The sequence below is a fragment of the Triturus cristatus genome, chromosome 10 (genome assembly GCF_964204655.1).
Source record: "Triturus cristatus chromosome 10, aTriCri1.1, whole genome shotgun sequence".
In the NCBI taxonomy this organism is placed as follows: domain Eukaryota; kingdom Metazoa; phylum Chordata; class Amphibia; order Caudata; family Salamandridae; genus Triturus; species Triturus cristatus.
In genome coordinates this window covers 801,017,775-801,161,953 of record NC_140593.1, presented here as the reverse complement: position 1 = coordinate 801,161,953, position 144,179 = coordinate 801,017,775, and positions in this window count along the sequence as shown.

Genomic DNA, 144,179 nt, shown 5'->3' with positions numbered 1-144,179 from the left:
CATTGTGGAGTGCCTCGGGGATCCAAACTGAGCCCCACTTTGTTTGATATTTACTTGGTACCTTTGGCAAGTATTGTGAGGACATGGGGTATTGAGATCATTATGTAAGCTAAGGACTCCCAGTTGATCATCTCTACTGATGAGCATGCAGAGGGGAATCTGGTCGATTGCCCCTCAGAAGTGAAGGCTGGCTGCAGACGGGCGCGTGGCCAAGCCGGTGGCTAAGATGGCCGCTTGTTCCAGAGAAGCTCCGGCGGTCGTCCCGGCCCATCGGCAATTTCCCCAATGAAATGCGGACATTCCTGTTTGGCACACGAAGCAGCTAAAAGCGGAAGAGGCGCTGTTTCATGAGGAGCGTTCCCCGGCCGCAATTACGCCCTAACTCCGGAGATACAGCGATCCGTGAGCGGCAGGGGAGGAACCTGCACTCCAGCGTCCCGGCACCCTCGATGATCTGAGGTGCGCGAGCGGCCCGGACACTACATCTAGGGCATCAGGGGAGGCCTGTCGGCGGAGCGGTGAGTCGCGGCCACGCTGGTGTGGCTCCCTTCCCCCCGCCCGCCTGCATCCTTTTGCCTGTTTGCTTGATCGTCAGCCCGGCCCCGCAAGCCCAATAGCGTATGCTGAACGTGTGCAGGGTCAGGGCTTGTAGTGTCCGGCGCGCGCGCGAGGCGTTCTAGCCTTCCGCGCTGCCGGGGTGCGCTAGCGCTGACGCGTGACGTCAGACGCTAGCGAATTTAAATAAAGGGGCGTGTCCTCGACGCGTTAGTCGGAGCCGCGGGTGAAACCAAAGAACACCTGCTCCTGTGTCTCCTTTAGCGCGATTGCGCAACCATGTAATTTAGAGCGTTTAAAACGCTACACTGGCGACGAGGGGTGTCTAGAGCCCTGATGTGCTGCTTTTGTGCCCCACAGCATACATTTTGGCCTCCCATGTGTCCTGAGCCGGAGTGTGCAGCCCCTCCTCATGGTGACCCGGCTGTGCCTGCTGCTAGGCCTGGTGGGGGATACTTCAAGTGCCCTGGAGGCCCATCCAGCCATCGGCAGTGACTCTGTGTGTGCCCTGGTGCCCCACTGTACAGCCTGTAAGGGGTATGTCTCGCCCAGGCGGTGCCGCGCCAGCTCCACGAGGTGCCTGACGACGACTGCGCCCTCCACCGGATCGGGCCTACGCCGGGTGAGATCGCCTAAGCCCATGAGCGCCTGAGGAGTCCCGCGGATGACGTCTGGAGGTAGGCGCGCCTACCGGTTGGTGTAGAAGCGCGAGGGAAGTCAACGCGCAACGCCCAGAGGGGGTGCACGCCTGTTGGCGTCGACGCAGAGGAGAGGGAGCCAGCTTCCACCGCGTGCTGCGCACGTGCCAAGATGGCGTCGATTCACGCCATTGAGCCGTTTGCCGTTGACGGTGCCCCGTCGTCCCTTGCCCCGCGCTGGAGGGATTGGACAGACCGTCTACAAATCTACTTCGAAGGGGCTGGCATCGCGAGGGAACGGCGCAGAGCGCTGCTGCTCCACCTAGGAGGCAAAGACATCCACCGTATATACAAAACGCTCGTGGAAGCCACGCCGAAAACGTACCACACACTGTTGAACGCGCTCAACGCCCATTTTGAGCCCATGGCGAACAGAGACTATGAAAGGTTCATCTTTCGTCAAGCCAAACAAGAGGCGGACGAGTCCCTGGATGCGTTCCATGGCAGGCTGAAGGAGTTAGCCAGCACGTGTGGGTTCCGTGACGAACAGGAAGAGATCTGAGGGCAGATCATACAGGGGTGTTACTCGTCCAAGCTTCGTGTGACGGTCCTCCAGGAAGAAGGAAAGCCCCTGGCGGACATCCTTACTCTCGGACGGTCGAAGGAGCTATCGCAAGCGAGGGCCTCACATATGGAAGCAGCCCTACATCGCCCTGTGAAGACGGAGCAAGTGCAAGTGGCGGAAGCGGTGAACGTAGTGCGGCCTAAAGGAAGGCAAACCGGAGGGAAACGGCAACCGGAGGCAAAGAAGAAGGACTGTGGGTACTGTGGTGGCCAACCCCACCGCATGCAAGACTGCCCGGCCAGAGAGAAAAAGTGCGGCGCCTGTGGGTGGATGAACCACTTCGCGGCAGTGTGCCGGTCCACCAGAGCCAAGAAGGAAGCGGCCCACGCGGTACGGGAAGAGGCAGACAGTGAAGACATGGACGACGACACCGAAGAGTACCCAGTCCATTATGTGTTTGCAATCCACCAGCCACAGAAGAAGAAGCGCAGACTTCCGAAATGTTGCATCCTAGTCCAACAACAAGAGGTAAAGGCGACAATTGACACTGGGGCCTCCATCGAGCTGATGGCCGCCAATGTCTACCACCAACTGCGTGTCAAACCCCCGCTGCGAGAGGCGAAGATTCGGGTATTCGCGTACGGCCAGAAGACGCCCATTCCCCTCATCGGGTGCTTCAAAACAGAGCTACAACATGGTGAGAGGAGCATCAACACCACCGTCTATGTCACGGAAGAGGGCAGCGGGATGCTGCTGAGAGGGCAATCGGCCGAAGAATTGAGACTGATCTCATTTGCTATGGCAGTCCTGGAGGAAGAACTGGATACCATCATGGAAGAGTTTGGAGAAGTTTTCAACGGCATCGGGTGCCTGAAAGGAAAGGAAGTATCCTTACACATCGACCCGTCGGTCCAACCAGTGGCGCTGAGGCACCGGCGAATCGCTTTCCACCTGAGGCAAAAGGTCGAGGAGGAGCTGGAGGCCCTGGAGAGACAAGGCATCATCGAAAAGGTCAGTGGGCCAACCCCGTGGGTATCCCCGATCGTCATCGCCAGGAAGCCGAAGCAGCCAGGACAAGTCCGCATCTGTGTGGACATGCGCCTCCCTAACGCCGCGGTCAAGAGAGAGCGACACCTTACTGTGGTAATGTGTTTCTCTATGCTTCTCTATTGGAATGCTATGAGCTCATGGAGCTAGTGTTCTGACTGTAGCTTCTCGGTTCTAAACAAGTCAGTTGCTCCTGAGCCCCTTCTTAGATGGATGTCAACCTGAAATAAACTACATGCTTCCTGCAACTCTCGAATGTTTCATCATTACAAGATTGGCGACGACCGGGATTGTTGAATCCAAAGAAGAATAAGAAGGGGCCAATCGTCGAAGCGGTTTAATTTTCAGTTTTTTTAAAGTGGAGTGTCAAATGGGACTTCGTGAACTGTTTCTACCAGTGAGGTGAGAAATTCAGCTATCCCTCTACCGCTTTGCTTAAAAAGAGAGCAACTCGGCATATTTTAACGAGCTGCAGGGTTTTCCGATGAGCCGGGAGCCGGTACGTTGCCATGGTAACAAGTTACGAGTGACCGAAAGCCGAGAAATAAAGTTTCTTTTCACAACGTAAAGTCAAAAATACCAGAAGGGTCGTGCTCTAAAAAACCCTATTTGCTCTTCCTGATTTGCACTGCGAGAGCACAACTGTGAGCGGTCTACTCGTGAAGAGAGCGTAACTGTGAGCGGTGTACGCGTGAAGATACTTTAAGCCTGCTCGCGCCTTGCGCGTTTACAGCGTGTTAAGTGGTGCTCATCGTATCAATTTAAAAATTAAGAACAGCTTTTGAACATGGATTGAAGAGCGAGGCTCTTACCTTTGTTGCTCCCTCTTCGTTCTTCTTTCGCCTCGACCCAGGCAATCATAGAGTTGCCGACTGCACGTCTTGTAGCTGGTTTCTTGGCTGTAGCACCCCCAGTGGTGCATTAATAAATTGCAACTTGGTCTTTTCTTCCTCTTCTGTGACGTGCACACATTCAACGTATAAAAAAAAAAAAAGAGAGAGAAGTTTTTCTTTTCTCTCTCTTATGGTTCCAACTTTGTGCACACATTTATATATTTTTTATTTTCTGCGCTTTCAGCTTAAACATTTTTAGGGTTTTTTCTAGCAGAGCTGTGTCTTCTTGCAACGATTTTTTTTTTTTTTGGTTGTTATCTCAGTAGTCCATTTGGTGTTTGGTGCAGCGCTGGTTTTTTAGCATTTTATCCAGCATTCTCAATTTTTAATTTTTATCTTGTAACTTTGTTCCAAGATGCAAAACATTTCAGCGCCAGCTTCTTTCTTGCAAGATCCTGGTGATCCTCCTCTAGAATGGAAACTTTGGATTCACTCTTTTAAAGCTTATTTAGTAGCTATTGATGCTACCAAATTCAAACCAGACAGAAAAAAAGGGTTGATGTACTACCATCTTGGTGTAGAGGGTCAAAACGTATTTGACCACCTTCCTGATTATGATGGCTCTGACGACGACATTGATGAATTTGATGCAGCTATTTTTCAACTTGACAAGTATTTTGCCAAATCTAAGAATTTGGTTGTCCACAGATTTAAGTTTTTCACTAGAACACAGAAACCGTCGGAGAGTATTGATTCCTATGTAACTGCACTGAAAGTTCTAGCGTCTACATGTGAATTCGAAGGGTTTACTTCTCAGTTGATTAGAGATCAACTGGTGGCTAGGTGCAGTTCAAAAAAGATACAAGAACGTTTACTCACGTGTAAGAATCCGTCTCTTGATAAGGCCATTGATATAGTGAAAAGTATTGAGGGATCGGGTCAAGACGTCAAGTCTCTTGAGGAATCTCTTAACAAAACTTGCATCTCGGGGGCTGTTGTGAATAAGCCTTCTACGTCTGTTGAACAAAAGAGACAAACCAATGCAGCTAGATCTGGTTCCCAAAACTTTGCACAAAGGAAATTATTTTGTTTTAAGTGCGGGTCACCTAATCATGTTTCTTCCTTTAGGTACTGTCCAGCGCTTGGTCAACAGTGTAAGAAATGCAATAGATGGGGCCATTTTTCAAAAGTGTGTAGAGGTGGTAGATTCAGTAATCCTGTTCGTTCTGTGTTAACTGAAGATAACGATGTGGAAAATGAAAATGCTGGTAACAATGTTGAATTAATGTTGGGGGTTAGGTGTGTAAAAGAAATCAATTTCTCTTCTGTGGTTGACCCTGAAGTGGAGATTTGGATTAATGGAGTGTCCATCAAGCTCCTTGTAGACACTGGTGCCCGCATTACCATCATTGATTACAAGAAGTACATGTTTTCTTGGAGTAGTCTTTCTTTGCTTCCTCCTGATGTCTCTACAGTGGCATTCGAGGGCAGCAAAGTGGATTTACTGGGGTATTTTGTGGCCAGTATCAAGTTTCTTGATTCACACACCAAGAGCAAAGTTTATGTTGCTCGCAAGGGCATTAATGTCCTGGGGTTAATTCATCAAGCAGAGTTGAAGTTGGTTATTAGACCTGGTTCAACTAATCCAGTTACTGTTGAGAGACTTCTCTTCAGCTGTGGCTGTTGTTCTGTGAATTTGTCTGGTGACAGTAAGGCGCAATTTAACTCAGATTTGACTTGGGAAAAGAAATTCGAAAAGGTTTTTCAAGATAAATTGGGGACGATTTCAGATTTTGTTTTTACAATAAAAGTCAAACGTCAAGTTGTCCCAGTTAAACATAAGTTACGTAATATACCTCTAAGTGTCAGGAAAGAACTTTCCGATATGCTCTTGCTTCTGTGTGAACAAGGTATTATTGAAAAGGTGGAGGGTACTCTTTGGTTGTCTCCCATAGTCCTCGCCAAGAAAAAAAATGGAGAACTTAGGATGTGTGTGGATTTGAGGTGTGTCAACGAGGCGATTTGGGTGGATAACTTTCCCCTGCCGAGGATTGAGGACCTCATTACCAAAATTGGTCCCTCTTGTTGGTTTACAAAGCTTGACCTTCGGTCGGCTTATCATCAAGTGGTATTAGATGTATCTTCTCGCCATCTGACTGCTTTTGTTACACCAGAAGGAACTTTTCAGTTTTGCAGGATGCCCTTTGGCATCGCTTCTGCGGCAGCAGTCTTTCAAAGATTGATGTCGAGTATGTTTGATCATCTATCTCAAGTAGTGGTCTTTCAAGATGACATTTTGGTGTTTACGGAAAGTGAGAGTGAGCATGACACAGTTGTGGGAAATGTTCTGAGTATATTGGAAGCAAGAGGTGCCACCCTAAGGAAGGACAAGTGTATTTTCAAAACCAGAGAAATAGAGTATCTGGGTCATGTCTTTTCAGCTGAGGGTATCAAACCTAAACCTTGCCTTGTTAAAAGCATTGTGGATGCTCCTGCTCCAAAGAACAAAGACCAATTGTTGTCGTTCTTGGGTCTTTGTGAGTTGTACGCTAAGTTTTAAAAAAACTTTGCAAATTTAACAGAAGCGTTCAGACCTTTGCTTAAGAAAAATGCAGATTATAATTGGTCTGATGCTTGCGAGCAAACGTTTAAAGTTATAAAAGAGAGAATCATCAATGCCCCAGCCCTGCAATCCTTTTCAGAGAAAAGGGATACTGTTATCACTGTAGATGCATGTGAATATGGTTTGGGAGCTGTACTTACTCAAATGGAAGATGGACGTGAGTTCACTATTAATTTTGCCTCACGCACCTTAAGGGATGCTGAGCGTAAGTACTCTGTGATAGAAAAAGAGTTGCTTGCATGTGTGTGGAGTGTGGAGAAATTCAAGGCTTACGTTTGGGGTAGACATTTCACGCTAAAAACTGACCATTGCCCTTTAGTTAATATTCTTTCGGGTAAGAAGATCAAACGCACCACAGCCAGGATTTCGGAAAAACTCCCGAGCGGATTGTCTTTCTCGTCTCCCCATTGATGAATGTGACAGTCTTGATTGGGAAGAAGAAATTGAAGAATGTTTTATTGCATACATAGGAGACGCAAGCTTTTCAGAAAGCGAGTTGACTTCGGCTCTGCTCTCAGATTGTACGCTAAGTGAAGTGGTCACATTTGTGCAGTCTGGTTGGCCAAAAGAATCTTCATTATCTAAAGAGGTACAACCTTTTTGGAAGGTTGCAGATGATTTGTCTTTGGAAGGTAACTTGCTAGTTCGTGGGGAGAAGTTAGTAGTGCCTTCTTCTCTTTGCCAACAAGTGATAAAGTTGGCTCACAGTGGGCATTTGGGTTCTACTCTCACTAAGAGGAAGGTCAGGGAGAGGTTTTGGTGGCCTCGTATGGACTCACAGATTGAAGATTTTGTATTGGGTTGTACTAAATGCAAGTCTAGTGATAAGGTGTTGATAACAGAACATGAAGTTGAGTCAATAAGTCTGTGTCCAAAGAGAGTGTGGCAACGTATTAGTGTTGACTTTCTAGGTCCATACCAGATTTTGTCTCACAATTTGAGATATTTTGTTGTGATGGTAGACCACCTTTCCAGGTGGGTCGAAGTCGAACCGGTATCAGAACCATCTACAAGGAAAGTCCTTGACTGTTTTTTGAAAGTGTTTTCTAGAGAGGGTTTTCCAGCAGAACTGTTGACTGATAATGGGGTTCAATTTGTTTCCTCTGAAATGTCTTCTTTTCTAGAGAAGTGTAAGATTAAACATTTGAGAACACCTCTCTATCATCCTCAGAGTAATGGGAAAGTAGAGCGCTTTAATGGGGTGTTGGTGGAGTGCATTCAAGCTTCCATTAAGAGCAACATGGATGTGGCTCAGTCGATCCATGAATTGATGTGGTCCCTCCGCACTACCCCGCATTCTGTCACTGGAAGATCTCCTTTCGAACTCATGAGAGGTAGAGAGGCTGCTACGGAATTGTGTCCGTTTTGGATTCTTAAGTAGTTGCCAAAACCAGGGAATCTGGCTATTTGGTGTGAGACTGCTGAATATAATTCGAATTTGTTCAGCTCAAGGAAATTGGAAAATAAAAAGAATTTGGGGTTGAAACCTTGCCAGCTAAAAGTAGGGGATTGGGTTCGCGTCAGGAATCCTGTTTTGGTTGGGAAGGGGTTCTACACAAGTTCAGAGATCCTGCCCAAGTTTGTGAAATAAGGAAGAATGCTGTGAAGCTTTCTGATGGCAACTGGTGGGGCGTTTCTCGTGTTGCATTAATACCAAGCGATGTTTCCGTCCCAAGGGCAGTTGCACAATTACCAAGAGACGAGTCGGTCCCACGTAGGAGTGACCGTATACACAGGAGGCCCATGAGATTCAATGATTTTGTTTCCCGTTAAAGTTTTAAAGGGGAGGGAATGGTGGAGAATGTACTATTCTTAAGAGGTGTCTGTACTGATTTATTATTGATTTATATGTATTGTTAATTTAGGCTTGTAGGTATTTAGAAATGTATTGGTGGGGTATAGTTGTTTTACTGTTTTTAATGTGCTTGTTTTGTTTATGTTAAAAAAGGGGGGTGTGTGGTAATGTGTTTCTCTATGCTTCTCTATTGGAATGCTATGAGCTCATGGAGCTAGTGTTCTGACTGTAGCTTCTCGGTTCTAAACAAGTCAGTTGCTCCTGAGCCCCTTCTTAGATGGATGTCAACCTGAAATAAACTACATGCTTCCTGCAACCCTCGTATGTTTCATCATTACACTGACGCCCACCATTGATGACATCCTGGGAGAGCTGAACGGGGCCAGGTGGTTTTCGAAGATGGACCTACGGTCAGGCTACCACCAGCTACCACTTCATCCGGACTCGAGGTACATCACCACATTTTCCACACATGTGGGCCTCAGACGGTATCAGCGCCTGAACTTCGGCATCTCGAGTGCCGCCGAGGTATTCCAAAATGCCATCAGAGAAGTGCTCAGTGGGTTCCCCGGTGTGCTCAATGTGAGCGACGACCTGCTCATATACGCATCAACCATAGAGGAACACCACCAGCGGTTGAGAGGGGTCCTCAAAAGGATTCAGGAGTCAGGCTTGACCCTGCATCGGGAGAAGTGTCAGTTCCTGCAGAACAAGATCAGTTTCTTCGGGTACACCTTCTCAGACCAAGGGGTGGCCCCAGACCCGGACAAGGTAAAGGATGTCCAAGATGCCCCAGCTCCGACGAACATCTCGGAGGGCCGGAGTTTCCTGGGCATGGTCAACTTCTGCGGCCGTTTCATTCCGGACCTCTCCAACCTCACCAAACCCCTCAGGGAGCTGACCAAGTCGTCCACCACGTGGCAGTGGGGCCCGGAACAGGAGCAGGCGTTCCAAGCAACGAAGGCGGCCCTGTCCGCGGACACTACCCTCTCGTACTTCGACCCGGCAAAGCCCACCAACGTGGCGGTCGACGCGAGCCCGTTTGGGTTGGGAGCGGTCCTGACACAACTCCAGAACAACGAGGAGTGGGCCCCCATTGCCTACGCCAGCCGGTCCCTGACCGAAACAGAGCAGCGGTACTCGCAAATCGAGCGAGAAGACATAGCCATCCACTGGGCATGCCGGCATTTTCACGTGTACGTGTATGGACATCATTTCACGGTAACAACCGATCACAAGCCACTCATTCCTCTATTCCAAGAGTCGTCCTCGAAGCCGCCACCCTGGATTGAAAAGTGGATACTCCAACTACAAGGGTACGACTACCGGGTGGAGTACAAACCAGGGGCCACGAACCCGGCGGACTATCTGTCACGGCACCCGCGGAATGCCCCAACAGAAGAGAAGGAGGAGGCCGAGGATACAGAGGAGTACGTCCGGTATGTGACAGAGCAGTCACAACCCCTCCCAATGAGCCTGGCCGCAATCATAGAAGCCTCAGAAGGTGATGAATGCGTGAGAGCAGCAGCGGAGGCTGTCAGGTCGGGAGATTGGAGGACAATCCAAGCCTCGCTCAACAGAAGGACGCCCCAAGCCAAGCTGACACTGGAATCATTCTCGAAAGTGAAAAGTGAGCTGTCCGTTGACGCTCAAGGATGTCTTCTGCGGGGCCCGAGACTAGTCATGCCGGCCAGCCTCGCTCAACAGGCGGTGGACCTCGCCTACAGGGGACATCAAGGAATGGTAAAGACAAAGGGCAGGCTCCGAGCCAAAGTATGGTTCCCAGGCATGGATGCGATGGTTGAGCAGACGGTGAGAACCTGCACGTGGTGCCAAGCCGCAGGACAGCCGGAACGCCCTCACCCGGTGGCGACCGAAGATAACCCTGTGAGATCGTGGAAGTGTGTGAGTGCTGACTTCGGACATCTCCCCGATGGACGGTATGCGTTGGTCATCATCGATGATTTCACCAAATACCCGGAGGTCGAAATTGTGGGGAGCGAGACAGCCACTGAAGTAATAGCGAAATTCGAGAAAACCATCGCCACTCATGGCATATTCGGGGTGGTCAAGACCGACAATGGACCGCCGTTCCAGGGGCAGGAGTTTGCTGAGTACCTCAAGAGCTGGGGGATCCATCACCGCAAAGTAACACCAAGGTGGCCCCAAGCCAATGGAGAGGTGGAGAGGTTTATGAGGACACTCAACAAAACCATTCGCATCGCCATGGCTGATGGTTCTCCATTGGAGAGAGCGATATACAGTTTCCTGCGGGAATACCGGATGACCCCCCATGTCACAACCGAGGCAGCGCCAGGAACAGCCACCATGGGAAGAATCGTAAGTGACACGATCCCACACCACCCTACTTGGGTTCCGGCACTAGCTTCAAATGAAAAGACCCTAGCCAATCGGATGCGCTCGAATGACCGCGCCAGCCGAAGGAGTCCACAATACAACGGCAGGATCGAGTGTACGTGAAGGACCGCTACCCCGGCAGCAAATTCAGACTTCCTTTTGAACCACAACCATGGGTTGTCACCCGCCGGACAGGCACGATGGTGACCGCTCAAAGAGGAGCTGAAACGGTCACGCGAGATGTGTCGTTCTTCAAAAAAGTCCACCCAGGAACACCTTCACGTTCCGGGGCCGAGCCAGAGGGGCCGGACCCCGGCCAGCCGAGCGGAGATCAGGAGGGGGAGGACGGTCGGAGTGAGGATGGTGGTTCCCAGTCCATCCCAGCCACCCCGGGGGGTAACCTGCCTGGCGGCTCCCCAGCCCGGGCAGAGCCTAACACCCCAAGGCGCAGAACCCCCGATGTGGCCCTTTCCAGAGGTGGCCCATCCCGCTACAACCTGAGAAAGAACCCGGCACCGTCATCCCAGCTGGCGGACTATATGGTGTAACCTGTAATGACTGGCAGCCTGGTAACAGACTCATCGTTGATTTTTCTGGTCCTATGTTTTGCTTAATGTTTATAAAGGTTGGAAGGAGTGTAGTGTCCGGCGCGCGCGCGAGGCGGTCTAGCCTTCCGCGCTGCCGGGGTGCGCTAGCGCTGACGCGTGACGTCAGACGCTAGCGAATTTAAATAAAGGGGCGTGGCCTCGACGCGTTAGTCGGAGCCGCGTGTGAAACCAAAGAACACCGGCTCCTGTGTCTCCTTTAGCGCGATTGCGCAACCATGTAATTTAGAGCGTTTAAAACGCTACAGGGCTCACACGCAGCGGGGGCGCAGGCGGCGGCTGAGTGATGGTTCGGCGGGGAGGCCCTGTGGTACGCGGAGCCAGCTGTGTGAGGTCACCGGTTGGCCTCTCACATCGCCCATGAGCTGCAGTCGGCCACCCGGACGCTGCCATTTGACCACATGCACTCTGGGGCCTGCAACCACTCCTGAGCAGGGTGTGCCACACCACTGATTGCAGAGCGTTATGGGGGTGAATGCACAGTGAATACACAATGAACTGGTGCCCATATATCATATATCTTCCGCTTGTCTGCGCAACCATTGGACACTCCTCCTGACACTCATTCAGGCGCGGACACGAGAGGACACAGCCGAATCTCACCTCTGCTCTGCCCATGGCCCGATTCTTATCCCGGTAATCGCCATTTTGCAGACTCCCGCCGACGGGGCCACCCTGTGCCCAGCAAGGGTATCACCGGATTCTGCCCACCACACGAAGGTTCTAAAGCGGCGCACAGTACATTGTCAGTTGTGATTGACCCAGGATCGGGACCAGCTGCCCCCATCGCCGGCCTGTGTGGCGTCACCTCCTGGCGCCCTCGGAGCGGCATGGGACGTAAGGATCCCTAACAGAGAACCCTCCCATTGGAGAAAGTGGCGGAAAGCACTTCCCTGAACTCACGACACACGCGCTATGGCACACTCTGCGCCTACTGAAGCGGCGGAATCCACCCTACTGCAAGAAATGCGGGCAGGATTCAAGTCCCTAGACTCCCGCTTTGATACCTTAGACAAGGCTATTGCTGACTTGGGGACCAAAATACAGGTACATGATCGGCGACTTGACGTGGGGGAGGCTCGCATATCGGACATTGAGGATGGAACATGCAGGACTTCATGGCGGTACCAATATCGGTTGCAGACATCACAGTTGCCATCGACACCCTCCGGGGCTCCACAGCCCCTGGGCTGGACGGCTTCACAGGTGACTTTTACAAGGAGTTCAAAGATCTTTTGGCCCCACAGCTTATCGAGGTTTATGCAGAAGCACTAGAGAAGCAGACACTCCCTCCGACGCTTGGTGAGGCCGTAATAATTCTCCTCCCAAAGCCTGGCAAAGACCCAAGACATTGTGGTTCTTACCGCCGCCTATCCCTACTCAATCTGGATTACAAAATCTTGGCCAAGGCGCTAGCAAATAGACTGTCTCAACTAATGGAGTACATTATCTCGCCGGTCCAATCAGGCTTTGTTCCTCACCGGTCTACCTACCTGAACCTGCGCACACTGTTTGCGGTATTACTCAGAATACAACCGAAATCCCTGCGGCCGCAATATTGCTGGATGCAGAGAAAGCATTCGACTCCTTGGAGTGGCCTTTCCTCCTGGAAGTGATACAACGTATGGGATTACCATTCGGCTTCATTGCCACGGTGGCCCTACTCTACAGCAACCCCACGGCGAGACTCCGGCTGAATGGCACCCTTTCCAGACCCTTTCGGCTGTTTAGGGGGACACACCAGGGCTGCCCCTTGTCCCCACTCCTGTTTATCTTAGCAATGGACCCACTAATTAGGCATTTTCAGGAACGCCACCTGCATCGAGGATTACAGTTTCGTACCGGTCCTCTCCTGGTTTCCCTCTATGCAGATGAACCTATCCTATACGTACGGGAACCACGTGTTAACCTCACGCCCCTCATTAGGGAAATTTTCCATTTTGGTAGATTCTCAGGGCTGGGCATAAACTGGCATGAATCTGTTATTTTTCCACTAAGAACGAGCACGAAGCCGTGGGAATGTGAATTCCCCCTCGAATGGTGTCATGATTTGGTTAAATATCTTGGGATACACATTCATGTAGATACCACTCACATTACCCACAGGTCCCTACGTCCTCGACACCTTCATAACAAGTGAGATTTACTATCTCACCGACAGAAAAAAAGAACGAAGGAATGCTGGACCTACCCTCCCCTTCCCACTGGGAGTACATAAGGCGTACTGGTCCCAGCATTCCTCCTGTTCTTTATTTCTGTCATTTTGACAGTGTGAGGACGTGGCGGGAGCGGGGGCGCTCCTGCCTTTTTGCTGGATATATACTTACGCGGAGGCCGCTGGTTCGATCTTCGGTCGGCGGTCCTTCGTCGGAGGCCTCTCCCTCCCTGCCGGGCTTGGGGGGAGTGTTACAACAAACAAATGATGGACGGAATGCTGACAATGCAGACATTCTCCCCCAGTCAAGAGATCTGGGTTAAATCCATCGTTCTTTTGCCCACTACGCCACCCCAGTTTAGAGATGACCATATGCAAATCAGTCTTGACCCTGTGCCTCATGGGAACAGTCCAGCCCGAACTGCCAAGCCATGTCTTCCCTGGACCGGAATCAAGCATCCTAGGACCGGTTTCTGGCTATCAGCCGTCATCAGCCAGGATAGCTTGACTCCAGTGGCGTAGTGAGCACGGGTCCCACGTCTGGGAATACCCATCCCACTTAGGGCGAAAAGCGTTACAACAAACAAATGATGGACGGAATGCTGACAATGCAGACATTCTCCCCCAGTCAAGAGATCTGGGTTAAATCCATCGTTCTTTTGCCCACTACGCCACCCCAGTTTAGACATGGCCATATGCAAATCAGTCTTGACCCTGTGCCTCATGGGAACAGTCCAGCCCGAACTGCCAAGCCATGTCTTCCCTGGGCTGGAATCAAGCATCCTAGGACCGGTTTCTGGCTATCAGCCGTCATCAGCCAGGATAGCTTGACTCCAGTGGCGTAGTGAGCACGGGTCCCACGTCTGGGAATACCCATCCCACTTAGGGCGAAAAGCGTTACAACAAACAAATGATGGACGGAATGCTGACAATGCAGACATTCTCCCCCAGTCAAGAGATCTGGGTTAAATCCATCGTTCTTTTGCCCACTACGCTTGGGGGGAGTGGCGCGGGCTTCTCCTGGATTGTTCTGCCGCGCGGCGGTGGTAATACAGCGTGGCTTTTCTCTGGCCCGATGGCCGCCCCTCCTGGCCTGCCGGGCTTGCTAGGGGGCGCGGCCTGTTTGCTGCTTCAGGATTGGCTGCAGCTTCCTTCCCCTTCCGGTTTCGGCCTGCCTGACTTCCGGTTTTCGACGGCGGGACGGATGTCAGGTGCCTCGATGTTCCCGGCTGTGGGCTGCTCGTTATAAACGGGCCGGTGGGGTGAGTACCGCATAGCGTTTTTTTGCTGAGGTTTCTTGATTTTGGCTGTGTTTGGTGTTTTCTGCTGCCATGGGGAAGCGTTCTAGGAAGAGGCATCATCGGGAGAGGTCTTCCTCTTCTTCTTCCTCATCTGATGATTCCAGGTCTCCTTCTCCCGACGCCGTGATGGTGGTGGAGATGCGCGTATTAGGCGCCTAATTCGTGAGACTTTGACTGAGATGGGTGATGTTGGGTCCCGTCGCACGTGCCCTGCACCAGTTTCTTCCAGCTCTTCTGGCGATGAGTCTGCTTGGTTGGGGGACGGTGATTTGAAGGGCAAATATGTGGACAAGGACGCTTTGCCAGGTATTCTGAAGCATGTTAAGGAGAACATGGTTTTCCCTGACGAGGACGCTCTGAGTACCTCTAGGGGGCCTTTGTTACGTCAGTTACAGAGTGCTGCCACAGTGGATGTTCCTGTCCATCCATTCATTAGAGAAGTTCTGAAGCGTGAGTGGGCTGATCCTGATCTCATTTTGATTCCGCAATTCATGGCTCGGCTGTATCCTCTGCAGGATATGGCTTCGGACCTTCCAGATTCTATCCCTATTGAATCCTTTGTGGCTAGTTTGGTGGGGCGCACTTCCCTGGCTGAGGACGGCGTACTGAAGGATCCTGTGGATAAGAAGGCTGATGGTGCGCTCAGGAAGGTTTATTCTGGTTCACACCTGGCCTTGAGGGCTGGCGTCTATGGGACATATGTTTCTCAGTCTCTGCTGTCTGACCTGAAGTCGCTATATCAATCGTTGGACAATGCCACAGACTGTTCCGGTTTACTTGAGCATATCTAGCGTCAGCTGGAGCTCCTGTCCGATGTCTCCTTTGACGTGGTGCATGCTTCTGCACTGTCCGGCGGGGCTTGTGTGGCGGCTCGTCGCAGTCTTGTCCTTAAAGACTGGAAGACTGACTCTGCACAGAAGGCGTGCGCTTTGCGTTTGCCTTTCCAGGGTACGATGTTGTTTGGGGGGGAATTGGAGGCCAAGTTGCATAAACTGTTTAAGGAAAAGAAGCATTCTTCTTCATTTAAGGTCTCTTCTTCTGCTCCTGTCCCTTCTAAATCCAAGTCTCCTCCGCTTGCCAAGCCTCGTTCCTGACTCTTTGGCGGTGGTTCCCGGGTTGTTGGTTGGAGGGCGGCTGCGCTTCTTCCTGACTGCCTGGGTTCAGTCTTGTTCCGACGCCTGGGTGTTGGAGATCATTCGCCTGGGTTATACTCTGGAGTTTTCGGTTCCTCCTCCGGATTCCGGGGTTCGGCCGACTCCCTGGCCTTCGTGCCGTTTGAAGCGGACTCATCTCTCTCGGGGGATTGTGGATCTTCTTCGGAAGGGTGCAGTTCAGGAGGTTCCTGCTTTGGAGATGGGAGAGGGCTTTTATTCCCTGATCTTTCTGGTTCCCAAAAATACGGGGGGTTTCCGCTTGGTTTTGGACCTGAGGGTGATGAACAAGTGGGTGACCAGGGTTCCTTTTCGCATGGAGACTTTGCAAAGGGTGATTCCTTTGGTGCTTCCGGGTCATTTCATGTGTACCCTGGATCTTCAGGATGCGTATTACCATGTTCCGATCCATCCACGGTCCCGCCGGTTTCTGCGGTTTTGTGTTCTGGGGCGTCATTATCAGTTCATGGTGTTGCCCTTCGGTCTTCGGTCGGCGCCGAGAGTCTTTACGAAGGTGGTGGCTCCTTTGGTCGCGTGGCTTCATCTCCAAGAGGTGATGGTGTACCCGTACTTGGACGACTGGTTGGTCCATGCTCCCTCTCGGGTCCTGTTGTTGGAGGCCCGGGAGGTGGTGTGTTCGGCGTTGCGGACCCATGGTTTCCTGATAAACTTCCCCAAGTGTCAGCTGACGCCGTCTCAGGACATGGTTTTCATTGGGGCCCGCTTCTGTTCGGATCTGAACCGGGTGTTCCTCCCCGAACCTCGGGTTGTGATGTTGGTGTCCCTTGCTCAGCGTTTCAGGGTGGAGGGTCCCTTTCCGGTGCTCCTTTGGTTGCGTCTTATGGGTCTCATGGCGGCGACTGTTTCTTACGGTGGCCTGGGCGCGATTTCATCTGCGTCTCCTTTGGGTGTACCTCCTGTCTCTCTGGAATCCCCTGTCCCGCGAATTGGATGTTCTTATTCCGGTGTCTCCTGTGGTCCTCCCGGTTCTTCTGGTGGTCGGTGAGGGGCCATCTGTCTCGGGGTCTGCCTCTGCAGTCTTCCCCTTCTCTAGTCTTGACGACAGATGCCAGTTCCTTGGGGTGGGGTCCGACCTTGGGTCTCGATCCCTTCAGGGTCGTTGGTCACTCCTGGAGAGCCACCTATCGTCCAACTGGCGGGTGCTGTCGGCTGTGTCCCGGGCTGTGATGGGTTTTCGGGATCTGTTGCTCGGTCGGAACGTGTTGGTTCGGTCCGACAATGTGGTGAAAGTGGCTTATCTCAATCATCAAGGGGGGGTTCGTTCGGCTTCTTTGAATGCGGTGGTTGTTCCCCTGTTTTGTTGGGTGGAGAGCCAACTGCTGTCTCTGACAGCAGTTCACATTCGGGGAGTGGACAACTGTGTGACGGATGTCCTGAGTCGGTGCTTTCCGGATTCTCTGGAGTTGTCTCTCATCCCGGTTGCGGTTTGGGATTCCCTTTCTGGACCTCTTTGCCTCCCGGCACAATGCACAGCTTCCTCGCTTCTGCTCCCGGTATCTGCAGGAGGGTTGCTGGGGGGTGGATGCCCTGTCGATTCCTTGGCCGTCCCGTCTCCTGTATGCCTTTCCTCCTCTGTGTCTGGTCCCCCGATTTCTGCCCCGTTTATGTCAGGAGGATCGGGAGGTGGTGGTGGTCCTGCCGTTTTGGCCTCGGAGGTCCTGGTTTCCGACGGTGCGTCTTTTGGCGGTGACCGGTCCCTGGTTTCTTCCCTCTCCCCGTCTCCACTGAGGTCTTCCCCATCCCTGTCTCTTCTCCGATTGTGGCTGTCGGTGTGGAGGTTGAGAGGCAGGGTTGGAGGCGGCGTGGTTTCCCAGAACATTTAGCGGTGGCCCTTCAGCGTTCCCGGCGGCCGTCTACCCTCAAGTCTTATGATCGACATTGGGGTAATTTCGGTCGTTGGTGTTCGGCGTTGTGCCTGCCCCTTTGTCCTGTTCCTTGCAGGCTGTGCTGCAGAATTTGTTGGAGGGTTTCGAGAAGGGTTTGGCTGTGTCCACTCTACGTGCCCAGTGGGCCGCGGTTCGGGTGTTTCGTTCCCCGTGGGGGAATCTTTCGGATGTTGAGGACCTGGTTTCTCGTCTGCTACGCAGTTTTTCTATTTCTCGTCCTGTGCCTCGCCCTTCCTTTCCCTTGTGGGATTTGCCCTTGGTTCTTCGGGTGTTGGTCGATGCGCCTTTTGAGCCTTTATCTGAGGTTTGAAGTTTCTTACTCTCAAAGTGTTTTTTCTGGTGGCCGTCACCTCTGCTCGTCGTCTTGGGGAGTTGGGGGCCTTGATGGCTCGTGAGCCTTTCTTGTCCTTCACGGAGAGTGGTGTGGTGCTTCGCCTTGTTTCTTCTTTTGTGCCGAAGGTTTCTTCCCAATTTCACAGGTGCCAGGAGTTGGTCTTGCCTGCCTTGGGCTCTGTTTTGGATTCTCCTGGTGGTCCCCGGTGGTCCTTGTTGGATGTGTGCCGGGCCTTGCGCGTTTATCGGATCGCACGGCGGTGTTTCGCAAGTCGGACTCCCTTTTTGTCTCCTTTGGGGCTGCTTCCCATGGGGGTAAGGCTTCTTCTGTGTCTATCGGGCGTTGGCTGAAGCAAGTCATTTCCTTGGCCTACTCACTGTCTGGGTCTCCTCCTCCTGTGGAGGTTCAGGGCCGTTCTACACGGGGGTGGCTGCCTCTTGGGCGGAGGTTCGGGGTGTTCCTCTCTCTGAGATTTGTAGAGCTGCCACCTGGGCCTCTTCCAATACTCTCACCAGACATTATCGGCTCCTCAATCTGTTGGGGGATGATGGGAGTTTTGCTTTGGGGTTGTTGAGCTCTGTTCGCTCATGATGTTTTTTCTTTTTTTGTCTCCAATAAATGTCTGGGTTTGTTTTGCTGTCCTGGAGGTTTGTTATGTTTTTTGGAATGAATGCCGGTGTCTGCTTTGGTATTTCTCACTTGTTATGAAGGTGTCGAGGACGTAGGGACCTGGGGGTAATGTCCTATTACTTACCGGTAATCTTCATTACTCCCGGTCCCGTAGTCCTCGACACCTTCATGACTTCCCTCCCTCCCTCCCTGTCTACCGGCCTTCATTGTGGCTTGGTATTTCAGGAGAAATTCTGGGACCAGTACGCCTTATGTACTCCCAGTGGGAGGGGGAGGGTAGGTCCAGCATTCCTTCGTTCTTTTTTTCTGTTGGTGAGATACTAAATCTCACTTGTTATGAAGGTGTCGAGGACTACGGGACCCGGAGTAATGAAGATTACCGGTAAGTAATAGGACATTATCCGCTTAAACTATGGACAGGCAGTTTACGCTCTGACGGAGCAGGTGGATAAATGGTTGAGGCTACCGTTATCGCTAGCGGAACGGGTGGCAATTTTAAAGATGGTGGTCCTTCCCAAATTTTTGTATTTCTTCAACAACATTCCAATACCCCTCACTGATGGTTTCTTTCGTACACTACGTTCACACATCATTCGTCTTATCTGGGGAGGGAAACAGCCGCGCATTCGCTGGTCCATCCTCACATTGCCGTACGACATAGGAGGGTATAATATTCCGGATTTACAACTATATTATTTAGTAGTGCAATGCCGGTATGCACACGCTTTGTTCCACCCTGATGCACGAATACCGTTTCTGCGAGTGGAGGCGGACCTTGTCCTCCCGGACAAACTATGCGAGGTCCTTCCTGGGGGATTCCCTCGAGATACACGTGACATTCAGATGGTATCCACCACCTCCTAGGCGTGGGGTAGATGGTGGAAACCTACCAGCGCTGCGACCCTCTAGTCTTCCTCACTTCCCCGACCAAACGCCAGATGGTTCTCTATCACTGGGGAGGGTCTGGTACAGCGCACACTGACCACATTTGACATCGACAAAATAGTTGATCTCTTCCCTGAGGGACATGTATTCTCACTTGACGAAGATGCACAATATGCTGAATGCAGTTTCATGCACCGATTTATCATGACCCGTCTGAGATCGGCCCTTCGGGCTGCGTTCCCCACGTTTACACTTGAACCGGACTCATTTTCCCCGCTGTCATTAGTGACAGAGAATCCTAGCGGTGCTTGACTCATCTCCAAAATGTACAAAGCTAGTGCCAAAATGAAACCAGTGTATGACACTAAATTTCGGCAAGCCTGGGATACAGACATTGGCGGGCAAATCACAGACGAATAATGGGCAAAATGTTGTGCGGCCACTAAATACATTTCCCTTAACAGTAGGCACAAGCTGCTTCATTTTAAGTTCCTTCGCCGCGTCTACTTTACACCTGTCATGGCTCTGGGGAAAATGGTCGGCCTTCCTCTTAACCCTATCCTGGAGATAGCGCTGTTAGGATACACGGTGCAATTCCCAAAAAACGTCAGGAGATTTGCCTCCCTGGGACTACTTTCTGCCAAAAGAGAAATTGCCATACATTGGGGCAGAAAGACCAAGCGGACCAAGGGCAGATGGAACTCAGGAGCTACAGAGGCAAGAAAAACTGATTTTCAACATCTCCAACCGTACACTGGACCAGACCAAAGAACGAGTCCTTCGGAAGGGCTTGGGGTTCGTGCCTACACCTACAACGGACAACTTCAGAACCCACTGTGAAGTCCACGACCTTTTCAGAAAAGTGCGACTCCGGAGTTTCTTTAAGGACCAAGCCATGCCAACCTGTAATGACACAGGTCTACGAAGACCATCTACTTTCACCCCTACCACAGCTATGGTACCACCTGAAGTGCTGACTTTTGAAAAATCAGTCCTCAAGGATATCAATTCTATTAAGTCCAAAGAAACCTTTGCCAACACATCACGTTTGGAAAATGAAGCCATTAGGAATTTGCTAATGACAAATCCATTACTATAAAAGAAGCAGACAAAGGGGGAGCAATCGTCATCATGTCCACCACGGACTACAGATCAGAGTGCCTACGGCAACTAAACAACACCAGGTACTACGTCCCTATAAGAGAAGATCCAACCAAGAGACATACCATCACAGTGAGGTCCCTTGTAACGAGTGCTTTGACGCAGGGATGGATATCCAACAAGCATTGGCATAGCCAATAGGTCTCGCCTTTGGGACCTTGTAAGTGTTTAGCCATGCAACAGCTGCATAACTAAATACTTATAAGGTCCCAAAAGCGAGACCTATTGGCTATCACCTTACATGTGGAGGCCCTCTACACGAACATTCCCCAAGGGGATACACTAGAGGTTGTAGAAGAAACTCTCCGCTCTCATGAATGGAACTCCCCAACACCCATATCATTTGTCATGGAATGTGCACACATCGCCCTCACCGAAAACTACTTCCAGTTTGAAGACCAAATCTATCACCAAATACAGGGCACTTCGATGGGGAGCACCTTCGCCCCCAGCTTGGCATGTCTCTACTTGGCACACTTTGAAGCTAAGCACATCCTGGCGAACACCAACATTTATAAAGACAACGTTGTCCTATGGTGTCGCTATATAGATGATGTTCTGGTCTTTTGGAAAGGGGACCTCAACACCATACCCCTTTTTGTGTCATGGGTGAACAGCCTCAATCCATTCCTATGCTTTACTGCCAATACATCAGAAAAAGAATTACCGTTCCTGGACCTACTCATAAGCCGGTCTGCCAGAGGGTTGACCACAAGAACCTACAAAAAGACTACTGACAGCCATAGTCCTCTTCTTTTAGTAGTTTTCATCCCAAAGCATTACGGAACAATTTGCCCTATGGACAATACCTCAGACGGAAGTGCAGCAAATTGGAGGACTTCAACACACAGGCCGCAGAACTCACAACCCATCTAACTAGACAGGAATACCCTATCGGGTCTGTAAAAACTGCCTGCAAAAGGGCATGAAACACCAACAGGGAGATATTCCTTAAAATCCAATGAAAAAACCACCACCGATCAAATAACATGTGTAACCACCTACACCCCGGAATCAAACATGATAAAAAAGATCATAAAAAAACATTGGAAACTGTTGGACATAGGCGACCGTCCGGTACCACCACCCAGATTCGCATTCAAGAGAACAAACAACTTAAAGAATCTCTTAATCAGACCCAGACCAAGGAGAGAATCCCCTACCACTAACCGACTTTGGAACCTACCACCGGTCATGGGCCATTACCCTTGTGGGCAATGTATAGTGTGCCCGCTCACAAAAGCCAGTAAATCAATCACTCTGTCAGATAACCTAACTTGGGTACAAAAGACACACACACCAATTGCAACACCCGCAATTGTGTTTATCTGATCAAATGTCCATGCCAACTCATGTATGTGGACATGACAACTCGCCCGTAAAGATCAGAATCTCCGAACACCGCAGCAACATCAGGTGCAGGAGGTATAACACAAAGATGTGTACTCATTTCATAGAAACCAATCACACTGCCAATGATATCAGCTGGTCTGTTCTTGAATCATACACCACGATCAGCAAAGAAGCCCTTTTTAGAAGGGAACAAAAATGGATCTTTAAAATTTCCAGCAATACCAACGGCCTAAACGATGAAATTCCATGGGTGGCATTGAAAAACACATAAATGGCCCTCTTATAAACCTAGTTTAATACTGCCTGTTGCTTAAACTAATACACCATTATAATATACTTGTGGTGTTCTCTGTAAAATAACACACTCTCAGCCTCTATTTTGCGGGCTTTTTGTCTGTTCTAACTTCTAATCAGGCACGAACCCAAAGCGTTAATTTATATGTACGTGTCTTTTCAGCTGCACATTGTCCCTCAAATTTGAGTCTTCAATAACCACACAGATAACTTTTACCCCCGCAGACTTGTCTGCTCTCTTACACCTGATGACCAATAAAGTTACAATTGAGGGCTCTTTCACACCTAAGATGGTCGACTACCGCATGGGTCTAGTCTCTTACATCGTCACTTCCGCTATTTAGTTCTCCCGGCGGCATTGCCCTCCACAGGAGCCAGGGTAGGAGCACTGCTAGTTGCGCGCCCCCCTCCACGTTAGTACCTGCACCTCATCCAGCTTTCTACTATCGGTAAGACTGCATACAAATGGCCCTCCATTAAACTAAGCGATTTTGGGTATTGTTTTTTTTTTTTACAGGGTGAGCAACGAAGCGCTCACAAGGCAACCCCGTCTACCTACGACCCCACAACTGGGGGTGAGTTGCCACTGCGCTTGCTATCTTCGTGCACTAGCGTCGCCTAAACTAACGTATTTAGGGACCGCATGCGTAATCAAATATACACGCTCTCCCTCTATGCAGGGACCCCGCACCTCAAACGTAGTTCCTGACCGAGCTTACAGCGCATCCACAAGACGCAATGTATACTGATGTGTGTGTATATATATATGATTCTCACCAATATGGCGATGTAGCCTTCACTTTCTTGGTTTCTTCCGTTACATACAATAGGACGCTGTCTGAGGCTCCATGTTTTTAATACCCCCCTTGCACCTAATTGTCCACGTTCTGCGCACCACGTGGAACTTCTTACCTCGCATGAGCACCTTGACACCATTAAGGTTATTGTTGTCTTTCGTACCATGCAAGATGAATTGCTTCAATCTGTTGTGATTTCCCATGTTTTGTTTTATTTATTTTCTTCCAGGCCTCTTCCTTCCAGGTCCTCCACAATCCCTGGACCTGCAATTTACAAAGCTGGTGATATATATAATTTTTATGGCACTGGCCTTGTAGTAGTGTAAGAGTTTCGAGCACTTACTCCTTAGACAGCGGCCCTGAAGAATTGCCGAGTGACCCTCTAGGGGCAACAGGCAAGAAACATGTCGACCACGCACACGTACTAGACCCTGTGGATCATTGTATATCTCCATACAGGGCCCACACATTTTAACTAGGGTAGCACACCCCGTGAATAAAATTAATTCCTTCATTGCAGTGCTAGACCTATTTTAGACCACCCTTCACACTCACTACACAGTTCACTCACCCTCATGCACCAACGGCAAAGAGCCACTCTGCGGGAGCCAGTCTGGCATTGCAGCGCCGGCCCAACGAGGAGCACAGCCCAATGATGAAGCATGACACCTTGCTAGGTGTGTGAGGGCATTCAATAAGAGACTTGTTTTCACCTCCACTCCCCTTGAGGAACTGCACACTCTGTAGTCTCTGGCAGAAAGACTGGGCCCAGATTACAGGAGTGGTTGAAAAGTTTAGCTTATTGCAATGTCAATGCTGAGGCCTATGCCAGTCTGATGCCAGCAACATCTCGCCCCAGAGGGGCCATTTAGGGACTACGTAGTAGCTGCCCAGCAGACCTCAAGCTCACAGGCTGACAACGGTATTGTGCCAGAGGGAGTGGGTTGATCGGCTTGTAATTTCATTGCGAGATCTGATTGAACTAATGTTCAGAATAGTTTGTCTCTGCATAGTGGTATTGAGGGATGGTATGACAGATGTAAAGACGCTACACGTAAAGTTGGGGTGGTGTGGGTGGGCTGAGGGCAACTTTCAACGTTTTGGGTAAAAGTAACACAAGTTTACTTCATTAATAATGTAATACTACTACTTTTATTGAACTGTCAGGAGCGACATTTATTGTTTCCAAAAGGATTGTGTGCGATACTATGAGACAGGTGCTTGTTCAACAATATGGTTGTTTCATATTGGAAAAATACTTATTAATTAAATGAATTTTGTAAAATAAATAACATATTAATAAATAATTAACAAAACATTTAATAATAAAAACAAATCAAATTTAATTAATATTTACTTAAATAACATTAAATTACTTCCCGCCCTATTCCCCCATAAACACACAACCGACAACACATAAAAAATAACACAAATAATGTATTTTTCAATTAATCAATTAATAAAAAACTTATTACCAACTACTAATAAATTAACAATACATTAATTAACAATAACAACTTATAAAAAATAATAATTAATTAATTACCAAAGTGAATATAAAAAGTAAATTAAAAAAAAGGTTGGCTGCAGACATACGGGCCGATTCCGATTCCAGCCGCAAAACGAACCGACCGACACGGACCCGGACCGAATACCGACCGACACGGACCAGCGCCGTACGACCAGTGCAGTACGATGCAACGCGAGTGTATTACAACCGACACGTACGGAATACAAGCCGTACGACCGAGCCGTAGGGAAAATAGTGATCCGGCCGGAAAACCGACGCGATTTTCACCGACCGACACAAACCCGGAATGAACCCGACCGACCCTTACCCGCGATGTTGCCATACATTGGGGCAGAAAGACCAAGCGGACCAAGGGCAGATGGAACTCAGGAGCTACAGAGGCACGAAAAACTGATTTTCAACATCTCCAATCGTACACTGGACCAGACCAAAGAACGAGTCCTTCGGAAGGGCTTGGGGTTCGTGCCTACACCTACAACGGACAACTTCAGAACCCACTGTGAAGTCCACGACCTTTTCAGAAAAGTGCGACTCCGGAGTTTCTTTAAGGACCAAGCCATGCCAACCTGTAATGACACAGGTCTACGAAGACCATCTACTTTCACCCCTACCACAGCTATGGTACCACCTGAAGTGCTGACTTTTGAAAAATCAGTCCTCAAGGATATCAATTCTATTAAGTCCAAAGAAACCTTTGCCAACACATCACGTTTGGAAAATGAAGCCATTAGGAATTTGCTAATGACAAATCCATTACTATAAAAGAAGCAGACAAAGGGAGAGCAATCGTCATCATGTCCACCACGGACTACAGATCAGAGTGCCTACGGCAACTAAACAACACCAGGTACTACGTCCCTATAAGAGAAGATCCAACCAAGAGACATACCATCACAGTGAGGTCCCTTGTAACGAGTGCTTTGACGCAGGGATGGATATCCAGCAAGCACTGGCATAGCCAATAGGTCTGCCTTTGGGACCTTGTTAGTGTTTAGCCATGCAACAGTTGCATAACTAAATACTTATAAGGTCCCAAAAGCGAGACCTATTGGCTATCACCTTACATGTGGAGGCCCTCTACACTAACATTCCCCAAGGGAATACACTAGAGGTTGTAGAAGAAACTCTCCACTCTCATGAATGGAACTCCCCGACACCCATATAATTTGTCATGGAATGTGCACACATCGCCCTCACCGAAAACTACTGCCAGTTTGAAGACCAAATCTATCACCAAATACAGGGCACTTCGATGGGGAGCACCTTCGCCCCCAGCTTGGCATGTCTCTACTTGGCACACTTTGAAGCTAAGCACATCCTGGCGAACACCAACATTTATAAAGACAACGTTGTCCTATGGCGTCGCTATATAGATGATGTTCTGGTCTTTTGGAAAGGGGACCTCAACACCATACCCCTTTTTGTGTCATGGGTGAACAGCCTCAATCCATTCCTATGCTTTACTGCCAATACATCAGAAAAAGAATTACCGTTCCTGGACCTACTCATAAGCCGGTCTGCCAGAGGGTTGAACACAAGAACCTACAAAAAGACTACTGACAGCCATAGTCCTCTTCTTTTCAGTAGCTTTCATCCCAAAGCATTACGGAACAATTTGCCCTATGGACAATACCTCAGACGGAAGTGCAGCAAATTGGAGGACTTCAACACACAGGCCGCAGAACTCACAACCCATCTAACTAGACAGGAATACCCTATCGGGTCTGTAAAAACTGCCTGCAAAAGGGCACAAAACACCAACAGGGAGATATTCCTTAAAATCCAATGAAAAAAACACCACCGATCAAATAACATGTGTAACCACCTACAGCCCGGAATCAAACATGATAAAAAAAGATCATAAAAAAACATTGGAAACTGTTGGACATAGGCGACCGTCCGGTACCACCACCCAGATTTGCATTCAAGAGAACAAACAACTTAAAGAATCTCTTAATCAGACCCAGACCAAGGAGAGAATCCCCTACCACTAACCGACTTTGGAACCTACCACCGGTCATGGGCCATTACCCTTGTGGGCAATGTATAGTGTGCCCGCTCACAAAAGCCAGTAAATCAATCACTCTGTCAGATAACCTAACTTGGGTACAAAAGACACACACACCAATTGCAACACCCGCAATTGTGTTTATCTGATCAAATGTCCATGCCAACTCATGTATGTGGACATGACAACTCGCCCGTAAAGATCAGAATCTCCGAACACCGCAGCAACATCAGGTGCAGGAGGTATAACACAAAGATGTGTACTCATTTCATAGAAACCAATCACACTGCCAATGATATCAGCTGGTCTGTTCTTGAATCATACACCACGATCAGCAAAGAAGCCCTTTTTAGAAGGGAACAAAAATGGATCTTTAAAATTTCCAGCAATACCAACGGCCTAAACTATGAAATCCCATGGGTGGCATTGAAAAACACATAAATGGCCCTCTTATAAACCTAGTTTAATACTGCCTGTTGCTTAAACTAATACACCATTATAATATACTTGTGGTGTTCTCTGTAAAATAACACACTCTCAGCCTCTATTTTGCGGGCTTTTTGTCTGTTCTAACTTCTAATCAGGCACAAACCCAAAGCGTTAATTTATATGTACGTGTCTTTTCAGCTGCACATTGTCCTTCAAATTTGAGTCTTCAATAACCACACAGATAACTTTTACCCCCGCAGACTTGTCCGCTCTCTTACACCTGATGACCAATAAAGTTACAATTGAGGGCTCTTTCACACCTAAGATGGTCGGCTACCGCATGGGTCTAGTCTCTTACATCGTCACTTCCGCTATTTAGTTCTCCCGGCGGCATTGCCCTCCACAGGAGCCAGAGCCAGGGTAGGAGCACAGCTAGTTGCGCGCCCCCCTCCACGTTAGTACCTGCACCTCATCCAGCTTTCTACTATCGGTAAGACTGCATACAAATGGCCCTCCATTAAACTAAGCGATTTTTGGTATTGTTTTTTTTTTTTACAGGGTGAGCAACGAAGCGCTCACAAGGCAACCCCGTCTACCTACGACCCCACAACTGGGGGTGAGTGGCCACTGTGCTTGCTATCTTCGTGCACTAGCGTTGCCTAAACTAACGTATTTAGGGACCACATGCGTAATCAAATATACACGCTCTCCCTCTATGCAGGGACCCCGCACCTCAAACGTAGTTCCTGACCGAGCTTACAGCGCATCCACAAGACGCAATGTATACTGATGTGTGTGTATATATATGATTCTCACCAATATGGCGATGTAGCCTTCACTTTCTTGGTTTCTTCCGTTACATACAATAGGACGCTGTCTGAGGCTCCATGTTTTTAATACCCCCCTTGCACCTAATTGTCCACGTTCTGCGCACCACGTGGAACTTCTTACCTCACATGAGCACCTTGACACCATTAAGGTTATTGTTGTCTTTCGTACCATGCAAGATGAATTGCTTCAATCTGTTGTGATTTCCCATGTTTTGTTTTATTTATTTTCTTCCAGGTCTCTTCCTTCCAGGTCCTCCACAATCCCTGGACCTGCAATTTACAAAGCTGGTGATATATATAATTTTTATGGCACTGGCCTTGTAGTAGTGTAAGAGTTTTGAGCACTTACTCCTTAGACAGCGGTCCTGAAGAATTGCCGAGTGACCCGCTAGGGGCAACAGGCAAGAAAAATGTCGACCATGCACACGTACTAGACCCTGTGGATCATTGTATATCCATACAGGGCCCACACATTTTAACTAGGGTAGCACACCCCGTGAATAAAATGAATTCCTTCATTGCAGTGCTAGACCTATTTTAGACCACCCTTCACACTCACTACACAGTTCACTCACCCTCATGCACCAACGGCAAAGAGCCACTCTGCGGGAGCCCGTCTGGCATTGCAGCGCCGGCCCAACGAGGAGCACAGCCCAATGATGAAGCATGACACCTTGCTAGGTGTGTGAGGGCATTCAATAAGAGACTTGTTTTCCCCACCACTCCCCGTGAGGAACTGCACACTCTGTTGTCTCTGGCAGAAAGACTGGGCCCAGATTACAGGAGTGGTTGAAAAGTTTAGCTTATTGCAATGTCAATGCTGAGGCCTATGCCAGTCTGATGCCAGCAACATCTCGCCCCAGAGGGGCCATTTAGGGACTACGTAGTAGCTGCCCAGCAGACCTCAAGCTCACAGGCTGACAACGGTATTGTGCCAGAGGGAGTGGGTTGATCGGCTTGTAATTTCATTGTGAGATCTGATTGAACTAATGTTCAGAATAGTTTGTCTCTGCATAGTGGTATTGAGGGATGGTATGACAGATGTAAAGACGCTACACGTAAAGTTGGGGTGGTGTGGGTGGGCTGAGGGCAACTTTCAACGTTTTGGGTAAAGGGTAACGCAAGTTTACTTCATTATTAATGTAATACTACTACTTTTATTGAACTGTCAGGAGCGACATTTATTGTTTCCAAAAGGATTGTGTGCGATACTATGAGACAGATGCTTGTTCAACAATATGGTTGTTTCATATTGGAAAAATACTTATTAATTAAATGAATTTTGTAAAATAAATAACATCAATAAATAATTTACAAAACATTTAATAATAAATACCAATCAAATGTAATTAATATTTACTTCAATAACATTAAATTACTTCCCACCCTATTCCCCCATAAACACACAACCGACAACACATAAAAAATAACACAAATAATGTATTTATCAATGAATCAAGTAATAAAAAATTATTACCAACTACTAATAAATTAACAATACATTAATTAACAATAACAACTAATAAAAAATAATAATTAATTAATTACCAAAGTGAATATAAAAAATAAAATTAAAAAAAAGGTTGGCTGCAGATATAGGGGCCGATTCCGATTCCAGCTGCAAAACGAACCGACCGACACGGACCCGGACCTAATACCGACCGACACGGACCAGCGCCGTACGACCAGTGCAGTACGATGCAACGCGAGTGTATTACAACGGACACGTACGGAATACAAGCCGTACGACTGAGCCGTAGGGAAAATAGTGATCCGGACGGAAAACCGACGCGATTTTCACCGACCGACACAAACCCGGAATGTACCCGACCGACCCGTACCCGCGATGTCCGATCCCCGCAGTACGATGCAATGCGTGTAAAACCAGACCGACTCGCATGGAGACCAAGCCGCATAACCGACACGCACAGACAACCGGGCCCAGAAGCAATAGAGACCTTCGCGACCGACGCGTATGAAACACAGAAGATAGGCAGCGTGAACGAGGCGGAGAAGCCCGCACGAGACAACAGCAGCGTCCGTTTCCATCACATGAATGTCTCCTTCATGCCTACAAAACCCAAAGGAAAAAAGACAAAAAAAGGACGAAACAAGCAAAGACAGAGCCAATAAATATATTTTTTTTAAAAACTGGGACTATGACACACCCACAACTCCAACTATATAAAGGACTACAATCACTACCATCATTCCTTGCAAACAGGAAACACAGCCAGCAGCAAACACCAGTTCACAGCAACCACAGACACACTCACAACTCACCCATCATACAACCCACACACCATCAGCACCTCATACAAAAGCACACACACATACAGCCGGCAAAACCAACACCAACCCACCCTCACTTGCACCCTCACACACACATCCCCCACCACCACCACCCATCACCATGCCCCCAAAGAAGAGTCCAAAGTTCACAGATAGTGAGTTGGAAGTGCTGGTAGACGAGATCATCAGAGTAGAGTCACATTTGTTTGGTACATTGGTCCAAAGGACCCCCATGCCACAGAAAACCAAGATGTGAGCGAGAATTGTGGACAAGGTGAACGCTCAAGCACCAGCAAGGCGCACAAAGGACGATATCCAGAACAGGTGGTATGACGTGCGTAGGATGGTCAAGAAACTCATAGAAAAAGATCACGCCCTGAGTCAGTGCACCGGCGGTGGCCCTCCTGCCAAACCAGTATACTTCAGGACCTGGGAGGAGAAGGGGCGGGACATCCTACCACCAGAGAGCGTCCATGGGCTAACAGACATACCAGAGCCTGGTGAGTACACAAACAACATTCCCAAGATTGTGTGGCAAGGGGACAGTGAAACCATGCACCACAAGCAAAGCTACACTAACCAATAGATAATCAACCCAAGATGTGTATGCCAGTCAGACAAACACAATACCTGCCATCTCATAGTGACTTGGAACTGTGTCATGACATGCACCAACCTACAAACAAATAGAGCAAGCCAGTGGCACAAAGCTAAATAGACACTGCCAGACGGTTTGCCACCACAAACACACTACCTCACAGTGCAGCTGACTGACAGGAGGAATAGTGGGGATGCAGGTGAAGTGAGTGTAGCCAAAAGCATGATGGGGCCTGTAATCACAGATAATGCTCCCCCTCCTGATTGGCCCATCAAGACCTCTCTGAAACATGCCCACATCACAGGGAGTGGAAAATGACTGACAAGATGGCTGACACTGGGTCCTGCTGTGGGGAGCACAAGGCCCTGCTAGGGGTTGTGTGCAAATCAGAAGCAGGACACCACTGACTGACATCTTGAAAGACAACTTGCAGGCCCTACAATGGAATCACGTTTCATGATGGGAAGGAGGACTGACAGCCCTGAGCATACTTACCAGCATGTGGAGACACCCCCCAACAAAAACTCCACACAACTCACCGGGTAGAATGCATTGACACACACCTCAGTGAAATATCAGCAAAAGATACCCCATACTGGGTGCTGCTGTGTGAAGCACAGGGGCTCTCTTTGGACTTGTAGCCAAATAAACACTAGGATTTCACAGTCAGTCATCTTGCCGTTGCTGTCACACTCCCTCACAGGGAAGCAGAGTCAAGAGGAAGGAAGTATGTGCATGCTGGAAAGGGGGGTGTAGCCAAGAGTATGATGGGAGTTGCAGTCACAGACAATCTACACCCACCCACATGGCCCAGCAAGCTCCCACTGAACCATACTTGCCCCACAGGGAGTGTGAAGGGACTGACAAGATGTCTGACACTGGGCTCTGTTGTGGGGAGCACAAGGCCATGCTGGGAAATGGCCAACAACAATATCAAACTCTGTCCGTGACAAGCTGGGAAAAAGCAGTGTACAGGCAGGCATCTCTTCGAAAAGTAGAAAATGTCATGTTTGTGAACCATCGATGCATGTAGAAACCTAACTCACATTGTGTGTCTCTTCCAAACACAGGTGGTGCTGGGCACCCAGCACCAAATGATGAGGATTCCCAGTCCCAGACTCTGGCGGACACTGAGCTCTCTGGTCTGACTCGGTCTCTGTCCTCTTCGGATGACGACGACCAACCTGTCCCCTCCGGTGTGGGGCATCATGCAGCACCAGCAGCATCAACATCTGCACCCCCTGTACCCACGCCTCCAGCATTGGGAAACTGACAGGGCACCCCCGCCAACACAGACAGACCAAGGCCAATGAACACTCACAGCACAGGGACACAGGACCCCCCGGAAGCTACAGCAAACACCACCAGCAACACCACCCAAGGGGTCCCAGTGTCACCTGTGCGTCCCGCCACTGGTCCTGCCCATGTGGATAGGGGTGCTGGGAGGGGTGGGAGGCAGAGGGCGTGCCTTGCAGGGGAGTCTGGACTGCATGATGACCCCCACCTGGCACGCATCATAGATGCTCACCAGGGTAGCACCAGAGGATTTGGCCAGGTAGTGGGGATCCTCAAGGACATGCAACAGGAGCAGGTCACCCACCATGCCCGCATGGAGGCCAAGTTGGATGCCCTTACTGCGGTGCATCGGGACATACTCCAATGCCTCCGCCAGATCAACACAAACCTGTCCACAACTCCCTGTGTGGCTTCAACATCTGTCGCAACACCATCTGCCAGCGCCACAGGGAGGGAGGAGGACTCTGGCGGAGAGTCTCCTGCACCGCAGAGGCCTGCACATAAGGATTCCCCCCCCCGGAAGAAGAGGGGTCGTCCGAAGAAGGACATGTGAGAGGCAGATGTCCCAGCACATCCCCCAGGGCCTCTAAACCTGTTCTGGACAATGTTCTTTGTGCGCAACCCGTTCACCTTGTCCAATCGCACACAACTCGCCCACATGACACGGAGGGTTCATGTTGGGCCAATGTAGCAGATGGCTGTGGACTTTACTCTGAACATTTCATCTACTAGCACTTCCAACTCAACTGTGAACTTTGGATTCCAAAATCAATGTACAGCACCCACCATCCTGTGCACTTCCCTCACACATGTTTGAAAATAAACTCACCAGTCCACCATACTTGCCTCTGTTGTGATTACAACTTGTCATGTGTCAGGGAGATGTTGATCTGCTACACAACACAGTGCATGCCAAATACTGCAACAATGTGACCAACGTAAGGTGAGTCATGGTGATGTGACACCAGTGAGGGAGACACACCACTATGGCACCACAACACATACTCACCATGGCCATGTTACTCATCCCACACAATGATGTTGACCTGAAACATATTGGCATGCACAGACACAACACCAACCCCAGTCAGTGGTAACAACTCCACAGGTGAGGTAAGCAGATGTTAGTCAGATGTGGGAAGACAGACTACGCACATAACAAAGCGTAGCACAGGTTCATTACACATCAGCAACATGTTTATTCCACAATAGTTGCACGGTAATTCTACGTAACAGTGGACAGACGCTCACAAAGTTTTGGAGAATTGAAGTCCAGGGATGTGTGGTACATCAGTTGATGGGAATTGACAACTTCCACACTGGTGGATTCTGGGTGTTGGGGGTCAGTGTTGACCAAACAACAGGCAAAGTACCCTGGGAAGGACAGACACAAGACACAGTCAAAAGTACAGCAGAACAGGAAAGAAATGCAATACACATGCACAAAACATGTTGCAAGAAACCTACACAAAGACAAGTTACCAGTACTACCCTATTGTGGAGTACACACCACATGAATGGACACATAACTGCATGCATCCAGTCAAGTGGCACACAGACACACTCAGACAGCAACAGAGCTGCCACAACACATTCCAGGCTACCTCCATACATTGACATAACAACCCTTGAAACTCACATTCAGGTGAAGAAGTTGTTGATGAGCTGTGTGCGGACGTCACCCTCATCCTCATCATCACTGGCATCTTGGCCCAGGCCGGGATTCTCCACAGGTGCCGGTGGTTGGTCATCGTCATTGTCATCCTGGATGAGAGGCACCTCCTTTCGCACTGCCATGTTGTGTAGCATGCAGCAGACAAGGATTATTTTGCACACCTTTGCAGGCTCATATGGGAGGGCCCCTCCGGTCTTGTCCAGGCAGCGAAAGCGGCTTTTCCGGAGGCCGAATGTCCGCTCAATCACCCTCCTGCTCCGACCATGTGCCTCATTGTAGTTCAGCTCGGCTGGTGTCACAGGGTTCCTGAGGGGTGTCAGCAACCACGGCATGTTGGGGTATCCGGAGTCGCGTACACACACAAAAATGAACAAGTAGCTGAGTTTTGTAGGAGTGCGGAATACAACATTGACAAACACACACAATGAGAAACAGTCAGTACACACCGACAAGCCAGGCATGCTAAGCTGGCATCTGTGACATCAGCGTTGCAATGCGACTGCTCCTCATAATGTAGGCATCATGCGCAGAACCAGGGAACCGTGCACACACATGTGTGATAGACATGTCAGCAAGACAGACCACCAAAGCATTGATGGAGTGGTAGTGCTTCCTGTTCCGGTATGCCTCCTAATGTGCCTGTGGTGGTATCAGGGCCACATGTGTCCCATCAATAGATTTGATGACGTCCGGCATCCTCCCCAGTGTATAAAAGGCATCCTTTATTTCAGGGAGTTCAGCTGGGCTAGGGAACTTTATGTACAGGTCTAGGAAATGCAACATCCCCTCCAAGACATCGCATAGCACCCGACTAAACATTGTTTGCGACATACCACCAGCAGTAGCCACAGTGTACTGGAAGGTACCAGTAGCAAAGAAGTGCAGGGCTGCCATCACCTTCACCTCTGGGGTCAGTGCTGTAGGGTAGGGTATGTCCGGACAGGTAGCAGATGTGGCGCCAACTGCTCCGCCAACTCCTCAATCAGTGGCCTGGTGAAGCGGTACAGTCTGATGCAGTCGTGTTCCTGCATGGTTGCAAGGTCTGGGAACGTTCTATGGACAGCTGGTGCCCTGCAGTACAGAGATGCAGACAGGAAGATTGTCAGTTCATCCACCCATGTGGCCATGACCAGACTCAATATCACATGATAGATCATGACATTACACAATGTACTGAGGTGTGTGCTGTTGGGCATGGACACATATGTCACCTACATGACCACCACCTCACATCTCAATTCCACATGTGTACATGAATCCCATATAGTGCAATGGCCAATCATCTGGCTGTGTCACCCAACCTATGTACTGCTGCGACGTTCCAAACACACACCACAGTGACAAGTGAGGCCTGATGTCTCCCAGGCACCACAGATCTTTGCCATGCAGAAACCCAGGGTCCCTGTATTGCCACATCGACACTGGCATGGACATAGCGTATCACGTACACACCGCAAGGTAAGCGTAAGTCCCACAGGTAGTGGCCACTGTTGTTCCTGCCGACCCTACATGTACGCCTCTTAGACACACACACCATCATGGTTGATGCATATACCACATGGATGTGGAGACTGTCACCCATTGTGCACATTTGAGCAGACACATCTGAGACACAACATGCACACAGACTGTGGTTGCACATCAGTATTGTGGCTACAGGTCTCACTGTGATGTACATGCCATCACCCCCTGGACTCAGGGTGTATGTGACATGCCCAAAACATATCCAACATGAAACTGGGTCCGTGACTCATGCCCATTACTGTACAATTGCACATCACAGTGGTAATGTGCACAACACACAAAGGATTCTGCCCCCATGTACACGTGCACAGCCTGGGAGTGGCTGCACAAAAGTGCCAGCCAAAAAAACAGATGTGCCCCCCCCAAACACCTAGGGAATGCAGCCTTGCATGCCATGGGACACTGTGTGGGCAATGCTGTAGTGTGGTAGGTGTGCACAGGTGTCCATGGCTAGTAAATGTGTGTTCAATCCGTAGAATAGTCACACCAATGAAGTCCGACGCGGGTGACAATGCGTACGCATTGCACAGTTCATGACCGAGCCGTGCATACGCTTTGTCATTGACTGCAATGGGGTCCGACGCGGGTGACAATGCGTACGCATTGCACGGTTCATGACCGAGCCGTGCGTACGCTTTGTCATTGACTGCAATGGGGTCCGACGAGGGTGACAATGCATATGCATTGCACGGTTCATGACCGAGCCGTGCAAACGCTTTGTCATTGAATGCAATGTGGTCCGACGCGGGTGACAATGCGTACGCATTGCACGGTCCATGACCGAGCCGTGCGTACGCTTTGCCATTGAATGCAATTAGGTCAGATGCGGGTGACAATGCGTACGCATTGCACGGTCCATGACCGAGCCGTGTGTACGCTTTGCCATTGAATGCAATGAGGTCCGACGTGGGTGACTATCATGCATACTCGTCGGGCAGGCATGGTCCGAGACAGGCGTACGCCTTGGCCATTGAATCGTATGGAGACGGGTGCATGTGTATTTTCAAAATAAGCGTTGTACAGTCAGTTGACCGAGCCGGACGCACCCATTGGCTCCGGACTGTCATGGAGACGGATGCGGATTCAAAACTTGTACTAGTTGTGCACTGGAAATTCAGTTGGATGCCTACAACAATGTTGCAATTTCAAGTGTTTCATGAAGGTGAAGATTTGAATGATGCGGAAGGCGTGTACGAGTCGTACATTTAAATGTATTGGCCAGATTCATAGAATGCAACCGTGTTGGACCTATCACTTGGGACACATGGCACAGATTCTGCCTCTGCAGCACAGATAGAAGGCTGGCTGGCCCCCAGGGAGCTCACTTGCCTGCACTACATTCTACTGGACCACATACCTGCTACCACTGCTGCTGTCTCTGCATCCTCTGGCTCCTGCTATGGCACCTACTCTGGAGAGGGCCCCAGCCTTCACTGAGGAGGAGAACCAGGCCCTGCTGGACGGGTTCCTTCCACAGTACAGCAAGCTCTATGGGACACCAGGGGAGCAGATGAGTGTGCTTTCCACTGCCTTCCTAATTATGCATGTTGTCTGACTAGCAGTACTAGCAGTGTGTACACCAGTGGCAAGCATTCTCACTGAGTACTTTTATCCCCCAAAGTGTGTAGGTACTTGTAATGAACAGGTGTCCTGCTGCTAAAGTGCATTAGTGCAAGCTTAAACTATCCAGGCATTGTTAACATGTCAGATATGCAGGTGATTTGTCCTTCCCCATGGTTGCACTACCTGTGTAACTCATTTTCCTTTGTGATGATGACATGTATATCCAAATGTGTGCTGCACAAATATGGGGCATGTGTGTTAATGTACTTTTCACTTTGTCATCCTCACAGGTTGATGCCCACCAGAAGCAGGAGATATGGCTGACCATCGCCCGGGCTGTTCGTTCGGTGGGGGTCTACAAGCACCGGATCCGCAACTGCCAGCAAAGGTGGCAGGACCTTCAGGGCTGGACCCGGAGGATAGCTAGAGTCCAGCTGAAGCTGTCACCTCCACGCAGGAGGGGCGGACACTGGACCCTGACCCCCCACATGCTCCGGATACTGGCAGTGGTCTTCCCGGACCTGGATAGGCAGCTGAAGGCGAGACAGAAGCAGGAAGGGGGTAAGTCCATGCCTAATCTGTGTACTATATCTGACATGCTAATTACAGTCTTTTGGCCTGGTCACACTTCCACATTACGTAGGTATTGTAGTCCAATACTCATGTCCCTCAATTGTGTGATGCACCCTCCTCATCTGTTCCACAGGTGTGGCCCCTACAGTCTGTTGCTTGTGTCACTAGGGCACTATGTCCCTGCAGTCAGCTATGCTTCAGCTACCGGACAGCATCTGTTCCCGTGACTCTGTTGTGTGTTTCATGGGTGGGTCAATTGTTTGCACAATGCCTGAGATCTGACATGTGATCTGTGTGTGCCCTTGAGATGTGTTCCAATTGCTGGTCTGACTCGCCACATGTGGCTGGGGTATTCCAAACAAACCCATGCAGCAGGGGATTCCAATTTTGGGGCCTCAGGAGTATGTATATCAAGTATGTCACACTTGCTTAGCCACCTGACTACTGTCCAGGGCCAAACACTGTTTCATGTAGACCTGGCCAGTCATGCCTCCTCAAGGGCATTTAGAAACACTCTGTAATCCCACTCCTGTGTATCAAATTACAGGTTGTGCTTAGTGACATGTGCTCTCAGGTGTCTGCCTCTGTGTCATTAGGGTGTGGCTTGTTGTTACGTACAACTGGGGTGTCCATGATTCAGAGGGTCAGCATGACATCTGAGATGTGACTGTGAGAGACAAGACCTGTGTGACATGTAGCTGTGTGATCATCTGACAGCGCACAATGGTGTATGCAACTGTGTCCTTCATGCAGCTGGGTTACATGCATGGCAGACTGTGATGTGTTAATGTACAGGGAGTTGTGTTTGCAGAGACTCATATGTCTGATTTGCATGATGTGGGGTCTTCTGTTCCTGTATATGTTGTTTGCAGGGGATGGGTAAGTGTGCCGGTCATCTGCAGAGTTAGCTGTACCCCTGAGCTAGGATTGTGAGTCAGTGCATATTGTTGTTGTCTGGATGCCCTGTCCCTGTGACAGGAGACAGTGTTGACTGACTTTCAGGGCATCCCAGTGCCATTGCATTTAACTTGCTATGAGTGATCCTGCATTGTGTTCAAGTGTGCACCATGCACCCCATTGTGGCATTGCCCATCAGGACATGAGAACATCATAGTGTGTGTTGCTGGCATGCATCACAAGCATGTGAAATGAGTCTCTGCCCATCCCTTCATCCGGCCACCTGTATTGAGTCAGTAGCAAGAGATGTGCTGTGTGTATAGTGACATACTCCTACATGTTCACTTGCATGTTCAAATGAGGTGTGGATGGTGCATGTCGGCACATTGGGGTATTAGCACCCAACATGCAACAGACATATGTGTGCAAGTCAAGGAGGGATATGTGTGCCATGGTTGATGTTGAGAATGACATTTGTCTCATCCTAAACAGTGTTGGCACTTTGAGCTGTGTTCAGCTGATGATGCCAGGGCTTGCCCTGTGATGTGATGTAGTCACTGTGGTGTGTGCAGTCGGTGCAGGTGACTGATGTTGTTCTCTTACTTCCTATTCCTATCCAGATACATCCACGGCCACAGGAGGGGACAGCTCCACGGACCAGGAGGAGCCACAGAGCCTGACAGGGACAGAAGGAGAGGAGTCGGGGGGACCCGGTGGCACGGAGGGCGAGTGGAGCCACACAGAGGAGTCGTCAGCACCATCACCCCCAGCTGAGGGCCACAGCAGCTCTGAGGATGACTCCCTTGTGGAGGCGGGTGTCAGCAGCCACCAAACCCCAGCTAGTGAGGCTGTCCCTGCCGCCACCACCACCACCCTTCCATCGGCTACCATCCCAGAGGTCCCTATAGGCTCCCGTGTTCGTGAGCATGTCTCCTTTGTGCCAGGCACCGCACCCCCTGCCCCTGTGTCCCCTGCTGCCATGAGTGAGGAGTCTGTGGACTTACTTAGCCAGATCCATGTGGGGCAGATGTCGATGCTGAAGGTCCTCCATGCACACACAAGTCTGTTGACACAACTGGTGTCGTTCATGGAGGGCATTTCCTCGGGCATGTCTGCCCTACAGAGGACCAATCAGTCAGTGGCCTCCTCCCTGATGGCAGCAGTGTCCCTCCTCCAACAGTCCTGCACCCCTCCTACCCCTGCACCACCCACGATTAATAGCAGCCTACCTGTCCCAAGCACACAAACACCCAAACCAAGGGCCAGACGTGCACACAAGCAAGCGCAGGGGACAGATACCAAACTCACAGGGGCTGGTTTCCAGACACACACACAGTCATCCACAACCACTCCGCAGTCCTCCAAGACCTCTCCCTCCCAGCCCCCTTCCCTTGCATCACCTGCAACCCCATCTCCCCAGAAGCTCTTCCTCTGTGACCGTGGCCTCTTCCCCACTGACCAAGCAGATCCTGATTACAAGGGGAAGAGAAAGTCCCCACACACAGAGGGGAGTGCCCCTCACACCCAGACACCCTCCCCCAGGCACAGTCAGACTGAGACCCCAATCGCAAGTCCCCCCGGAGCCGGAAGAGCAAGACCCCCCCCGCCACCACGCAGCTCCAAGGCAAAGTCTCCGTCCTCCATCTCCCAGGCCACCACTCCAGAGGTTCCCCCACCACTCCCTGCCCCGGGTTCCCCCACCCACAGATACACCATCCCCAAAATGCTAAGGCCCTCCCCCCTACCACTTGCTTCTCCACACCTTGTCAGACGGTTAGTGCCACTGATGTGGGAAGCGTGTCCCCCCCGTCCTGCCGACCTCACCTGCCCCCCATTCCGCTCCCATGGATGTAGGCACTGCAGTGGAGTCCACGACCCCCCCGTCTGACTTGGGCACTGCAGTGGGGACCCAATCCACTCCATCTGACCTGCCCACTGGAGTTGTGCCAGCACCCACCCCATCTGACTTGTGCCCCACAGTTGTGAAAGCACCTACCACTTCAGTCAGCTCCACTGCAGTTGCAAGTGTCTTGCCTGCATCCACCACCTCTTCACTGCCTCCTTCTGCTGCACCCTGATCCTGTCCCTGCGGTGCCTGGCCTTCCCTCATGTATGCCCCTCCGAAGGGATGACCCCGGTCCTTAGCAGTGCAGGCAAGCAACGTGTGACACTTGTCACTCTAGTTCACTCCTTGGCATTTGGACATGGACTGGCCATTGGCCTTTTGTTTGAACGGACGTTTAACTTTTAATATGCTGAATAAAGCTTTTTTCTTTATTTCTGTGAACTTGATTTAGCTGTACATTATGTTGATGGTGTTTAACATTCCCTTGTACCTGTAATGCTTGGTTTCCAATGTTGAATACTGATGTGTTGCTGTGAGGTACTCCATGTGGTCCATGAGATATGTATCCTATTCTTGTGGGTATCGATGTCATCCTTTGCAGCTACCTGGGTGTATCATGATCAACTATTTGTGGACATCTCTGTGACCAATTCATTTGCATGGTCCCGTCTCTGGCTTGCACCCATGCACATATGATGTGCTTCCCATTGTCCAATTTGTCTATTCCACAGACTTTGTGCGCATCACCACTGGACCTACAGGTGTGGGCATCATTGATATAGGAGCAACTGGGTCCTCTGTGCAACTTGCTAGACATATGTTTTGAGTATGTGCAGATGACTTAGGGGAGACACACGTACCCAGGCTGTTGTGGCCAGAGCCTTCATTGTGTGGTAACTAATGGCTGACTGCCCAAGTGTTCTGCAGACATGAGTGAGACGTGCTGTGAATATGTTTGGCACAGCTGGGCTTCCACAGGAGTTGGGTCCACCCAAGTAAGTGTGTTGTCCCGTGACATAGCCTGGGGCAATGGTGTGTGTTGTCTGAGCATGTGTGTGTGTCCACATCCCTGTTCATACACAGGCAGTGTTCCCTTGATATGTTCATGTTGTTGATGCTTGCTGAGTGGTACTGGGTTCATCCCACAACTTTGCCATGGGCTACCAGATGTGTGGGTGCATGACACACTACTGTTAATTGGTGTATCATCATTGGGATTTGTCAGTTCTGAGTGGTGATGATGTTGTCAGACACAGATGGGACACAGTCAGGGTTCCCCAAGGCACTTGTTTATTTGCAAAAACATGTAGTTGTCCCTAGGTGGTACCTTTCAGTGATTGAGACATTTGTATGTGTGTGTGACTGCTCCCACTTTTCGGGTTCATGGCTGCAATGTTGGCAGGTGTCAGCATGTGTGCCTTGTGGTTCTCCTTGGCTTCTGCATTGTCCTGGGACTGTGGCAGGGATTCTGAAGGCTACGTGAGCTTTGACGTCATGGCCATGTATCGCATACTGTGCAGTATGTCTGTCATTCCCCAGGGTTGTAAACTGTCCTTGTGTGATGTGTCTGTGCACCTTAGTCCCTCCCAACATTCCTGTGTTTGTCATGGGTGCATGTGCAATGTCACCTTTCCATGTGGGCTTCACAGATGCACATTGTTGCAGTTCAGGGTGTGTGGTGTTGAGACTGGACTGGTGTAAATGTTTGCATGGATGGTCCCCTAGCTCCCGTTTGTCCATGGATGAGGGGCCATGGTGAGTGATTTGTGTTTGTGTATGTGTGATGTACGTTTGTGGCACAGGACACATGTCTGGGTTTCCCAGTTTGTACGACATCTGCCTTTGTCATCACAGTGGAGGTGTCATGCATGCTTGTGTCACCCCAATGTCTGGTCCCTGGGGGTAGTGCTGTTGTGTGCCAGTTTCTTGCTGTGTTAGTTGGTGTTCCTTCCAGCTTGTGTCCCTTGTGTCTGTTGTGCTCCCTCTCATCTCACAATGCCTGATTGCCCACTAAGGGTGTCCCAATGATGGTTTACTTTTGTATGGCACTGTGTCCACATCTGTGTCACTGTGGTTCAGCCCCCCTCATGTTTTGTGTAGTTGCCTGGGGATACTGAGACACACACACACATGCTGTGTCAGATGTGCAGTGTGAGGTTGCCTGTTTGTGTTTGTGCATCTGCACCAGTGCATTGGTATTGCTGTTGTGGGCCTTTGTCTGGATGCTGTTTCTGTGATTTTCCCTGCTGTCCCTGTGAGTCATATCACATCATTGTGCACATTCATCCTGGTTGTTAGGTGCCATTGCTGGCATGGAACGGAAGTTTGTGAGCTGACACCTACAGTCTACACAGGTTGTTTTGATTAGTGTGTCTATTTTCGAGATGTGTGTATGCTTGGTGATGGTCATTTCTGCTCTTGTGTCATTGTACACTGTATGCATTGTCAGCCCCCATGTGTGGTGCTTGTCTGCACATGGCCGAGAGTGTGTTAGGTTTTCACAGCACTGTTAGCCTCACCACATATCTGTGGGAATGGGACCCAACCACTAGTTTGCCCCAGAAGTGTTTAATGTGTTGGGAGCAGGGATCATACATGCTGTTTGTTATTGCAGCTTTGCCCATGATGACACTTACCTTTTGGTCACTGTGATGAGGGAGGGTTTAGACCCCATCACCACAATGCTCAACATCTGCTGCAGTTTGGAAGCCCAAACTTAACTTTTGTTCTACACAGTGAGGGGGTGTTCTTTTTACATTGACACAGTGCTATAGTGATGCTTGCCTTGTGTAGGGCACACTCATTTGTTGGTCACATATGTGCTGTTAGTTAAATTGTATGTTCAAAGTCATAATCACTGTTGTGGGCATTTGTCACAGACTACACACTGTTGTCATGATGTTAGGGGGGATGTATTTTGCTGACATGCCTAATGTTGGAGTATGATGGATGTGTGGCGCATCACCCATCCAATGAGAGGGGGTGGCAGGGGTGATGGGCAACAGGTCCCCTATGGCTGGGGTTGGCAGGAGTGCTGGGGAACATAAGCCCTATGAGTTGGGGTGGCAGTAGTGATGGGCAACAGGTTCCCTATGGCTAGGGGTGGCAGGAGTGCTGGGGAACATAAGCCCTATGAGTGGGGGTGGCAGTAATGATGGGCAACAGGACCCCTATGGCTGGGGGTGGCAGGAGTGCTGGGGAACATAAGCCCTATGAGAGGGGGTAGCAGTAGTGATGGGCAACAGGTCCCCTATGGCTGAGGGTGGCAGGGGTGATGGGCAACAGGTCCCCTATGGATGGGGTGGCAGGGGTGAAGGGCAACAGGTCCACTATGGCTGGCGGTGGCAGGAGTGCTGGGGAACATAAGCCCTGTTAGATCTGGGGGTCTCTAGTTGGCAGAGGTAAGCACCTTAGACCAAATAGGGACCCTTGCTTCTAGTCAGGGTACAGGGACACACACGGTAGATAACCCCTGCTCACCCTCTAGGTAGCTTGGCTCGAGCAGACAGGCTTATCCCCAAGGCAATGTGTAAAGTATTTGCACGTAACAACTACAATGACCCCCCTAGTACACCACAAACGTAGACCACACAGGTAGGTATATCAAAAATATAACTTTATCTAGTTTCAGCAGTGGAAATCAATTATCATAGCGTTGCACATTAATCGTTTCTTAGGTTGTTAGGAGCGTAAAAAGATAGTCTCTAGTCTCTCGTGGGACTTCGTATTCAAAGGAAAAGAATACGTTCGTAGGCTTTCAGTAGTTAAATACCCACGTTCCTCTAGCGGTGCCTCCTGCGCTTATAGCTAAAGCGCTCCTCTCAGGCTGCGCGGTACAGGGCTTTAACAGCTCCCGAGCGATGGACCAATCCGGTCGCGGCTCCCTCGACGAGCCCCCAGTGACGATGTCGACGGCACCGGAGTCAGCCTCTCGCAGCGCGCTCTCCCGACCAAGCCTCCTACCAGCAACCAATCAGGTCGCGGCCTCCTCGTTCTCTTCTCCGCGGCTTCGCAGAGCGGGGAAGTGCAGCCTTTGATCAGTTTCAGGCCCCCGGGCCGCGGCGGTGTATCGCGGGCAGGGTATTCCATGGCGCCCCGTGTCAGCGGGTCGATCGTGACGCCGCCAAGCCTTACAGCGGCTTAGTTAGCACAGGGGTCGCCCTCAATCCTGCAGCCACAGCAATACACGTGCCGAAGAGCACGTCGGTCTTCTCAGGGCGGCAACCGGTGTCAGGCCAAAATCAGCGCGGCACTCTCCGGCAAAACAGAGAGCAGCCAGCGCACTTCCCGGGGCAGATGTTTAGACGCTGGGTAGAATAGTCCACGGTCCTTGCAGCACACAGCAGCACCGAGGGGGACACAGCAGAGTCTTAAAGTCTTGGCAACCTTTCTATCCCTGGGTTGCGAAACAGGAGGCCAGCTCTTCTCAGGCCCTTGGAGATTCAGAGTTGAAGACACAGCACACAGCAAAGTCTTGTTAGGTCAAGTAGGTAGGGTCACAGCACACAGCAAGGCCCCTTCTCCTCCTCAGCTTCAGTTGCACAGCAGAACAGGTCAGCCCTTAGAGCACACAGCAAGGCAATCTTCCTTTAGTCCTTCAGCAGTCCGTCTTTCAGCAGAGGTTCCTCTTGATGGTAGAATCTAAAAATCTGTTGTCAGGGGTCTTGTACTTATACCCCTAAAAGTCTTTGAAGTCTTTGTGCAAGTGGGTCCTGAGCCCGGTCTGATCCAGTTCTGGGTGTTGCTGGAGCACTTTGTTTTCCTGGCTTCTACTTTCTTTTCAGAGTGAGGGGCAGAGTCGTCAGCCGCCCAGCAGGAGGTGGAGCCAGCAGTGTGGCAGGCAGGCACAGCCCTATTCACTCCCAGGTGCTATCTCCTCCCTCCACTCTACTTACAAATGTCGCCATTCAGCCAAGGGCTGACTCAGCCAACCTCCTGGGGGATCCCCAGCCCCCGTCACTCTCAAGCCAGACAGTCAATCCACAAGCATGCCCAGGCACACAGAAGGGTCAGACAAGAGAACAGCTACTCTCTAAAAAGTACTATTCTCCAACTCAGGATTTAAAAACAACCTCTCCTAAAAGATGTGTTATTAAATGCTGAGCTCAGGGATATCAAACACTCATGTCTTATCTTGTTCCTATGAGAAGATAGGCTGATAGCCATTGGCACCAGCCTCCCCCATGTTAGCCTATGTAGCAAGATAACCTTGCAGCAGTGAACCCACAAAATGGCCGTGGTTCACTACCAGAGCATGGTACCTGCACTAGTACATGCTCTACCTTTTATATACACTGCACCCTGCCCAGGGGGGTACCTTGGGCCTTCCATAGGGATGACTGACATGTATAAAAAGGGAAGGGTTAGGCCCGGTCAGTGTTGACACTGGCCAGGAGGACATGGCAGTCCGGGGACTGCAGGCAGGCCTGCGGCGGCAGGCCTGAGACACCATTTTAGGGCTACACAGGTGGGTGGCGCAATCAGCGCTGCAGACCCACTAGTAGCATCTGTCATCACCAGCCCTGGCACACACAGTGCACTTTACTAGGGACTTCATGGTGATACAGATATGCCAATCAGGTATATCCAATCAATATGATATTTTACACAGGGAGCACTTACACTCTTGCACTGATTAGCAGTGGCAGAGTGTCCAAAGCATCTAAACCAGCAAAAACGAAATCCAGCACAGCATCAAAAATCCAGGTAGCAGAGGCAAAAGATAGGGGAAAAACCCATGCCAAGGATGTCAGGTCTAACACGTGTCCCCTTGTAGGAGAGTAGGGTCTGCTATCCTATGGTCACCCCAAATTTTTGCTTTTTGCTTCACTGGTTTTTGACATATTGAGGCTGTGGGCCTGCCAATCAGACCCCCAGCCTGCTGTTCTCTCTACTAAATTACAACTATGCACCCTAGGTGCATAACCAATTGGAAGTGGATCACCCTGTCAGCCCCTGTACCAGTGTACACTAGGTACCCAGGGCATTGGTGTACCCAAGGCCTGCCAAGGGCTGCAGCATGTATTATGCCACCCCAGGCTTGGCCTAACAATCTGACACAACTGGCTGATCACTCAGCTGGGGTAAGTTGGTGTAATCACCTCTTACTTAGGTGTAGTATACCTATACCTAACCTTAAATGGGACACCTGGTAACCTATAAGTCACTCCTATGGCAGGCCTTAACAATCCTGAAGGCAGAGTGCTTGGTTCCATGTGAGATGGTGCTCTGGCATGAGCTGAGCCTGTCTGCAGTGGTCGGAACAACTTCCTTCTACTGTTTCCAGATATCGTCATACCATATACTCTTAAGTGCATTATGAACAGTAAGGTGTCATACGAATTGGAATACTAACCCCTCGCCAATTCTGGCGACGGGGTTAGCATTCCACCCTTCTAGAGGGACACGACATGTACAGTACCTGAAACCCGGGTAAAATCAGACATAGCCTCAGCTCCACAAAATGGATGCTGCCACCACAGACACAAGTCTGCCCTCCTGCTGCTGGGAGTCCTTCCAGCTTGGGAGGTGTGGACAAAGGGTTTCCTGCCAGGGGAGGTGCGTTCACCACCCCAGACAGGATTTTGTGTATTGGTCAGGTAGGGCTTGAAAGAAACCAGACATGCCTGTGGCTCACAAGGAGCCTCGGTGCATATGCCAGTTCAAACCGGTCCTGGGGCACACCAGTCCCGGGCCTGGGGCGAGCTGGACAAAGGATTGGGGGTGTAACCACCCCCCTTCCTGGTCCCACCCATAGGGAGGGACCTAGCAGGTAGTCCGGCCCCTAGAATCCGCTTAAAGGTAGGAGCTGTGTCCTAAGACTTCAGACATCCTGGAATCAACTTAATACTAAGAAGAAGACGGGAACTTCGACGCTCTGCTGCACAGAGGACTGAAGCCAATCTCCCCTGTGGTCAGGGAGTGACCACCTTGCTAACGCAAGCACCATCCAGCGAATCAACGTCTGCTTTGCCGCCGCCTCCCGCCGGAGCCCGAGCCCAGAGACTGACAAGACCTGGACCTCCAGACCTCTCACCGCCCGATCCACAGTCCCTGAAAAGAGGAGACCCGTGGAGGCACCGAGACACGTGGAGCCAGCCATCTTGGAACGACTACGACAAGCTGACAAGTGCAACAACCGAGGCTCCCTCCAAGTTGTGCTTTGGGATCTGAGAAGCCCAACACCCGAGCAGCATCTGCACCAAAGTTGAGCCCTCCAGCATCTCCACGATCTGCGTGGGGCCCTTCTGCATTTTGCCACTCGACGCGCCTAACCGGTTGCTGGCACGCTGGCTAGTAGCCATCTTGGCGACGAACTTCAAGAAATACACCGCTGGTCTGGTTGCTCCAGACTGGCCCTTGCTCCCCTCCAAAGGAGCAGTCCTTCTGACCTTGCTGGTCAGAACCATCAGCTTATTTCATCTCCTACAACAATTGCTTTTGCCAAGGCTTGTTTGCTTCGATCAAGTCGCCGACACCGCCGACAGCGAGAGCCTGCGTGGGACAGCTCGTGAACCGACTCCTGGACGTCGTCGACCTCCAGGGACCACGTGGCTGCAGAGACAAGCTACACCTTTCTTCCTGTTTGCACCCGACATTGCCTGGTACCCACCTGGTGCCACGCTGGTCACTGGCTAGTGACTGAGAACACTGTCCCCTCTGCTTACAGGTCTTCAACATCTCCGATCCACTCTTGGATCCACTGCATCTCTCCCGGACCGACCGCCTGCAGCATCTTTGTCTTCAGGCTCCACGGAACAGATAGAAGAAACCCGACGCACTTCGAGGCCTATGCACCCGCTTCCTGTGGGTGAGGTAAAGCTGGCACACCTGTGCCCAAGTGTAGTATTACATCTCTAGTGCCTGTGTTCCAAATCTTGAGTTCCTAGTCCATCCGGAAGATCCTCTTTGCAGTAACTTTGTACTTTTTACGCACCCATTGAAACCTATGGGAGCACGCGTGTGACTATTTGCTCTGCACACGCCACCCGTGGACCTCCTGGTCACTAACTGACGTTAGCTCCTTGTAGGCCCAGCGATTCTAGAGGCCCTAGGCCTTTTCCCTTTTCTGTTCGTGGTACTTATACCACTATTTTAGTATATGGTTCGAGTGGCCACCAGGGCCTATCCATATAAAGTGCAACTTCTGTGTATTCTACTGTAATCTTGTTTGACGATTTGTGCTCCTGTGCTCATAAAGAGACTAGGGGTTACTTTGAGAAATAAATACATATATATTTTGAATATATATCTGTGTGGTGTCCTTTCATTGGTATAAAAGGGGGTTGCATTTGGTAAAACAGCTGGCTTAACACGCTTCACGAGTTTAGCCTCAAAGACTGCTTAGCCTACGCTACCACTAGGGCAGCTAGTCCGAAAAGGTTGACTTACAACCACACCATAAGGGTTGCTTGGCATGGTACAAGGTGATCACTTTAACTAGTGAGCATCATATACCAGGCCAACTTCTCACACCCCTCCAGCTGAAAGTGGGGAGAACTACCCACCCTCTTGGGAGTTCTCATCACTAAGGCAGAAAAACCTGGACAGACCATCAGCATTGGCGTGTTCTGTACCGGGATGGTGTTCCACCGTGAAGTCCATTCCCTGTAGGGAGATGGACCACCTCAACAGTTTTGGATTCTCACCCCTCATCTGCATTAACCATCTGAGGGGCTTGTGGTCGGTCTGAACACGGAAGTGAGTCCCAAACAGGTATGGTCTCAGCTTCTTCAGTGCCCAGACCACAGCAAATGCTTCCCTTTCAATAGCACTCCACCTCTGTTCCCTGGGGAGTAGCCTCCTACTAATGAAAGCTACAGGTTGGTCCCCGCCCTCGTCGTCCATCTGTGAGAGTACTGCTCCCACGCCTTGCTCTGAAGCGTCTGTTTGCACTATGAACTCACTGGAAAAGTCAGGTGCCTTAAGCACGGGTGCTGTGCACATTGCAGTTTTCAGGGCATCAAAAGCAGTTTGACAAGCCTCGGTCCAATTCACTTTCCTGGGCTGATTTCTAGAGGTTAGTTCTGTCAAGGGGGCAACAATGGTGCCGTATCCCTTAATGAACCGTCTGTAATACCCGGTGAGTCCTAGAAAGGCTCTCACCTCTGTCTGGGTCTTGGGGGGTTCCCAAGCCAGAATGGTATCAATCTTCACCTGTAGGGGCGCCACCTGGCCGCTCCCTACTTGGTGTCCCAAATACACCACTGATCCCTGCCCTATCTGGCACTTGCTGGCCTTGACAGTGAGGCCTGCCTTCTGAAGAGCCTTCAACACTTCACAGAGGTGTTGCAAGTGTTCCTCCCAAGTGGAGCTGAACACAGCAATGTCATCCAAGTATGCGGCGCTGAATTGCTCCAGCCCGGTCAGTACCCGGTTGACCAGTCTCTGGAAGGTGGCAGGGGCATTTTTCAATCCAAAGGGCATGACGCGAAACTGGAAATGCCCCTCTGGTGTTGAAAATGCCGACCTCTCCTTTGCCCCCTCAGTTAAGGCAATCTGCCAGTACCCCGAAGTCAAACCAAAGGTGCTGAGATACCTGGCAGCTCCCAACCGATCCACGAGCTCATCAGCTCTGGGGATGGGGTGCGCGTCAGTCTTGGTGACCGCATTGAGCCCACGGTAGTCCACGCAAAACCAAAGTTCTGGCGGGTCACCGGGTGTAGCAGCTTTCTTGGGAACTAGGACCACTGGGCTAGCCCAGGGACTGCTGGAGGGCTCAATTACCCCTAACGCCAACATCTTGGAAACTTCTTCCTTGATGCTGGCCCTGACTTTGTCAGCTACTCTGTAAAACTTCTGTTTCACAGGTAGACTATTTCCAGTGTCCACATCATGGACGCACCAATTGGTGACACCTGGGGTCAGGGAGAACAGGGAGGCAAACTGACCCAACACCTGGCGACAGTCTCTCTGCTGTTCTGGGGTCAGGGTGGGCGAGAGGACCACACCATCCACTGACCCGTCTTGCTCCTTGGTCGCCAGGAGGTCAGGGAGAGGGTCACTATCCTCTTCCCCACCATCATCTGTCGCCATGAGCATCGTCACTTCAGACCTCTCAAAGTGGGGCTTGAGGCGGTTCACATGCAAGACTCTCAGGGGCTGCCTAGGAGTCTTCATGTTGATCAGGTAGGTCACCTCACTCTTGCGCTCTACCACCTCGTATGGCCCGGTCCACTTGTCATGGAGCGCACAAGGCTCCACCGGCGCAATCACCCACACTTTCTGCCCAGGATGAAATTCTATCAGAGTGGTATTCTGGTCGTACCATTTTTTCATCTCCTCCTGGCTGGCTTCTAGGTTCTCTTGAGCGAGCTTCCTGAAGCGCTGTGTCTGGTTGCGGATGGCCAGCACATAGCTGAACACATCCTGGGGGGTTTTCCCACGGGATTTCTCCCACCCCTCCTTCACCAGTGTGAGAGGTCCTCTAACAGGGTGGCCATACAGCAGTTCAAAGGGGCTGAACCCTAAGGACTTCTGAGGCACCTCCCTGTAGGCAAACAACAGGCATGGTAACAAGACGTCCCACTTCCGTCTCATGGGCTCCGCTAGGCCCATAATCATACCTTTCAGGGTGCGGTTGAACCTTTCAACCAACCCATTTCCTTGAGGGTGGTAAGGAGTGGTGAATTTATAAGTTACCCCACACTCCTCCCACAGAGACTTCATGTACCTAGAGATGAAGTTGGTATCCCGGTCGGAGACCACCTCTCTGGGAAACCCCACGCGGGAAAAGATCCCCATCAATGCACGGCCCACCACGGGTGCTGTGATTGTCCTGAGAGGGACTGCTTCCGGGTACCGGGTGGCGTGGTCCACCAAGACCAGGATGAACCTGTTGCCTAAGGCAGTCTTGGGGTCCAGGGGCCCTACGATATCAATGCCCACCCGCTCAAAAGGGGTGCTCACCACAGGAAACGGATGGAGGGGTGCCACGCACTTTCCTCCGCTCTTACCACTGGCTTGGCATGTTTGGCAAGACTTACAAAAGGTACTGACGTGCTTCTTCATCTGGGGCCAGTAAAAGTGGGTGACAAGCCTGTGATAGGTCTTGTCTTGCCCCAGATGTCCTGCGAGAGGCACGTCATGAGCCAGACCCAGTAAGAAGTTCCTGAAGCGCTCGGGTACCACCAGCACATGGGCTGCACCGGGCTCAGCAAACTTAGGATCGCTATAAAGTAAGTCATCCTCCCAGTAAATCAGATGTTCCTTGGACCCTAGGCCCTCTGCCTGGTCTGCAGCCTGCTGCCGCACACCAATGAAAGAAGGGCACTCCTTCTGAGCCTGGCAGAACTCCTCCCTGGAGGGACCACCCTCTTGCTGCCAATGGGTCAGCTCAGGCAATTCCCCCAGTTCGGCCACCTGTTCCCCTGTAGGTTCCAGGGCATCCCCCTCAGGTTCTGCTTCCTCCTGGACCGTGGGAACAGTGGGGGACGGTTTCCCGCGCCCTCTGCCCCTTCCTCTCCTGGCAGGTTCCTGGGCCATTGTTCCAGGCTCCAGTTCTACTAATCCACCCTTACTGGCTGTCATGGCACGTGTGGATACACAGATCCACGCTGGCAGTCCTAACATTTCCAAGTGAGTTCTGTGCTCTACGTCCTTCCATGGAGAACTCTCCAGGTCGTTACCCAACAGACAATCTACCGGCAAGGCATCACTGACACAGACTTCCAAGGTACCAGAGACTCCCCCCCATGTAAAGGGAACACGTGCCATCTTGCAGAGGCGCACTGAAGTGTCAGCTGCCACTACTGGGCGGAGCACATTGGGAATGACTTGCTCTTCAGACACCCACTGACACCTGACAGATGTCACACTAGCCCCGGTGTCTCTCAGAGCCTCTATCTCCCTCCCATTGATGCTCACCTTTTGCCCGTATTTTTTAGTGTTAGCGGGTATCAAGGTATCCTGGACCATCTCTTGGTCTCCCAAAGAGACAAGGGTCATCATAGCCAATCCCTCCTCCCCACTTGAAATCAAATCCCCTCCCAAAGCTACACTAGCTAACCCTGGGACTGGAGCAGCAGCTGGTGCTGGGGGTTTCTTGGGACATTTAGGGGCGATGTGCCCCACTTCCCTACAAGCATAGCAAGTAGGCGGTGGTCTGTTATCCTGTCTGCCCTTATGGGGCCAAGACTTCTTAGGCTTGGGGGCTTGGGACTCCTTTTCCTGGGAACTGTTTTGGGGCCCTTTAGAGAACTCCTTATTGTTACCCTTGTCCTCCCCACCTTTCTGCTGGGGACCCTGTCCACCCTTGGCTGGGATACTTACCACCCCTTTGTTGACCCTGGTGCTAGTCCAGCGGTCTGCCTCCTTAGCAAGCTCACTGGGATCAGTTAACTTGCGGTCTAAAAGATGCTGGCGCAGCTCTGGAACACATAGACTACTCAAGTGCTCCCAACTAATCAAGTGACACAACCCCACATAATCAGTTACTTTGCTGCCCTTTATCCAACCTTCCAGTGCACGCGTGTACATACTCACACACTCCACCCAAGTACTTGAATCAAGTTTCTTGAAGTTCCTAAACTTCTGGCGGTACTGTTCTGGTGTAAGCCCATACCTGAGGCATAAGGCCTCCTTCATAGTGGGGTAGGTTAAGGTACCTGCTGCTTCTAAGGGTGCCAAGACATCCCTCCCAGAGGCCTCAAAATGCTTCCACAAACCTGCTCCCCAACTCTTCTCAGGCACTTCATTCATCTTCAAGGCAAGCTCACAGGATCTAAACCATGCATAGATATCCTCACCCCTCTGATAATTCTGCACCAAATCTTTCGGTATGTATACTTTACCCGCCTGTACTGGTTGTGCGCTGCCACCATTCGGACTGGACTCCACCTGTTTAGCTTTAATGTCCAGCTCCCTCATGCTCAACTCATGAGCCAACTGGAGTTTTCTCTCTTCCAAAGCGAGAGCATTCCTCCTCTCCTCCGCCTTCTTCTCACTGTCAAGGCGCAGTTTCCTCTCTTCTGCTTGAGCTTTGAGCTTAAAAAGTTCGATCTCATGGGCCCTAATCCTCTGATTTTCCTCCAGCTCCTCTGGAGAGAGGCCCCTACTGGAAGGGGTGCTGCCAGCCCTAGACGCTGGCCTATTCACTGGCAAATCACTGGATCCAAATACATGCTCCTGTGCACCGTCCTCTCCAGTCAAATCCTCTGGCTCAACATGTTTGGCCTCCCACCAGGCCCTTAGAGCTTTCTGTAGCTCCTCTTTGTTAGCGCTGCCCTTCACTGGGCATCCTAGCTGCTTGCAGAATTGCTTCAGCTGTTCCTTTTTGTATGTGAGCAACTCCTTTACTTCGAATTGCAATTCCATCTCCTCGCCTACTCCATTCAGAGACATGATACTTCCTAGGTCTTCCAAAAATAGGTTTCAAAAACTTTGTGCAATGCAACTGCTAGCTAGACTAGTGATGTACAAAGAATCACTGCAGGTCAAGTGCAAATACTGGTTCTAATCCGCACCGCTGACCACCAATGTTAGATCTGGGGGTCTCTAGTTGGCAGAGGTAAACACCTTAGACCAAATAGGGACCCTTGCTTCTAGTCAGGGTACAGGGACACACACGGTAGATAATCCCTGCTCACCCTCTAGGTAGCTTGGCTCGAGCAGACAGGCTTATCCCCAAGGCAATGTGTAAAGTATTTGCACGTAACAACTACAATGACCCCCCTAGTACACCACAAACGTAGACCACACAGGTAGGTATATCAAAAATATAACTTTATCTAGTTTCAGCAGTGGAAATCAATTATCATAGCGTTGCACATTGATCGTTTCTTAGGTTGTTAGGAGCGTAAAAAGATAGTCTCTAGTCTCTCGTGGGACTTCGTATTCAAAGGAAAAGAATAAGTTCGTAGGGTTTCAGTAGTTAAATACCCACGTTCCTCCAGCGGTGCCTCCTGCGCTTATAGCTAAAGCGCTCCTCTCAGGCTGCGCGGTGCAGGGCTTTCACAGCTCCCGAGCGATGGACCAATCTGGTCGCGGCTCCCTCGACGAGCCCCCAGTGATGATGTCGACGGCACCGGAGTCAGCCTCTCGCGGCGCGGCTCTTCCGACCAAGCCTCCTACCAGCAACCAATCAGGTCGCGGCCTCCTCGTTCTCTTTTCCGCGGCTTCGCAGAGCGGGGAAGTGCAGCCTTCGATCAGTTTCAGGCCCCCGGGCCGCGGCGGTGTATCGCGGGCAGGGTATTCCACAGCGCCCCGTGTCAGCGGGTCGATCGTGACGCCGCCAAGCCTTACAGCGGCTTAGTTAGCACGGGGGTCGCCCTCAATCCTGCAGCCACAGCAATACACGTGCCGAAGAGCACGTCGGTCTTCTCAGGGCGGCAACCGGTGTCAGGCCAAAATCAGCGCGGCACTCTACGGCAAAACAGAGTGCAGCCAGCGCCCTTCCCGGGGCAGATGTTTAGACGCTGGGTAGAATAGTCCACGGTCCTTGCAGCACACAGCAGCACCGAGGGGGACACAGCAGAGTCTTAAAGTCTTGGCAACCTTTCTATCCCTGGGTTGCGAAACAGGAGGCCAGCTCTTCTCAGGCCCTTGGAGATTCAGAGTTGAAGACACAGCACACAGCAAAGTCTTGTTAGGTCAAGTAGGTAGGGTCACAGCACACAGCAAGGCCCCTTCTCCTCCTCAGCTTCAGTTGCACAGCAGAACAGGTCAGCCCTTAGAGCACACAGCAAGGCAATCTTCCTTTAGTCCTTCAGCAGTCCGTCTTTCAGCAGAGGTTCCTCTTGATGGTAGAATCTAAAAATCTGTTGTCAGGGGTCTTGTACTTATACCCCTAAAAGTCTTTGAAGTCTTTGTGCGAGTGGGTCCTGAGCCCGGTCTGATCCAGTTCTGGGTGTTGCTGGAGCACTTTGTTTTCCTGGCTTCTACTTTCTTTTCAGAGTGAGGGGCAGAGTCGTCAGCCGCCCAGCAGGAGGTGGAGCCAGCAGTGTGGCAGGCAGGCACAGCCCTATTCACTCATAGGTGTTATCTCCTCCCTCCACTCTACTTGCAAATGTCGCCATTCAGCCAAGGGCTGACTCAGCCAACCTCCTGGGGGATCCCCAGCCCCCGTCACTCTCAAGCCAGACAGTCAATCCACAAGCATGCCCAGGCACACAGAAGGGTCAGACAAGAGAACAGCTACTCTCTAAAAAGTACTATTCTCCAACTCAGGATTTAAAAACAACCTCTCCTAAAAGATGTGTTATTAAATGCTGAGCTCAGGGATATCAAACACTCATGTCTTATCTTGTTCCTATGCGAAGATAGGCTGATAGCCATTGGCACCAGCCTCCCCCATGTTAGCCTATGGAGCAAGATAACCTTGCAGCAGTGAACACACAAAATGGCCGTGGTTCACTCCCAGAGCATGGTACCTGCACTAGTACATGCTCTACCTTTTATATACACTGCACCCTGCCCAGGGGGGTACCTTGGGCCTTCCATAGGGATGACTGACGTGTATAAAAAGGGAAGGGTTAGGCCCGGTCAGTGTGGACACTGGCCAGGAGGACATGGCAGTCCGGGGACTGCAGGCAGGCCTGAGACACCATTTTAGGGCTACACAGGTGGGTGGCGCAATCAGCGCTGCAGACCCACTAGTAGCATCTGTCATCACCAGCCCTGGCACACACAGTGCACTTTACTAGGGACTTCATGGTGATACAGATATGCCAATCAGGTATATCCAATCAATATGATATTTTACACAGGTAGCACTTACACTCTGGCACTGATTAGCAGTGGCAGAGTGTCCAAAGCATCTAAATCAGCAAAAACGAAATCCAGCACAGCATCAAAAATCCAGGTAGCAGAGGCAAAAGATAGGGGAAAAACCCATGCCAAGGATGTCAGGTCTAACAAGCCCTATGAGTGGGGGGTGGCAGGGATGATGGGCAACAGGTTCCCTATGGCTGGGGGTGGCAGGAGTGCTGGGGAACATAAGCCTTATGAGTGGGGGTGGCAGTAGTGATGGGCAACAGGGTCCCTATGGCTGGGGGTGGAAGGAGTGCTGGGGAACATAAGCCCTATGAGTGGGGGTGGCTGTAGTGATGGGCAACAGGTCCCCTATGGCTGGGGTGGCAGGGGTGATGGGCAACAGGTCCCCTGTGGCTGGGGGTGGCAGGAGTGCTGGGGAACATAAGCCCTATGGGTGGGGGTGGCAGTAGTGAAGGGCAACAGGTCCCCTATGGCTGGGGGTGGCAGGGGTGATGGGCAACAGGTCCCCTATGGCTGGGGGTGCAGGGGTGATGGGCAACAGGTCCCCTATGGCTGGGGGTGGCAGGAGTGCTGGGGAACATAAGCCCTATGGGTGGGGGTGGCAGGGGTGATGGGCAACAGGTCCCCTATGGCTGGGGGTGGCAGGAGTGCTGGGGAACATAGGCCCTATGAGTGGGGGTGGCAGTAGTGATGGGCAACAGGTTCCCTATGGCTGGGGGTGGCAGGAGTGCTGGGGAACATAAGCCCTATGAGTGGGGTGGCAGTAGTGATTGGCAACAGGTCCCCTATGGCTGGGGGTGGCAGGGGTAATGGGCAACAGGTCCCCTATGGCTGGGGGTGGCAGGGGTAATGGGCAACAGGTCCCCTATGGCTGGGGGTGGCAGGGGTGATGGGCAACAGGTCCCCTATGGCTGGGGTGGCAGGAGTGCTGGGGAACATAAGCCCTATGAGTGGGGGTGGCAGTAGTGATGGGCAACAGGTTCCCTATGGCTGGGGGTGGTAGGAGTGCTGGGGAACATAAGCCCTATGAGTGGGGGTTGCAGTAGTGATGGGCAACAGGACCCCTATGGCTGGGGGTGGCAGGAGTGCTGGGGAACATAAGCCCTATGAGTGGGGGTTGCAGTAGTGATGGGCAACAGGTCCCCTATGGCTGAGAGTGGCTGGGGTGATGGGCAACAGGTCCCCTATGGCTGGGGTGGCAGGGGTGATGGGCAACAGGTCCCCTATGGCTGGTGGTGGCAGGAGTGCTGGGGAACATAAGCCATATGAGTGGGGGGTGGCAGGGATGATGGGCAACAGGTTCCCTATTGCTGGGGGTGGCAGGAGTGCTGGGGAACATAAGCCCTATGAGTGGTGGTGGCAGTAGTGATGGGCAACAGGGTCCCTATGGCTGGGGGTGGAAGGAGTGCTGGGGAACATAAGCCCTATGAGTGGGGGTGGCAGTAGTGATGGGCAACAGGTCCCCTATGGCTGGGGGTGGCAGGGGTGATGGGCAACAGGTCCCCTATGGCTGGGGGTTGCAGGGGTGATGGGCAACAGGTCCCCCATGGATGGGGGTGGCAGGAGTGCTGGGGAACATAAGCCCTATGAGTGGGGTGGCAGTAGTGATTGGCAACAGGTCCCCTATGGCTGGGGGTGGCAGGGGTAATGGGCAACAGGTCCCATATGGCTGAGGGTGGCAGGGGTAATGGGCAACAGGTCCCCTATGGCGGGGGGTGGCAGGGGTGATGGGGAACTTAAGCCCTATGAGTGGGGGGTGGCAGGGATGATGGGCAACAGGTTCCCTATGGCTGGGGGTGGCAGGAGTGCTGGGGAACATAAGCCCTATGAGTGGGGGTGGCAGTAGTGATGGGCAACAGGTCCCTATGGCTGGGGTTGGGAGGGTGATGGGCAACAGGTCCCCTGTGGCTGGGGGTGGCAGGGGTGATGGGCAACAGGTCCCCTATGGCTGGGGGTGGCAGGAGTGCTGGGGAACATAAGCCCTATGGGTGGGGGTGGCAGTAGTGATGGACAACAGGTCCCCTATGGCTGGGGGTGGCAGGGGTGATGGGCAACAGGTCCCCTATGGCTGGGGGTGGCAGGGGTGATGGGCAACAGGTCCCCTGTGGCTGGGGGTGGCAGGAGTGCTGGGGAACATAAGCCCTATGGGTGGGGGTAGCAGGGGTGATGGGCAACAGGTCCCCTATGGGTGGGGGTGGCAGGAGTGCTGGGGAACATAAGCCCTATTAGTGGGGGTGGCAGTAGTGATGGGCAACAGGTTCCCTATGGCTGGGGGTGGCAGGAGTGCTGGGGAACATAAGCCCTATGAGTGGGGTGGCAGCAGTGATTGGCAACAGGTCCCCTATGGCTGGGGGTGGCAGGGGTAATGGGCAACAGGTCTCCTATGCCTGGGGTGGCAGGGGTGATGGGCAACAGGTCCCCTATGGCTGGGGGTGGCAGGAGTGCTGGGGAACATAAGCCCTATGAGTGGGGGTTGCAGTAGTGATGGGCAACAGGTTCCCTATGGCTGGGGGTGGCAGGAGTGCTGGGGAACATAAGCCCTATGAGTGAGGGTGGCAGTAGTGGTGGGCAACAGGACCCCTATGGCTGGGGGTGGCAGGAGTGCTGGGGAACATAAGCCCTATGAGTGGGGGTGGCAGTAGTGATGGGCAACATGTCTCCTATGGCTGAGGGTGGCAGGGGTGATGGGCAACAGGTCCCCTATGGCTGGGGTGGCAGGGGTGATGGGCAACAGGTCCCCTATGGCTTGCGGTGGCAGGAGTGCTGGGGAACATAAGCCCTATGAGTGGGGGGTGGCAGGGATGATGGGCAACAGGTTCCCTATGGCTGTGGGTGGCAGGAGTGCTGGGGAACATAAGCCCTATGAGTGGGGGTGGCAGTAGTGATGGGCAACAGGGTTCCTATGGCTGGGGGTGGAAGGAGTGCTGGGGAACATAAGCCCTATGAGTGGGGGTGGCAGTAGTGATGGGCAACAGGTCCCCTATGGCTGGGGGTGGCAGGGGTGATGGGCAACAGGTCCCCTATGGCTGGGGGTGGCAGGGGTGATGGGCAACAGGTCCCCTATGGCTGGGGGTGGCTGGAGTGCTGGGGAACATAAGCCCTATGGCTGGGGGTGGCAGGGGTGATGGGCAACATGTCCCCTATGGCTGGGGGTGGCAGGAGTGCTGGGGAACATAAGCCCTATAAGTGGGGGTGGCAGTAGTGATGGGCAACAGGTTCCCTATGGCTGGGGGTGGCAGGAGTGCTGGGGAACATAAGCCCTATGAGTTGGGTGGCAGTAGTGATTGGCAACAGGTCCCCTATGGCTGGGGGTGGCAGGGGTAATGGGCAACAGGTCCCCTATAGCTGGGGGTGGCAGGGGTAATGGGCAACAGGTCCCCTATGGTGGGGGGTGGCAGGGGTTATGGGCAACAGGTCCCCTTTGGCTGGAGGTGGCAGGAGTGCTGGGGAACATAAGCCCCATGGGTGGGGGTGGCAGGGGTGATGGGCAACAGGTTCCCCATGGCTGGGGGTGGCAGGAGTGCTGGGGAACATAAGCCCTATGAGTGGGGGTGGCAGTAGTGATGGGCAACAGGTCCCCTATGGCTGGGGGTGGCAGGAGTGCTGGGGAACATAAGCCCTATGGATGGGGGAGGTAGTGGTGCTGGGCAACATAAGCCCTATGGCTGGGGGTGGCAGGAGTGCTGGGGAACATAAGCCCTATGAGTGGGGGTTGCAGTAGTGATGGGCAACAGGTCCCCTATGGCTGAGAGTGGCTGGGGTGATGGGCAACAGGTCCCCTATGGCTGGGGTGGCAGGGGTGATGGGCAACAGGTCCCCTATGGCTGGTGGTGGCAGGAGTGCTGGGGAACATAAGCCATATGAGTGGGGGGTGGCATGGAGGATGGGCAACAGGTTCCCTATGGCTGGGTGTGGCAGGAGTGCTGGGGAACATAAGCCCTATGAGTGGTGGTGGCAGTAGTGATGGGCAACAGGGTCCCTATGGCTGGGGGTGGAAGGAGTGCTGGGGAACATAAGCCCTATGAGTGGGGGTGGCAGTAGTGATGGGCAACAGGTCCCCTATGGCTGGGGGTGGCAGGGGTGATGGGCAACAGGTCCCCTATGGCTGGGGGTTGCAGGGGTGATGGGCAACAGGTCCCCCATGGATGGGGGTGGCAGGAGTGCTGGGGAACATAAGCCCTATGAGTGGGGTGGCAGTAGTGATTGGCAACAGGTCCCCTATGGCTGGGGGTGGCAGGGGTAATGGGCAACAGGTCCCCTATGGCTGAGGGTGGCAGGGGTAATGGGCAACAGGTCCCCTATGGCGGGGGTGGCAGGGGTGATGGGGAACTTAAGCCCTATGAGTGGGGGGTGGCAGGGATGATGGGCAACAGGTTCCCTATGGCTGGGGGGTGGCAGGAGTGCTGGGGAACATACGCCCTATGAGTGGGGGTGGCAGTAGTGATGGGCAACAGGTCCCTATGGCTGGGGTTGGCAGGGTGATGGGCAACAGGTCCCCTGTGGCTGGGGGTGGCAGGGGTGATGGGCAACAGGTCCCCTATGGCTGGGGGTGGCAGGAGTGCTGGGGAACATAAGCCCTATGGGTGGGGGTGGCAGTAGTGATGGACAACAGGTCCCCTATGGCTGGGGGTGGCAGGGGTGATGGGCAACAGGTCCCCTATGGCTGGGGGTGGCAGGGGTGATGGGCAACAGGTCCCCTGTGGCTGGGGGTGGCAGGAGTGCTGGGGAACATAAGCCCTATGGGTGGGGGTAGCAGGGGTGATGGGCAACAGGTCCCCTATGGGTGGGGGTGGCAGGAGTGCTGGGGAACATAAGCCCTATTAGTGGGGGTGGCAGTAGTGATGGGCAACAGGTTCCCTATGGCTGGGGGTGGCAGGAGTGCTGGGGAACATAAGCCCTATGAGTGGGGTGGCAGCAGTGATTGGCAACAGGTCCCCTATGGCTGGGGGTGGCAGGGGTAATGGGCAGCAGGTCCCCTATGCCTGGGGTGGCAGGGGTGATGGGCAACAGGTCCCCTATGGCTGGGGGTGGCAGGAGTGCTGGGGAACATAAGCCCTATGAGTGGGGGTGGCAGTAGTGATGGGCAACAGGTTCCCTATGGCTGGGGGTGGCAGGAGTGCTGGGGAACATAAGCCCTATGAGTGAGGGTGGCAGTAGTGGTGGGCAACAGGACCCCTATGGCTGGGGGTGGCAGGAGTGCTGGGGAAAATAAGCCCTATGAGTGGGGGTGGCAGTAGTGAGGGGCAACATGTCTCCTATGGCTGAGGGTGGCAGGGGTGATGGGCAACAGGTCCCCTATGGCTGGGGTGGCAGGGGTGATGGGCAACAGGTCCCCTATGGCTTGCGGTGGCAGGAGTGCTGGGGAACATAAGCCCTATGAGTGGGGGGTGGCAGGGATGATGGGCAACAGGTTCCCTATGGCTGGGGGTGGCAGGAGTGCTGGGGAACATAAGCCCTATGAGTGGGGGTGGCAGTAGTGATGGGCAACAGGGTTCCTATGGCTGGGGGTGGAAGGAGTGCTGGGGAACATAAGCCCTATGAGTGGGGGTGGCAGTAGTGATGGGCAACAGGTCCCCTATGGCTGGGGGTGGCAGGGGTGATGGGCAACAGGTCCCCTATGGCTGGGGGTGGCAGGGGTGATGGGCAACAGGTCCCCTATGGCTGGGGGTGGCTGGAGTGCTGGGGAACATAAGCCCTATGGCTGGGGGTGGCAGGGGTGATGGGCAACAGGTCCCCTATGGCTGGGGGTGGCAGGAGTGCTGGGGAACATAAGCCCTGTAAGTGGGGGTGGCAGTAGTGATGGGCAACAGGTTCCCTATGGCTGGGGGTGGCAGGAGTGCTGGGGAACATAAGCCCTATGAGTTGGGTGGCAGTAGTGATTGGCAACAGGTCCCCTATGGCTGGGGGTGGCAGGGGTAATGGGCAACAGGTCCCCTATAGCTGGGGGTGGCAGGGGTAATGGGCAACAGGTCCCCTATGGTGGGGGGTGGCAGGGGTTATGGGCAACAGGTCCCCTTTGGCTGGAGGTGGCAGGAGTGCTGGGGAACATAAGCCCCATGGGTGGGGGTGGCAGGGGTGATGGGCAACAGGTCCCCTATGGCTGGGGTGGCAGGAGTGCTGGGGAACATAAGCCCTATGAGTGGGGGTGGCAGTAGTGATGGGCAACAGGTTCCCCATGGCTGGGGGTGGCAGGAGTGCTGGGGAACATAAGCCCTATGAGTGGGGGTGGCAGTAGTGATGGGCAACAGATCCCCTATGGCTGGGGGTGGCAGGAGTGCTGGGGAACATAAGCCCTATGGATGGGGGAGGTAGTGGTGCTGGGCAACATAAGCCCTATGAGTGGGGGTGGCAGGGGTGATGGGCAACAGGTCCCCTATGGCTGGGGGTGGCAGGAGTGCTGGGGAACATAAGCCCTATGGGTGGGAGTGGCAGGGGTGATGGGCAACAGGTCCCCTATGGGTAGGGGTGGCAGGAGTGCTGGGGAACATAAGCCCTATGGGTGGGGGTGGGGATGGTAGTGGTGCTGGCCATACAACCCCTATGGTGGCCTGTTGTTTGTGGCCAGGATGTGGATCCCCTGTGTGTGTGTGCCATTTTGAGGGTACGTGTCGTTTTTGTGTGTGGTAGGTGTCTGACTTACCGCCTGCGCCGTCGGCATCTGTTCCTGACCCGGTCATAGATGTAGAGTACTGGTATGACCTGAGCGATGGGATTCATGATGTGTTTTTGTCGTACACGCTGCTTGTTGCTCCGTCTCGTACCCGCTGCAAGCTGGTCCGTCTCGTAGCCGTGGATTGAGTTGTGGCGCGAATCGTAGCTGATATGCTTGTTTTCCGGATGCTGTACGTGGTGACCCGTCCGGCGCGTAGGAAGTACGCATCGTACTTGTCAGGCCGGAAACTGCTATGGATACTGCTTCCGGGCGACTCGGTTCAGCTTTAGGAGTTACGGCTCGGACGGAGAATGGAGCTTGACTCACAGCCTACGTGTCGGTCGTGTTTTTGGCAGTTATGCGCATCGTACTTCCTCTGCAGGACGGACCGGCTACGGGTACGTGTCGGTCGCACGGTAAGGCTACGGACAGCTCTCGGGAGCTGTCCGACCCGGTATTGGAATCGACCTCATACTGTTGAAAAGTCAATGCAGATAAAAAGATAAAGCTTAGTTTTTGGAGGAGCCAGTTAGTTCTGGAATTACTCTTGGTGGCCATATTGTTAAGCACCGCACCTGAACCAAAAAAGGTGGTGAAGAACCCGGACTTCTTAATTGACGATGCTCTTTCCCTACTAGAACAAGTAACTAGGGCATGCAGGATCAGTTTTGGTCTTTTACGCACCCTTCAGAGACTATGTCGCTGGATCCAGTGACATGGAGAAGAAACCTTGTTCAAGCCCAAATTACGAGTAGGTTGGACTATGGAACGCTTTGTATGTGTATGGCGGAATATTTGGTCTCGTGGCTCTAGATTATTCAGAACGTGGCAGCAAGACTGATATGCAACAAGATGAGCAGGACCTCAGCCTCAGGTTGTCTCAATCATCTTCTCTGGTTCCCAGTTCAGAAAAAAACAAAATTAAGCTCATATGCCATATGCGCAGAGCACTTTATGATAAGGGCCAAGCAATCCTACATAATAGAGTCACTTTTGATCAGCCTGTTTGGAACCTTCGTTCATCCAACCCTGCTTTAATATCTTGCAAAAGAATCGAGAAAACCAGGATGGGTGGTCCCACTTTTATTTTTTGGGCAGTGACTCACTGGAATAATCTTCCCCAGAACCTAAGCCTAGTGCCAGATTCATTAGCATTTTGGAGACAATTGAAGGTCTGGCTGTATTCACTTTGGGTCCTGACTGGAACTAGCAAGGTAAGGTCCAGCGCTGGGATATCCCTTTGAGGATGAGGGGGCGCTTTATAAATACTCGAAATAAATAAATACATAAATAACTTAAATGTACAAATCTCAATATGACATCGCAATCCTGATTTGTTTTTTTTTATTTCGCAAAACATAGGAATGAAACAGTCATGATTTTCAGAACTTCGCTTCTGAATTCGGTAAAATAGAGAAACAGGGCAGCATTAAAAGAACATTCGTGAATGTTCTACGGCAGCTCGCAAACTAGCGAGTTCCTGGGAACTTCGTCAGGTGCAACAGTTTTTAGAAACCTCCTGTGAACCCCCAGCATATGCTCTGCTGCGAAATTCCTTCACAAAAAAAATCCTTTGCAGGCGTATTTTGCGCATTATATCTAGAGCTGCACTTTCCCAGTTGGATGGCTGTGGAGGGTCGCGGCGGATCACTGCTATTTTTCTTCACACAGAGCCAACATTTCCCATAATCTGCCAAATATGTATCCCGGGGACTGTGTGAAAGGCCTGTGAAAGTGCTCGAGTGGCTGGAGACGGCTTCTCGCAGCGGATGGAATACAGAAACAGGTGAATTCCTGTTGAGCAGGTGGCCAAGAGGTTTTTGGGCAAAACAAGCTGTGTTAATTAAAGCTCCGTACAACCGCTGTTCTGACTAATGACTTTCTCCCTCCTTGGCTGCTAAGAAGCAGTGAATGTGGAGAATGTGTCGCTATGCGCTGGGAAAGCTCGGGGCCCTCCAGCTGTCAGCAGGCTGGCCACCGGCAGGCCTCAAATATGGGAGGGGGGAAGAGAGAGAATGGAGAGGGTGGGAAAGAGAACGGGAGGGGAGAGACAGGAGAAAAAAAGAGCAAAAAGTAAAAGTGAAGGCAAAGACAAGGGGAAAGGGGCAGAGAAAAAAGTTAAAGCTAATGTGAGAAACAGCAAGGAAGAGAGAATCAAAGAGAGGGAGCAAAGCGGAAATAGACACGCAAGATGGAAGACAAAGAGGAGGATTGAGTGGGGAGGAAAGAAGATGATATAAGAGTGTGAGGAAGGATATGGAAAAGAATTACAGAGAGACAGAGAATCGGAAAGAGAAAATGTGAGATCAAGACAGAGGAAGCAGTGGAGGGGAAGAAATGGAAAGACAAAAGGGATTACAGGAAGCCTGTAGAAAAGAAGCGGAGAGGAAGGGGGAAGCAGAAAGAGACAGGGATACATTGAAGAGACAGAGGATTCTTGGTAGTCAAGCACAAAGATGTCTAGTACGTTTTTCAGAACCAAGCTACTATAAAAAAACAAGATTTAAAGTTATGGAAACGGCCTACCAGATATGGAAGATGTGGAAACGAAGATTTCGTTTGGATAGTAATTTTAATTTTTACACACCTTTATTTGATAATCCAATGCTGCCATCAATTTTTTCAGATTATACCATGCAGCGTTGGCAAAGTCTTAATATTTTCCAGCTAGGGGATCTTTATCCAAATGAGCAATTCGCAACATTTACTTTTCTTCAACAACAATATAATCTACCTAAGGCGGATTTTTTTAAATATCTTCAAGTACGTAGCTTTCTAAATTCTAAAAATCTATTGAACTCTAATAAAATTAAGAAAAATGATGTATTAGAATGCTGTTGGAAACAAAATAGAATTGGGGTGATTTATCAGACTATGATTAACCGTTTAGAAGATAATCTTGAATTATATAATACAAAATGGCAAAAAGCAATGGGTATCGACAATATTAATATCTCTGATGCATTAGTACTGTCTGATTAAGTATTATGTAATGGATCTTTAAAAAGTCAATTTTTTATGAGTATATTTGACCTATATTATACCCCTGCCAAGTTATTAAAGTGGACAGGGAATATAGGAGATAAGTGTAATCGTTGTGGATGTCCAGGTGCGAATTCTACTCATATGTTTTTTTTTTGTCCTAAATTATCCCAATTTATTTTAGAAGTTCAAAAGTTTCTAAATCAAATTATGAACTTTTCTGTAGTACTCTCTGCTGACCTTGTAATACTTGGCATTCAATCAAATCCAGACCGGTTGCACATACGTGCAGAAGAAGGTTTTTTATTTATATCAATGTCTATTTTTAGATATTGTATTACCTCTCATTGGCTTGACGTTGATCCTCCTTTATTTTCTCAATGGCAAACCAAATTGTTAAATATTTACCAATTAGAGAAAGCTGTGTATTGTTTAAAGGGGAAGAAAAGGAAAATGTTTGGTTTAAAAATTTGGGCCCCTATCCATAACTGGATACAGTGTTAAAAACATAATTTGTCTAAATTTGTTTAATTTTGTCAATTATTTTAAAAGTGGTGCTCAGTTTTGTTTATTATTTCTTAATGTAACTCATTGGATATGTAGTGCTCGGTCAACTATTTATTTGCTGCTGTTAAAATCAATAAAAAAATATAAAAAATAAAAATAAAAAAAAAGAAGAGACAGAGGAGTAACAAAGGCAAGAGAAAGAGGATGATAAAGAAATTGAAAGGAAGATAGTGGAAAAAAGAAGTGAAGAGAGAGACAGAGAAGAAAAAAAGAAGAGAGAGAATGCAGAAAGTAATGGTATGAAAGATGGTAGAGGGAGAGAAAGTCGGAGGGAGAGAAATGGAGAGTGGAGACCTCAGAAACGACCCCAGCTCACCAATCTTACGCACTGACATGATAGCAACAAGAAAAAACACCTTCAGGGTCAAGAATTTAAAGCCCACATCAGCAAAAGGCTCAAAAGATGAAACCTGAGGGTCTCTCAACACCAAAGGAAGATCCCACACTAGAGCTGGACGCACCACCCTAGGCTGTTGTAGAAAAAAACTATGCATCAATCTCGACACCAATGGATTCAAATGATTCAAATGCGGACTCTTAAAAGCCTTCAAAGCTGCCCATTGTGCCTGATTGTAGAAGGAGCCAACTCAAAGGTGAAGCCATCAGACAGAATATCCAGCACTCTTACCGGATCCACTGATCCAGAGTTCAGACCCTTCTTAACACACTACTTGGAAAAGGAACACCAATATCTGGAGTAAGACCGCAGAGTTGCTTGTTGCTGGGAGTTCTGAATTAAGTCCACCACTTCCGTGGAGCCATCCCTAGCCAACAAATTCACTCTCTCATCAGCCAGGCCTGAAGGTGTAATTTCTGCAGTACCTTGGCTGGAAGAGGAAGCCCCCTCAGAGAACAAGGATGGTCTGGAATTGCCCAATGTTCCTGCACCACGAGAGTCCTTAGAAGTGGGTACCAGGGGTGCCTGATCCACCCTGGTACCACCAACAGCATAAAAGGCCACATCCTGACGTATCTTTCACAACACTCTGGCAATCATTGGAATTAGTGGGAATGCCTAAAGCAGGTCTTCCGTCCACCTGAATGACATTGAATCTGTCCTCCACACCTATGCGCAATGAATAATTGTGCACAAGCATGGAAGAAGAGCATTGTCCTTGTCTGCAAACAGGTCCACAGTCGGAGACCCAAACTTCTTCTGCAACAACTGGATCACCACTTCCATTAATGAAATTACACTCATCGGGGAAAAGACCCTGCTTAGGTGATCCGCGGCAAAATCCTCTCTCACTAGGACATACACTGCTCTCAGGGACAACATATTGCTCTCCACCCAAGAGATAATCTCCTGAGTCAGAAGACACAGAGACTGTACCCTGCAACCCACTGGTGGCTTAGATACCCCATAACCACCTGATTGTCTGTCTGGATAAGAACATGATGACCCCCTGAGGTATAACACAAACTCCAGACAGACAATCTAGACTGCCTTCAGTTCCCTGAAGTTTGAGGATCAACCAGGCTGATGATGGTCCCACTTTCCCTGTACAGACCAAAGTTCAAGGTTGCCCCCATCCCAACTTGCTGGCATCCGTAATAACCACCAAGAAGGAGATACATGAAATGGCAGCCCCCCAGCCAGATTGTTGTCGTCCAACCACCCCTCCAAGGCAACCTTGAGCTCCAAGGCAACCTTGATCTGTGGAGACACCGCCACAGGGAGAGAGTAGTCATTGGAACATGGGGACCAATGTGCCAGAATATGGTTGACCAAGGGGTACATGTGCTACTGTGCCCATTGGAGGACATTGTTTGCTGCTGCCATCAACCCCGGCAACCTCAACCACAGGGATACTGGAGCTGAAACCTGACCAAGTAGACACCCCATTTCCCTCTGTAGATTCTTACTCCTTTCAACTGGAAGAAAGACCTGTCTTTTGACCATGTCCAGGTGTCCACCAATGAATACCAGATCTTGCGTGGGGACTAGACACGACTTTCTAATGTTGATGAGGTAACAGTGAACCTCCAGTATCCAGAGAACCTCCCAGAATTGTCTGGTTGCCTTAGAAAAATAAGTCAGAAATCAGCCAGTCATCCAGATATCGAAACACCTTTATTCTCTACTGATGAATAATCCCCACGAAAGGTGCCAATACTTTTGTGAAAATGCTAAGAGATGAAGATAACCGAAAAAGGGAGTACCTGGAACTGGTCATGCATTGAGTACATGCAGACCCTGAGAAACCTCTGGGACGATGAATGGATTGGCACGTGAAGAAATGCGTCCAACAAAACCAACAACACCACCACCTCCCCCTGACTCAGAAAGGGAAGATTCTCCTGCAAATACAACACTTTGAACTTAACATGAGGAATAAATGTGTTGACCCTCTTTAAGTCCAACACTGGCCTGAAATCTCCTAATACCTTCCTGATCATGAAGAGGAGAGAATAAATGCCTTGACCATTCTGATTCGCAGGAACCGTTCTTATCACCCCTTTTGAAAGCCAGTCTTGAATACCAGTCTTCAGGGCAAGCCCCTTCTCCAGATTGGAGGGAAGGGGGTGTGTATAAAACACTGGAGGTTGGTAATTGAAAACTAGAGAGTAGCCCTCCTCGATGATCCTCAACACCCATTGGTCAGAGATTGAAACTTTCCCTGTTTCCAGAAACCCTGTCAATCTTCCTCCCATTGAAATCTGTATGTTGGGGCAGTACAGATAGTCAGGATTTTGTCTGTTAGAGTGCCCCACGATCGGACTGCTGAGACCAGGATTTATCCATGAATGGGACACCCCAGCTGAATCCCATTACATAAAGGGGCTGGTTACCTCTAGAAGCCATTGACTGACCAAAAGCCCTTTTGCCACCAAAGAACCTACCCCTTGATGACCTAGCTGGGGTAACAGCTCACTCTCCTCAATCGATTTCTTCACCATTTGCTCCAATGGTGCGTCAAACAATTTAACTCCTGAGAACAGGATCTTCATCAGCAAAGCCTTCTGCTCTGCGTCTGCCTTCCAATACCTCAACCAGACCTGTCTCCTGACCTGAATAGCATCTGCAGATGCCACAGCTGCCCCCTAGGTATCAAACGAAATGTCCGACAACATCTTGGTCTGCTGTTCCATCATTTCAAAGGTTGGCATAATATCCGCCCCTTGCTCCATCAGCTCTGCCAGACACTGATAGTCCTTCAACAGCGACTCAATACTAAACAAAAGATACGCAGAAGCTCAATTGGAGAAATTGATTGCAGCCTAAAACCACTTAACCGCCGTCTCCACAGGTTTGACAGGAAGGCGTCCTCAGAAATAATAGCCCCTTGGGACGACAGCCCTGCTATTAATGAATCCACCTTCACTGACAGAGGGAAATGCTTTGCAATCACATGAATGGCATACCTCTTCATCAAATAACATGGAAAAGTGGTCTTGCCAATGTCCTCCCATTCATTCTCCATCACTTTCTTAATTAAGGTGTGCATTGGTAGGGACTCAGGCTCCCTCTGCTGGTATTGTGTGAAGAAATCCTCAGATTTTCCCAAAGCCTGAGGCAATGTAAAATACAGATTGTCCTTGATATGCTGCAGGACCTCCCTTAATTCCTGCCCCTGCACATATCTGCCTCTGAGAACATCCTCACTATCCGTATCTGTACTAGTAGAAGGTTCAACGCGCTGTTTCTTAGGAGAAGAACTCCCCTCTCATTCCTTATTAGCTGCAGCCACTGCAGCCTAAATCATCAGCTGTATGGCATGCAAGGAAGGAGTCTCAACCTGATGCTGGCCTTCACTGTAGGGCCTGCTTCATCCTGTTCATTGCCTGAAGCCTCCATAAGGCACACTGCAAAATCTCTGACAAAATCTGATACTGTTTGCCAGCTTAAATAGTCAAAAAGCATGAGTATGCCGTGAATCTTGCCGGCTTCCTCGATGCTTAGCAACATAAAACTATGCCGATGGCACACACGTTGCTTCATACATGTTGTATGATTGCCTTAAACCTTGTGCTCGCTTCTGCATTCCCCTGCTGGCACACTGGCCAGCAACACAAGGAATGCATGCTTGCAGCGCACCGATTGCCGAAACACTGCCGTGCTGTTGCTCAGACAGCAGCACTGATATCCAGCTGCTCCATTCATTTATAGACTGAAAAGGTTACTCGAAACCCTGAGGAGACAACAAAAACAAATCTGCAGCTTTGCGGGGCTGTTCTTAACATACGGCGCTGCCGCTTACCCCGAACAGTGCATCCACCTCTGGACAGCGGGAACCACACATGCTGCTAGCACCTTTCAGATACAGGTGAAATCTTCCAACGCTCCACACCTCCACGTCATACAGACCTTGAGCCCAAAGACCCTCATGCCACCGGTAAGAGCCCACTATCGCAGGGCTTCTCGTCATTGTTTCTACAATACACCATAACTAATCATGGCATAAAAACATAAATAAGAGCATAATAAATGAGTCTGCCATGCTGGAATTCATACTGGTTATTAGGATATGGCGGCCGCTACTTAAAACTTAAAGGGGTTTGTGGGGCGGGAGGGAATGAAAAGAAATAAAAAAAAAATTACTTACCTGCAGGCCGGCGGCCGCATTTCGGCCCTCTTCGTCTCTTCGGTCCACTCCAGGTAATGTGACCAACTGACATGGGTGCAACATCAGGACAGTGAGTGTAAAAATTCAGGACAAGGGGTCAAAATTCAGGACAAAAATTCAGGACAGGAGGTCAAAATTCAGGACAAAAGGGACGTTTTACAGACACATCAGAGAAGGTTGCGCAATAGTATATAAGTAAGTAAATAGACAGCTACTAAAGTACAAGTGAAAATAAGTTTACATTAGGTTGAGACAATTGTGCACTTCATGGTTTGTCAGTGTGCGCGCAGCTTTAAGCAAATGTGCAGGTCTTTTTGTGGTAACAAAACCGCCCCCACCTTTCCAGCTCCCAGAGAAAATGCCAGATGCCCGGTCCAGCCAGTCCGGCTTTGATACCACCCTCCAATGGCGCCCCTCATCTTCATATAGACCCTCTCTCATGTGTATTTAATGTCTTCTATAGTGCTAATCATCCCAAGTATGTGGGGCAGAGTGTCGGAGTGCGTTACAACACACACATATTATATAGAGACAATCACTTATATAAATGTGAAAGTCAATGTATAAGAAATGCTGCTTAAGATAATGGGGCTTACAAGGTGTAATCATACTTTCATCCATCATTCAGTCTTTCACCATTCATTCTGTCCTTCCCTCTGTTCCCATCCATGTTCATATTCAACCATATGCAAACCTATCCATCACGTATCCTTCCATCCATCATTTCACTCATCCATCCCTCAATCCACCCTTTTACTCATCCATCATCCATCCACCCTTTCACCCTATCCATCCGTACACTCATCCATCCACTCTTCCACCCATCCATCCATTCACTCATCCATCCAGCCATTTACCTATCAAGACATCCTTTCACTTACTCATTCATCCATCCAGTCACTCATCCTTCTACCCATTCACCCGTTCAGCCATCCATTTACCCATCCCCCTTTCACTTTCAATTCCCCTTTCACTTAGCCATCCATGCTTCCATCCACCCACCCACCCACCCATCTACTCATCCACTCATGAATCCATCCATTGAACCTATCATTCATCCATCCTTTCACTCATCCATTCATCCTTTCTCTCATCCATCCACCCTTTCACTCCTTCACTCATCTATCCATCCTTTTGTCCATCTACCCGCTCTTTCACTCACTCATCCAGCCTTACATCCACCCTTTCACTCATCCGTCCATCCATTCACCCTTTCACTTATCAATTCAGCAATCCACCCTTTCACTTATTAATTAATCAATCCATCCATCATTTCACTCATCCATCCACTCATTCTCTCGCCCGTCAATCACCCTTTCACTCATCCATCAATCCATTATTTCACTCATCTATCCAGCCATCCATCCACCCATCCCTTCACTTACTTACTCACTCACCTTTTCACAATAATTATGAGACCCATCAAGAACTCCACCCTCGCTGTAGTTCCTAAAGCGAGGGGTGGGGTGGGGCAGGGTTCACTATGCCCCGGCCCTTAGGCAATCTGAAAAAGTGGAAGGCATGAGTCATGCATGATGCACAGTACCTGGACGTGGGGCGACTGTGACATAGTGTTGTTTCCAGAGCTTTAAGTGGGATGTAAAAACTAAGGGGGTCTCTCCAAAAGGGTGTTTAATGTAATAAAATGCGTGGCTTAAAATACATAAGCTAAAAATCTGTGCTTAATATAATGTGCCGCCCGACTGGTATTTTTGTTGCTTGTGTCATTGCATCCAGATATATAATACAACAAGTAACGTTACACTTGGAACAAGTAACTTTACAACTACAACAAGCCAGAACTATTGGCTTTGTCAATGGTTGTTGCATAAAATAAAAAAGCAGCAACCATGGCTGCTATACTATAACTATAATCCTTTTCTTTGAACTTCTTTCACCGCCTCCTTCGATTAACTGGATTCTCAGGTAGCAGCAACATGGGCGTTTTTGCACTTCCATGTGACAGAATGCTCTGCCTGGACCGAGGCAGGAGGAGGCCACCACATGCTGTGCCAGCCCAGACTGACCCATTGTCATTCTGTATGTGGCAATCATCAGCCCCACACAGAATGACAATGGGCGGTGTGGGGCTGCTCTTGTGCTCAGAGGAGTGCGAGGCGGCCCCATCAGGGAGCGGAGGCATCTCGCAGGGGAACAGCTCTGTTCCCTAACATGCCTAAAATTACGGACAAAAGGCGTCCGTAAAAAGGATCCTCACGGACAACGGACGTGAGGTCCAATTTACGGACTGTCCGTGAAATTTACGGACGGTTGGTCTCCCTAACTCCAGGACTCCAGGAACAGGAAGCACACAGGCTCCCAGTCTCCCCTAGCCAATCATGGTACTGCGTGACAGTAGTGGTATTTTTGGTCTGAGCGTGGTGGTTCAGCGCTCAAGCAGGGACTGGAAGCCTGTGCATGTTCTCCAACGAGGCTGTGCATTACAGCCCGGTGGAGAACATTTTAAGTGCACATGACTGTGGCCGGCCCAAGATGGCCGGCAAAACCGTCATGTGCACTTAAGCGAGTGCTCACCACTCCTCCCCCCGCTCCTGTGACAACCTAGACCTGCCCCTAACCAGGTGAACCACAATGGAACAATAAAATGCTAATAACATTGTGTTCTTATCATTTTATTTTTCGTTTTTGAACTGCTCACAGAGCAGTGGGTCGACAATCCTCCGCCTTAGCGGAGGTGCTGCCGCTAGTATTATGGTTACAATGTGACCACACCCCTCTTACTTGCCACTTGCTTGAAGATTCTGCAAAACAGAACTAAAAAAACAGGAAGTGGGTTGGGCCGATCCTCCTTTTATGTATAAGATCAGGGGGTAAAGGAGGCCAGCCATAATAGGGAGGGATGGAGAAGGCTGGAGAGACAATTTTGCTTGGAGGGTTCTGTGGGAGGAGCTAAAAATCATTATGTAAGTGCTGTGGCGAGGAAGACCGATAGAGGTAATGAGTTGGATAATACCTACCACAGTGCTGCAATCTTGCAGCTTCATAGAGCTGCAAATAAAAAGTGTTACTGTTATTCAACCCACCTGTGCATTTAGGGCATATTTAATTATAGATCACAAAACACAATGCAGCAGGCAAGTTGCTGCACTGCGTTACATGGATGGGTGAGAGTTGATCAGAGCCAAATTTATCAAGATGTGGCACTGCCCAGCTCCCTGTGTTTGCTGGAGTACTTATGGCTAACTAGCGCTAATGCAGGTACCCTTACTCTATGGTGCAGTGGTGCCTGCTTTACGGGCATGATTGTTTTTGTAGAAGGAGGGTAGGGAGCACACTGCCTCCCATCCCAGCACAGTTCACCCCTTTGGATAGGTCTAAAAGTAGTACGTACACAATTAGCTCTGGGTGGTACTGAGACCTGTGAAGACTTTGGCAGCATTTGCAGCAACCCCAGATGAACTCGTTTTTTGGTCTCTACTGATGAAGGATGGAATCCACATACATATGTGCCTAGAGATGTACAGCACTATCTGCACCACCTTTGGTGGTAAACTACAGTTCATATTGAAGTAAGCGCTAATTCGGTACTGCATTTACCACAATGCAAAGGGGCAAACTGTGCTGGGATGGGAGGCAGTGTGCACCCAACCCCCCTTCTGTTTAAAAGGCTCGCTTGAGCCAGCAAGCTGACGAGCTTGGGAGATACACCTGTCTGCTTTTGAGTGGTACTGAGACCTGTGAAGACTTTGGCAGCATTTCCAGCGACCCCAGATTAAATAATTTTTTGTTTTCTACTAATGAAGGATTAAATCCAGAAACACATGTCTAGAGATGTACCATGCGCACTAACTTTGGAGAAAAACAACAGTTAATATTGAAGTAAGTGCTAATTGTGTACTGCATTTCCCAAAATGCAAAGGGGCGAACTGTGCTGGGAGGTGAGGCAGTGTAACCCCCGCCCCCTATTTTTTTTGTGCAGGAAAGTATCCCTTCCTGCAAAAAAACAATCCTTAGAGGCATATTTCTCTTTCTATGTTTGCTACAGAATGCAGCACACATTCACAGAGGAAGTAAAAAGAAAATACGATATTTCTCCTTGTGTCGCCTGTGTCGGGTAGGCACACAATTTTGATGCACACCCAGGTTAACCAGCTTCTGACGACCTAGGTTTGTGCCAAAATACATGGTTGGATGCACGGGCCCATGCTCTATTCATGTAGCGCCTGCATGACAGAAAGTAACACGAGGCAGCACTATGGACTGCATTACTTGTATTTACAAAGCCACGTAAGTCTAATTTGCAGGAATTAGGAAATGACAAAAAGGATTTTGCTTTTGGACTGCGCCACAAAGTGATGTAACCCTGATGTAAAATCCTTGTAAATCTGAGCCTTAGAACCCCGTGGTAACAGGAAAAGGTGCAACCAGTGTCATCGATTCAAAGATATACTGCAACTTAACCTTTAATCGCAGAAATGTGGGTTTTTTTGCCAACCAAAGGGTGTTGGAAATCAAGGGGTATATGTAATAATATTTCATGCAACGCAGGGCAGCAAGCAAAGATGCTGCACTGCAAGTTGTGAGAGGGAAAGAGCATAAGTGCTCCAAATTTACAAAGAAATGGAGCATTTCTTTTCTTTCATTGCGCTGGCAGATGGTGTGCAGCCTAGCGCCAGTGCCTGCCCCTTTGCACTGTAATGCAAGGGTGCTTGCGTTATGGACAGAATTGCTTTTGTGCAGGAAGAAATCCCTTCCTGCACATCAACAGTCCTGAGAGGCATTTTCCTCTTTCTATGCATGATGCAAAATGCATCATGCATAAAAAGAGGAAATGACGAGGAGAAATAAAAATATATCTCCTTGTTATGTCTCACTTGGAAAGGCGTAGCAATTTGAAGCATTCCTAGGTTTAATAGCTTTAGTAAATCTTGTAATGCGCCAAACTCCATGGGTGGATGCATAGGAACGCCTATGCTCCACCCATGGAATGCTCCCCAGACACAGTGTAAAATAACGCAGCGCAAGAGGCTGTGTTGCATTACTTTTTCTTTACAAAGCCACACAAGATGGCGCAATGCGTGGCTTAACGAATCCCAGCTAAGGACTTGCGTTCCCTTAATGGTAGCCAATTGATCTCGAAAGGATGAAAGGCTGAGTCTTTCGAGATTCATACTTGAGCCAATAGTTGCAAATTGATCTCTGCAGCTAGAGCATTGCCCTGCACTTCAACTTTACCAAAAACAACTGCAGAGTAAAATCTTTGGAGAAGGAGAATGCAAAAGATGGATGGTTAAACTACTGGTGTGTGTAGGGGTCGTTAGAAATAACCAGGGGAACTGGGATAGGAATTACTGATCACTTGATAATTCCTCATTTCTAAGGAGACCCTCTAAGTTCCACAAGGAATAATCGGTAGCTCCACCCCCTTGCCGTACCCAGGTACCCTGCATTAGTATTGCCAGGGAGGGAGGGTAGCAGGATTGTCAGGTACATCTACAGGGCACTGAATTCAGAGGCAAATAGCAGAACTAAAATGAACAGTAATGGATAGGGTGTATTCCCCTGAATTTGGATATTACGAGTTAAAGTCTTTGGAATAGGGATAAACAATGAAACCAGAAAAAATGAGTATTTTGCATGTGGGCTCCTGATTAAGGACACTTTGGCAAAGACATATACCAGTTGCTCTGAGCACTGCCATGTGATGGACAGGGAATGACTATTCAACCCAGGATTTCACTCTTTCACTGTGACATCAAATAGATTTTTACTTAGAGTAAGAGGGGTGCATTATTTTTGCCCTCTTGAAAGATTGCCATTTGGGGGTTTCCTCTGCTGATGATCCACCAGTGAACTGTCATGGCTGTGTCAGTCTTGTTCTCAGAGTTTGTGATATTATGTTAGATCTTAACTGTAACATCTCATTGGAACCCTGAACTCTGTTTACAGTTCCAGACATTGAAATCAAAATGATTGCATGACAGTTCTATGCTGATTTGTTGTAGTACATGGAAAGCACTTTATTTAGAGTTGGCAGAAGGGTAGTCCATCACAAATGTGAGTTGAATATTCTCTGCTCAACTCCTGGTTTGCTGTTCTATTTAGAGTTGGGTGAACCATCATGATTCCATCAGCGGAGCTTCTGCTCTCTATACTAACGGAGACCTTAGATCAGTGGAGCTTAGCTCGATGGTCCTGAGGACTTCAGCATGTCAGTTTAAGGATCTTAGACTATCCCTCATGTTTATGCTAGACTTTCTGGTGTATTCTTTTCAGGACCGCCAGGGAAAGCATGGCTGTTCCGAATAGCAAAACACAGAAATGACCCCCATACACAAGGAGTAAACTGTCTGCTTGTCAGTTTCACAAAAACAAACTCCTGTTTTGGGAGTTTATGTTTCCAACACAAAATAGATGTTGTGCAGGTGCATTGACCCTGGTGCTCCCACAGCAAAGCTACAGTGCTTTTAGTGAAGCCACAGAGAGGGTGGCTCCTCTGAAAGTGCAGAGATCTCTGCCGGGCAGGTAGAGAGCTCTAAATTTAGTGGGCTCTAGATAGAAGGGGTTGGAACTCGCGGAGTTTCACTTCACAGAATTCTATGAAGTTACATTGAAACACTGTTAAATTCCACGGCGTTCAGCGAGTGGGTGTAATTTGGCACATTGTGCTGAATTTAAGCACCATCAGTTTGTTCTGTGTGCTGTAAAAACAGTGCAAATGGCACCATGTGGCTGACCAGAGGGTGCTGCTTCTTTCTGCCTCTCGGATAGATTTTCTACTCGAGCGGCAGCTTTGTCAATGTATACAGGTGCAACTGAAAAGTCGTGGGCTCCAGGTCCACATACTTTGTTAACAAGCATTTGCAATGCAATAGGTCACGCATTTGCGAGAGTTTGAGCTATTGGCATTGTAAATGCCAATGCCTTTTATTTATGTGTTAAGCAAACCCTCAAAGTACAAAGTGCGTGTTTACGCAGTGCTGCGTGCAGGTTTTTAAAACACATAAACAAAAGGCATTGTCATTTACAATGCCAATAGCTTTTTTATGTATTATTGTTGGTGCTGCTTTATGAATGTTCACGTATTTACAGTTGATTAAGTGAAAAGTTATAGCATGTTTAGACACTAACTTCAGTCACACAAATATTGAAATTACAAATCTTGCTCAAGGCAAAGGTCGATTAACATCAGCAACACCCATGAAATATTCCAACAATGTCAAAGTCTGCACTCGGCAGTCAGAAAAACACAATTTTACCTTGTCACTGACTTTGCTCCTTCCCCTTTTCTCCTTGAAAGATTCCTATGATTCCAAAGCGGTCCTGGCAGTACAAGCGTTCTATTGGGGGGGGGGGTGCTAATTCTTCTAGCAATCAGCAGAGTGAAGGTGTGGGGCCTCTAAGAAGGGGTGAAACAACAAAGAAGCCCCATTCACAAGAAAATGGTCTTTTAAAGACCTGTGAAGTACTTGGGGGCGGTTGCGATAAGACGGACAACAGGCCACACACAACAGCTCAAAAAGTCTTTTGTAATGGTCAAAGTGAGAGACAGGTCAGTAGTGTTTTTTCCCTCAAAATATACGTAAAACCTTTTTATTTTTACTAAGAAGATACTGGATCTTTGAGAACATGTCCCTCCTTTGACTCCAGAACAGTTCTTTAGAGACCGTTGATTGCCAGACCACATATATATTCAACCACTTGTGACTCATTGCAAGCACTGCTGCCCCAGTTAGTGTGGGCAGCGACAGGGGACCGCCCCATGTGGATGGACTAATGCCTACTAATTTGCTAAGTCACAGAAAAATAGAACAAGAAGATCTTGTGTACTGCTTTGTTTTTGCAGGAGTCTCTGAAGGTGAGGTGGCAGTCACATGTGCATTCAGGATTCTCTGAATGGGTGGCGGCAGTTGGAATGGGTGGTAGCAGTTGGAATGGGTGACGGCAGTTGGAATGGGTGACAGCAGTTGGAATGGGTGACAGCAGTTGGAATGGGTGACGGCAGTTGGAATGGGTGACGGCAGTTAGAATGGGTGACGGCAGTTGGAATGGGTGGCGGGACTTGGAATGGGAGGAGGCAGTTGGAATTTGAGATGGCATACGGGGTGTTTAGAATGGGATGCAGGACTGGAACAGGAGGCAGGACTGGAATGGGAGGCGGCGATAGGAACGAAAGGCGGCGGTTGGAACGGGAAGGAGAAGGTGGTTGGGGTAGTTGGACGGGAGGGGGCCGTTGGGGCGGGAGGGAGGCAGTTGGGACGGGAGTCAGCAGTTGAGACGAAGGTGGCCGTTGGGACGGGAGGGGGGCATTGGGACGGAACGAGGCAGATGGGACAGAAGGGGGCAGATGGGACGGGAGAAGCAGTTGGGGCGGTAGGCGGCAGTTGGGGCGGTAGGCGGCAGTTGGGGCGGTAGGCGGCAGTTGGGGTGGGAGGCGGCAGTTGGGGCAGAAGGCGGCAGTTGGGGCAGAAGGCGGCAGTTGGGGCAGGAGGCGGCTGTTGGGATGGAAGGGGCAGATGGGACGGGAGAAGCAGTTGGGGCGGTAGGCGTCAGTTGGGCGGTAGGCGTCAGTTGGAGCGGTAGGCGTCAGTTGGGGCGGTAGGCGGCAGTTGGGGCGGGATGCGGCAGTTGGGGTGGGATGCGGCAGTTGGGGCGGGAGGCGGCTGTTGGGATGGAAGGGGGCAGATGGGACGGGAGAAGCAGTTGCGGTGGTAGGCGTAGCGGTGGGCGGCTGTTGGGGCGGGAGGTGGCAGTTATCATGGGAGGTAACCATTACGTGCACATCCTAAAGCAGGCTTTAAATGCATTTAAAATGGGCAAGCTGTGCTTGAGGGGTGTCTGAAGAACATTTCTGTTCCTCTGGACCATCCCGTGATGCTCCCTCATCTGGAAGACTTTGCGGGTGGTCTCGAGCAGTGAACGGCTCTTCCGTTAACCTCCTGTCATTAGACACCAGAAAGAGGGATGGCCAAGCTCTGTGTGTCATGGACGCTGCAAAGAAACCAAAGAGGAATCTTGTTCTTCTTGGGACCCAGAGCAATATTAATTACAATGCATTGCATTGGCTATGTGTAACCTTTGACACCGCAGTGATGTGCGTCCAGGGGCCTCACAGCTAGAAAATGTTGAGCGGTAAATAAAGGACGGAAATAGACTATTCCAACAGCAGGTGAATCGCAAGTGAATCGCAGGTCGTTGTTGAATATATGTAATATAAATATGTGCATGTCAGTCAGTCATAAAGCTTTATTCGATACATTGCAAAAATGACCATAAAAGCACATATAAACTACATAACGTCACCATATAGAATAATTACAGGGTACAATAATACAACTAAGCCATCCGGATAATTAAAACATCATACTTTTCCTTACTTGGATACATTTAAGAAGGTAGGTAGCAGTAAAAAAAACAAATATCTACTTCATACATATTAAAAAGCAGTTTCATTGACTCGTGCACGGTACGTACACCATATTTTACAAAAATTGGTTTTAAAAAATGTATTCGTAAATGATGGTACAGTTTACATATCAAAAGTAGATGTAAAGTGCTTTGTGCTGAGGTGCCATCGCAGGGGCAGGGACCAACAGGATGTGATTTAGAGGAGGGGAATGCTACCAGATTATGTACAATACCCAAACTTAATCTGGTCAATACAAGCCGATGAGATGCTCTAGTTACATTACTGAGATAGATTTGATAGCCATCTCCATCCACAAATTTGTTATAAAATATACGAGTAACTAGTTGACCAGTGCTTTCCTTCCGTTTCTCCCCCCAGTAGGTCATAAATATAGTCTTCATCTCAGGTTTTGACAAAACTGAAGCAGCATAGCAATCCACAGTAATATCTATACCATAGATATCTCGGAAACTGGAGATAACATATTTTAGCCATGGGATATTGAGATAGTTATCAAGGGAGAGACAATCAGTTACAACTGCTCTATTTAAGGAAGTCTCTTCCTTCAACCATACAGATCGCCACAGCATGAGTGGCCTTAAGAAGATCAAATTGGACAAATTATGGATCCCTAGCTCTCTATGGATTAATTCATTAGGGGCTGATTTAGGCAAGCACAGGAGCCTTTTGAGGAAAAGATTTTCCTCCACTTGCAAAGTACTGTTCGGTGTATATCACCAAACCACGGCTCCATAAAGAGCAGTGGACACGCTACGTGCTTGATAAATTTGTAGCATGTCCCATATACGTCTTTCCCCTAATTTAGCCGCAAATTTAAAAACTCCATGGGCACTTTTTGCCATTTTTGTCCGCACATTGGTGGTTTCATGGGACCATCTACTGTCCTTTGCAAATATGATTCCCAAATAGCAGAATTTATCTACTTGTTGGACCTTGTGCCCGTCTACAAAATAGGATTGAGGTCTCCTAGACCCTGCCCCACAAGTCATGATAAAAGTTTTAGTTTTGTTGATGAGTAGTTTCCTATTCTCAATGAAAATAGAGAAACTATCCATCAAACGTTGACGCCCTAATGGGGTCCTTGCCAGTAACACGGCATCATCTGCATATAACAGTACCGGTACGTCAAGGCCATTAATCTTAGGAACATCAGCGCTCACCCCCTTTAAAACAACATCTACCTCGTTAATGAAAAGTGCAAAAAGAAGTGGGGCAAGAACACATCCTTGTCTAATCCCACGGCGAAGCCTAAACTTCGTCGTACACTCCCCATTAGTACCATATTGTATACTAGTTCGGAGATTGGTATATAATTGGGTAAGAAAAAAAGACAATTCCTTCTGGTGCGCCCATTTCTAACAATTTGGCCCAAAGAATCGAATGATCAACCATATAGAAGGCACTACTTAAGTCTGCAAAGCAGAGATAAAGGGAACCTGTTTTAGCCTGCGTGTACTTCCCTATAAGGAGATTTAAATTTAAACGCTGGTCCACGGTTCCACGCCTCTTCCTAAAACCATATTGGGTACTAACCAAAATCCCATTATCTTCTGCCCATTGTTCCAGCCTTACCAATAGAATCCTACTCATAATTTTAACCGAGGAATCTAGTAGGGAGATAGGGCAGTAGTTCTTAACATCCCATCTGTCACCTTTTTTGTAAATTGGAATTATAATAGATTCCTCCCAGGTTGGTGGCACCCCATCGCTTACAGCAGCATTAAATACTTTAGCTAGCAGAGGTCCCCACATCTCAGGCACAGCTTTATAAACATCAATAGGGACCCCATCCGGTCCCTGTGCCTTGCCCCCTTTGCTAGCATTAATATTCAATATAACCTCTGCGGTGGTAACATCCAACGGGATAGAGGACCAAGGTCCACTACTATCATCTGGCGGTATAGTAGTGTTAAAAATGGTGGAAAAATGAGTTACCCATGTAACCTTGTTGACATTAGAGGTAAGTTCTGGGACCATATCATCTTTAACCTCTTCTATGCCCATGACGAGATAGTCTCGTCATGGAGCACGGTTGCGCTGTGCCCATGACGAGACTATCTCGTCATGGGCCCCACCCGCTAATACAATGCCCGGCACAGGAGGGGGAAAGGGTGGGGCACTCAAGGGGTTAAGAAAAGGGCAGTTAACTGTTGCCCAAAATAGAGCACAGTTTGATGTCTCAGCTGCCTGTGTCAATTTGTCCCAGGCCTCTTGCTGTAACTCCATCTTGCGCCATTTAACCTCTATCTTGTAATTCTGCCTGAGTTGGTTAACAACGTTCATATCTCTTGGCCTGACGGCCAAGCCCTGCTTAAGCTCTGATAGCTTTGCGGTACAGGCATGATCGAACCAACCTTTTCTGGGAGCTAATTTCCCGTGGACAGTTTTAGTAAATTTATTTTCGATGACTTTATTAATAGATATAAAATCCTTCACGATGTCATCAGCCTTACAATCGCTCTCAAGGATAGCGAGAATTTCTTCTCGACAGTCCTTAACTATGGACTTAATAACTCCTTCAGCTTTTTCTCCTTTCCATCTAATTCTTGCACCATTGGGTCTGTGGGCTTCGATATTCCTCACAGAACGATCAGAAGGGAGAACTCTATCCTTCCACAAAGTGATAACAGTGATGATACAATTATGGTCACTTAACATATAATCTCTGTCCTTAGGTGGCTTGCACAGTGAAGTAATATTAGATGACACGCAAATGTGATCAATCACTGTGTTTGCATTCCTTCCCGTGAATGTGGGGATTGTATCACCCTGTTCACTCTTAGCGTTTTCTAAAATTTCCATATCAAGGGTTGCCAAAAGTTTATTCAGGGAATCCCCGTATAGATTATGCGGGAAGTGCAAATCATCTTCCTCAAAATGATTCTTAACCCCACAAACCCCCAAGGTCGAAAAAATACAAGTGGGTATATTAAAATCCCCTACCCAAATAAAATTAAAATCAATATTGTCCCCTGTGATTAAATCGTCTAGGGCAACCCCTAATTCATTCACGGCTTTATGCCTCGTGCTATCGAAGACGTTATTATAAAAATTTATTAAAATAGTATTAGAGCCCTGATTGTCCGATAACCACAAGATCTGGGAATGGACACCAACGATCAGGTATCTTTCAACTTCAATTGGGATGTTAACGGAAACCAAAACCAGGAGCCCTCCCTTCGGTCTACCGGATAACGATGCCAGGGCTGGTAGATTAAATGAGACATGGCCGGAATAGCTGACACTTTCCTTGCACCAGGTTTCTTGGAAGCAAATAATGTCATGAGAGCTAATAAACTCAGCCCAACCCAGATTATCGCCTTTAGTAGCTAAACCAGCAATGTTCCAACTGACAATGGAACATGGCGAGTACTCCTGACCTTTATTAACCCTTAGATTCTTGGAACCCAGCTCTGCCCTCCCCGGTTCCTCCCACGCTATATTGATAGTGCCCCCGGCTCTCTCGGTAGTTACCACAACGGGACCCCGTCCTTTCTCTATATTACCCCCCAGAATCGCTGAGACTACAGTTGGCGATTCAGGACATACACACTGAACTACTCCACAAGGGCTGATACTACTACTGCATGAGGGGGAAAAAGTACCCAAGGGTACTCCCCCATATGGCTGTTGTCAATCAACAGCCTCCAGTCCGCTAAATCTATTTTGAATAGGAATTTGACTCAAAACAGGAGGGTGAACTTGCCAACCCCTATTGGTCATTCCCTTCCCTCTTCGCTGTACTTGGGTCCACTCATCTGCAAACGTTGAAAAATGATTGGGGGGATACAAATAGGACAATGGGAGAGATTGTATGGTAGCTCTTGGACTATGATGTTTCCAATTACAAATATACTCCACAGACCTAGGGTCCCTAAAATTAACAAGGACACAATCACCCCTAATATCCTTAGCCAAAAGTCCCACCCAGGACACCCTCCGTACCATAAGTATTTTACTAGAAATGTGCGGGGTAGTGGTCTGAATTTATTTAGCCAGTCAGCAACTTTATTCTTTAAGGCCATAAATGATTCTTGACCTGGCTTACTCAATTCAGGGACCCCTGTTAAAACAACCAAATATGGGCTCGTTTCCGGGGGCAGGTCGATGATAGTTTCACCCATAGGGGCCTGAACTATTAAAGCCCCGGCTCCCTCTTTGGGCTGAACCGGTTTGCACTCCCTTGGGTTCTTAGTTGCTGCTACCACTGGTATCTTAGGTGAAGGAGCAACTAGGGCCGGTAAAACTATGGTAGGAACTGAAGAGGGTATAGGTTCTATGACAACTTCCCCCCCCGAATGCCATTTGATGGTACAATATCCCTAGGCATAGTTTCCTTTTTTTTGGAATCTACAATTTCCAGTGATACAAGCTCAATCTTATTAAGCTGCTGTTCAATCTTTATTAATCTATCTTCAACTGGGCGAAGGAGGAGTCTAAATAAGTCACCCATTTTAACCAAAATGGGGTCCTCCATCATCGCCCTTACCCCCACACTATTGCCCTCACGCTGGGACACCGCTCCCGTACATGTTAAATGTCCTACCGGTGCGGCTAAGGTATCCGGGGGGTTAGTAACAACCTGCTCAATAACGTTGGCTGCAGCTTCAGTATTATACAATTTTTTGGACGACTTCCCTTTCTTACCACCATTGGCATAAACCTGCCCTTGTTTACGCTTTGGAATCGCCCCTTGGCGTCTCTCCCGTAATTGCCTGGTATTAGAGGTCTTAGCAGGACTAACCACTGTAGGTAGCATGTGGGATGATGACACTAATAAATCCAAAACCATGGACTGCTCCCACCGGGGTAGTATAATCCAGATCTCGGGCAGTCGATGAAATACACATGGTTTCAGAGATCCCAAGGGCACCATTACCGCTAGTTTGCCCATGGGGTTCAGGTGTCCGTGCATTAGCAATATACCACATGGATGACCTTCTAGCGATGGCTAAATCCTGTGAGACCCGCCGCTCCATCAGCGTGATCCCCTGATCTATTACAGAGTTAGCTCTAATGATAAAGTTGTTCAAGGTCCCAGTTAGGTTTCCATTAACCTCTCTGCTTCTGCTCGCCCTCCAGGCCATGATAATGTAGGTAAATAGTCCTCGTAGAGAAAGTACTTACAGATTAGGTTCCGGGGTAGCAGATGAAAGAGGGTTGGCCCGATCTAGTCCGGTCTGGTCTCCTCCGGGCTTAAACGGGCACGCCCTTGGTCTGTGTGCGTTCCGCGAAGCGGGAAGCGCGCAGAATGAAATAGACGTAAATGGGCGGGCGGGAAGAGGCACAGCTGAGAGTAAGAATGATCGCGGGCTGCTGGTCCTCGCAGTGCCGCCGACGCCAACACCCCAAAGAAACACCAAGTCCAGCCAACAGAACGACTCGATCCACTAGGGCAGAGAGAATCCAATGCAGACCCAAAACAGATCAAGATCCAAAATGCAACATCAAAGAGCTCCCAGAGCAGGGCTGCCAACCAGTCAAGAAAATGAAGCAACTGAGGGAGGAGTGAAGAGTGAGGAGCATGGCCAGTCAATCAGCGAGCCACTGCTTCGCAGGTAGGTTAACTCCGGGGAGAAAAGTACGTGGGGGGCAGAGCATTCAAATCAGGACACACGGTAATGAAGCATCGCCAACACAACTAACCCCGGACCGTCCTGAGCAGTTGCACGCTCTCCCACTCCCACGAAGTACAACCCAGTCTGCCCCAGCAGGCCTGGCCTTCGCTGCTTAATCAGCGGTCAGCAGGGTGTTCAAATCGCCGTGTTGCAGGCTGCAGGCACCGATGAGAGCATATCGTGTCACTGCCTCACAGGCTCATGGGAATGAGCATGTCTCTGAAGAGATTGCTCGGAGCGGTGCAATGCAGCACAATTACATCACTGTAATGATCTGTTCCATAAACACTTGTATTGTAAGAGGTCTGTGGGGGGCTATGGGGGATGTGCGTCTGCATTACAGATGCCCTACAAACAGATTGAAACGTGCCTACTCGCAGATCCGGTGTAGCTGTGTCCTCGAGCCTCAAAGTTACCCGAATATTCATGCAAAGTAAAAACAAACACAAAACACATTCTCCAAAGCCAGTGGCTCTGGCTGATATAAGGATGCGCATCTTTACTGATGCTGTGTGTATGGTGTTGTACATGTGTGAATAGGTAAATGCAAGAATGAGTCGACGGGTGGATGAATGAATGAATGGATGGATGGATGCATGAGTACCTGGAGGAGTATTCGAGTTCATAGGTGATGAGTGACTGAGTGTGTGGACGGATGGATGGATGGATGAATGACTGGACTGAGGCATATCCATTTACACGTTATCACTACCCCCCAACTTGTACCCGCCCCCCACCACAGACTTGCGAACCAATGAAAAGACAATTTCCACTACTGTCTCGCCTCTCCTCCATGGCCTTTGTACACATGTAAGTTGACTGTGTCCATACAAACAGGTTCCCTGTATTAACATTCCCTAAAACAATCATTGGCACAGCTAATACGTTTGGCTTTGATGCACGAATGTGTTCTGCATTCTGTAACACAGAAGTAACTTTATTTATAAAACAGCGAGACCCACTGGCCATCTCTGAACTCTTTTTAAATTCTTTGTTAGCAATTGGAAGCCTTTCTAACAGGAACAATGCAAAGACCTGTTGGCATTGCCAATGCTTGTTATAAAGTGTTTCTGGAAGTGAAGGCGAAGGTGACTGTTGTATGTCGGAGACAGTCACTCCCCCTCCATGTCGAGGCAGTCACTTCCCCCCTCCGTGTCTAGGCAGTCACTCCCCCCCTCCGTGTCGAGGCAGTCACTCCCCCCCCTCCGTGTCAAGGCAGTCACTTCCCCCTCCGTGTCGAGGCAGTCACTCCCCCCCCTCCGTGTCAAGGCAGTCACTTCCCCCTCCGTGTCGAGGCAGTCTGTAATAAGTCCATGTAGTCGAGGTGTAGTATAAAGATAAAGCATTCATCTTTATACTAGTCACTAGTCACTTCCCCCTTCGTGTCGAGGCTGGCCCACTCATTGCTGCTGAGCTACGAATAGCGCTGCATCACAGACCCGTAGACCTTCAAAGCACTTCGTCACCCAGGAGCACATTCCTGTGCGTGCGTGCGTGAGCGTGTGTGTGCATGAGACAAAGGTGCCGTGAGAAGGCCGAGTGACACGTTTGGTGAAGGATACATGTTTTAATTATTTTAAATTATTGAACGCCTGTCACGACGTCTGCAGGATGCATTTGTAAAAAAATGCATCCTGCACGCAAGTGACTGGGTGAGCCACGAGTGACTGTGTGCGGGCGACTGAACGTGTGTCCGAGAGCATGTGTTTTGGGCTGGAAATGTGAGTGAGTGTCCAATTGTGGGTGAGTGAGCAAATGAATGTGATGGGTTTGGGTCGGTGAGTAGCACTACGAATGAGTTTATGAATGAGTGAGTGTGAAAGGTGCGACTTGATGCAGAGGAAAAAAGTTAATTCAGATAATGACTCCTCCTTTTATCCTCTGAGGCCGAAAACATGAATAGCATTTGGAGGTCAGTACATTAGTAACATTTGTGATATGCAGGGCTCTAAAATGCTGAAATCCGCTGTAAGAAGCGCCATATGAAAACACACAATTTCTTATTTAAATTAAAAGGATACATGCCCTCCGAGATACTACTGCATACCTGACAACATCTGGGAACGCCTAAGAGTGGCAGGCGTAGAAAATGAGCATTGGCAAAGCCTGCAGGTCTGGGTTTATTGTGCTAACGCATGTAGCATAAACGCACGAAAGTCAGACACATGTAAGAAATGAAAGGTCGTCTATGTCGAAGGCTCCCGTGCCTTCCGTACAGTCCTGTCATCACTGCTATGCTGAACAAGCATTGATCTCTTATCTTTATGGGGCCATGTGTTTGGCCCCATAAAGATAAGAAAGTGCTTCACATCAGCCGTGAAGCAGGCGATCCAGTCCGGCTCGGAGAGAAAGGGCGTTAACAGAAAACCCTCATTTCCAATGGCAGGCCACCGTTTAATATAAACGGTGACGCCGGCCAATGGAAATGAGGGGCGGGGCTTAAAGCCCTCTTCTGAAAGTCCTATCTTACAAAATCTCTCGCGGAGACGAAGCAGGGCTCTGCCCTGCAACGCCACGCAAGACCTAATAAACGACCCGGACACTTAGGTATAATACTTGGAACTGGCCATGAGCACATGCTTTCAGGCTCCTTTATAGGCAAGGTCTACTTGCCAGTGATGCCTGGGTGTGGGGCGATTGTAAGTTCTAGCCCTCATGAGAATGGCTGGTTAAAATACTAGACTGTGTCCAGCAGGACACAACATTCCTCCCAAATTTATTTAAAACAAATTCAAGCCCAACCTGTGGGAAGGAATGAAAAGCAACTAAAACAACACTTAGGGGCAGATTTACAAGCCCCTTGCGAGACATTTACGCCGCCGTTGCGTTACTTCTGTGACGCAGAGGCGGCGTAAACCATGCGCCATGTTGCGCCTTATTTACAACGTGACGCATCTAGGGAGATGCGTCACGTTGTAAAGCCCTGCGCTGCATTAAACCTGCATCAGGTTTAATGTATGCAGGGTGGGCGTTCCGTCGGAAAAAGCCTCGGAAAAGTGACGCAGTGAAATCTACAAGATTTCACTGAGTCACTTTTCCAACGCTGCTGCGTCAAAACCCAGCGCCTGCTTGAAGCAGGCGTAAGGCATGACGCAGCATGTTCAGTATGGGCAACCCCTGAGCATTGCTGGAGTTGCGTCGTGCTTTCGAAACGACTCCAGCAATGCGCCGCCCTTATGCCATCAGATGCGTCACGCATCTGTTTAACCTTGCGCCATGATGCGCTGCATTGTAAATGCGGCGCATCTGTGGTGGTGCAAGGGTAAACTTGCGTGACGCATCTTTCCTGGCGCATCCCTGTTGATTTGCAGGGATGCGCCAGGAAACATAAATCTGCCCCTTAGTTTCACAGTCTCAAGAGGCAGTCCACAGGACAACGGTGGACAGATGCAGCTGAAAGCACCCAGGCATCTCTGCACACTTTCCTAATTTAACCGGCTACCTCTGGACATGAACATGGTGCTGATGATGTCCGGACCCCCCAGTACCACGTCAGTCGGGTGACACAATACCTATGTGATGTCGAACAGTCCAGCATGCTCTTGCTGTGATGCAGTGGCTGTTTTACAGTTCAAACCTGGTACATCAGGAGGGTCAATGGAGTCCATTGCTAACATTTGATGATGGCGTTGCCAGATCCACTGATGACAGTCTTGGCATGCTGTGACCTGTTGGAGTATCCATTACATGGCCTGGCTGCCTCCTGGAATCCGTCGGTGGGGCACAGTCAAGTCCATCTCTTGCGCTTGGGGGAGTCACCTTGGTTGGGTTGCCACGGAACTGCCTATTGGCTGCACTGGGGCTGCGTGTGTGCCTGCATCCGGGCAGCTGCAAGACCACCTAGGAGCCCCTACCTAGTCGCTCGTGCAACCTCAGGGGTAGATGTGTCCTGGTCAGAATGTGCTCTGACTACCGGGATCAGGATGCAAGCTAACCCAGACTCAGGTGTAAATACTGCTCTCTCTCAGTTGGAATTCACACTGTCTCATTTCTTTTCTAGCTGCAGTACCTGCTACCCTTGGTCATAAGTTGGAAGCAATGTACCCAGCTTTGGTGATCCTGTGACCATATCAGGCTTTCCAGTATTTGTTCTCAAATGCCCTTAGGCTATTTCTTGTAATTTGACAGTGTGTTCATATATGTGTTTTGTTGCTATTTCTGCTTTGTTCTGGTACTTCGATAACATTTTGGAAGTTGTGCATGATATTTAGATTTGGTGTCATAGCATCACCTACGCCTACCTCTATACATTTAGTTGACAGCAGATTTTCTACTAGGCTCCACCTGACAAGACTTCATGATCCAAGATCTTGCAACTTTAATCCAGACAACTCTAGCATCTTTGATTGTTTTTTAGCTTTCCAGCTAGATGCTACTACAAATGTCAGTTTTTTATGTTTGGACTTAAGATAATATATGTTTATCTTAAAGGAGCAATTTCCTGTATTTTTCAGCCGCAGAATACCTTCACTGTATCTCCTTACTCCCTTCCACCAGCTGTAGGACTTTTGAGTTACTGGGTGAAGAAATAATATCTTTCCTTTTTGACACAGTTCCAAGTAGTGTGTCAGTGTACGCACAGTAATTCACATTATAGTGAAAACGTATACATTGACTGCTTTCCTGGTGAGGGGGGGGGGTGCACTCCTGACCGCACAGTAAGCACCCACACTTGTAAAAAATATCAAGCGGTGTCTCCTTGATGTACACACACAGCCTGGTTTGTACAGGATGCCCGCTACTGTACACAGCAAGCACAGTTGTAAAACAAAACTACATTTCTGTAAATTATATCTAATAAAAGCTAGTCCCTCCATGTTAATAAACATTCATCTATGGAATAATGTTGAGTTATGGAGGAATTTACTCTCAAACCAAACATTGCAGTGTTTCAAATACCAATATTGCTTGTTTGATAAATAAGGATAAGGAACAGTTCAGTTTTCAGTAGTTAATGTTTGATTTGATTTGCGTATTTATATATCGCTTGAATCACCCCCAGAAGGGTATCTCAGCGCTCGCAGACTTACAAAAGGAAGCTGTCACAATGGGGCAGGTCTACAAAAAGGGCAGTTTTCGGAGCCTTCCTGAATTTCAGATGGTCTGGGCACTGCCTTAAAGCTGTAGGAAGTTGGTTCCACAAGGAGGTCGCCAGATATGAGAAGGCTTTTCCTCCAGTCCTTGCGTTCTTGATCCTGGGAATTTTAAGCAGAGATGTCGAGCTTAAGCGAAGGTCCCTTTGGGGAGTATATTGATGAAGCCTCTCTGCCAAATAGGATTGTCCATTTCCCCATATAGCCTTATGAGTCAGACAGCAGATCTTAAATGTCACTCGTTTACGCACAGGTAGCCCGTGGAGCTGTTGGAGGAGGGCGAGTGAAGCTGTTCTGTGTGGGGCGTTCATGGTGAAACGAGCTGCAGTGTTTTGTACTACCTGAAGGTGGTTCAGAGAGAACTCGTTAGCCGCTATCAATAGGGCGTTACAATAGTCTAATTTGCTTAACACCAGGGTTTGAATGAGGGTCTTTCGCAAGGAATCGGGAAGATAAGGAAAAACTCTTCTCAGTAGGCCCAACACGTGAAAGCATGAACCAACAGTGTGTTCCTGATTGTGGGACCTTTGCCATTCAATAATGAAATTGTTTTCATATATAAATTCTTCTTTTCAAGCCATGGCCTCAGTCTGGAATTAATGCTGACTTCTACTGAAGTTAATAAACAAACTCAATATGTAATTTTAAAGCTCCAGCCGTTTGGTGTGAACTGAAAACTTTTGTTTAGCAGTTAGTTTAAAAGTTTTGTCTCCCCTCATGTGCATACTTAAATTCAAAACAGCTCATTTAATTTATCGGGTAAAACGTGAGTTCATATTTATTCAATATAAACTGCTTTAAAAATGACTCAGTCCTGGCAAAGCATTCCTTCAGATAAAAAAACCATGATGACATCTTTCAACTTATGTCTTTATGTTTGGTAAGAATCGACCTTCTTAATGTTGCATTTATTTTCTCAACTTCTGACTACGTTTGCTCTGTCTAATATATTTTTTTAAAGTAAAGTTACATGAAATTATGCACAATATAGCACCTATCCGTTTTTTCTTGACATTCAAACTGACCTCTGTGAATGCCTGCTATGGTCGCTAGGAGTACAGATTGCAGATTCTGATATCTAATTATGTTACTAATAATCTGATAACCTTTCAGCCGTATGGTATGATCACTGCATAGCACTGCAATCTTTAAAGCAGAGCGGCATAAAACAAATTCAAGTTTTAGTAAAGACACATAGATTCACAATATATACATCTTTATTCTACTATCTTTCAGGAGCAAACGGGTTAATGTTTACATGGAAATGGAATCTACACAGGAAGTGATGTCACTGTCTTTAAAAGAAGAAGCAAGACAACTTCATTTCCCATCACCCACCTGCCCAAGAAGTGACATCACTGGATTTCCCATCATCCATTTGCCCAGGAAGTGACATCACTGGTTTCCTGACCACAGCATCCTGCCCTCCCCTCTCCTACAACTTATTTAATGGAGGCTGCTGTGGCGACACACAAAGGACACGCGGAGCGGGCGCACCGCTGGCTTGCCAATTCAAGCGCATCTGCTTCTGGACTGCATGCTACTAACCACTACATTGCTGTGCTCATCCATGCTCTCAACCCTGGCTGCCGCATGCCGCATACTGCACCACACAACATACAAGGAGCGTTCACATTCGCCTCCTACAAGTTCTCATGCACTCTCCTGCTCCCTAGACCCACCACTCCCACACTAACAGCACCCAGCACCCTACTTGTTCACCCTCACACTCCAGCCACCCGCTTAAACTCACAGACTACACACCACCCACACAGCACACCCCCCTCTCATGCATGATCCTCAACACCTGCTCTCTCATCAAACCATGCCCCCGAGATATGGGATCCACTGAAGAACCGTGCTCTGGACTTGCTCTTCCTCACAGAAATATATCTAAACCCAACTTCTGCACTGGACATCGCTACAGCCATCCCCACCGGCTACAAAAGAGCAAGGCAAGACAGTCAGTACAAGCCTGTGGGTGGAGTTGCCATCATATTCAAAGATATCATCAGCTACTCCACCAACACAGACACCTCCACCAGCTACATGGAACACGTCAAGCTCAAGATATGCATCACAGCCAACTTTACCCTCAGCAGAACCCTTACATATAGACCACCAGTACCACACACCAATATCACCATCAACATCACATACTTTTTCACACCACTCATGATCAACGCCAGCAACTTCATCCTCCTTGGAGACCTTAACTTTCACCAAGAAGACCACACTGACCCAAACTCTAAGGCCCTTCTAGAAAACTTCAGAAACCTTGGCCTCATCAAACACCTTACCAAACTCACCCACACTGCCTATTAGGAATGATTTTCGCCACAATCAGCAACATCACAGTCAACAAGCCAGTAGCTGTGACAAAGCCATTGTCAATTTCAGCATACCCATCCTGCACCACCGCATACCTACCACCACTGGAACCGCCTGCTGCAGCTGGAAAAGCTTCAAATAAGAGTAGTGGGCGTCTGCCCTCACACTGTCTTAAACAGACCAGCACCTTTCCGAAATCTATAAAGAGCCTCAACAGTTGGATTAACGCATGCGCTCACACCCTTGGACCCTCAAGTGCAATCATACTGAAATAATAATAATTAAAAATAATGATTAAGTGCGTGGTTACTCAGAGAGTGTCCAGGTGCTAAGCAGATCAATGACTCGTCATAGCCAAAGACACCTACTCATATGCCGAGAGAAATAAGCAAGCTTTCAAATTTCGCTTAAAGCAGAGTTCATTTTTCATAGCCCGTATGTGTAAAGGGAGGGCATTCCAAACAGTGATTGCGTGATACGAGAAGGAAGTGCCTCCCCACCTTTAAACCGTATCTTCTCCTTAATTGGTAACCAATGCAGCTCCATTAGAAGATGACGTATATGTGCCCCTCTGGGCACCTTCTTTAGAAGCTGCTCTTTGGCATTCTTGACCAACCGGAGCCTCTTCAGCTGATAAGTCAGAAGGCCCCAGTAAAGAGCATTGGCATAATCTACCCGAGAGATAATGAGAGCAAAAGGAATATTTTCTGAGTCTCAAATGGCAGTAGGTAAAAAATTGTCTATATTGATTTTAAAAGGACTGGAGCACATGCCCACCTCCTCTGCCACCTGGGGGTGAAAACAAACAAGATTATCTAATTTTACCCCAAATTGTGCACTATGGAGGCCTGGACTGGAGGGGCTGGAACATGACTGGGCCAGCATTCACCATCCCATGATGGGGGAAATAGGAGAACGTCTGTTTTATTGTCATTGCACTGAAGGTTACTGAGCTGTATCCACTAGAAAACAGAAGTCAAACAAGACTTAAATCTACTAAGAGCATTTGGCGTGTTCCTGTCCAAAGTGAGAAGAAGCTGCGTATTATCTGCATAAGATACAATCTGTCCGCCAAAAGACTCCACCAATGTTGCAAGGGGTGTCATGTAAATATTGAAAAGCATCGGGATGAGGGTGGAGCCGTGTGGGAAACTCAGTCTCAAAGGTTTGGTATCAGAAGCAAACGGAGCCACCTAGACCGATTGGATTGGGTGAAGCAACCGGCCAGTCTCCAACTAACTAGACAGTTGAGATTAATGAGCTTCTCCAGAATCTTAGAGAAGGGAAGCAGTAGGAAGATAGGCCTAAACTTAGATATAATACATCTATCTGCAGAAGACTTTTTCAAAAGCTGTATCAACCTAGCTTGTTTCCAGCATCCTTTGCAGACTAAACAGAGCAATTTAGCAATGTGTTTAGAATAGAATTAATGGCCAAAAGACTCATCTGAAGGATACATGGCAGACAAGGTTCATCAGGTGAGCCTGGTTTACATCCTGCCAGAGCCTGTTTTGTCTCTTCTAAGGTAAAGGGGGCAAATTGCAACAAAGAACAGAACACAGGCTTAGGAGGGCCGGTGCTTGCATCACCCATGGCACTGCTATCAAAAGTGTCATAAGGGGCAGTACAGTTACGAGTTTGAACAATGCCCTGGAGTTTATTATCAAACTAATCTGATAATAGCTCACACAAATTGTTGTGAGGGCAACAGGATAAGAAAACTTCTTCGCTATTTAAAAACTTATTTCGCTTCATGACCCCGAAGGAACTTTTTGATTGGAGAAGAAGGCGGATTGGGCTTTCTTAATGGCACCATGATAGTCATCCAAATCTTTTTTATAATGGACTTTGTCCAAGTGGAGATACAGGCAAAAGCTTCACCTCAGTCCAGCTGGCACAGAGAGGAACGCAGGCTAATGAAAAGCCACTGCTAGCAACTGGAGAACAAATGGAGAGCAAGTCAAGACACCATAGATAAATAAATCTTCAAATCAGCCCTAGGATGCTACCACCAGCAGCTAAGGAACACCAAATGTGCATCTTTTGCAGAACTCATTGACGCCTACACTAACAGCAGCAAGGAAATCTTTGCCATCATCAAAGATTTCAGCGCGCCTCCTGTCGCATCCAGCAACATCACCCTTCCACAGGGCATTCACAACAAGCTCTTGGAATTCTTCTGTTACAAAATCACCTCCATACATGGCAACCTTGACCCTCAACAGGACCCCATCCCAACTTAACTTCCCATCACAGGTGAAGACAAAATTCTGCCCTTGTTGCCTGCCATCACCACTGTCGAAATCACTGCTACAATGAAGACCATCAGCTCAGAGGCCACATCTGACCCTTGCCTCACCACGCCTTCACCAAAGGACTTCTACTGATCAACAAAGCACTAACATCCATCCTCAATACCTCTGTTGACTCAGCCACATTCCCAGACACTTGGAAATGCCCCTGCTCAAGAAACCATCCATTGACCCAGCCACACTTTCTAACTACAGACCACCTTATAAACCACCCTCTTATCACACCAAGCAAAGATCTTAGAGAAACTAATCAACTGATGCCTCACCGACCACCTCAACGACCACCAGCTCCTTGACTCCACGCAGCCCTGATTTAGGCCAAACCACTGTAGAGAAACAGCAATCATTGCTGCCACAGATGACATCAGTAAGATCTTTGATAGAGGAGACCTGTCAGCCCTCATTCTCCTGGACCTATCTGCAATATTTGACACAGTCCCACACCCTATCCTCGTCAGGTGGCTGCAAGAGATTGGCATCCTAAGACCCGCTTCCTCTGGATCTGCTCCTTCTTAACAGAGAGAACACAAGCTGTCAGTCTGGTACCTTACTCCTCAGAAGCTCGCTGATTCATATAAAGAGCGCCTCAAGGTTCATCTGTCAGCCCCACCCTCTTCTTCGCATACATGATCCCTCTAGCCAACATCATCTGCAAACACATCAACATCCTCTGCTATGCCAACAACCAGTGGTGGCTGCCATGTACCGGGGGTGGCGGGCAGGGGGGAGGAGTGGGTGTAATAATAAAGACACTTACCTTCAGGCCGGCCACTAGGACGGCCTCCGCCTCTCAGTCTGCTCGCCGCCACTGCCTCTCACTCCTAGGAAGCAGGAACCAGGAAGCACCCAGGATCCTGACTCCCCTAGCCAATCACAACGCTGCAAAGCAGCATTGTGATTGATCTGAGGTCCGTGGTTTGGTGTTTAGATGGGGAATGGGGGCCTGGGCATGTTCTGCACTCAGGCTGTAATGCAGCCTGGGTGCAGAACATGCAAGTGCACATGACTGATATGGTCGGCACGAGAGGGCCAGCCAAACAGTTGTGTGTGCTTTAAAATGGAGCAACCACTCCTCCTCCTGGCTCCTGCCCTGGCAGTCCTGCCCCGCCCACACCAGAAAACAGAAAAAGCTGTTTTTTATCATTTTCGTTTTCCATTATCTACTGCTCGCAGATCAGTGAGGCGATGCTCCTCCACCTTAGCAGCGGAGCCGCCCATGCCAACAACACCTAACTTATTCTCTCACCTGCGGACAAAAACCCAAACACAAGAAAGATGTTCACCGCCTGCATGACCAAAGTCCCTAACTGGATGAAAGCCAATTGTTTCAAGCTCAACACCGACAAGACAGAGATAGTGATCTTTGGCAAGAACCACTCACCAAGAGACGTAAACTAGCGGCCTGTTGAACTTGGCCTCAAACCCACACCCAGTATCCATGCCAGGAATCACAGAATAATCATCAACAGTAAACTGGACATGACCGCATTGTCAATGCCATCGCTGCATCCTGCTTCCACAGCTTGGCGATGCTGAGGAAGATCTTCAAATGGCTCCCAATCAACACTAGAAAAACTGTCACTCACACCGTAGTCATCAGCAAGTTGAACACAGGAACACTCTATGTGCCACCATCCAGAACTCGGCGGACAGACTCATCCTTAGCTCCCACACAAAACGCACATCACTCCACAACTCAGGGAACTCCACTGGCTCCCGATACACAAATGCATTAATTTCAAACTCCTCACACGCACAATCAAGGCACTACACAACTTAGGCCCCAACGACCTCAACAGTTGCACCTCCTTCCACCAACCACCCAGATACCTCCACTCCGCAGGACTCCATGTCACACACATCCCATCCATACATAGATCCAGATCAGGAGGATGGGGTTTCTCTTAAATTACTCCTATAGCATGGAACGGCCTTCCACTGCACATCAGAGACGTCTCCTCACTTCTTGAATTCCGCACGAAGCTGAAGACCTGGCTTAACAATTGACCATGGCGAGAAAGGAAAAATGTCCTTTCTTGAGTCCCCTCACTCACCAGGGTTTCCCCACGGTGACATGCTTCATCATAGGGGTCCTCTCTACCCGCTGCGAGTTGAGGCGTGCTATGACTTGCGACACTACGTAGGAGCACTTTTAGTGAGGAACTATGTGTAGTGCAGAGGTATGTGTGGAGTGGGTGAGTTAAAAATATATAACTAGTGGGTAAAATAACTTTAATCAGGCTTCTAGCTGATATGTTAAAAACGGGGTGGGTCTCTAGGGTTCCTGTCTTCAATGGGTCAGGTGTCCCTAGTGGACGTCAACTAGTTTTGGCTTCCCCAATGCTCTTCTTCAGGACACACATAGGGTCCAGCCCTGTGTGTACCACTCCTTAGGTGATCTAACAGTGAGGAAAAAAGTGCGCTGCAACTAATAAGCAAGCGAAGTTAATACATACGATATAATAATCAACGTATATGCGGTCGCGAGGGTATACAGGTGAATCCGCCAGAGAGTAGATCACGTTCAACGCACAAATGCGAAATCCTCTCAGCCCCTCAGGAGACCATGAAGCAGATTTATGCTTTGTAACCAATACTACGTTGATTATTATATCGTATGTATTAACTTCGCTTGCTTCTTAGTTGCAGCGCACTTTTTTCCTCACTTTTAGATCAAACCAAAGCTTTCAAATCAGTCACCAAACACAGCAACATAGTCAACTTGAATCTAATCTACCTTTAAAATGAAGCTACATCTAGATCACAAAACACAAAATATCAGGGTATTTCAGTTATTTCATTGTATACTTATGAAGATTCTAATTTATCAAAGCCCTCTTGCTGACTGATGCATTATTCACTAAAGCATAACCAGCAGCAATCGCCAACATGTAAGCATTTTTCATGCCACAGCCTAAACACTTTCTAAACAATTCAGTCAAGAAATTAACATTGTCTGCTACAGGGGCCTCAATGGGATCCAAATCTAGTTACAAGATCAAGAAAAACCAAGTTCTTGAAGCTGATCTTTTCCTAGTTTTAGTCCCTGGAGCCCACAATTTGCCGAACAATTTTGAAGTCACTTTCTAAAGTCTTTGGATCAGTCAGGTTCCTCACTCGTCAGGAAACCTTTCTTGGTTTCTCAATATAAAGGGACACTGGAAGATGAAAGGGGCAACACACACACACGCTCATGCACACACACACACACACATCTCTCCCTTGCAATCTTCACAAAATAGGAAAATGCACACACGCCTGTGAAGTACTTCCAAATCTTTGTTCAGAAGCAAACAGAGCAAATGTTAGAAGATCACATCTGCAATTCTCTGAAATATTCTCTGATCTAATTTCCACTCACTCAAATCTCTCAAGTACCAGAAATTCCAATTAAATACTATATTGAGCAGCTTTGAAACATACTCTGTCTTGACTAAAACCTGATCATCCAGACAATAATGCCAGAACTAATGATACCGTAAATTTTTTTAACCTGGTTATTCTGGTCCCTCTGAAACATGGAGTGGTGGGAGGCATATGGCAAGAATCCTCGGTCTGCAATGACTTGACTGGCAACCCCCATAATCCTGTAAAATAGGGCACTTGTGTACAACAGGTAACAATATCTTCTGATTAGTAAAGGAATGATTTCGCTGGATAGGGGAACGGAGCGGCCCAGATGACCAGGAACCAAATATGAAGTTCCACCTCCAATAGTAGAGATGACAGGTGCAAGGTAGAATTGGAGTGTTTGAAGTTGGTGCAAGAATTCTTGAATGATAACAGGTTGAGCTCAGAATCTGAGATGAAGGGAGGGTTAACCTGGCCTGTCCTAACCACCTGAGAGAACCGAAGGAGAGCAAAACCAAACAGGTGCAGGGAACTCATTCGGTGCAAACTAAATGACTGGAATAGAGGTCCTGCCAACCACTGGAGCCAGGCAAAGTGTAATATTGTGATTGATATTTACATTTTCCCAGCTTTTACTGACTCAGGAGTGTCTTGAACCTGCCAACACCATTCAGAATGTGTTGGCTTTTCTGGAATGTTCCTGCTCTTCTGGAATAATATGGCTCTTTCCACCTTGCACCAGGAGCGCTGATCTGTATTATTCTGTGACTACATCCTACCTTGCCGTCCCAGCTCCCACAGTGGCACAGCCTCCAAGGCCGGTCCGTAACAAGCTTATATCGTTGATTCTGAGAAATGTGATCTCGTTCCTGAGACTCTGGACATGACCCCTGGAGAGTACAAACTCCAAGAGTCCAGACAAATTGGTTTGAATGTTGTCTTTGTGCATTCTATGGGTAGATATGTTGCCGTGTGCATCTAGCCTATGCCATACTTGGATTGCTTACCTTTTCATGATGGTGAGGGTTGCTATAAAGATATCTCACCATTTCTTTGAGTTGTTCATAGAGAACAAGTAGTTTGTTTTGGATCTCCCTCAGTTTATGCTACTATACATGTCTTTTGATATTTCTTCAAGTTTACATTTTTGTGGTTTCTGCATAGTCCGAATATAGTGTTCAACCAAATTAATATATTTTTAATATTGTGATTCATAAAACAAGGAATATTGCGATATGGTCAAGGAAACATTGTATCTGTAAATACAGATTTACTATTCTTCCTTCCACCTTTGCATCTAGAATATATACACGGCCCATTAGTACAAATTCAAATATATTCCCTGAAAAACGTCATCAAATGATAGTTATAATTAGCTAAGTACAGCAGTTAAATTCCATTTAAAAACTTCTTATAAAGAAGTGTGGTGAAAATGAATTACCACTGGAGTTCAGCAGTGATGGTAAGCTACTCATCCATTGCGTCCCTGTCTGCCCTTACCCTGACGTCACACAGCATCACAGAAAGCATCATGGATAATATCACTGGTGACATCACGTTTGAGCATGAACACTGAAGGCCTAGAATTGCCCCTGGATAAGGGCCTGGCTTTGAAATGGTTGTGTTCTATTTGTTAACATTTTTAGGCCTCGGCTAGCGAAGGCTGCGCTTGCGCAGTCTCGCTCGCGAGATATAATGACTTGGAGAAGAGGGGCTTGAACCCGCCCCTCTTCTCCATTGGCTGGCCTCTTGAATGCTGGCCAGCCATTGGAGAAGAGGTCCGTCACTCCGAACAGGCCCCGTCCTTTTCGGATTCGGGGGCGTGTTTTTTGCAACTTTTCTAATTATCTCCTCCAGCCAATGGCAAGAGGAGAGAAAAGCAAAACACGGCCCCGAATCCGGAAACGCCGCTGACTTTCTCCGAGGCATTTCTGCTTCGCCTCGGAGAAAGGCGGTGGTGTGCTTGTTCCTTTCGCCATGGCTTTATGCCTGGGTGTCTGCGAAAGGTACCAAATTCCGCAGCAGGAAGCGAACCATCGTCGTGGCCCCGGTACAGCAGCGGTTTGGGAGATGCTAGTTCCGCCTGATGGAATTCAACTGTGTAAACATTTGTCGGTTTAAGATCACCGAGACCCTGAAACCAACAGTGTGTCAGCTGAGCCTGCGATTGACTGTCACGCTGCCGGAAGACAGGCAGAGTCTGACGAATGTAGCAAGCTGCCACACTGCCGGAAAACGGGAGATAAAGACTGTCGTACTATCTGTGCGGCTTACAAATGTTTACAACAACTTGAATAGGACATTTTCTTCGAATATCGAAATTGTCGTCTATGCTTATAGTGACGTCAAGGATTGCGGGTCACATGATCGGACTATGAGCATTAAGTTGCTTTTACTGCTAGTTTGAACTGTTGGACACATAAAATAATTTTCCTTCGTTTTCAATTCCTAAATCGGCATGATCCATTTACTTTGGATCAGACGCAGTAATCGTTTATTCTGTCTTTCAGGGTTTATAACCCCTCTAGTATGGCGGAGATTTGCGATATCGAATCAGCATTTTTTTTTTTTTTTTGACGATCGCGTCGCGTACGTGACTCATGTGACCGCTGGACTATGTGTATTAAGTTTGAATTGTTGGGCGGCAGGAGAACGCTATCTACGATGTGGCGTCGGACTATGTGGTAACTAGTAAGTGGGGTTTTTTGTACGCATAGGGGTGAGCATTGGTTTGAGTTTGAACTATGACCAAGATGGGCGGGCTACTCGGAGGAAAGGAGTTTGATTTTATTTATATTTTTTGTACAATATGGCCCATGCTCCCATTTTATTAATATGGGGAATTTATGTGTGCCATTACGAGTAAAATTGTTTGTTACTTTTTCCATTCGACACCTTATCATGGGTGGGGGGGCCTTTTTTACCGATGGCGGTCTCTTTGGACACGCGATTGTGCTCTCTGCATACTTATTTCGGAGTTTAAATTGACCGCGTAATGGCGTTGCCTAGCTGACGTCATCGCTCACGCAGTCTGATGTCCTGTGGTCCTCGCGCATGTTGAGGGTGCCGGAAGTGATGGGGAAGGACATTGACATTCCTTGGTGTGGAGCTGGATGAGCGATGCAGAGTCAATAGCAGTCTAGCGCATAGAAGGGAGAGATTCACGTGGTACCGTGCCTACTGTGGTTGTGCGTATTAATCACAATGCCATTATGGTCACGTTAGCTGGCATGTTAGGAATAAACACAGAATTTGCCGGAGCATGATAGTCCGTAGTGAGAGTCGAGAGTTAAGTCAGCCCTAGAACAGTAGCGGACTTGGAGGCCCTGAATTTATGATTCTCGCTAAGACCCGTTTTAACCTTCTACCTGCAGACTTCTGGTAACACTAGCTTGTTGCTGGATATTGTAGCTGTTTGTCCCTGTTCATGGCCTGTTCCTTTTCCGTCCTCCTCGATCTCCCCCTGATATCCGGAAAGCTGACCTGGGACCTCTCAGAAGAGCTTGATGTAGCAGATTCACTGCCCCACCTTGCCCAGAGCAGACCCTGGGATGTGCAGTTATGCTCATCACCCCATCCCTACTTCCGGCCTGACTACTGACTCTTCATTGAACCACCATGGTCCAGCTTCTGTTTACCTGCCACACCTGATGCATGCTTACTTTGTTTGAGTCCAGAATAACTTTAGGTCTGGAAGTGAACGCCACAGATCGGATCACTGCGCATGCGGGCGTGTTGGGCTCAGTGGGGCCACTCAAGCATTTCTAGAGAGATGAAAGTAGCCGGCTGGTGTTTGAAATCCCAGGCAGAGCCGGACGGTAATGGTATTCCATAGCACGGGCTCAGCTGTGAGAAATTCTTCATTGTTGCTGGAAGCCAGCTGCGCTCTTAGAATCTGAACACCAGGGCATCCCTCAGACATCTTCATCCTTGAGCCGCTTGATGGAGTAATTGTGTCCAAGGCACAGGTCGAGTAAGCCACCATCATCACATCTAGTTTGAATATCACCCACTTCACTGGCAGGTAGTTCATGATTATCAGACCATTTTCATTTAATTATTTTAGGTTTTGTGACGCATTGGGTAGTCTAATTCATTCATTAAATACTCTTCTATGGCATGGCACACTATACGTTGAAAAGAGCGCCTTTAGGCTCCGTCTAAACACTGCATATGGTAAAACCTGGTTAATAAAGACTAATCAACACAATGCAAAGTAACAGTAAGCGTGCTGATACTACAAAGACAAGACCGGTCGATCTCTCATTTACTTGCACATTTCAGAAAGAAGCTGTAAAAATAATCGAGTAGCTTGCATCATGTCACTCCTGCCATTAATCAATCTAGGTTTGTTTTGATTGCATCCACTGACTGGTGCAGTTAGTGAAGGCATTATTTGAATAACATTATTTTTATTTGTCGTTTAAATTCCTCTCGGTTGCAGTCTTGCCCTGTCGGGCCATGAATTGCATTTCCGGTGGTCATTAAATAGCACAAAAGCCAGACTGTGGTGGTGTGTGGCCGTTCAGTGGCACGTGAAGTAACAGTAGTTGTTGTAATGCACTGATCCTGACATCCCATGCTTCTCTGCAAGATTGTGCTGTTTTTGAGAGGCTAATATATAACCCAGCTGTAGTTTAACCGCATGAGCCTAATTCTAAAACATTTTTGCTCTCCTAAGGGTTACTTAGTTGAACAGGTAAAAGGGATTTATTGTAATCTTGAACTGACCAACCATGGTGCCTACTAGAAAATTTAGGAAGGCTTGGAAAGTCATAACTTTGTGGGCATTAAGAAATATTTCCAGTGGCATTTTCTGCTGCATTTACATTCCCAAATTTACCCCAAAAATGGGTATGAGTAAGTGCATAAATGGATTGAAGAAGTTCCTAAACATGCCCATTTTTCCGGTAGTATGTGTGCCTGAGAGTTCGACCCATTAAAATCTTTTACTGATGGGGGGAGCAAAAGAAATTTGCGTGATTACACATTTCTGCCACACTAACTTGTATGGATAGTCCATTTAGTGGACAAATCCGCACGACTGATTGGTGGCTCTGTCTGTGTGTGGGTAACTGTGTGTGTAGCTGGCTCTGTAGGGTGGCTCTATTTGTGTGTGGGTTGCTCTATGTGTGGGTGGCTTTGTGTGTGTGGCTCTGTGTGTGGGTGCAAATGCAATAGGTCTCGCATTGGAGAGTGATTAAGCTATTGACATTGTAAATAACAATGCCGTTTCTTTAACCTCTTGAGTGCCCATGACGAGCTGGTCTCGTCATGGGCCGCGGTTGCGCTGTGCCCATGACGAGACCAGCTCGTCATAAACCCCGCCCGCTAATGCAACGGCCGGCACAGGGCGGGGAAAGGGGCGGGCACTCAAGGGGTTAAATGTTTTAAAAACAAAAACATAAACAAGAATAATGTCATGAGCAATGCCAACAGCTCTAACTTTAACAATGCCGAGACCATTGCATTGTAAATGCTTGTTTTTATCTGGATGCTATGAGACCACTTTGGGGTGTTTTTCCTACCCAGTAAGCACGTTACTTAATTGTAATTCCGTAACAAACACACCCTTAAACTTTTATATCTGAAAATCAGGATCGGTTTAGTTTGTGTACCGAGTGCACCATGAAATAATTAGAATGAATTTGCTTGCAGTGTTCATAACAGATTTTTTTATTACGTATTTACACCATTATCTTCAGATTCTTTTTATCTATTGGTACCACATTGATTCTTGTGGAAACATACAAATTCACATTTTTCTGTGTATCCTTTGAATCTTTATAAAAGCTCTTGAGTGAGGTGAATCAGGTACATAAACATCATTACCATGCCACATAGTTTTATAGCTGCTGAACATAAAGAAAATTTTACTCGCAAACAGTGTTATATTACAAGAACATAATTAAACAAGCATTGGCAAAGCCAGTAGGTCTGGCATTGGTCACCATCCTTTAGCTTTGTCAAAGTTTCTTTTGTTTTGTCATGTTTTTTGCAACACCTCATTGTTGAGGAAGTTGCTGGGCCCTCACCAGTTAAATAAATTACATTAATTGGCTAAAGGCAAAAAATAAATTTGATCTTCAAATGTGCACTTTTCCAATGTAGTCCATGGCACTTAAGGGAACTACGTTGTGTGCAGTTGTGCCCCTTCTAAAAGGGGACAATGCCATTCTTTCACAGTGAAGACAGACAGTAGCTGAAGTGGTCTGACATACTGCCCCATGCTGTATGCTGGAGTGGACGGAATACAAATGTGAATTACCCAATATCAGACCAATGGATGAAGAGGGCTGGCTGAAAAGCACTAGAAGTAAGTATGGTATGCATATAGTTTTAGCAATATCAAAAGGACTTGGCTTAGAGATGCTCTAAAAGCTAAAAGAAGTTGTGTGGGCTGGAATGGAATTGAATGATTGTCCACTACCCTTAAACGACGAGGAAACAATAAGGGTGAAATACAGTTACTGTTATAATGTTGAGAAAAAAGATGCGTTATTATTATTTAAAAAATCGACCATGTGGCACCTTTAGAAGTGGGCCTCTTTTTGGACCAGAATTTCTCCTTCCTCTGGAGTTACCAATATTGCAGGTATCAGTAATGCTAGCTGGGGTGGGAGGCTGGCTGTGCGGATTAATGGGCAGGTTAATAGGAGTCGTTTCTGCGACCATTACTGCATGTTTTCCTCCATTTTTAGGTGCTTTTCATTCAGACGTTTCACCTGCATCTACTAGGCGAATGTCTCAATCAGACACTGGGACTTTTGCTCTATCACGTTTCGTTCAAGCTTGCAGTTACTTACAGTCATCTCCTGTTGCACTCACTCATGCTATCAGTCACTTACAGTCATGTCTTCATGCACTCACTCATGCTTTCAGTCACCTACTGGGTGGCGCACCCAAGCACAGTCACAACTGCACGCACTCACTCACCTTCTTCCTTGACCGACTAAATATCTAGCCACTAACTTAACTTAAAACTCCATAATTGAGGACGTTTGCTCCAAAAAATCTTTTCAAAATCCACATATTACAAGAATCATTCAGTAGCATCTGACACCAAAAAGAATAGGGAGAGTAAGAAGTAGAGGATAAACATTAGCATAAAATACTCTGAATCTACTCTGGTTCCATAGAATACCGATGTCCTTCATGATATAGTTTGTGATGTCCTATGCAATGTCATTGATTACAACACTTATGATCTCATCTGTCATCTGTGCAACGTCATGAGCAGCACCTGACAGCATTGCTTAATTAGTGAAATCCTGAGAGCCGGTGCCCAGAGCTCTGCTTAGAAGCCTGAGGCGTGTGCAATTGACAGTCGGTGCCCTCGATTCCCAGGCTGCGTAGTACTGGATCCTCAGGCCTCTTTAATCCACTGCCAGACTCTCTCACTCTCGCAGGCTCCTGCTTTCCCCCTTGGTGATGTATTTACCATCTCTCTCTTCCTCCATCTTTCCCATTTGTGTGTTTCCATCTATTGCTCCCAGAAAATGTCAGATGAGGAAAAACAAGCGCTGGTCCCCAAAATAAGTGCTTGTCTCCAAAAATGAGTGCTTGTGGTCCCCACTGGCAACCACCAGCTCAAATTAAGCACTGCCTGGCAGATGGGGAGTTATGTTTGCATGGGTCCATAACAGGCAAAATTCAGTGTTTTTAAGTTTGTGATTGTAACCAGAATGTGACTTAAAATGAAAATATGTTGGGGGAATATATATGCAGATATCTTATTCTATAGCTTGTATATAGTCCTATACAAGCTGCACAGTTTACAGGGCATAGGAGAACTTTATTTTTGAAGGGTACCTAAACTATTTTGAGGAAGACTCTGATTTCCAAATGATATACGGTGACTACCAGTTCTACTCTAAATAGAAAGCATACACTTTAGTGGGCATTTAGGTTCTATCCGGTAGCAGATTTAAATAGGAGCCGTACATCTTCGAAAGCACATAGGACTGTAGCAGGTGTATAGACTTCACCCCTTTGCAAGTAAATAGATACTTTCATTCATGAAAAATACAATAATCAGGGACTATTTCACTGGCTGCTATTCGAGAAAGATCCCCTGGAGTCCCTTCCCTCAGATGTGAAAGAACTCAGAGCTCCAAAACCTCAGTCCCCAAATCCGCAGGACATTTTTCCGGGAATCCTGCTTACCTGTGTTGTGCTTGCAGCCTAAAACACTGGAGAGATTTACATTGCTAGCACCTCTCAGAAAGCATCCTCTTTGAAATGATGACGGAGGAACCCTGGCACTCAAAATGCCTATAACACCTAGGCTGAGGGAATGGGGAGGCAGCCAGGAAGGTGTCTCCACACCTCGCTATTTGACTGAATGGAGCTGCTTACCTCCCGCCCGCACCTTGAGACCCTCACGGGTGAGTAGCGCGCTTTACTATTCCCTGATTGATTGATGGATTGATTGCCTCTAAAACACCAGTAGGCTGGAGAAGAGATAGCCCTATGAAAGCAGGTTAGCCTGCCATGGATCAGGCTGACACTTTGCAAGCCCTGCTGCCCTTTGACTGCCAACTCATGTCAGTCTTCAGAAACCTTCCATTTAGGCCCGGTGATTGTTAGCAAATGGAAGACCTCATGCCATAAATTCTTCAAAAAGTATGATAAGAAATACAGAGACATAGAGTGGCCCTTGGGCCATCCCCTTCAGTCATTTGCATCATGTGTTTTCCATGGTTTGCCATTGCTTGCATGAACTGTCCATGAAGGATGTGGTATTTTGTGGATACTTATCTTGTACGATTTGGGTTCTCATTGGGTTTTGGTGATGGGGAATTTTATTAGAGGAGAGCAAACGTGTGCTTTCTGCTACCTGTACTTTGCTAAAACTGTGACATTTAATTACTGGTGTATTGCTTTGCTGTATGAGAAGTGTTTGCTGTTTGGAAGCTTTAACCTCCAAATGTCAAACTGCTATTTACAAACCACCCTTGCACAGTCACCTGTTTTACTTTCCTTGTATGATAACATGTGGTTGGATTTAGAGGTTTTTTTTGTTCACAAAGTAAAGGCGTGTGAAAATAGCCTTTATTAAAGATGCAATTCAATACTGTCCCTTTGTCAAAAGAATTTACTGTTCAATATTTAAAGTGTATGCTTTTTAAGGTCACTACTTACCACTCAAACTTCATCTTCTGAAACCTTCATAACACTCTTATTGGAGGGTAACTCCGTTAATGCCGTTTTATCTGGAAAAGTGTCCTACTCCTAGTTTCCACCGTGTTGTAGTCCATAGTAATGCATCATTGTGGAATTTGCTATCTAAATTGTTACCAATCACTTCACTTACAAAAAGCCAGACCTATTGGCTTTGCCAATGCTTGTTCATCTAGAGGCCAGTCCCCTTAGCACCAGGAGAGTTAAGTGAGTAGAAGAAGCGATCATGGGAGAGGAATTGAGAGATTCGACGTGAGACAGATAAGAGACTGTCTGGGGATGAAGGAACAGTGCGTCAATGAGTTAATACTGCTGGGAATGTCTCCAGCCCAGCTGCTGTTTCCCTTATTAAACGTCTCAGATTTTAATACGACTGCTGGGGAGCTCAATGCAGCACTCCCAGGCTGCTCCCCGAGTCCCCCACGCCCCCTCATCTTCTCCTCTAGGCCTTGAACCAATACAATGGGGGCGGTGGAAATCATCTGTTCCGCCAAGGGCCGCCTCCCTGTACTCGGCCGCGCTCCTTTCACGGCTGGGCCGGAGCAGGCCTTCTCAAGAGCCCTGCTTCTCAGCAACCTTTGTCGTGCGTCTTGTTTGTCTCCTGCCGAGGCCTTTCATCTCCCTAAAAGGATAACAAGGTGGAGGGGAGTGGGCCGGGGAAAGTAGAAAGGAAAGAAAAGGCGGGAAACGCTGCCTTGGAGTTGCTATTGTCTGTGTTCCCCTGCGGTACGAGGGTAAACACACTAATCATGTGTGAGAAATAGCGGGTACAAGAGGGAGCCCAAGCAAACAAGTCTCGCATTCTGCGCAACGGCTCTGAGAGCTTTGGGAACATTCTTCCCGAGCCTCTGAGGACCCTCCAGTGCAGCCCTCACCCTCTTTTACTGGCTTCTGTGTGGCACCTGTGCACTTTCTTTTGTGTGTGTGGATGGATAATAACGCGTGGGGGTTACAGCTCCCCTCCTCCATCGCTCCACACCTCTCTGTAGTTTATTTCATGTTGCGCTCTTACTCCCCATCCATTACAGTTCTTAGCCTTCCTTTGCCCCACATTTAAAGTCCATCCTACTTTCTTGCTCGGCTCCCCGTTGCAAATTCCTGCTGTGAGGGGGCATTAATACCTATATAGGATTGCACCTGGTCCTGCGAGTGAGTTTGCCTTCCTCGAGATGGATTGGGGAATAGGGATTCTCCCCCAGAACATTGTTATAACATGGGGCCAAGCACCATACCTTCATGGAGTTCCAAGTACCTTCGGCAGTGTTGGAAGTTTCACCGGCCCCAACATTTAGCGACAACGGTGGCAAAAGGAACGGTGTATTTTTCAGTATTTCCTATAAAGATGTTTAAAAAAACAAAAGAGATAGAGGGAGTGAAGAAAAATTTATTTCATATGGCATAGCATTTCTTACATCATCTTTCTGTACCTCTGCCTTTGAATTCCTTTTTCCCCCCCATTCAGGCCCTTGAAAGATGTTCAGTCATATGGATGACTGGAGAGGTGGCCTAACAGTCGGAGCTGCAGACTTCTGAACTGGAGAACTCGGGTTGAGCCCTTGTCAGCTGCCCATCTTATGATTCTGGGCAAATCACTGAATAACGCCTGCCTTATAGGCGAGGGTCTCAGACAGTAGTGCTGATATCACGCAACTCAAGCGTGGTCCAGCCACTCTACTACTGCTGCAGCCAGGTTTCTAGAACCGAATGCTGCTAGACTCTGCATTGTCAGGCAAAAGGGCACTGAAGGAGGTAGTGGTTGGCCGGGGCGGTGGCTCTAATACAGCTGTCCTTCTTAGGTTGAGCCTTCTAGACAGCACATGTGCTTTGTATTGTGAGACATATTGTGGGCTTACCAAGAACATATGGGGCCTGCAGCCCGCCCACTGCTTTCCATTGGTTAGCTTTCCTGTCACTCTGCTTTGCCTCATTCTTACACACATTCTAGCTTGCTATTCTTGTGTTCGTCCCTCCCATGGAGCATAGCCTCTTTACCATCTCTTTTGATGGACTGCCTTTAATGCTTCATCTGCTTTCTTTTTCAAGTACTTCTGTTTTCTTTTAGATTATATTTTTAGGCTGTCTCCTTCATGCCCTTCTCTCGCCTTTCACTCCATGTTGCTGTCTGTCTGCTTCTCCCTGCCCCCATAATGTTGTGACCGCACTAGTGTACTTCCCCACGTTGCTTTCTTACCTGTGTTTTTCCCCTGCCTGCTCCCCGCTTCTCTCACCTGTTGCTCCTCCTCCACGCCCTCCGTGTTACTTCGCCCTGCAGCACTCTGCTTCTCTCTCGCTTGTTGCTTCACTGCCCCACCCAATTCTTCCGTGTTGCTTCTGCACTGTTTCCCTCCACCCAGGATATCCATGTTGCAGCTCACTGCCTTGGCCTATATGTTGCTTTCCCCCAACCTGACTCTATGTATTGTTTCCCCCCACCCCAGCACTTTGTGGTTGTTGCTCCCCACCACCCACGCTTCAAAGAAAACAGAAATCCTTTGTGCTACATATTTTTCTTAATTCCAGATCAGTAAACAAAAAAAATGTTTGCGTCATTTTGAAGGTGCACCCATGCATGGTGCACACGTCTACAAAATGGCGCAACCACCATGTCATAGTATCTTTTTTTTACTTTACTTAGATTTTTTAGCCGTGGTGAATAGCATCGGAAAACTCTACAGCAACGCTAAAATCTTTGGCAAGGACAATAGGCCCCAAAGGTACGACCCATTGGCATAAGCAATGTTTATTTACTACTGTTGCGACTAAAAAAATTCACATTTTGCTATCCAATAAACAGTTTTGTTTTTGGGGAAAAATACCACAAAACAAAAATTTATCATTTTAAAGAAAAAGGGCAGTTTTGTCTTGAAACTCCTACCTTTCATTTTTGTTAAATACATGTTTGATGCCCAATGTCCGGGTGCCATTTTCATCACATAGTTACATGTACAATTGCCTCCCTTCGGTTTATTTAGCAATACATAGTCACGCACCCCAATATAGGGCCGCGGATGGCCACAATATGCCAAGAGATGGACGATCCTAGACCTAGGGCCAGTATTGTTCCAAAGATGGGTATCGTCATGCCAGCCACGGATTCTCACGGCATGCCAAGAATTTCCACCATTAGGCCAGGTTTGAGTACCGTCTTATTATTCCATAGGTAGCATGACGTCAGGGTTAGATACCATTATACTGTATATGCCTCAATATCTCAAAAATTACCACCATTGCACTTGTCGCAGCATTATACCGTGAGCGAGCATCATCATGCCAAGGTTGTCTACAATATAAATAGAGTTACCAATATGATGTGGCCTGCATTACATTAGCGTTGGGTACCATCACAACATGTATGCCCCCAATTTGCCATGAGTTACCACTGTTATGCCAAGGCCAGCATTATATGATGGGTGAATACCAGCATGTCATGCATGCCAGGAATTAACACCATGATGTGAAGGCCAGCCTCATACCAGTGGTGGGCATCATCGGGCCACGGATGCCAGGAATTACCACCATTATGTGAGGGCCAGCATTATATTATATTCTGTGTATGCAGAAAATACCCTAATAATCCCCACCATTGAACCCAGGCCCCCATAATATCAGGTCAGGCACCATCATGCTGGTGATACCCAAAATATCTCAAGAATTATCACCATTATGCCATAGGTGGGCACCACACCATCGAGAAACGAATGCCCAAAATATGCCAATAATTACCATCATTCTTCCAGGGTCAGTTTTGCATCAGGGATGGTGACTCTCATGCTGAGGATGTCAGCATTCATCAAATAATTATTTTGCTATAGCCAGCAATGTACCAAGAGTGAGCATTACCTCACCATCGATGCCCACAACATCCCAGGATTACCATAATTATTATAAGGCCAACAATATACTAAATGATGTCACATCACACCACAACCTCTATCTACACCCACATGCACTCAGGCACGCATACATTTATACACACTTATGCATTCGCACATGTATACACACACACACTCCTGCACGCACACACACACACACACTCATGCACACGCACATGTACACACACACACTCACACACACACACACACGTATACACAGACACACACACACTCATGCATGCACACATGTACATACATACACACACACACTCTCTCTCTCTCCTAGCCCAGATCCCACTCCTCCATTAGGTGGGGCAAGCTTGAGCTGCCTGACTCCCAGTTACCATCTCATTGCAGACCTGGTAAATACACTAACAGACTGATTGGCATGGCAGGGCCTGCAACACAGCCAATGACCATGTGCCCATGTGGTATCACTTGCACTAATAGGGTGTGTGCAGGACCTGCCTTCGGCTGTAGAAAACGTATCTACAGTACACAGTTAGAGAAATGGGCACAGCAGTTTCAACCCTGTCTCACTTACAAAAGTGTTATGGGTAGGGATTGCGTAACTCACGTAATTCAGTGTAGATTACTCATGCGGAATCCCCTGAGAATTATGCAAGATTACATTTAAATATGCAAAAAGAGTAATACTGTGGTAAGCGATATTGCTTAGCGCAAAAATGCCTCCTTGTGCCCACAATTGCCATCAGAATGCATTTTGAGTTAAGAAATAGTACTAAATGCAACAGAACATGAATAGCAGGCATGAAGAGCCTCTCGCGCTTGCTAAATGTGCTTTTTGGGTAGGATTTTGCCCCAAATTACTCCTGGCATTTAGTGCTATCTTCTTATTGCAAGATACCCTGCTGTGTCCAAAATGGCTGCGAGAACACATTTGGCTCAAAGAAAAAGCGGTAAATGTGCTCATGGGGCAGGATTTCCCCCCAACTTACTCTCAGCATTTAGCACTATTTGCTCAGCAGAAAATGCCCCCTCGCGTGAAAAAATGGACGTGAGGATGCATTTTACGCTAAGAAATAGCAGTAAATCCAGTAGAACACGAAGAGTGAGCCTGAGCTAGTGCTTGTGCTCCTTAAATGTGCTCTCGCAGTAGGATTTCCCTCCCAAAATTGCTCATATGTGAGCAGGAGTAAATGCATAATTATTGGTAATTCTGCGTCAAAATATAACATGAAATTACCGAAATGACTCTGATTACTCCAGCATAATTTAAATTATGCCCGAGTCTAGTTATGACATCCTTGAGTCAAAGAACACAAAATGTGCATATTTAAAGGGGACTGGCCTATTACACATGTGTTTTTTATCCTGTCACTCCAAGAGTCTGGGGTTATGCAGCACAGAGGTGACACTGCGCACCTCCAGCCTCTCCAAGTAACAAGAAGAATTTTAGATGGGCTACTGACCAAATACCATGCATGGGCAAGCCGCCACTTTATCTGTTTCTCATTGCAGGCATGTGCGCTCTGTACTCATGCGTACATTATGTTGTTCCTTTTATCTAACTAATCCCTCATATAGATTTCTATTCTTCTCAATGCACCCTTTCCTGGTACTCTGGGTCTCTATTGATTACCAGATCACTTCTCGGATATGGATGAGCTAGAAGAATTAACCAGAATTTAAACATAAACGGGTATCCCCCCTTTTTAGAACCCCTGAATAAATGGTGGGCAATGTATCAGTGCTCAGTAAGCATAGAGATAATGCAGATGTATGTATAATCTGCAGAATTAGAGAAGGGCAGCCTATCTACAAAAGGATTGTGAAAGTAAAAATCTGCGCCATTTACAATGCCCCAAAACCTTGCATGCTTTGCAATCCTACACACATCACAATACAGCACAATTCAGTACCACGTAAACCCAGGTAGGGAGGTCTGTGGCCACAAAAAATTCCAGGATTTGCACTTGCGTGGAAGGAGTCTTGCACCCACAACTCACGCCATTTTATTTTTGAGCTGATGTCCCCGGGTCTCAATTCAGTTTCAAACATTCAGTGGCATCAATACAGGGATGGTAATTTACCACAATGACAGTGAGGGAATAACTAGTGACACTAAGATGACTTCACATGAAGTGATATCATATGATTTTTGATCCCATTGAGAAATCAGGAAGTGCTGAGGTTTTTAGAGGACTCAACACTCACTGACACCAGTGGTGAAGTATTTGCCAAATTCTTTAAGTACCTTCTAACTAGAGTTCCATCTCAGAAAGGGGGCATGTTTTATAGAATTCTGTCTATTGCATAGAATCGAACATGCTCTTGATTACGGGCCATTTTTATAATTTTTCTAGGGTAATTTTGCCAGCTTGGAATTGACCTGGGGAAAAGTTTGCAAAAAATGTAATAAAAAATGTAAAATATTTTTTAAATACTGATCAAATTACTGGCTATGGTGGATGTCTTCCTGCTACATCTGAAGGTAAAAATGACACCGCCTGCCCTGAGTTGAGCCGCTTGGCTCAGCGGATACCCTTAAACTCAGGCACCTGCTATGCGTGACGCACTGACATATCCAGGTACTCACACAACACCCACTGCACTCCTGTCTCCAGGCCGAACGCGAGCCGCACCTCATGTGTTCACTTTTTCCTGCCTGACCTCCCTTTGCCGTCGAAATGGGTCCACCCCACTCCCTGCTGGTGCCCTCTATCCCCGTACTCCCTAGTGCACCCCACGTGCCCCTGCCAGATGACCCCCCACACAGAGGATCCCCCTCACCTTACCTACACAACATACTACATAGTATGATCACCCCAGGCAGACTCCATGGTTGTACCAGTTTTTGATAAATTTCTTATGAGTGTCATCTACTCCGACGAATACTATGGGCCTGACTTTGATCTTGGCCGATGTATTATTCTGTCACAACGGTGACGGATATCCCCTCCACTGAAATATAAATCCCATAGGTTATAACAGGATTTATATTTCTACGGATGGGATATCCGTCACCTTTGTGACGGAGTAACCCGTCCGCCAAGATGTAAATCAGGGCCATTGTCATGATACTATGGACATTGTGAACTGTAATAATATGTACAGATTGCCCGTGAAGACCTGGGGGGCTTCACTGCCATGCATTTACATAAAGAGGTTTTAGTGTAGCTAGGATTAGTCGCCTAAACATATAGGCAGGGATTAGGGATAGGTTAGTTTAGGAGGAATGGCAAACGATTTTCAAAGACACACAGCAGATCCTATACTGACGCAAACATCCTAGATAATCAATCCATACACTTCAGAACCTATAGCGTATGCCATTTGTACTCTCAGAATAGTGATCTAGAGGATGGAGTGTACCAAACCGCATGGGCGAGGGTTCCAGTCCTTTTAAATACTATGACACTGCCTAGCCAAACGATTAACCACAGTATAAGTACAACGCCTTCCAGGACCATCTACATAGGTGTAGGTAGATGGTTAAGTTCACAGGGCTCGGATTTCCCAGGTGAGTAGGGCTAATAAAAAAATAAGGAATGACCAAGAATCCGTGGAGTGGGAAGTTATTGAAGGATATTAGCTTCATAGAGAAGCAAGAGACATTTTGTGTTGATGTGTATTGATCTTAGCAGAGAATGAGTTAGCGAAGGAGCTTTGGTTGTATCGGAGGGGATGCCGTATACTACTTTTTAAAGTATGATATTGGCATATTGTAACCAAAATGTCGCCTAACAGAAGAACTGTGTGCTAAATACAGTTTCAAACATGTGCCTGTTTGGAGATAATAATAGAAGACCTACACCCAATGGAACAAAAACAGAAAAATTAACAAAGTTTAGGACTCAATATTACTGTCAGGCAATATTTTTTCTGACAATAATATTGGAGCAGGTCAAGCATATAAAAGCACTGGGTTTGGACAAAATATTGAGTTAAAAATATTGTATGGACAAAATATCGTGTCTAGAATATCGAGGACAAAAATATTGTGAAGTTAAGTTTCTATAGGTAAGCAAAGTTTTACTATACTTAACTCCACACATATGTACCTTGATGATATCTATAGCTTCAAGGTACGTAGATGTGAAATTACTCACCTATTGGCACTTACCTTCTCCTTATTTTGGCCCTTAATATTTTTGACACCATATTCTGCCAACACTATTTTGTTTTGCTTCAGACAACCAACACTGGGTGTGTGGTAAATTCACAGACCTTGTAATTCCGATGGGCCTGGAAACAAAGGGGCAGATTTATGAGCCCCTTGCGCCACTTTTGTGTCACTTTTAACATGGGAAAAGTGACGCAAAAGTGGCGCAAGGGGCTCATAAATCTGCCCCCAAAGGCTTTTAACCTCCTCATATTGAAAGGGCACCTTGTAATGAGGCCTTTTGTGTTCATATGTCCCTAAACAGAGAGGCCAGTGTCCATGGTCACACTTACTCTGAGTTCCATAGGATGGGGTGACAGTCGAGTAATAATTTGGTCACCAGGTTTCGCAAATGTAAGTCATGCGTTACCACCAGTGCTTGAAATGGAAAAATAGAAGTGCTGGTACTCTGTAACAAAGTACCTGCGTTTTTCTGAGAAGTGCCGGTACTCTCCAATTAAAAGTATTACGTTGCTCTTGAAAAGTGCTGGTACACTTCCTTTCAAAATACTGTGTACCGGGAAGTACCGGCCCATTTAAAGCACTGGTTACCGCTGCTCTTACACCCACAGTGTTGGAAACTAGCTAAGGTACTCTGAGTCAGAGATCTGAACCTCTGTCTAAAGGTGGTGTCAGGAGCAAGAGCACCATCCACAGAAAGTTCCTTTCCCACCATAAAGTTCTGAGTTTCCAGCAGCCTCAAGATGTGCTGGACCTCAGACACCAGCATCGCTCTATCCCTGAGTATCTCAGTAGAGGTGGACACTGAACTACAGGACAAAACAAGTGGTGTGTGGCAGGTACATCTAAGCCTGGCCCACATGCCTCTGAGTGCTTAGCAGAGCATGGATTCCATGCAAGCCCAGTATGGGAGTCTAAGGAAGGTCCTGGCAGGGCACCCTTCGTTTTTAATCTTTCAAAGGTCACGAGGGTCACACAGACATAAAGTGCTGCAGGTCACTAACTTTAAAAAAGCTGCAGAATGGCTCATTCCAAACCTCAGACTATAGGACTGCCTCAAAATCTGTAGTATACCACCTACATCAGAAGTTTGGCCAGTATGTAAAGGTTAAGCAAACAACGTTTGGGACTCTTTATTCCCAGTAATGGTTAGTTTTCTTCTAGTTTATGATGACAGCTTCTCCTCTGCTTTCAGTTTTCAATGTGATACTCCAGCTTGTGCACCATCAAGAGTCCAGTTGGAAGACTGCACATATCATGTGAGTATATAATGTTTCTGATGCTACCTACCTTCTAACTTTAACCACTGGTTAGTCACTTGGGGGTGTATTTACTAACATTTCACGCAATGCAAGGCAGCAAGTAAAGTTGCAGCGATGCGCTGCCTGAAACGGAGATCAGAAATGCACCATACCTTCTACAATTTGGCGCACTTCTGCTCCTTCCTTGCGCTAGAGCAGGCTGCCTAGCGCCAAAACAGGCACCCTTGTGCCATGCTTCAAGGGTGTGTGCATTACAAGTAGAATCGTTTTGTGCAAAAAGGGCTAGCTTTCTGCACAAAAACAATCCTTTAAGGTATATGACCTGGTATCGCCGAGGCCTCCCCAGAGTGACACCTACTCCTATTTAACAACAGACCCTCCCCGTCACCCTTTCATGAATAGTCATTATATCTCCATTCCTCTTTAGGTTAGGGGTTATGAATATTTATTTATTTAAACACAAAAAAATTCACAGTTAAAATCACACAACACTTCCAAAATTATACACACTAACCCATATTTTTTACAACATTGATTACATTTGTTTGATGACTATAATTAAAAAAGATGTTAATACATTAAAATTCCTAATCATATCTAGACTTGTTCCTGCGTACTCAGATATTGGGCTTTCTAGTGAGATCATGACTGGTCCCAGTAGCATCCCTTACTCCACAAACTTCCCTTCCCCTCCATAGGAACCTGGGTGGGTCCCGCCTTAGGGAAGGACTCCACACACCTGCATCCCATCCCGGGGTAAGCTTGTGCAGGGGGCTCATCTACCACACAGGATACCTACCACAGGCACCCCTTCACCCCTCATTATCCCCCGAGAGCCTGTGCTAGCTTGGTGCTCCTTAGGCCTGCGCCAGGGCTGGCCAGAAGGGCCTATTGACAGAGATCACTCCAAAACCCCTGCGCCCCTGCAACCTCTAGTCGATTAGTTGCAAGCACTCCTTGGAGGGCCCTGTGACGCAGCTGTTATGTTTAGCTAAAGGAAAAGGATGCCTTATACGGACCCGAACTGTCCCACCAATCATGACCTCACCCACCACAGGCCAGCATAGTTCACCTACTTTTCTGGCCTCCCCCCAGAATGGTCCTGGTAATGTGGACAATGAATTAACCAGACCAGCAGGTTTTCTAGAAACATCTCATTACTAAACTTTGATACATCTACTCCATCCTGTAGGAAGAAACGCTCCCCATTCATGCAGCCATGAAGAATGGACAGCAGCCTTAGTGACCCGCTAATTTGCTTAACTGAGTGATTGAGCGCCCTGAATAACTTACCTCCCTTCCACTGCACCCTTGGGATGATGTGAGTCCATGCAATGACTGATTGATGGAGTTGCTTTGTGAGTAAGTCTATTTCAGTAACCAATAGTTCAAACAATTCCCTCCTGCCTATGTGCACCAAGCCATTGCCACCGAGATGCACTATGACGATCCCGGGGGGGGGGGGGAGGGGGGGAGGGGGTGGTATCGCTTGATCAACATGGAGTCTAGTGAAGCTCTCAAATGGGAAAAATGCAGCATTCCTGAGGTAACCTGCCTGGCGAGCCCTGCCCATGAAACCTCCTGCAAAATAAACATTCTAAGCTCGTCGCACATAAGAAAGACCCAGCACGAGCACTTCTGTCATCTCTGCCACCTCCACATTTACAGGGGTCGTACACAAATCCAGTGACTGAATTGCATCTTCTTGTATTCCACAGGCGTCCACATGGGAATAAAAAAGAGGGAGAAAGGATGGTGGTTAGATGCAATCATATAACATGTGCAGTCTAATGTAACGCTTGTAGCAATTGGAAGACCACCTGCCAATTCTTTAAACCGCCGAACCCATGAGACCATTGCTGCTGCAGAGGTGGCCACCCCAATCCTGAGAGTGAGAACCAAATTCCACAAGGTCGAACCCCGCTGCCTGCAGGGCCCCATCGAGTACCCCGGAGAACTAAAACCTGGTCAATGGTGTCCTATCCGCATTCACCAGGATGGGGCCCCAACCCCACGTGGCAAATGAGCTAAAAATGCCTCTAGGTTACTCAGGGCACAGCATGAATTACCTGGTGCCCTATGCAAGAGGATTTGGTTGCCCTGACCCATGTGGTCCATCTTAGAGTACGGAATACTAATCACCACAGAACTCTCCAACCACTGAACGCTCACCAGCTCCAATCCCACTTGTAGGTCCCTCTGGTGACCTGCAGATGCCTCCCAGAGCGCCCAAGATTGCTGCCAACTTGCCAGTATCGACGGGGCACCTAGAATCTGACCTGGTTCCCTCCAGACGCTGCCTACCACTGCAATGCTCTGGGCACCAAGAAAGTTCTGGTCACATCAGCATGTCCAAACATTTTTGCAAAGGAGGAAACTGACCGCTCCCAATTTCTCAGAGATCCTAGGAATGCCAGAATGGAAGAGGATGTAAACCAGTCTCCCCACAACTCAAGAGGTTGCAATAAGCATTAAATCTCCCCTCACAGGCATACCTTGCCCTGGGTGCTAAACTGGCTGCCATGTGGTCCGGCAGGCTTGGGCACCAAACTACCACTGATTGTCTGGGAAAGGCATAGGATTGTCTGCTGCTCTTGGGTGGTGGAACCTGAAAACCTTCATCTTGAAATGACATAAAGCATCAGCAGCATTGTTCAACACACCCAGGACCTATTTGGCCCTAAACAGCAAATTACGTTTTTAACACTGCAACACAATTTATTTGACCAATCTGAGTATACTTTTGCATTTAGCTGGCTGCTGATTAATGCACTCCGCAACTGTCATATTATCTGACCAAAATATGACTGGTCGATTGCAGAACTGTTCTGGCCAAATGGACAGTAACACCAGAATGGTAAAAAGCATAAGGAAACTAATATTGGCAACCAGCCCAAGCACCTTCCCATTGAAGTCCTGCAGGAAGCCTCACAAACCTTCATATCCTGCCAGACATCACTAGACAACATGGTGTGATGGGGCTTCTCCCGCAGGCCAGACATTGCCTGGAAAATAGACCACGGGAATGAGTTGCCCATTGGAATGACCCTTAAGGCAAAGGCTGCTCTACCACCCTTTTCAACTGATAAAGGGTGATCTTCCTTGCTCCCAGACATTCAATGCAAGGCATGGGCGAAGGAGGAGACCTTCCCCAAGGGGAGCCGCGACACCCTAGAATCTAACTCAATCCCCAGAAAGTCAATGGAAGTCTTTCCTTTCACATGTGGTACTCCAAACTCTCTCATCAATTTGCAGAAGGACTACAATATCTTGGTGCACTTCTGCGATCCAGGTTGACCCAAACAGAAAAAGTTGTCAACATAATGATGGCCTTACATCTGCCTAAAGACCCATTCATAGCAGGTAGAAATCCTGAGGATGTACCGTGAGCAAGCTAAGAGAGTATCCAGTCCTAATTCCTGCAGCATCTAAATTGCCTGGTACCTGGAAGCGTAAAGCCCCAACAAATGGCCTCATTCACAGACTGACCTCTGGGAGCATATAAGTTGTGTATCAATCTGAACTCCCCGAAGTCCTTCTTGGGGACCACACCCAGCAGGAAGCAGACGAAACCCTTGAGAAGGACCACATCAAAAGGACAGGTTGCCCTCCCCGGACCCACTTCCTTGAGGATCTTTTCCCAAGCAACCCCATGACTGGACCTCAGCGACTACTGATTACTGCAATAAGAGACACCCACATACCCTTTCGCTGGGATCCGTAAACCCTCCCTAAAGCATTCATACAAGATCTGGGCTGCCACAGGATTACGGTACACATTGAGCCATGGAACCATTGCCATTCAGTTGACCCGGGAGTGGGCTCTGACCATGAGAGGGTGATTAGTCTTGCTTCTTGTCACCCCTGTCCTTGGACCTTCTGAAGCACTTTGAATCTGGGTGGGAGGACGAGCCACAGAATGAGGAAGAATACTTGAATTTACAAGTCTCCGGGGGCCGCAAACAGGTTCGCTTGTTAAAGTCCCAACAGGAATCTTTCTTCCTTCCCCTCCAAGGGCTGCTACCCACCCTTGAGCCCACATGAAAGGGCTAACTGAAGGTAGCGCCAGCACGTTGAGGTTTCATGTGACACAGCCACAAAATAACATCGATCTGATCCCACTCTAACATGGGGCTAGTGGCCTTAACCCTCCAGAACTCCTTGTCATACTCCTTCCAGGCTGTACCACCATACTCATTGTGTGCGCTCGCTATTCTGTTCTGGTAGCATGCAAGCTGGGCACCCAAGTTAGTAAAAAGCTTAGCCACAATAGCCTGATAGATCATAAAACCTTTCACCCAGTTCACCAGCGGTTCCTCAACCTTCCTTTTGTAGGGCCAGTGGTCACAGTCCTGCAGAACAATCTTTGCAGCTCTTAGCCTCTTCCCTTTCAGGCTTATCCACAAGCAAGTCAAAAATGTCTACATAAGCCCCTTTCCAAATATCTTCCTTTACGTCTGTCGAGACATGCCTGCCTAGCTGGTCATACCCCGACTGCACATCACCCAAACCAATACTCGTTAATGTAGTCGCAGCACCTGAATTTGCGGGATCCTGGATAAGAGGAGTTATCACCGGCCCGCCATACCCATAGGTGCACTGTCCGTTAGCCCCTTGCCAGGTGCTGAAGGTCCTTGCGCTGCTGACTGTTGGGCCCCACTAACCCCCGTCGCAGGAGCGCCCCTGGATAGCCCCACCTGACTCCCCACTGAGGTCACGGAGGTAACAGGGGACACCCCACTAACAGAAGCTACAACCTCCACCAAAACAGCACTCGCTTGTGCCTCCTGACTCACTGTACCATCAAGATGCACCACCAACCACCTGGCCCTCTCTAAATCATCATCAACACTGCCCAGGCCATCCCACCCCAAGGAGTGGGAGGACAACATCCCTACCTTGGAGAGACAAGGCAAAGCACTGGCTAGGTTCGCCACCAAATCCGGCTGGCCCGCGCCTACTGAAGGTGTAACTTCAATTGCCATCCAACTGTTGCCATTCTGAACAGTACCCCCGCCAGCTGTAGGTCCCATTACCGCTGACACACTACACTGAGACAACACCAGGCTCGGAGTGCTAGCAACCAAGGGGAGCCCACCGGTGCTGCTTCAGATGGTACCCCATCTCCCTGTCTGGGGCTAGCCGACGACGGAACCCGGAAATCCCCCACAGGAGGCCCCACCAAACCTTCCCTGGTTCCCTGACCCTTGCCCCTAACTGAGACTGAGGGAAATGCTCCCCTGATTTTCTAGGCCTCTCCACTTGTGCAATAGGCACCTCTTTCTGCAACATAGGAACCTGTGCCCTCACCAGGGCTAAAGCCTCATCCGTAGAGTCCATCCTAGGCATCAACACCTCCAAAAGCACTTCAGTCCGCGGGCGTTTGGAGCCCTTCTGTGCACCAGAGGCCATCCTCCCAACACAGAAAAAGGTTCTCAGCAAGACCGAAAAAAGGCCAGGGTGCAAAACACCAAGACAAAATTACCCTCAATTACCTAATCAAACAACTGTCAATAAACCGTAAAAGAAAATATAAAAACTGCACAAAGTGAGAGGAAAATCACCCTCAGCAAAATTAACCCAATGGGCAATTACCTAGAATCACCACTGCGGGGACCTGAGCCCTTTGAGAAAACTACAGCCATGCCCTCCTATTGGTGCACAAAAAAACACTGTTTCAAAGGGATTGAACATCCAAACCTTTAGTACAAAGGAAAGATGACCTTGCCGCCTGTGACACTAAATGCAGAAGCCCTCTGAGCTGCAGCTCCTGGTTGCTTGAACCTCTGGACACCAGTGACTCTCTCCCTAGGATCCTTGTAGCACCAAAAGGCTGAGAAAATATAAAAACGACAAGAGAAGGTTGCCCCCTGGATGAGCCCTCTCACCTAAGCAGCTGCAGTCACCTGCTAAAGCCGTCACTGCGCATGTGCGCACACGGGTCAGACGAGACACATTTCAAGCCTGTGCCACCCCTAGCCATCCATTACATTTCTTAGCCTTCCTTTGCCCCACATTAAAAGTCCATCCTACTTTCTTGCTCCTAGGGTAACCAACTGGCATTGGTGCAAATTCAGGACGGTGAGTGTAAAAATTCAGGACAAAGGGTCAAAATTCAGGACACAAATTCAGGACAGGAGGTCAAAATTCAGGACAAACCTTCAGGACAATAGGTACGTTTTACAGACACATCAGAGGTGGTCGCGCAATAGTATATAAGTAAGCCCAGCCATATCCAAACATATTCAACCATTTGGAAACCTATTCATCATGTATCCTTCTATCTATCATTTCACTCATCCATCCTTTCACTCATCCATCCATCCACCCTTTCACCCTATCCATCTGTACACTTATCCATCCACTATTCTATCCATCCAGCCATTCACTCATCCATTCAGCCATTTACCCTTTCACCCATCCAGCCATCCTTTAACTTACTCATCCATCCACCCAGTTACTCATCCTTCCACCCTTTCAGTCATCCATCCACCCACCCTTTCTCTCTCCATCGACCCTTTCACTTAGCCATCCTTCCTTCCATCCATCCATCCACCCATCCATCCATCTACTCATGAATTTATCCATTGACCCTATCACTCATCCATCCTTTCTCTCATCATCTATCCTTTCACTCCTTCACTCATCTATTCATCCTTTTGTCCATATACCCTCCCTTTCACTCACTCATCCATCCTTACATCCACCCTTTCACTCACCCGTCCATCCATTCAGCCTTGCACTTATCAATTCATCAATCCAGCCATCATTTCACTCATCCATCCACCCACTCACTCATCATCCATCCTTTCACTCATCCATCCTTTCACTCACTCATCCACCCTTTCACTCATTCATCCACCCTTTTACCCATCCAGCTACACATCCACCCAGCTATTTAACTTTTCTCTCATCCATCCTTCCAGTCACTCATCAATCCACTCATCCTCTCTCATTATCCATCTATTCAAACGTTCATTCATCCATTCACCCTTTCACGAATTCATCCAGCCATCCACCCATCCCTTCACTTACTCACTCGCCCACCTTTTCATATTAATTTTGAGCTGAGCCTTTTTGAGAAGAGGCCCATCAAGAACTTCACCCTCGCTACAGGAGCCATTCCAGGACTGGGACAGAAGCCACCCAGGGCGGAGACAGGATGCACCACAGGGGGGAGAGGAGCCATCACTTGGGGAGGGGGCAGGAGCCATCACAGGAGGGGGAACAGGATCCATCAGGGTGGGCTAGGGGTGAGCATGCAGTATTCTAGTATCATCTTGGTCTCTTCCAGGGTGGGGTAGGGCTCCTCACCCCCTCCTGGACAAGACAACGAGACGACAGGCTCTCTTTCTAAAATGTTAGTTTTGCCATCCCCCACTTTGATGTACAGTACTTAAAGGAGATTGTCCACCATACTTTTTTTTATCAGTGTGGGTGCGATTGTGCTATTTCTTTATTTTATTACATTATAGACTGCATGCTTGAAGAACCGAGGTTTGCTTACAATTTAGTGACAGTAATTAAGCTCTGTGAAGAGAACCACGTGCTGCCTCGGGGTAATCAGGGCCGGTTCTAGGATGTTTGGGGCCCTGGGCAGAAAGGGAATATGTGAGGCCCCTCTAAATTGCAGAGACATGCCGCATTCAGGGCTGTTTGCATCTGAATAGATGCCCCTGTGCCTGAAGCTGCAGTCCCTCCCTCTGTCACCTTCAAACACCTCTTAACAGCTCATCAAGGGCGGAAGGTGTGAGGGTTGCCATCCCGCTGTGCCTCTCCAATGCTGCTGGGTATCTGAGCTTTGGTACTGCATCGGAGTCTGTTACACCCGACCTCAACAGCATCGGAGTCAGGAAGGGAGATGGGTGGAAGCTGTGCCGGCTTTAGGGTGGTGCGACCGGTGCCCGGTTAAAATTACGGACAAATGGCGTCCGTTAAAGAATCCTTCACGGACAACGGACAGACGGCCGAAATTACGGACTGTCCTTGAAATTTACGGACGGTTGGTCACCCTACAGGAGACGGTTGTGCTGCCTTGTAAGAAATGCAGAGTGTAGAGCGGGGTGATGCGACGGAAGAAACCTGCAGTAGAAACAAAAGGAAAAGAAAAATCTGTTGGCAAAGATGAGGTCCAGAGGGAGCGGGCGGCGTCCTTTTAGCAAGATGGCGAGTGTGGTGCGTCTCCTTTTATGGGCGGGGTCTGTCACAAATCCAGCACTCTAAGGGCTTCCAGAGCCGCACACCAAAAGAGCCAATCACCACCAGCATTACTGGGAGGCGGCGGTGACCCTCACCTTTCAGGCCCGGCATGACCAAGCATGCAACTCCCCCAAGCTGGGCAGCATTTGTCATTTTCCTCTTTCTATGTGTGATGCACAATGCATCACACATAGAACAAGCATTGGCAAAGCCAATAGGTTTCGCTTTTGGGACCTTATAAGTATTTAGATATGCAGCTCAATAGCCTTGGTGCAACAACATCAACTGTTGCATGGCTTAACACTTATAAGGTCCCAAAGGCGAATCCCATTGGCTATTCCAATGCTTGTTTACTCTGTTGACGCTGGCTTTAAATGTGCTCGCAAGCATCACCCAGTACCCCATTCGCTGTTGAATGTGATGGAAGAGTGAAAGCCTCTGTGCGCGAGTTCCATGTCTCTGCTGCTTTTCAATATTCCTAAAAAACACGTGCACTCTGCAGGTACAGGAATTCTTGATTGGGGATGGGCATGCAGCAGGTGAGAGGCGACCCTGGGGTCGGGGTTGCTGTTGCCTTCTGAAGCCTGGCCCACCTACAGCTGCTTGTAGAGTGACCAGTGGAGTTATGCTGCTCCTAGTGTATATTTCACTCTGTTTGAGGCTTATCAGAGGAATCTAGTGGGGCCAGCTTGGAATGATTTCAACACTAATGCAGTTTGATGCTGCAGACTATGGTCAGTCAGAGTCTGTGGTCCAAAGGAGCATCTTCCCCTTGTGTGGATATGCTGCCCCATAGGAAGCAAAGATGCGAACTCAAGAGCATACCTTGTGTTGGTCCAGCTATAGCCCTGCACAGCAGCACTGCAGCCACGTGCCAGTGATGTAGCGCACTGATGCTGACACGCCATTATTGCACTGCAGCACTGTTAATAACGTCCCAGTACATTTAACATGTACTGCAACAACATGAAAGTACTGTGCTGAAAAGTGCCTTGCAAGCTGCAGAGATGTGCTTGATTCCTCGACTTGTAATAACATCCTCCTGTCCATACTGTTTTCTGAGAAAAAGTAGCTAAAGTTCCTAAAAGAATCTCTAAATCTCGTTATTTACTTACTAGTTCGGTACTCGAGCAGTAATATGCTTGATTCTCTGTGTAGAGCGCCAAGAGACTCGTCTAGAGTATATGTGGTGCTCTAATAATTGTTAAGACTAAAAATACAATAAAGCATTTGTCACTGTGCTACAGGTTAGCACTCTCCAAGAAAAAACACTGCCATGCTGAAGAAATGTGGTTATAATCGGCTTCCGTACTGCATAGGCCTGTTTGTGCAACCTCTATTATCCAAATGGCAAACCGAAGAGTTGTGTAGTACCGCTCTAGTAAACGTACTCTACTCCGACGGAGACCTGCTAGTACTGTGCCAGTCAGCATGCCGTACTACCAGAGAGATGAGATGCCAATGCATTGCAGGCTGGCAGACACATTCTAGTATTGTCGGTCAAGTACCATGGCAACTGAGACAAACAAGTAGCCCTGTCCATGTACTCTATTGCAGGTCTGCTGAGGAGTGCAAGTCCTGTCTAAATAGGTACATCTTGTATTTTGCTGACAGCATGAATTTCTGCCCGTATTACAAATCTCTCTCTGCAGAACACACTTTTGCTTTACAGTGTGCTCCGCACTGTGTAAATCACTATATACATATGTTGTATACTCCACAGGCAGCCGGCCTTGCTTTGCTAAATGAGTGGTGCGCGCGCGCCACAGCGAGACATCTGTTTTGCATTATCGCGCACGCATCTGTTCACGATAATGGAAAACAGATGTGGCCCGTGCGGGTAACCGCAAGCAATAGGCCATGGGCGGAGCAAAGGCGGGACATGCACCCGCCTTTGCCCAATTGCGTGCTGTCTTTCTTAGAAAGACGCACGCAAAGTCCAATAGACTATGAAAAACAAAAACACACGCACGAGTGTGTGGTAAGCTTTCTGAAGCCCCTTACAAGAAGTCTCGCCAGTGCAGCGCATGCGCGTTGCTATAGGCTCGACCTAAAAAGGAAGAAACGAGGAGAAATAAAGATATTTCTCCTCATTGCACCTGGGACTGGAAGACGCACTGTTTTGGCGCAATCCCAGGTTTACTGACCTTACCAAATCTGAAAATGCATTGAAAGCTATGGGCGGATACATGGGATGCCCATGCTTCACCCATGGAATGCCTCCCTTATGCAAAGTAATGCAAGGCACTACTGCAAAGCAGCACTTTGTATTTACCAAACCAAGCAATAGCTCTGCATCGCTTAGTAAATGCCTGTTTTTGTTTTTTAGAGTTTTATAGAGCGCAAACTAGACCCGAAGATATCAGGTATCAGAGCGCTTTACATGAGCATCATTTTCGTTACAGATGGACACATTCATTTTTGTTAGGCACGGGGAGATTAAGTGATTTGCCCAGAATCACAGGATGTTGAGCGTCGTTACCGAGACTCGAACCCAGCTCCCCAGCTTCGAGGTTGACCGCTCTAACCGTAAGGCTACATCAATTTGTGTCACACTAGGACAACACGAGTCCTTAGTAAATCTGGGCCTTGGTGTTTAGCTGGGTTTTCACACAGTAGTACACATCACTATTTAATTCTTTGTTTTCCTGTCTTTTTGTTCATATGAGTTTTGGCCTCAAGAACTGACAATGGAAGAACACTGGCATGGTGCCACCAGTAAATGATTGCCACATGGAAATCTGAGGTACTTTGAGGTTGTCGGAAATAAATCTATAGGAAGCTAACACCAGACAACTTTCTGTCAAGATCGGACAGGTGCTCACCTGTTGATTTCTGCAGAAGCGCCCGGGAACTGATGAGTAGGTCCACAACTTCTCCAACCCCGTATCGCGCCTATCAGACTCTAGGCAGCGACATGAGGTCTGGGGAAGAAGGGAAACAAAACAAGGAAAGTAGGGATCTCTCAGTTTATGGCACCAACCAGGAGTCCTCGCAGAAACGGAACTGAAAAGGAATAACAAACAATGTATCTCTAAGCTCTATGAAAGAATCTTACTATAGAGAAAGTACTGATAGAAAGATACCTAAAAGCCACCCTTCTTCCTCTTAGACAGGACGGGCTCCCTCTTACTAGGTGTCTGCCCTATGAAGGAATTGAAGAACAGGTCAGTATACAGGGTAACGTTTACTAGAAGGACAATGAGACCACTTGAATATAGAGCTTACTGGGCGAAGTGTGGGGAGCCTCAATGTAGTGGGATCCGGATTTAGATAAGAACCAGCGTCAGACTGCTCTTCCTTCAGAGGAATCTGCCTTGGCTTACTTCTTTAACACAATTGAATACTGAAGTCCCCAACACAATCAAAAGGAAAATTAAAGCAGCGAATACTCGCTGTTACTGTATCCCCTCTGGCAGTTGCCGTGTCCTCACGATTGTCCAATGAGGGAAATGCGGAGTGGTAAGCAAAAGAAATCAAGTCTCTTCCCGCTGGGAAGTCTCTTCCACCTAATGGGGAATGCAGGCAAGTTCGAGGAGCTGTGAGAGCGGGCTGTCACGTCTGCCCGTAGTCTCTCTCCAGGATAATGAGCAGCCCCAGTACAGACGCGAGTGACACCCGGGAATCCGACCGGTCGAGGAACTCCGCTTCACTCGACTAGAGAGACTCCCAATGTACTCTGCCTGTCTGTGGGACTGCCCCTCACCCCGGGCTTCGACCAACGGACCTACCGTGAAACCCTCGTAGGCCAGGTACGGACTGCACAGGAGGCCGCGGCTCTGACTCTCAGCACAGCCGCGGGCACTTGAATTCACGGGACGGGAGTTTTCCAAATCGGGTCCGAAAGTTTCTGATCAGGAACGCTGAAGGCACCAGAGGATACTGTGGTATCCGGAAACGGAAATGACGCAAAGCGCATTTCCCTGCGGAAGTCAGGCTTTTGTTGACGGCCTGACCTCCTCGCGCAAGCGCAGTACAATCCCATTGGCTGCAGCAGGTTTAAGACGGCAATCCTGACAGTATACCCCTCCCAATAAGCCTCCCACCGGTCTGGGTTTGTCTGGATGTCGTCTATGAAAGAGGCGTACAAGACGAGGGGCATGCACATTACTGGCTGGTTCCCAGGTGCGTTCCTCTATTCCATACCCCTTCCAATGTATCAGGTATTGAAGCCTACGTCTAACTCTTCGGGAATCTAGGATCTTCTCTACTTCAGATTCAGGTTCCCCATCCAGGGATAGAGGAGCAGGGGCTATGGGAAGCTGCGTACCCGGCTCTACAGGTTTCAATAGGGACACATGAAATATAGGATGCACCTTTAGAGACGGAGGGAGTTCTAATCTCATGGCTACCGGATTAATCACTTTGTCAATGGCAAAAGGGCCGATGTATTTAGGTTTAAATTTACATGACCCTCTGAGCTTCAGGTTTTTTGAGGATAACCAGACTGTGTCCCCCTGTGTGTATGTTGGTTCTGGTGTTCTATGTGCGTCAGCGGTCTCTTTATACCTAGCCTTGGCCTGCTCTAAAGCCAAACGTGTTGTTTGGTGTACTGTTTGTAATTCCTGCACCAGTTCCATCGCGGCTGGAGTTGTACAGGAGGAGTACTCAGGACATGGTATGGTACGTGGATGATAGCCAAAGTTGCAAAAGAAGGGTGAAGTGTTGATAGATACATGATGACTGTAATTATAGGATAGTTCAGCTATCCACACTAGTAAATCCCAATCCATAGGATTTTGCAACAGTTGGCATCGGATGTATTGTTCAAAGCACTGGTTTACCCTCTCAGTTTGTCCGTCCGTCTGCGGATGGTGGCTGGACGATAATCGGGCATCAATTTGTAACAGTGTACACACCCCTTTCCAAAACTTAGATATAAACTGAGCGCCCCTATCCGAAATAAGGACTGACAGGAGGCCATGTAAGCGCACAATTTGCTGAAGAAAGACTGTCGCTAATTTCCTAGCTGTGGGAAGCCCCTTTAGGGGAATGAAATGGGCCATCTTCGTGAATAAATCCACTACCACTAGTAGGGTGTTGTGTCCTTGAGCGGTGTGTGGGAGCTCTACGATAAAGTCAAGTGACACAGTATTCCAGGGATGCTTAGGCGTAGGGATGGGTTGTAACAAACCCACGGGCTTTTGATGCGAAGTTTTACTCTGAGCACAAATGTAACATTGCTGCAAGAAACGCTTCGTGTCTCCTCCCATAGTTGGCCACCAGAAGCGTCTACGTAGGTGGTCTAGTGTCTTCTTGTAGCCAGGATGTCCTGCTATAGGATGTGAATGACACCATTCTAAAGCTTGCGTTTGTAGTTCTTCAGTGGGGAGGACCAACCCTCCTTCTATGTAGAGGAAACCCGAATCCGCCCGAGGGGTATGTGTGCCCTTTATGAGATTCAGATCAGTTTGACTTTGCTCTTGTTTCACCTTGGCTAAGAACTCTTCCTCAGAATATAACCCTCCTATTACTCTGTCCTTGGCAATAATAAGAGGAGGTTCAATCATGGTTTCTTCGATATCAAAGCTGAGCCTAGACAAAGCATCTGCTTTTCCATTCTTCCGCCCTGCTTGGAAGCGAATCACATAATCATAGTCACTGAAAAATTGAGCCCACCGTAACTGTCTCATAGAAAGGGCCCAGGCGGATTTTAGGAATTGCAGGTTTCGGTGATCAGTCAGTACTGTGACTGTGTGATTAGCCCCCAATAAGTACTGTCTCCATACTTCAAACACTTTCTTGATGGCTAGCAATTCCTTATCCCCTATGGAGTAGTTAGTCTCGGCAGGGGTTAATTTCCTTGAAAAATATGCGACCGGATGTAGGTGTCCGGTGCTGGGATCTTTCTGGGACAGGATCCCTCCCACTGCCACTTGGGAGGCATTAGCCTCAACTATATACTCCTGAGCAGGATTCGGATGGCGTAGAACTGGAGCCTGAGTGAACGCCATCTTTAACTTCTGAAATGCCTCCTCTGCTTCAGGCGTCCAGGTGAATTTCTTTCCTTTTCTCAGTAAGGTGGTAATGGGAACCACCACTCCCGAGAAATTGCATATGAATCGCCGGTAGAAATTGGCGAAGCCAATGAAGCTCTGTGTTTCCTTGACTGATCGTGGGGCCTGCCATCTGTTAATTGCTTCCACCTTTTGCGGATCCTTGCTAAGGCCTTGAGGAGAGACTATGAACCCCAAAAAGGCTACCTGGTGTACATGAAAAAGGCACTTCTCAAGTTTACAGAATAGCTTTGTCTCTTTCAATCTCTCTAAGACCTTCCTTACGTGCCCTTGATGTTCTTGTAAGGAGGAGGAGAATATCAACAAATCATCGATGTATGCGATAACGTAATCGTCAATCATCTCCTTTAGTGTTTCGTTTATAAAAAACTGGAATGCAGAGGGGGCATTGCAAAGCCCAAAAGGCATAACCAAATACTCGTATAGCCCGTACTTGGTGCAAAAGGCGGTCTTCCATTCATCCCCCTCCTTGACCCGCACTAAGTGGTATGCTCCCCGCAAATCCAACTTAGTGAAAATCTTGGCATTCCTAATGCGGTCAAGGAGAGAGGAAATTAGGGGTAACGGGTATTTGTTTTTTATGGTCACGGTGTTCAACGCCCTGTAGTCTATACAACATCTCAGACCCCCTTCCCTCTTAGGAATGAAAAATAGAGAGGAAGACGCTGGGGAGCGGGAGGGACGTATGAACCCCATCTTGAGCATTTTGTCCAGATATTCTCTCAGATAGAGGGTCTCCTTTTCAGTCAGCGAATAAACCCTGCTACAAGGAATTTTCGTCCCCACTTGTAGGTCAATACGGCAATCGTACTCCCTATGAGGAGGGAGAGAGGTAGCTTCTGTTTCATCGAAAATAGAGAGAAGATCTCGATACTGCAACGGTAAGGTACCTTCTTCCGTAGCAGTAGCAACCCTTCCAGTAGATGCATGGGTCATCGGGGTCGGAACATGAGAAGTGCAAACTTCAGGACGGAAGTCCAGTGTCATGTGCTTCCAATCCAGTATGGGGTTGTGTAGGCGTAACCAGGGTATTCCTAGGATAACTGGAAACTGAGGTGTATAGATTAAATCAAATCTTAACTGTTCTTGGTGGCCAGGAGGTATGTCTAGAACCAAAGGAATGGTGTGATGGGTTATGGGGTCTGATTTCAACACACTTCCATCTATGGTAGTAACCTCTTCCGGTGTTTCTTTTTCCACACCAGGGATGAGTTTATTCTTTGCCCATAAACTGTCCATAAAATTACCAGAGGCCCCTGAGTCTATCATAATGTGAACCTCCTGTACATTATCTTTCCATGAGAGCAGGGCCTTCAAATAGAAATGGCGATTACCACCCTCAGGAATATCTAAAGAGGAGACAACTAACCCTGAATTACCCGAGGACCCTGTCTCTCTAGGCTTCGGGTTCGTTAGTTTTCTGAATTCTTAACTTGTTTAGGCTTCACGGGACACTCTCGGAGAAAGTGGCCTTGTTTGCCACAATACAGGCACAACTTATTGTCTCTTCTTCTCTGCCTTTCTTCTGCACTTAGGGGTCCTCTCACGGTACCGATTTGCATGGGTTCCGGGTCATCGCTACTCTTCCCAGGATCACTCTTTCGTTCTTTGTACACGATCAGCTTAGTGTCACCCTTACCCCTTTCTCTTCGCCTTTCACTAATTCGGTGATCTAATTTAATGACCAAATCAATTAGAGCAGGGCATGAATCAGGTGGATCTACCACCTGAGATAAAGCATCTTTCAAGTCATCCCTGAGGCCTTGATAAAACAGAGCGCTTCTTTTCTCTTCTGGCCAACCCGCTTCTGCTATTAACCTATGAAACATTGTGATATACGCCGTTATGTCCTTTGTTCCTTGTTTTAAGGTCAAGAGTTCAGTGTCTGCCGAATGCGTGAAAGTATGCCTATCAAATAACTTTTTCAGTTCTCTACGAAAAGCACTGTAATCGTGTAGGAGGGGGTCGTTACGTTCAATAAGAGGAATGGTCCAATTGGCTGCCGAACCCCCCAAATAAGAGATAACAAAAGCCACTTTGGCTTGTTCTGTAGGGAAACAGGCGGCTTTACACATAAAATGTAATTGGCATTGGCTAATGAATGCTGCAAATTTCGCGGAATCACCTAAGAACCTTTCAGGAGGGGCTAAGGGAACTGTTTGGGGGGTTGAAACGTGAATAACGGGCGAAGCCGCACTCGGGCCCGCTCTGCTAGCATCCACCTCCACCCGTCTCTCTATCTGTAAAGCATCTACTCGAGACGCTAAAGATTGGGTTTCTGCCTGTAAATTTCCAATCATGTTAGCCACATTGGCTAAAGTTACTTGACTCAGTTCCATGACACTCGGGCAGAATATGTCTCTATTTCTTTGGGCTTTGAGTTCTGTCAAGATCGGACAGGTGCTCACCTGTTGATTTCTGCAGAAGCGCCCGGGAACTGATGAGTAGGTCCACAACTTCTCCAACCCCGTATCGCGCCTATCAGACTCTAGGCAGCGACATGAGGTCTGGGGAAGAAGGGAAACAAAACAAGGAAAGTAGGGATCTCTCAGTTTATGGCACCAACCAGGAGTCCTCGCAGAAACGGAACTGAAAAGGAATAACAAACAATGTATCTCTAAGCTCTATGAAAGAATCTTACTATAGAGAAAGTACTGATAGAAAGATACTTAAAAGCCACCCTTCTTCCTCTTAGACAGGACGGGCTCCCTCTTACTAGGTGTCTGCCCTATGAAGGAATTGAAGAACAGGTCAGTATACAGGGTAACGTTTACTAGTAGGACAATGAGACCACTTGAATATAGAGCTTACTGAGCGAAGTGTGGGGAGCCTCAATGTAGTGGGATCCGGATTTAGATAAGAACCAGCGTCAGACTGCTCTTCCTTCAGAGGAATCTGCCTTGGCTTACTTCTTTAACACAATTGAATACTGAAGTCCCCAACACAACGAAAAGGAAAATTAAAGCAGCGAATACTCGCTGTTACCGTATCCCCTCTGGCAGTTGCCGTGTCCTCACGATTGTCCAATGAGGGAAATGCGGAGTGATAAGCAAAAGAAATCAAGTCTCTTCCCGCTGGGAAGTCTCTTCCACCTAATGGGGAATGCAGGCAAGTTCGAGGAGCTGTGAGAGCGGGCTGTCACGTCTGCCCGTAGTCTCTCTCCAGGATAATGAGCAGCCCCAGTACAGACGCGAGTGACACCCGGGAATCCGACCGGTCGAGGAACTCCGCTTCACTCGACTAGAGAGACTCCCAATGTACTCTGCCTGTCTGTGGGACTGCCCCTCACCCCGGGCTTCGACCAACGGACCTACCGTGAAACCCTCGTAGGCCAGGTACGGACTGCACAGGAGCCGCGGCTCTGACTCTCAGCACAGCCGCGGGCACTTGAATTCACGGGACGGGAGTTTTCCAAATCGGGTCCGAAAGTTTCTGTTTAGGAACGCTGAAGGCACCAGAGGACTCTGTGGTATCCGGAAACGGAAATGACGCAAAGCGCATTTCCCTGCGGAAGTCAGGCTTTTGTTGATGGCCTGACCTCGCGCAAGCGCAGTACAATCCCATTGGCTGCAGCAGGGTTAAGACGGCAATCCTGACACTTTCTATGTGGACAGTAAGAAGGCTTCTGTACCGCCTGTGCTGTAGCTGACTGTTAATGATGTGTCGCAGATTGACTTGAGGGTTTCTAGGTGCTATCAGAGAAACAGAGCTGATGAGATTTAAAGCTAGCCTGGTTGATGAGGGGTGTTACCCCAAAACCTGTCCCAGGATGCTTGTTTCGGGTCCAGGAAAGACCTGGCTTGGCAGTTCGGGCTGAACTGTTCCCATGAGGTACAGGGTCAAAACTGATTTGCATATGGCTAGGTCTGAACTGGGGTTGCAACGTGAGCTAAAAAACGATGACGTATTCAACTCAGATCTGTGACTGGGGGGTGAGTGTCTGAAAGGTTTCAGCGCTCCTTCCATCATCTCCTTGTGTTTGCTGAGATGTATAGATATTCAATGCTGTAATCAAATATCCAGGATTTCGCATGGTGGTGAAATGTGATGATCAGACACCCTGAAAATGGTGAAAGAAGCTTGTTCAGGTACTTTGCAACCTGAAATGAAAGTGAACGGACACCGATTCCAACCCTACAGACTCTGTGGATTTCTAGCAGGGGCAAGTATGGTTGGAATTTTTCCTGAAGAAAAGCCTGGAAAGATTTCTACGTAAGTCAAAGACTCAAATTTCAAATGTGTCCACTGAACTTAGTGGAAATGTTTGGTTCAATAGCTCCATCACCGACAGTTATTTCCACTATATTTACAAAATGCGGTATATATTTGGAAACAACCATCCGTAGTAATGTTACTGATTGCCAGATCCACGAAATTAAGACCTACAAAGAAATCCAAAAACCAGTGGGAACTGGACTTCGGTAAGTTGTCTAAACAGAGACTTCCAAAGTTGATATATCTAGACATATACAGTGGGAAAGATGATTGATTAAAACGGTTCCCGTTCAGGGTGACCTCCTCAAGCCTTGAGAAGCTGATTGCATTCTAGGGGTGTGAATAATGATTTCCTTCTGGTCCTTCTGGGACTGGTGAGAAGGTAATTCAGGCACCCTGCGGATACAGGACAGGATGGGGATGAAGCAGACTCATCTGTTCATCTAAGGCAGGTGACATTGCTGCTCCACGGCCTTGATTTGCAGGTCTGTATATTCTCCTTCAGGTTAGCTTGGCTGCTATGTGACTTTGGCCCTGTGGAACATCCTCCGTGCAGATACTCCACTCGACTGGGCATAGAGCAGACTTCCAAGGGTCAAGGTGGCTCCTCCTGACACTCCCAGTCCAGCTCCTCAAGCAGGCAGGTATGCTTTTTCTCTCTCCTCAGGTCATAGCAGCCCTCTCTGGAGGGTACACAGCAACTCAGCAGATGTTGCACTCAGCAGAGATATCCTTTCTTGCACTCATATTCAGCACTCCTTAGTCCAGGTGTTGGATCAAATAAGGGTCCCATTCACTAAGGGTCTCTGCCCTCGTGGCGGAGGCCTTGCGGTCGCGCCAAGACCTCTGTACTGCAATTACCCATTGCGGGGATCCCCACCACCACTGTGGGGCCTCCACCACTAGTCCTGAGACCCTTTGTGGATTAGCCACCATGTGTTTATCCTCCCTTGAAGGCTAAGGTAGTAAGCCAGAGGCAAACAGAACTATTACTTATGTGAAATTTCCAATAGTCATTGAATTTTGGGAAGGTTCATCTCCTGGCCATTGTCCAGATTCCTTGGCCATGAAGCTAAGTGTCACACCAGCAAGGACTGGTCATGGTGCTTTGTGGATTGTAGATGAAACACAGCTCTTCTCCTGTTGCCATTTCCTGGAAGATCAGCAACAATACTGGAAGATGAGGATAGGTGGGTTTTACTCAGGCACATGGACGCCATTTAGAGGTGCAGCTGCAAACCCTGTCTTGCCCCTTGCGAACCCTGGCACTGTCTTTGCGGGCCCTGGCCTCAGAGGTGGCAAAATCAGTGTCAAGAACACAGGGGCAGCTCTGCATTCATTATTTTCTTCCAGTTTTTGTTATACTAATAGTAAATGTTATTCTATTATTCACTATTACTGTCACAAAAAATGGAGCACACATAGCTGGAGCGGGACCTTTGGTGGTAGCAGTGGAAAGAAAAAATGTTTCAAAATGTATGTTGTGCGCGTGCTAGTGGAAGAGAGTGTGTTTACATGAGCGAGCACATGTGTATCTGTAAGCATGTGTCTGAATGTGTAAGCAGTGAGTGTGAGTGAAAGTGAGTGAGAGCCAGTGACAGGTGGTGAGTTGTGTGAGATTGAGACCCAGATTTACTATTCTTTGATGCAAGGGAACACTGCAGCAAAGTTGCTGGGCTGCCCTCCATCAATGGGAAAGAGAGGAAATGCACCATATCTACTAAGATATGGTACACTTTTTCTCTCACTGGGCGATGGTGCACTTTTGGCAGCCAAGCTTGCTAGTGCTAGGGTGTGTGAGTTCTCTGAAGCATAGGTTTTGTGCTGGAAGGGGTCCTTTCCATCAGAAAAGCTATGCTTTAAGGCTTTTCCCACTTTGTTTGTTTGCGCACAGGCAAGCTTTAAGGTTTTTCCCACTTTGTTTGTTTGCACACATGCAAGCTTTAAGGCTTTCCCCACTTTGTGTGTTTGTACACATGCAAAGCCAGCAAAATCGCGAAGACACGATGACATTTCTTCTCATTCCACCTGCCTTGAGGAGTCCACCCATGGAACAATCCCTTGACGCAAAGAAACGCAAAGCTGCACATAGCACAATTTTGCATTATTTTGGGACACTATCCAATGCAAAACAGGATTTGTGTTGGATAGTAAATCTCCCCCTAACACATTCTGCCTAAGTTGTGTCACAAAAGTGATGCAAACACGGTACAAAGCGTTAGAAAATCTGGACCTGAGTGTCAGTAAGTATGAGTGGGTATGCTTGAGAATAAGAGCGAATGCAAGTGAGTGAGTGAGAATAAATAGAATGAGTGTAAGGGGTGTAATAGTATGAGTGTGATATTAGGGTCATGTGACATGCTTTCCTTGGCAAATCAGGGCCACGAGTCATGTGAAGTCACTTCCTCTGATGTCATTAAGGCCAACTCGTATGTGATGTCAGTTCTGCTACCCCAGGCATTTTGGTGAATCAACACCCGTGCTCAAGAAGAGGGAAAATAACTTTGAGCAAAGTATTGGACTAGTGGCCTTCCCAGATTCAGCTGGCGCAAAAGGTTTGAGGGAAGCAGGCCTGTGAAGGAGAATTTGCAGTCTCAAATAAAATTAGCCTTCTCAAAGGATAACTACCATCCTTTTCAAACGGGGTCCAAAAGGCACCTAAAATGTACTCTCTCATGTACACCACACACACACACACTCATCGCTTTCACATTTACCACACACATGATAAAGGTAAGCAAACCAATTAATGGGGTTTGATGGATCTTTAACTTAGAAGGGAAAGTGGGAATTCACACAAGGATAGCAATGCAAATGAAAGTGTGCCTGTTGTGCCTGGACCTGCTGTCAGAATGCCCAGACTCTGCACCGTCTGGGTTGAGAAGGCAGTAGCATCCTTATTGAGATGGGGGAGTACACATTGGATGGCACTGGTCGCCAAAGGAATGCCAGGATTACAAACAACAAATAAATAGATGGAGTACCTTGGAAATACTCCATCTGTTTCCCTGTTTTTAGTTTCTTCGATTGTCATATTTACTGGTGGAAAACACATGGCTAGCTAGACAAGCATTGGCAAAGCCAATAGGTCTCACCTTTGGTACCTATTGGCTTTGACAATCCCATCCGATTACGTTGTACAGCTCTGGCAAGGCGATGTGCAGCAACTCCAGAATAAAAAGGCGAGTTGATGACATTGCAGTGGTCAAGACATTTTGAAGGTGCATGCATGTGTGGTAACGTGTGTGAGCATGAGTCATTAGGCATGCTCTAATCACATCCAGCATTCACACTGCGGTTCCATGGCAACATTATCACCGCATTCACACAGTATGTATAAAATATGGGCGTCTTCGGCCACTGCTGTATCAAAGGAAATACCTCACATGCATATGCATCTTGTCTTACATTAACATGAACACGTGCAGCACCTATATGCTAACCCCATCTAAGCATCTAAATGAATCAATCAAACTTCATACAGATGTTCAAAAGCGTAAAATGAGATCTCACAAAAACACATACAGAAGTCTTTGCAAACAATATATGATTGAATTGTGTTTCGTAGCAGAGTGTACTCATCCATCATGCAGGCAATGGTCGTATGGGGGAAATCCGAAACACAAAGAGACGTCCTGCACATGGACTGCTCTAACAGGAACAGCACCCTCAGAACCTATGCAAAGCTTAAAATTCCCAACTTTGCTTAGTGGCATTCAACTTCTGTCAGGCCTAAGCCTCCTTACCACAAGGGGACTCTTGAGTTTGACTGTCTCAGCCGTGCCCCTTTAATTAAAGAGTGTAGCAGAAAGGCAACAAATGGATAGCAACCCCAGACAACCGACTCACAACCCCCTCCTCACCTTGTATTGCCACCTCTACAACTTTTTTAGCACAGCAATGGGTCCTGCCTCGTCGCCTGCAGCACTGATTAAGACTGAAGACAGTGGAAGCAAAGACTACGATGTAGCGGACATTAATTTGCTCACACAAACTTGCCACTGGCCAAAGACATTTTCTAGATCCCGCCTCCATAACTATGGTAAATGTGACTGGTAAAAATAAGATGCCTTAAATATCATTGGGGCCTCGTCCTCTCCTCAGATTGGATGGCTTGGATTCGAAATGTTAGTAGAACACACTGTGTGACCCTATTGGTTAGAAAGAGAAACCTCTTTAAATGGTGGAGAATTTACCAGGGAGGTATGTGGAATACCTGACCACGGTTCATAGAAAACATAACACAATGCTGCCTCTGCTCGTCATGCTGTGACCTCACTGCACGTATGTACCACATGTTACCCAGGTCCCATGGGTTTGTATGGGTTAGTAATAGTGACCTCACTACACAAGACTCCTTTCCCTGTATAGATGTATCGCTTGGAGTACAGCTGGAGTGGGTGCCAATAAACACTGATGAGCACCTCGGTGCATGCTTCCCTCCGTAAGATGAGTGGAAGAGAGGATTTTAATTACTGTTTTATTTTGGGAATCACTAGGGTCTGTTTCCACCCAGAGGCCTGCTATGGCGGGAGAGCAGTGAAACTTAACGTGCTGTGGAGACGCTTGCTCGGGCTTACGATGCCTTTAAGCTGCCTCAACAGGAAAGAAAGATAAAAATATGCCAAGACAAATGGAATAAGCATCAAAGTGGACCGATAGCAGTAGTTAAGTGCTGCGCAGTGGGAGTAAACAAATGAGCACAAGGTAGGACAAAGAGGAACGAACCCAGTATCAAGCAAGCTTTTTAAAGAGTAATCAAAGGAACAAATACAAAGGCAATGGGCGGGCCGTAAACCCACAGAGTGATTACAGCACGTCTTGAAGAGACAGCGCATGTGTTGCCTAGGCTCGACATTAAAAAATGGGCATAGCAGTGATGCAAGGCTTACCCAAGCTATGCAACAGACTTTCCTTTCAACACCTCTATTTCTAAAATTGACAGTCTTTTTGGACTGTAGGAGGAGAGGCCAGGTGCCAGGTATATGGGTCTTTGGGGGTGGGAAACATCCTTCACCCTGCAGTTAGCAGAACTACCTTCCTTTTCAGCGCAGTCACTACCGTGACTGCTCTGTTATCATGCATTCCTTTAACGGTTCCAAAACACTGATAGGACATGGCAGTCTCAGAAAGGTTAAGGAGGCTAAGACACTCATGAGCCAGAATGGGAGCTTGGGCATGGTTGAACATTTTTGTTTTTTAAAGTGTTTGGAGGCGAGTGTTCACACAGTCCATGCCAAAATGTGCTTGCTGCATGCTACAAAGATGTCTGTTGTATTCTTGATTTTTAACAGATGATGTCCATAGGACCTTACATTTCTACTCATCAACAACTACTTCAACAGGCACACAAGCTGTTCTACATTTCCCTCTTTGACCAGTTCCTTCAAGAGAGACACATGACTCTTTCAGTCTCCTATTCTGTCCCTGATGGTATTCCTCAATTCCTCCTTGTTTTAGTTATACTTATGGGACTTTATAACCACTCAATGTTGTTTTTTTCAACTATGCCTCTTATGAATACCCTCCTGTACCTCTTGTAAACGTTATCAAGCTCTGATACCTTTGGGTCTAGCTAGCACTATATTGAACTCAAAATAATAAGAATAAGAATAATAACCTGCAAGTCATTACAACAACTTGTTTTAGGGGGCTTTTTGTTGGACTGGTGTTGGGGTTTTAAGTCCAACACCTACCCGCTGTTGTGTAGACTGGAGTTGTAATAGTTAATTACAGTAGCGGCTGCTACTTACTGCACAGGAGTGGTGCGGCGGGTGAGGGAGGAATGACATTTTTTTTTTAAAAACAACACACTTACATGGAATCGTGCCAGCTGCCTCCTCTACCCGATTTTCTTCTTCATCTTCCTCGAAGCACCCTGGCTCCCAGGCTTCCCACAGCCAATCACAACGCTGCAATGCAGCGTTGTGATTGGTCTGAGCGCTGTGGTTCGGCGCTCAGACAAGCAGTGGGAGCCTGGACATGTTCTACACCCAGACTGTATTGCAGCCTGGGTGGAGAACATGCAAAGTGTGCATGATGCTTTGGCTGGCCCGAGATGACTGGCCAAAGCGTCATGCACAGTTACAGGGTGCCCACCACTCCTCCCCCTGCAGTGCTCTGGCATCACCGAACCCAGCTCTGGACGCACATAACCAACTGAACCACTGCGGTAGGAAAATAAAATTATAATAACGCTGTGTTACTGGGCGACGCACCTCCATCTTAGCTGAGGGATCATCCTTGGTAATGTATACTATTCCAAAGTCCAGCGGCCCCCTAAGGCAAATTGTTGTAAATACTTGTGTAGTAAAGTAATGCGTGGTAAAGTTTCAGTCTGGGTAGTGACTGCGTTATAAAGGCATGTGGGGTAAATGCATTGTTCCATCATACAACCTATGGGCAGCAAAGTGCTCAGAATGGTGCTTTTGGGAGAGATTAGCCAATTAGCGGTCTCAAAATGATGAAAAAGAGGTAAACAGATATATTCTAATTATTGTATTTGCCACAAATAATGATGAAATAAATGCAATTATGTGCATCAAAAATGTCTTTATTATGTGGTACAACTTTCAAATCAATGCTGCAATATCCTGTGGTTAATAGTACAATGTGCGAAAAAAATAATAATCTCTTTCGAAGTAAGCTCAGGGCTTTAAGTAGGCTGGGTCCTGCCGGTGCTCAGCACCAGCAGCTGTAAAAAGCAGGTGATGAGACGGGTCCCTATTGGTCTCTCCGTTTTTTGCCCTCACGGTGGGAAAAAATCCTAACTCTGTAGCATTGCATACTTCACTGCCTTTGATGTAACTTCAAAGAGACTCGTTATAGTTCTATCACAGTCTCATCATTTCAGCACTGAAGCATTTTCAACATTCTATACAACAAAGCCATAGTTGTTGCTTATTCTGATTATTGTATATTGGATTTTTATAATTTTGGGTCTTGTTTTCCACAGATAAATATGGTCCTTTTTCTAAAACTGGTGTGGTGTCTTTTTGTAGTGTTTTCACTGTATTACTGTTGGATATGTGCAAATGCTTTACACACTGCCTCTGAGAGAAGCCTGACTGCTCGTACCAAGCCACCAAGGGGGTGAGCAGGGATTATTTTCGTAGTGTATCCCCCTTATCCTGACTAGGAACTAGAGACCCCTATTTCTAACAGTCTTCCTCTGCTAACATGAAGGCAGGGAGATGACACTGCTAGAGGGTGGTATGCAATGTTTTAAGTGCTGAGACGGGTCTCTATCGAGCTCTTCCTTTGTGCCCTCACCCTCAGAGTGGAAAAAAATCTTAACTGCAGAAGTACCACCCTTCACTGCCTGTGATGTAACTTCAAAGAGACTCGCTATAGTTTTTTCACAGTCTAATCACTTCAGAACTGAGTCATTTTCAATATTATATACAACAAGCCATAGTTGTTGTCTATTTATCTTAGGCAGCTAACAACCATTGGCAAAGCCAATATGCCTAGCTTGTTGTAGGTTTAATGTTACTTGTTGTAATATATAACTAGGTGCACTGGAAGAAGCAGCAAAATAATAATATCCCAAGGAGGGACAGGAGTTTGGGAGGGACAGCATACAGGCTCCATGCAGTTATGGTGAAACAAAAAGAGTACGCGGTTCTTATTTGGGAAAGGGGGGAGAAGCAGAAGGAGGGGAGACAAGGGAGAACGGGAAGAAAACCCGGGTGGCAGGCAGGGAATGGTATAATAATTACAAACAGGTGCTAGGTAAGATGATGCCTAGTTGCAAAGGGATAGGAGCACGGGTCCTCACACGCCCGAAGGGTGTCATGCTTCATCATAGGGCAGCTCCTCGTTGGGCCGGCGCAGCAATGCCCAAAGGGTCCCGCGGGGGGTAGTCTTTGCTGGAGGTCTTCTCGGTTTGCCGTTGTGAAGCTTAAAGATGTTATGTCTGGAGCATATGTGTAGTGAGTAGAAGTGGGATGGTGTAAATGTGGTTAAAAAATAGCTACAGGAATCTCCAATGGTAACCAGAAGCAGCAAAATACCAGTCGGTGGCACACACTGCTAAGCACAGGTGTTTAGCTCACTCGTGTTTATAAGCCACAGCCTTAATTACATTGGCCACACCTCTTTGAGAGGCCCCCCCAGTTTTTTTCATCCGACTTTAAGCCCTGTGTAAGCTACATATCTTTGTCAGATGTAGCAGCTAGCCCTTTTCTTGAAAAATACAATGAGAAAAGGGTAATATGCCTACCAATTGTGGTATACTGCACTAAGAATAGTTGTACCCATTTGAAGAGATAATCTGACAGTGTAACCAAAAATGCTAGCGATGACGCAAACTATCCATCGATTCATTGAAATCAATTGTAACTTTCTGCTCAGGGCCATCTAGTAAAGAAATTGATATCAAAGGAGGAGTCCAAGCCTGCAAATGCGTGTCAGAGGACCTTGAAACAGAGCACAACTTCACAACAATTTCAGTGTTAATCCCCTCTTTGTTCATTCCTAGATGGCATTCAGGCTCATTGCCCACCCGCAAATGTCTATCACCAAGAGGATGCACAATCCAGGTATATATGACACCATCAAAACCGTTCCCAAGAACATCTCATGTGACATCTTCCAAAACGGTTGGCTCTCCCATGCCACCAAATGCTCTGCTGGCCCTCAGGGTGGCCCGTGCAGGTAAGAGGGGTGGTGCGGGGTGGGGAGGACTGAACAGACAACGAGGGAAAATCATTATTTA